Here is a 143420-nt window from a genome sequence, read left to right on the forward strand (position 1 = left end):
AGAAGAACATTCATCTCAAGAAAAACCTTCATGATTTTTTTCCTAGCGGAGAAAAAGATCGCAAAAAAAAAAATGAAAAAACCATCCGAGTATAAGACACATCCTCACAATAACCAATAACTCCGCTGTCTGACAAAAACTGCATTGTTCTTCATTTAATCAAAATATATTTCTTATTCATGGAAAATTCCAGCGAATTAATGCTCAGACTAAGACCCTCTCACACCTCAGTTTTTTGTTGGAGCACAATTTAAAGAAAATTATCTATTTTTGTTATTTTTTAACATTGATGAGCACCTAATTTGTAAACTTCTGGAACGCAGAGCGTCACAAAAGAACGGTGACACACTTCAATTTCTTGCCATCTAAGGAAATTGTTTATCGGAATTTAATAGGAATTATTTTTTATAGGAAATTATCGGTGCATTCACAGCTACGTATGTCTTTTAGGATTGTTACTTGTTGGTGGTTGTTTCAAAGAGCATAGCGCGTCAAAGTTTATGCGCAAAGCATCCGAAATGAAAAAAAAATATTATTTCCGTCATTTTCTGCAGATATTCTGCAGTATGATCCAGTAATCCATAGTGGGAAAATGACAGTCATTACCTCAGTGAGCAAAATATTTACTATTTGCAGTGCAAGAGATATGGCTGGAAAACGGTCATGAATAGTGTAGCTCAGATTTTTCGCGATTACTTTATCAGACTACACATGTTTCAGGAAAATTTTTGATTCTTCTAGAATTCCACATGAAGTGGGAAAAAAGAAAAATGAGAAGAACTGATAAGCACCTAAAATAAAAAAAAAACTAAAGAGAAAAAAGAAGAAATGAAAAACTGATAGGTTTCTATTAGAAAATTTAGAAATTACTTCTGGATGAATAAGTCCCAAGTTCAAAAGATGAAAGACCGATAAAAATCTTGGTTCTGCTCAGAAAAAGTTGTTCGTGATGGTTTTTGGATGGTTTAGAAAAATAGGAAGTCACGGATTTCAGCGAAATGAAACGCACCTTGCTGGTATCCTCACTTTGTTGAGAATTCACACATTGTTGGGATTTCCGAATTAAAACTCAGCTGTCATCTGCCGGTCCTGAAAAATTCAATTCACTAGAAAAAAAGAAGTATATTTGTACACAAAAATTACTGAAATGGTCACTATATATTCTCTCTCTGGTCAAAATTAAGAACAATAATAGTAATAATAATTTTAATAACAATAGTAGTACGTTCAAATGAATTATTTCAATTTTAATTTCTACAATTTCACAAATGTACTTCATTACGAGAACATGAAGGTATGAAAAACACCAGGAAAGAAATTCCGTGACAAAATAATTCAGATACAAATTAATTCAGAGACATATATTCGAAAGATTCAAAAGAAAAAAAACTTGGAACGCAAGCGGCGAAATTTCGCGGGTATGTGAGGACGGAGACCGCTGGTAATTCCAGCAAGCATCGGGTCGCTCTTTCTCATTTTTTTCATATTATTTCTTTTCTTCCGTCCTCATTCCATTCCTGTCCACCTAGTTTCGTATTTAATTGTCCTGTAAATTTTGTCATGGTTGTTCCTGGTTTAAATTTCGGGTTCATTTACTTATCTCGTGGATGTTTACCACGTATCCTTGCCCTACCTGCCAAAATCGACCCGATCAATGATCGTGCCTAGATCTACGCAACTCAGATCCTTCACCTTGATTTTTCTGCAGAGTGAACAGAAGAAAGCTCCCTCTAGTTGCTGAAGAAAATTCTCGAGACAGCTGATTTGACGTGTGCAACATCCGTGAAGCATCTTTGAATTCTTTCGTAGTATGCATTCCATTAGAGATATTTTTTACACAGATTTTTTGAGTGTTCGACACTGACATGCAGATAACAAAGATTCTTGCCGGGCCACGAATCGAAAAATTCATGAAAAATTATTGGTGGTGTCGAAAAATACTTTATAGAGAGAAATATTTTATTGTATTGTCATATCTGAACTGCCCGAGAAGCAACGTATGAACTCGACAAAGGGATCAATCGATAGATCACGTGGAAAAGTGACTGCTGTGTCAAATAAACCTGATATCCACCAAAATACGAAAGTTTAAGTTTCTTTCAAAATTACACCAATATTTACCCCCCTTATGTCTGGATTTAACATGATGCTGTTCAGCTGCAGTTTCACCTACTTCTCGGACACTTTCATGAACGCGGATAGCAGGATGATAGATAAACTCCATAAAAACGACCACAGCGGATTCTCATAAAGTTGCTGTATTTTGCTGCGCATGCAATAAAAGCCCACTTCAATATCATATTCAAGTTAGCTATTAAAGTAACAAATAAATTGAAAAAATACAAAAAAGTTTCCACAAGAATAGTTCTTCTCAGATAATTTTCCAGTCCGGGTAATCAACAAAGCCTACCTTCCTAGCAACCTATGTTTACTCTTTTATCCTTCATCCTGTTCAGCTAATTTTTCTTCAGAATGCTTTTCTTTTTTCGTGGTCGGACAGTTTACGTTTAAAAAAAACTGCTAAAGTTCTCTTATCAATTTTGAAATTGGAGGATATTTAGTGTAGTAGGAGTTTGAACCTACATTTCAAACAACTCATATGGGGTTTGGATTTGATGAGCTGTTAAGGGTCCTTCCGGGATTTTCAGAAGGGATTGAGGTCGTTGAACTATCGATAAACCTTATAGAAGACCTCTATTATCTAAGCTTTATCCTGAAAAACAATGGCAGCTACGAGAATGACGTCCAGTAAAAAAGTATTGAGCTCAGTTCGTTATCCAACCTCCGACAAAGTGAGTGGTCAGCTAAAGTTGTGAAGGCGTCAATGAGAAACAATGGATGACGTGTTACATAAGACAAAAATTGATCCTACTACTCTTTTCTTCGTTGAAAAACAAAAACAGGATAATCAAGGATAAAATGTCTGGCGTTAATCAGTCCGTCGCCGGTCCGCTAACGCGTTCACTTCAATTTAAAATCGTTTGAGGGTTACGCAAGTGTGTAACTCGCCTATAAAGTGAATTGCAGTTTGCTAGCCGATGCGTCAGTTCAGCGTTTTTATCCTCCCACACAAATGTGATAGGAATTTTATCGGATTAGCGGAGAAATGAAGGGATTATCCGGAACTAGAGCGGTTTCGGACCATCGATATCGATCGTGCTGACCGAGTAGAGTCACCGACACCGACAGCGCTGTATCCGAACTCTGAAAACTTTTATTCTTTTTTTTTTTGTAAAAACTGAGCAAACGCCAGTAATCTCATCAGTAGACGAATGATGTCGTAGGAAAAGTAGAGTAATTTACTGATGTGGTTAAAAAAAATCATCGTTAATGTTGTAAAATTTGTAGAGAGGGCAAAACGTCTGATCTTCATCAGCCATAACGGAAATCCAAAAAAAAAATACGAGTGAGCAATCGATCCGTGAGCATGTGAGCAAGGATTCTGTTTTCAGATTAAGTTAGAGGATATTTCAGCTGAACAGCTCACAAGCTTCAACGTTAAGTCATGGAGAACGATTTTATAATGTTTAAAGTTAACTCAGTTTGATCCGGCTGCAATCAATGTTCTTGATCGATCGACATGAACTCAGAGTCAAATCGTCAAAATCGAAGAACGCAACATATCTGCCTTTGGATCAAAAATTCAGGTAAAAAAGTACATTTCAGTATGGTGAGGTTTGATAATCCACAAAAATCCCATGTTTTCTAAAAAGTATGAAGTTGTTTTAGTTGAAGAAGTGTCGCAAACTGTTTCTGACTATTCCGATGCCTTTCAAGGGGTTGAAAAAGATGGATTCAATGTCTTAATTTAATTTAATCTTTAATCCATAAAATCAAATACATACGTGTTGTATCACCATATGTTTGGCATTGTTTTGGTAGTAATACGAAGAAAAAGTAGTATTACTGACGAAAAAAAAATTAAACATATCGTGAGTGGAAGGCTGGATTGACTGAATTCGTCAAATTTAGACCCAGATCAGACAGAAAAAGATTCACCTCTGTAGTAGCTTACTTAGTTTTCTCCATATTTTTTAACATTTATAACAACGTAAAACAATAAACGATATCTTACGGTTTTTAATTAGCCACTCCAAACTAAAACGGATTTTGGTACTTTATTTATTCTATTTATTATTTGAAATGACGCACGGAAATTTCATTTAGCAGCAATGAGTCTTTTCAAATTTTTAGTTTTACTTTTTTTGTCACTCTTCAGTGATGCAAGACGGTATCGAACAAGGGAAGCCTCTGTCCACATGAAACGATCGTGATGTTTTGAACTGCTAAATAAGCTGCACTTTTAAAATAATCCATGACACTTTTAAAATAATTAATAATTTAAAATAATTAAAGAAAGTGTGCATGTCTATATGATGAATATATCTGAAGTGAGGAATTACTAATTATAGAGAAAATATGAATTGCTAATTACTTGCAAAAAATCCCATGAAACCAAAGCTATCTAAACTTGTTAAGTGATAAAAAAATACAGATAGTTCTTAGCTTGCTTCACGAACCTCTAGCCAAATAATATTCCTTTAAATGGATCATTTTAAAGAAAAAAATTGCTAGATCCGTTTTGACTGCAGAGTTTATTTTACTGGATCTAAAACGAATGTACGGACTACTACGAAGAACAATGATAGACATTTCCAGAGCAATTGAATTATTAAAAGTAATTACTGAAATATTTCCACGGTGAATTAAGAACAAGAAAAATAATACAGAAACAAATAGATCCCCTCATGTGTGTAGTTCCGAGCAAACGTGCAATCAATCCAAAATCTCATGCCCACATTGAAGGATTTGACCTCCACCCTGACCTCACAGTCATAACGACATATTACTGTTCCAGAAACAAAACGTCCTAGTGCTATATCTTTCAACATGAACGTGAAGTAGGAGAGCATAGAATTTTTACTCTTGCAAATTTTATTTTTCACTGATGAATGTGTTAAAAAATAAGAAAAAAGATTGATACCTAACGCCAACGACTGTTGGAACTTCTTCCAGGCACAATTATCCCTCATCTTGTTTTTTTTTTTCACAACTTTCGTTAACTAACTAAGTTAACATCACTAACTCATTTCCGAGGTTCGACAAGGTTTTCAATGCCTGAATGGTAGAAATCACCCGGTTTCCACTCGAAAAAATTGTCCGGTCACGCATTTAATTCTACGTGCACGTCGGTTTTGGTTGTGTATGAATAACATCAAATAAGCCATAAAAATTTTAAATAGAAAAATTGAAAAAAAAACCGAGAAAAAAACGTCTTAAGGATGTGCGGTACCGGAAAAACTTTGGTATAGTGGGTGGAATACGCGAAAACAAACAGCGTTCACCATTTCAAAGCATTGTCCTCTTTTCATATGTATATTTATAAAAAGCAGTTTCAGTCACAGCAGCTTATCGTCTCAATTACATTTAACGAAAAAAAAGAATAGTGTCGAAAATATTTGATACGGTTGGATCTTAGATTTTATGAAATAAAGAACAAGCAGCAATGAAATTAAAGAGTCAAAACCGGGATCAAAGAAACAGAGAAAAAATCTCAAAAAAAAAAAAAATCCCTCAAACCAATGCTTTCTTTTCAATACATTTTTGATTTCCCATCTAATCCATGATAAACTAGATGATATAGTGAGTATCCTTGTGGTAGTAGTTAAGTTACGGCAAGTTTACGTACATTACAACAAATTTAGCGTTGAAATCCTTCTCCTATACGCATGCTTACTCAAAATGATAAATACAAGAGAGTTATTTCTTCCAGAAACATGAAATCTTATGGAATACACGCTTAGCTGGATAGTTGGATTTGAAGATCCAACTAGTATATATACCGGTCAATTATATATTCCATGAGCTTCCAAGGAAAAAAGGAATAAAAAGAAAGGAAAAGAAGTTTTTCCAGAAATAGGAAATGCGAATAGGTGGAAAGCTAAATGAGAGCATCTTTAAATTATCGAAATTTCTTGAGAAATTGCAGTTAAATAGTAGAAGTTTCTCGAAAAAAAAGATATTGAATAAGAACGGATGTATATTGAAAGTAAAGATATTGGGATTTCAATAGGAGGAAAATTATGTATTGCTTCTTTTTCCCAAACAGTCCTGGAATCAATAAATTGGTTCCAGGACTGTTTGGGAGAATAAAAATACTGACTTGAATGAATAAATACTAAGTTGCCTTGCCTCCGCATAATCGTTATACATGTATGCTGCACAAAGATTTATAAAACATTTATAACATCCTGAATTGAACTCGTATGCCTAAACACATCCAAAAGGAATTGGTCAACGCCATTTTATACAAAAAATTACTCATTTATTAGTGGGAAAGAACTGAGCATTTACACGTTACACACAACTAGGCGTAGCTTCTGCGACATTTCTATCTGCACCTATCAATTAAAGAAGAATTATAAATTAAAGCAGTCAAGAAATAGACGAAACCACTAGAACTCTTAGAATGAAGAATAAATGAGGCGGATCAAGACAAAAAAGTAGGTGATAATATGTTCAACGACAACGCTGATTCTGTAAATATCGACGGAGACAGCACTGACGGTGACAGTACGACTCCCGACAGTACTGTGGGTGAGACAACATCCGGGCATAGAACGAATGGTGACAAAATTAGCGGCGACAACACGTACGGATTGATCACGTTCGGTGAGAGCACGTACGGAGAAAGTACGTAAGCGTTGAACACAGCGGCCGACAACACATTTGGGCCCAACACGTAAGGGGATAAAATTAAAGGATTCCCCACCTGTAAAGTAAGGTTACTGTAACGTACTCATTATTCCATAGAAAGAACGAAGAGAAATCAGACCTGAGGAGAGATCACTGGAGGACTAAGAAGCAGCGGTGAGACGATACTTGGCGAGAACAAACTTGGAGACAGAGTAACAGGTCCGAGCACATTCAGCTGCACGTTGAAACAAATTAGATTTCACGTACAGTACGTACACGTACGTAAACTCAACTGAAGAACTAACCGTTAAAATAGTGGGCGCAAAAGCGAACGGCGCCAACGTAGTGTGTCGAAAGAACTGAATTGTTATTGTTCGCTTGTAGCGCCGATGTAAACGCTTCGGATCTGACGCCAGTAGTCGAATGGTGTTTCGTAGGGATTCTTCTCGCTCGGCGCGATTCATCGCTGCATACTCGTCGATGTCAAACGGAAGCTTAGCCAGAGTAGTGTTCAGGATTCCTGTTAATAATAGAAAATTTGCGAGGTACTGACAAATTTCGAGTCCTCGTCCTCGTCGAACGTGGACAATTTTCCACAAATTTCGGGGCCGGTTAAAAAACCTGGCGGACCCACATTACTATATAAAATAATTTCATCCAAATATGTCTATGCAGGATTTTCCGGGAAGAACAATCTTCAAACTTCCTGAACCATATTATGTTTAAGAGACAACCTGAGTAGCACAAAGTAAGTATCCGTTCTCCGAAGGATGAAATTATGTGTATGGATAAAATATCACCCCTTCATTCGAGAATGTTCAATGTAACAATATGGTCACAAAATGAATGCACCTTCTTTTCCGTACAACTTCGTCAGTTGTTCTTTATTCAGGAAGGCAAACTGGCGACCAGCCAAGTCCTTTCGCTGCTCGACAACCAAACTGTTCCTGATCTCCTCAAAAACACTATCGATTGCAGACGTAATTTTTGTAAGTTCACCGCCTAATCCACTTCTTCCCACGTTTCTGAGAAGATCCATTGACTTCTCGACAACACTGTTCACACCTGAACATTTTCACAAAAATTGAGAGTTGAAGGAAATAAACTCGAATTTTCTCCTCGGACTAACCTGCGACATCCATTACCAACTCCAAAATGGAGTCGCGATCCTTAGGATTTAACCCGGATTTTTCGAGGACTTCCGGTATCGGAAGAACACTGTTCCCAGTGTCATCCTTATAGAAAGGAAACAGATCTGGTGACAGTAATTTCCTGAACAACCCGAGGTATAAATAGTGATAATCGTAAGCGTCAAGTAGAAGGATAAAAGCTGATACAACAAGGAAGAAAAAGAGTAAGAATAAGATTGATTTTAATGAAATTCTCCACCTAGAGAAGTGACCTCATGGTTGGAGAGGAAAAAAAAAGGGAAAAAAAGATGAAACGAAGAAGGAAATGCGTTGGGCATTCGAATCACGACTGAAAAAATGAATACGATTGATGGGTTAGAGGGAGCGTGCCATGAAAGTGGCACTCTTGGAGCCTTTACGGACAAATATAGGGTTCCGGGTGCAGATTACGGGTATAAGCATGGCCTGGCTCAATTCCTACTACTCATCCTGAAAAACAGCGTGGGAACGGTGCACGATGTACGTTAGAATTTTTGTACACGCTTCTATTCCCTCAGTAGCCTGCTCATTAATTTTACTTGAATAAGGTGCTGCAAAAACTTCAAAGATTTTCGACTGTTCGCTCTTGGATGCAGCGCGTGCACAATGGTGATGCGTTCTTACGTGTCTCGTAGGAACAAATGCCGTTTTCCACGCCGCTTTTCGGGACCTTCAGCGAGAATTGAACGGGGCCAAGCACATACTCCTAACCTACACCTCAAACTCTATATTTGCCCACAGAGATCCCTTCACCATCGGTTTCGTGAAACGCTGTCTTTAAGAGAGTAGGGCAGAGCTTCCTACAAACGTTCAGGATAAAATACATTAGCACGCTATTCTCACTTCACTCCTACAAACACGAATAGATACTTTGGAAGAAACTTTGGAAGAAAGACTAGGTAGTGGAAGTCAGCCGAAGAATGTTTCTAATTTCTGTGCAATTAAGGTAGAAGCAGATAGAGTTGAAATGAGCGATTTAAGAAAACTAGGAATAAAACAAAATATTTTCCATAAATCTCACTTTGATTTGCTATATTTGTCAGGTAGCAATGGTAGAATTCGTGGAGATAGAAACTGCGAATTGACATCGTTGGTATGTCTAGATACAGCATCCACCAAGCCATATACACTTTCGTCAACCGCTTTCTCAGGCATCAGATCACGGAATCTGTAGAACAGCACCATGAAACTTCAGTGATCTTGGTGTGAAAGCCTCAAGTTTAAGTTCACTTTTGATAAATTCAAAGATTAGGGACAATTTTACCTACTTATATTGGAATGCGCTGGAATTTTCAGGAACATTCTTCTATCGTCTGTTAGAAAACCTTGTTGGCTTTAAGAGGATCCTACGAAGAGAAGACAGAGCAGCTAGGAATGCGGTACGGTTGCCACTCAACTTCTTTCCCAAAAAGAGCTTGAGAAGAATTTAAGGGCAGGCGTCCGGCATTTGGTGAACATTCATATGAACCCTGACTCTAACTCCTGGTTTGATGGAGTGTTCAGGATCGCAACAGAAAAAATCTCGTACAAAACACTCCGATTACATCAGAGATAAAAGTAGGGAAAGCAAAAAAAGCAAAGAAATGTATACGGTCCTGAAGAAATTCCGAAAAAAGGTTCAAAACCTGCCTTTCGGTAAAGCTTTTCTTCTTTCTTAACGGATTATTCTTGCCAACAACCATATCCAGCATCCGTTGTTTGAATTGTCCTTCACGTTTCATTTCCGTTACTTTGTTTTGCAACTGAAATTAAATATAAAAATATTTCAGTACATCAGTTGACAACGACTCCTACTTTGAAGGAATTTAACATCTTGTCAGACTCCGCCAGTTAATATGAACAATCTTTTAAAAAAATCGACTAGAAACAATACTTTGAAGGATCCATCACAAAGGGTCTACATAGGGTCTTGATCGCAATATTTTCAAGATTCAATTTTCCTATTAGTTGAACAAAACAATCATAACAACTCACTAAACTTTGGGGGTGAAACAAGTAAAACATCCTATAGTTACAGGAATTAAAAGGTAGGTAAAATAGATTCGGCCTCTTTTTATTTTTTTAGTAGCTACACATCTGTATCCCTTAACGACTTTCTAACCTTTATAGGCGGAAACATTGTTATTCGTCTTCAATAAAATCCTCACCCTAGAAATTTGAATGTAATTCTATCTACATTCTACACTAAATAATATATTACGTTATATAAAAATATAATATACTAACATACACTATACTAATATACAAAATATAAATAATATTCTAATACATCTACACTAAATTATCTCACCTGTTGTAGCTTCATATATGAGCTGTGTAATTTAACTCCGTTCGTTTGATTCTTGACAGCTCTCCAGATTGAACCGAGGAAGTCAGTTATAACCTAGGAGTATGAGTAAATTTGTAACTTGTACGTAGTGTCACGAGAATGGAGTGAAAACGTCGTACTTTCGCCGGTGTCCTTTCCTGTGTTATTAAAGATGGTAATGACTTCATGTTTCGGGGTTGATATGGCATATCCATGCGATCTATTCTCTTTGCCTCCTCAATCGTTTCTTTCTGAAGAGAAGCGTCACACTTAATGTCTTTCAATTGACTTTTTCCTGCCTTTTATACGCTATACATGCATTCGTCCTTACTTATCCTTGCCCAGGAGACTGCAAAAATCCCGTAGTTGAACTGAACTCCTGGGGAAGAGAGAAGCAAAAAACTGCCTTCCTGTCTTAATTGAATTCAAATAATGCCAATCAAGCCTACATTAGTAACTGCTCGATTTGATAACAGTCGTTAAATTAAGAAATTAAAATAAAATGGCTACCAAGTGGAATAATTTATGTAGAAATGTGTGGCTCGGAAAATTACGATTACTGTGGAGATGAGCAGAGGCTTTTATAAATAGTTCAAAATACTTTGGAGATCAAAGTCAAAGCCAAAGTTTTGTTGGAGTGGGAGTATTAATTATTAATTAATTAATTATTATTATATTATTATTTAATTAGAACACCGTTCTCTCTCTCTTTCCCTCTCTTTTAGAAGCACAAATTTATGCAAAAATCCCTCATAGGTAAAACGTACGAAAAATGAAACCTTTCTGGAATGTAGACAACTCAAAATTCTCCGAATTCAACAAATGGAAAAGAATACTACTCAACTGGGTCTGAAGTAGAATATTTCTACTACTTCTATCTCTTTTTGACGTTCGCACAACTACTGTACGAGAATTATTTTTTTAATGGTGCCGAAGTAATAACACCCTAATAAAACTCGCACCAACAAGGACTTCAACCTTGAATCCTCGGTTTAGGAAACTGACATTCTATTCACTAGGGCGCAGCGTCTTGCAGATGTTTATGTCACTATTTTGTTGGGCCATTAGTTTAGTTACAGCGGCAAGATGACTTTAAGAGAACTTTAAGAGAGTCGTTAACTTCCACACTACCGCTATCGATCCAATAAGTACTTACATTCCGAAACAACGAGAGTACGTTCCTTTTTAGGCGTCGCGCCATATTCGGTGACCTCAGCAGTTTCTTCTCTAATTGCTTCCTCTTTCTCAACTTTATTGTCTTATGCTGTCGATCTTTTTTCTGTATTCGCTTCGAATATCCATTAGTTCTTTTTCTTTTCCTGAAATACTAATACAATATCGTTCTTTTTTGATTTTGTAGAGAGAATATAAAATTCAAGATAACTTCAAAACTGGCAAGTGGCGTGGATCAAGGCCCACGCTTATTTATTTAGCGGACATCTACGTGAGTAGAAAACACGAATTAGATCTAGGAGTAGGGAATCCACGCAAAACCGGTTGCCATCCAAATTGCTGTTGCACCAATCAAAAATTTATGCATCTGTTCGAAAGGTCGAATGGTTTATGATGTGATATCTATTCATATGTCGAGAAATCCTATGTTATGGTTTAGCACTATTGCGAACATTTATGGCCTTTTGTCGGGTTGATATTAAAATCGTAATAGGTGCGACTACCGGTGTGATCTACATGTTCCGGAAATCCTGCCGGAATCCAGTGAATGAAAATAAGAATAAATTCCTTAGTGATTGTAACTGCTATAGTTGGCTCTGCGTCTTCTCTTTCTAGCTTTTTCCGGTTTTGAATTCTCTAACTCTGCGTATTTCCGATTCACGACACTACATCTTTCACGCCGTAACAAGGAATCAATCAAAAAAAAAAACCTCCGCGCAATTCTTTTTACTTATAATCCATATTTTTCTTTTTTTGAGAATAATTGATTGATTTTAGAAGATATTCAAAAAAAAAAGCGCTGGGGTCGTTTCGTTATGCCTGTTCAGTCTCTGGGATCTTCGTATCATCAATGTTTTAAGAGATTTTTTGTCTGTGGGAAAATAAGAACAAAGAATCCCTTCGAATCCACATGGCGAATTTGCTTCTTCGAAAATCAACGCATATGTAACAGATTCACAACTGAAAGGGAAGGATTTCAGCTACTAGTAAAGAGAAAGTTATCCAGACAGTGTTTTTAGGGTATCAGATGAAAGAGAGTGGTAAATCAACACAACTTGATTCCCCTTTAAAACGGGAAGACTTTTCAGTGGATTCGAAATAATTAAATACAAATGTCCGCTACCGACTACACCCGTCTACTTCGGGGAAACTCCAGAAAAACGAATTCGATTCGTCGAGAACGAAAATTCAAGAAAGTAAAACAAGATTTCATTTAATTACACTTCCAATTTTTTCCGATTACTTTTGCTGAGGAGCCAATCTTTCAATTATGTGCCACAAATTGGTGCGCTCGTGCACTTTCATTGTAGACAAATTCTCGTAGTAGACGTGCAAAAAAGAGCAATTATAAAAATTATTTTTTTTTAAATCTTAAATGGATGTTAGAAAGATGGACTACTTTGTGTAAGTCTTAACGTATCTCCAATGATAATTAGTAGCAAAAAAGCTGGCACGGGAAAAAAGAATTGGCAATAGTTTGGATTTTTTTTTTCAAATGCGATACACGTTCCGTTAATGCCGGCTTTTAAGATACGCTGTTAATATTTCCCGCGGTTTTGGAATATTGAAAATAAGATAGTTTTGAAAAATTACTTTCTATTGGACTACTCTTTGGGGATGACCGAAAGAGACCTCAAAAAAAACTATTCGGAAGAAGGTATGTTTCGTTAGAATCTCTTAAGAGGACATTACGTGTTGCACCGCACACTGTGACTGATCTGAGTTAGAAAATAAGTTCAAGGTCCCATCAAAGATGACATTGATAAGAACATGGAATATATAAAAACTTTGAGAAATTTCACAGTTCTTGCTCTTTTTTTCATTGAAAAAGTATATTGAAGAAAAAAAACTGTGCAAGACTTGTAATACTGTGTACAAAATTGGCTTTGACATTATCGGAGCATAACAACGAAATAGGATTCCCGAAAAAGTGCAGATATTCGTGACAGGAATTTTCAGCAACGACACGTTTCAGTATGACATTAATCCCAAGCTGAGTACAAAAGCTGACCTTGATGTTTTATGTATCTTTTTTCTCGAGGATTTTTTGAAGAGTTTTGACTTTGTTGTCGAGTTCAGCTTGAGCAGTTTGAAGGCCCGACTTTTCGCGAAGTCTTTCACAACCTTTCGGATGAGTTTTCTCTTCTTAACATTTCTGGGACGTTTCAGATCCTCGCCAACAAAATCGTAGTAGGAACGATGAAGTGCATATGGGTATGACGTTACCTGAAATGCGTATAAAACACCTCAATGACATTCTTTTATAGGATTTTTCTGTGAACAGAGCGACATTCCGTGCAAGGACGTTCTCTAAGTTGTGAAAATGTAAACAGAAAGTTGATCGACCAGAACAAGGATTCGTGTGGAATAGAAACCATGAAGGAATCGAAAACGAAGATGAATACAGTACGATGCAAAGTTAGCCGCAAAATTTAACCAATTTGGTGCGAAAAAAGTCTCAGCTATGAAACTCGATGTTTCCGAACTATGCTTGAAATGTTGATGAATTCGAAAAACCTCGTCGAAAGGCAAACAGGCCAAACGCCAAAAGAGGCTCTGAGGCTGAGCTAACTCGTAACGTGTAAATGCTATGAGTTTGCGCGGAAGTGAAGGGAATTTTACATTCTATTTCTACTAATCCTGCCCCTTTTTACAATTTTCAATTTCGCCTTTAATTTAAGAAAATTACTGTCGCAGCCTTTGGGAATTGTTGTTAATTATATAGATTTTATTTTGTCATTTAGATGTTCTTTTTTTCTGACCAAGACGAAGGAGCTCGTATGCATTCAGAAACAAGTTGTGAGGGGAACTTTTGATGTTGCGTTGTTTAAAGTAACAGGTAGGATTCTGGATGTGATCCTAAAGACTCTTTTGGTGCGAAAAGCAAAGATTTTTCCACAAATTCAACAGCAAAAGTTCATATAAGTGGTGAGATCTGGAGATGAACTGGTAATCGAAATGGTGCAGCTTTCATGGATCCAAAGAGCTATGCTATCCAAAGATCCTAATATGTCATAACGTTTTTCTCGCATTGCTAAGAATCCCTCCTAATAAACAAGCTATTGATTCAATCCCAAAAATCCAAACAACATCGCACCAATTTCTTGTCGAACGCCTTGACGAGACATTTCGCTCCTGAACGTACATCATGTTCCTTTTCGATACTGTCGAGACAAGCCACAAAAGCACGTCGATTATTCCTGAAAACAGTTGCTTCCCCATGTTTGTATTTCCGGAACTGTAACGGACCGCAAGAGAATGGAATGAAGTAATTAAAAACAAATTAACTGGGGCCAGAGATTTCTCAGAATTCCTTCCATTTGTTGTTTTCCTTCCATGGAAAACCGCTTACAATCAAGAAATTTTTCAATAGTTTGACTCTTTGAGTCTAATTTTATTTGTTTAGCCCATATTAGTTACTTCTTTTTCAACGACTTTTTGTTTTACGCTGTCTTTCCTACGCGATCATAGTAAACACACGAAATCGCATTTTGTTCACGCTTTGAAAAAGATAAACACATTTTAAATTCTAAATATATAAATTCAATTTGCAGAGAAGCTGTCTCGAATGGCAAAAATCTTTCTTGGTCATAACATACTTCACTTCCCGCATCTCTGGACAAATTCTTACTTGAGGAAAATAAATTATACCAATTTCTATGCTGATTCTACACTATACATTTTTCCAAAGAATATTGTAGTGCAGAAATTTTACAGTTCTTCCTTGCCTGTCCATTTTCATGTAGAGCTCTTTGCCCACAGCTCCCAGAAGGGAGCTCACAGCCTGAATATACCAGCCATAATGAAGTTGTTGCACCCTCTCCAACTCTTTTTTGGACATTGCTAAGCTTTCCATATCTTTTAACTTCGCCGATGAGGATGCGAAGCGGCTGAGCCCTGAAACACATGGAAGTAACAATCTGACCGTCTCCAGTATCGTAGATTACAGCACAGGCTCACCGAAAAGAAACAGAAGCCCAAATACGCTTCTTCGACGCATAGCTGGCACCGAAGGTACGGTGGTGATGGAATGAGCCGTGAATTGCTTCAAATTTAAAGGGATCGCCTTTCACGGTGGAGGCGGAACGAGGATTGCCAGCACGACGATGACGAAATATCGTCTGGAGGGCGGAGGCGGCCGAAACCGACATCTGTAGTCGTACCACGGATATCGCTGCGGCGCGTGCTCGAAGATCCTCTTCCGGAACTTAGGATCGGCACTTTATCACCTAAGTATCGTGATGGATGTCATGCGAATAAGAGAGATCTGCTACATTGGGTTTGTAAAAACCGACGAAACAAAACAGTTGACAGAGATGTGTTAGAGAAAAAGCATTCACAAGGAAGAGAATAATCCTTTAAATATGCAGAAGACATGCAACTGTTTCCTTTAAAAAAAATTCAGTGAATAATAATAATAACCTAATTACTCCAATAATTCTCTCAAGAGTTTCACACTTAGAAAATGCTTCGCTATCAGTCACACATCTTTTTCCCTTGTTTTTTTTGTTTACTTAAGTATGTTTTCGTGCATCTAACGTATTCTCACAAATAAATCTCATAAACAGACCATTTTCGAGTTATCCTTCGTCCTTTCCGTCTTTGGTCTCCTATTTTTATTATTATTATCATTCCCATCCTTCCGCTGTTAAGACACCGAAGATCCAAAAGGTACAAACCAAAAGGATTGGCTAATCAACTCGCGTGTGATGTCATTGCTTCAGGAGAATGTTCGGGAGAAAGTGATCCTGCACTGATCGGTCATCAGGCATCACAAAACGTGCTTCGTGATAGCTTTTTACGAAGTTCGTTTAATGACTACTTCACGAACGTCGTAAACGCATCTTCATGCATGATCCATGACCACACAAGTATCAATCCTTCGATCTCGAAGACGTCGTCGACCTGCAAGCCCGGAATCGAAGTCCACTAATTCAAAATTGCTAATCAAACTTTAAATTTTCTATGGAGTATAAGTAAACGCTCGGAATCTCATCCATTAGGCGGGACGGCCGATAAAGAGGAAAAATTCTGAGTTAAGAGTAGAAATGAGCTAAGGATACATTGCCTCCAACTTCAAGTTTCGAACCTCGCACATTTTTTTCATTAGAAGAGTGTGCTACAAGTGGTCGATTCAATACTTATCAGATCTTGATAAGATAAATGAAACTTTATATAAAGTGATGACCGCAGGAGTTCATTTCAGTTCGCCGATCCACCTCCCCAATGAGTAAGATGAACACTCCGACGTCTCGATCCATGAAAGGAAAAGCAAAAGTACGCAAAACTTCTGTAAAACTACCGTCAATGTTTTGGACGAAGCAATACACCCAACAAATACTTCGTTTAGACCGGGAATCTGCCGCCGGCTAGGACACCGAGACAAGTGACGGCACAGTAAGCTTTCACCTTTTTTTTACCTTACAAGTAAATGTACTTGAGTGAGAGTTATTTAGATCCTTACCGGCTACTTCTCTCTGCAATAATGTAACGAGTTGGAAAAACTTAAAGTTAAAAAATTGTCAAGATTGTTTTCTGAAAAGAATTGTTTGAAAACAGAAAAATTCACTTTTCTGCATTTACTGAAGGTTGAAAGTCAAAGCTTCAAAGAAGAAGTTCCAAGCTGTCCGTTTGCAAAAAGATGACAGTTGCACATTCAGTTCGCATGACGCTTTTGTGGAGCAAAAATTGGATTCTCCAGGTTTCCTCCTCCAAATGCAGCAATGTAATGAGGTTAAAGGTTGTAATAAGTGTAAAAACTGCAAATTTTCTGGCGTTAATCCATCCGTTTGGATGCGCCACCACATTCACTTCAATTCAGAATCGTTTGAGGTTTACGTGAGTGTGAAAATGCGTAACTTACCTTATTATTTATTTATTTTATGCTTATAAATATATACTTATTTATTTTATTACATTTATTTATTTTTTTTTATCCTCCTAAACAAGCCTGGTAACAATTTGTCGACCTCGGACGGATGAAAGGCTTGGTGAGCACTAAGTCGGATTCGAACCTCTGATCGAATCCGACCTGGCAGCGGAACCTTCAACCGGCTGCGCTACACCGACGCATTCACGCCAAAGTTCGGAGCGTTTTTAACTTTGACAGAAATTTTTGTTTCGGAACCTCTTCCCCCTCCACCCCCACAACTACGAAATAATGAGTAGGGAAGATAGACAACTCAAACAAAGGCGGTGATTAGAGCTTCTGATTTCGTTCCTTCACTGAACAAAATTTTTGCAAAAGAAGAAGAAAACCTAAAGTTGTACATGAAAGATCCACATCTCAATATTACACAGTTTTCAATAATTTATACTGAATAGAAATTGGTATTTTCCATTTGTGCCTCATCTAAGCGTTGAAAGAATCCAGGAAAGCCTGAAAGTAGGAAATTTGAACTTATCATTTAAGGACACACTTATAACCAAAGCCTCTAAATCAGTTATAAGATCCGAGTGATCAGAGATTTTTCAAGTTACTACACTTTTTTCACGCTCGAGCAAAAATCAAAATCTTAGCAAGTTTTCCATGACAGAAAAATGCACAGTGCTTTGAAAAGTCATCCAGATAATTGGATACAGGGTCTAAAAACTCTCTGTATGGAAAATTTCTCGTTTCCAGGTCTGGTCCTTTCAAAGTTTAGATAGGAAAAATCAAAATAGCAAACGCAAAATTTTCGAATTTTCGCATTTAAATTCTAAAAGCTAGGAGACTCCAAAGAATAATAATTCAAGAAGAAGAATTAATTATCAAATCTGACAGTTAACTGCTATTAAATTAAGTTGAATATTGTTCAAAACTATGTACTACTGAGCTATTAACTTTCTAGTTCAGTTCAATATTCCCCGATATTTTGTAAAAATTTGGAGCCGATAATCGAACCATCAGGTTCCGAAAGTCACCTTTTTGGAACAAGACGAGTTCTCAGCTTTTTTTTTAAATCAAGATAGTGTGCCAGTGTCGACTTCGTTTATTTCGTTCCTTCTTTTAATACTTTCATTTACTTCGTTTCTTCTTTTCTTTCCTTTTCCTTACTCCTCTTCTCCTTTTCCCTTCTCCTCTTCTTCTTTCTATCTCCTCACTTCTCATTTTCTCCTTTCTCTTTCCCTGTTTGGAAACATGTAATATTTGGCCATTATGTGCTTATTCCTGGAAATCAGAGATACGAAATTGGCTAATCACATAATCGGAGTGATTTTCTTTTTCACGAAGATTTCTTATTCGAAGCCGAGTAGATCGTCGCCCATATCGAAGTGGAATTATGTAGTTCCTTCCGAAGATAGAACCATTTTCATACCGTGGTTTCTCTAAGAAACTCTTCATGTTTAAAAATATTTCGAGCGTCCTCCTATGTTTCTTTATTTCTCTACTACACTCGAAAAAATATTTCGGAATCGTTCATTTTTCCCCCGTACGGGTCGCGATCTTCTTTAGCTCACAGAGAGCTCTAACTTTTTGCAAACTCACAGAATTCGAGACCTCTTTGCAGATCAATAAACCAAATAACAAATGACTACAATAAACAATATCTCAGCAACATGTTAAGGAGCAAAAACTTTCCAACGTCCTCTTTTATCAACGCAATAAACTCCCATTAGGTGCTAAATTCCCAGAGTGACACGCAGAGGTCTAATCGCAGGAAACTTGAAGCTGGCACAAAACTTCTTCATCACCTGTGATGTCGAGAAACTCTGAAAATAGTGGCTTCGTTTCTGGAAGGCGTTGATTGTGAATGGGACAGTGGTATCGTATTAATTGTTGAGATCAACTCCGCAACGTTGACGCCTGCCGTCATCGTCGACGACAACTGCACATAGTTTCAGGTTAGCGTGGGAGTTAAGAGAGAAATTGACTGGAAGTGAAAAAAATATTGTCTTACTAAGCGCATGGTGCTTTTATTACCTAAAACAAAATATTTGACACGACAACACATACGGTTCAAATTTTTCTTCAATGTAGATTTGATCTTCTTCCCACGCACGCGATGTTTCCTATCCGTACCATGATGCAAGGTTTCATGTCGCGTTAAATCCATTTGGAAGATTTTTTGAAAAAAAAAATGAAAAAAATGACAATTTTTAGAGGACTCTTAAGAGATTGAAATAAATAGGTTGTTTTTCACACCAATTATCTTAAGCCACATTTTGCGAATAATTGGTCATGCGAGGACATTAATATCTGAACTGGATCGTATAGGTAGAGGCGAAACGATCCACTCTTTCAATTTTAGTCTCTATCATTTCTCTTTTTGACTTTTTTAAAATAGCAAGTCTAATCACCATTGAAGATTACAACAACCGAACAATAGTTGATTTTGGATAAATAAATAACCCATAAATTTATAAATCTGAACTAACAGATTTACTTGTGCAACAAAACCGGGAAGATTAAATCCGTGGAATCCAATAGTTGTCATCACAAACTCAAGTATTTGTATCACATATATTTCACCTGCCTCTACGCGGATGGGTGGGTGTGGCACAGTGGGTAAGAGATTTGGCTGTGTCTGGTTGATCACTGGTTCGAAACCGAGGTGGAACTCACGTAGACCCTCATTTCCCGCGAGGTCGAGAATGCGTACCAGTAGTTGTAGTACTTGAGAGGATAAAAACACTTATTTGACACATCGAGTAGCCCTCACAAGTAATTGTGTGGGCTGCGCACGAATTCGAAAACGTGCACTTGTGCTAGTCTTATCTGTCTTATCCTTCATTAGGTCGCGAAAGGCAGACGTACCAGGATCTATGGCTCGTTCTCCAGCAGTTAACCCCGACGAAGTTCTTAGCGAACGAGATATTCGCATGAAAATCGATCCCAGTCTCATAAAATCATTGTAAGCAACTGAACTGCTTCAATCTACAAAGTAACTACATTTCAACTGATTTTACTTCCATTCAGAGTACGAAAGGCTACAGAACAACAGATAACAACACATGTACGTTTGATTTTTTCACGTGAAAAAATGTGTCTAAGCGAAAGTCACGAAAAAAATCCGTGTCTACAAAAAAAAGCTCGCTACTCCTAGGGTAAACGAGCGGTCAACATGGAAAAGCTACTCTGCATTCTTCCATCTCATCTCCCAACTAAAACCTTAAACTTAAATCAATCCATCACGACAGTGACGTTTAAAAGCACATCTAATAATGAAAGCTGTTTATTCAGATGCAATTCAATATTAAATAGTTGCAAAATTAGGTACTGATATTACTTTCTAAAATATTGGCAGTTGCTGCAGTGTTAGAGTTAGATACAAAGTGTTTCGTTGTGAACAAAGTTTCTACAACACCTCCTATCACCTTATTTGAATGAAATGGTTGTTTTTGTGTTGCTTTTCAAGGATTCAGGAGTAGAAAAATTACAGATTAACGAGATAAAATATTATAAATTAGTGAGGAAAGTAATCTGCAGCGTTCACATAATATTAAATAGCAAAAAGGCTACTTGAGCCTGAACATTTCAAATAAAGGGAACGAATTTTATCAGTAACTTAGATGTGAAAAAACTGCATTTAGTACGGTGATGAGCGCATCTTAAATAAATTTGGTCTTAGAGAAGTCGAAGCATTCAAAATTGCTACACTACCCCTCCTCTCAGCACAATTTCCTCTGCTATGTAATGGGACCTACACGGAAAGCACATATTCATTCACAAACATGAAACATAAACTTAGGGATCCATGGTGGCCACAAATGATGAAATAAGAGAATAATTATGGTAAAGAAAATGACAATTTTGATACACCTTAAACGACTTAATGACCCAGCACAAAAAAACAGAAAAAATTGCGAGCGTCCCATTATTTGTAAAGTTTCAAACGTCTAACAGGACCGTAGCACTCGCGGTTTTTCGCTAGAAGTTATAAAAGTAGGCGTAATTTACAGTTATCTTAACAGTTCTTGGGTAACCACCGAAAAAACTTCGCCAAAAAATCCCAAAAGGAATGAGTCCGCATAACCATCGCTCATGTACGAACACCTCAATTACTTTTCCTGAACACTCGTTATGATCCTCTGAGATACCAGCTTTTAGAAACGATCCACTGCTCGCACACCTCATGGTCGTCATCTAAAACCATCAAATGCACAAACAGTGCTGAAGTCAATAGAATTCATGGATTATCCTGAGTTCCTCGACAAACACTACCAAACTATAGAGCCAGGGGTTCGATAGGCCAAATATTGCTTTATTACTTCTAAATTCGCCTACTCCATCACTGTACTGTTTTAGGTCCACAAGATCCACTATACAATGGCAGAATACCAAGCTGTAATCCAAGATGCAAATCTGTTGCTATCATGTAGGTGATGGATTTACTCTAATGCTACTTCGGCCAGAAAAACAGGAAGCGAAAGGACTAAGTCTTCCTTTACGCAAAAATATCGAAATGTACCGGCTTGGAACCGACCTTTGTTGTTGTTGTGGAATTGTTCAAGGTATTCCTGAAGGGAACCAAAATGATTTAAAACGAGGTTGGCTGGAAGTGAAATGAATACCGGTTGACTAAGCGCACAGAAGGATTCTCCAACTAAACAGGAAGTCAACAAAAACTGCCTGCCGTACGCTTGGAAGCTACGGAGCATTTCACTGCAACCTGGATTTCACACTTTCTCCCTAAGCTTTTTTCAGCCAGAGAGTGCTGCGCTGCTAATGACAGTACAATTATAGATAAAATATTACCTCGAAGGGTCCCGTAGTGCTTCCAATGGATAATTTCTTGTCATCCGTGCAGTGATAAGGTCGCTTAGCGAAAACATACGACAAAATTGATTTCTCCGTCTGCCAACGACCAAGAGAGACAGTCGGTAACCCAATGATTGTCCGTACGTCCACAGCCTCGGCGCACCTGCTTGCCTCCGCAAACGTGGCATGTCGTTAGGTGCGTCGTAGGGGGATCCGATGCGACAAAGTTTTCTGCCACTTTTTTGAAAAAATTAAGAGGGATTGAGCGTGATCGCACTACATCCGTGAACCGCAATCTTGAACCCATTTATCCATTTAGACTTTAGCCTTCTTGTGATTCTCGCCTCGGTCGCCTTTCCTGACCAGAACTGAAAGCAGTGGCACTTTCTATAACTTTTTGCTACAGAATTAAATTTTTCCTTTCCCTAACAGTGCTTTTTTGAAGAAGTTTGAGTACTTTATTTATTATTTATTTATTCACCATAGAACGTGTCCCATTCTGTTCTACCGCTTCCAGGGCACCAATTTGACTTGATGTGAATCCCTATCTAGACTTAAAGAACATGTGTATCTCAAACCAACATTCAGTTTTTCGCAAATTGCTGTCTCACTCCTCATAAAGTTCTGATTCTCAACACCCTTTACCGAGATTAAAGGCATCACCCCACGAATCTGAGGTGGTACGGATTTCAGGTGGAGTATTCGTATGCCGAATCGTAGATTATGGAGAGGGGTGTGATTCCGTCCATTTCTTCCTAATTGCCGTAAAAAATGCCCCGGAAGATGCGGCGCGTGCACAAGGCTGGCGCGAGCGCGCCAGTCGAACTCCTTGTAGAAAATAGTGCGCTAGAACGCCCGAAGCCGTATCTTCCGAGTCGTTTTTACCGCAACTAGGAAGAAATGGACGAAATGACCCCCCCCCCCCCCTTCCATAGTCTAAGGTCCCGTGTACGAATAATCCACCTGGAATCCGTACCACCTCGGATTCGTGGAGTGATGCCTTTAAGTGTAGTTAGATCTTTTTTTTTTACCTCCGCTCAGTTATTACTCCACACGTTTGTTTTTCAGCCGAAAAAACACTGATTGATGTAGATCCACCGGTGACCATTGTGGGCGATATTCATGGGCAATTTAACGATCTCATCAACATGTTCCTACTCATAGGACGGCCTCCGGAGAAACGATATTTGTTCTTGGGTAAGACGTACAATGTTAACGTTTATTTCTTGGGAAAAAGCAAATTCCCAAGTTCAGCTGAGTTTTTAAACTCTTCGGTTCAGGTAAAACTTTTTCTGATGTAGGCACAGATTGCGTCGCTTGGAAATTTTCTACTTCGGCACCGAGTTATAATAATTTGGGCCAGTAGAGATAATGTTGAACTGAATTAAACGAGAAGTTAACTTCCAATTCTTTTTTTCAGGAGATTACGTAGATCGCGGAATGATGTCTATAGAATGTATGATGCTGCTGTTAGCGTACAAAGTTCTGTTGCACTTTTAAATTCCCCAAAATACACCCTGAAACGTCCCCATCATCACAAAAATTTAGGTCTGCTATCCCGCTTCCGTCTATCTTTTACGGGGAAACCACGAATGCGCGCGAGTAAACAAGAAGTACGGTTTTTGGAACGAATGTCTCAGTCATTTGGGTGACAAGGGCGAAACAGTATGGGCTATGTTTCAGGTAGTGCTCACAAATTATCGAAATCACAATATTTGTTGATCCAGCTGATTCAGAGATGCTTCAATAACATGCCTGTGTCAGCATTAGTGGCAACAAAGATTCTTTGTATGCATGGCGGTTTGTCACCAAGCTTGGAGTCACTTGATGTAAGGAAACAAAAATTTGAGGAATCGAACAGTTGATAGGATAAGATATTTATCTCAGGACGTGAGGAACACCACCAAACCCGTCCGAAACCCTTTTAGAGGAGTCATTAACGACATGTTATGGGCGGATCCCGATATGAGCATTCTCGACTGGCGCACGAGCTCTCGCGGCTCCGGATTTGCATTTGGAAGTCATGTGAGCAATTTTAGTTCGAACTTATTCTCTATAAGTAGACTGTAACTGTAAGCAAACATTGTGGGATTTCCTGCTATATAAAAAGCTGGTTGGTCGGATAAAGGAAATGTAAAGAAATATACACTCTTTCCAGGTCATCGACGATTTTTGTGAACGCTTTGGGCTGGAACTCATCGTACGCGCACATCAGGTACATGTAGAGAGTGGCTGTCCAATTATTTCTCCAACAGAAAACGTTTCTGAAGAGGACCTCGCTGAAATTCCAACTGTTTCCTTAGCGAAACGCTGCAGTTTGAAAAGAGTACCGCAACGGTGCGATCGCTGAAAAAAAACAAGAATATATTGTTTATAAATCATGTTGTACATCAACAACCATCACTTTTCCCTGCACCTCGCGAGTCTCTTTTGCAACTTTTGCAGCTTCTCACAAAAATGAGTGAATTAAAATTTCCTTTCTGTATTATCTCTGTAGGTAAGTCCACATCATACACTTAGTTGATACTAAAAGTATACGGAATGATGTTTTCCAAGCCTAGCATGTATTACCCGGGTTTTACTTCCAAGATTTGTGGAAAAAGGCATATTGGAAAAAGGTTACTTGATGTAAACCAGCAGTGAAAAGTGAGCAGAAAAATCTCATTCATTTATTTGTGTACAAATTAATAAATTAATCATGTTTACTTCTAGCTTGGATTGATGGAAAGGTTACTGCCAATAATTTCTTACGCAAATCATTTCCTACTAGTTATTCAAGGAATTTAATCGCTACTCCATAATAGGGCCCGCAAAGCGGATTTTTTTGTATTTGATTGGAAACCAGTCAGAAGGACTTCTGGGGAACGCAATAATAATCATTAATTAGTGATGCATTCCACAAAAGTGGGAATTATTTGTCCTCAAATAAGCATCAGAATGGATGGTGCAGGCAGGGAGGAAATTACAGATGAACCAATATGTCTACACTTAATAACTCGAACATCTATACCGTAATCAGTGCCTTTCCAAAAAAATTTATGTGACGAGTATTAATAAAATCTTTTTCTAATTTCAGATGTGCCTCGACGGCTTCTGGGTGACTCCAAACAGACGACTTCTCACATTATTCTCTGCCCCAATGTATTGCAATTTATATAGGCTAGGACATTTTTCTGAATTTAATACAAGGATTAGTGAACAAGTAAAAATTTCGTTTATTTACAGGAATGCCGGCACAGTGCTCGATGTCGATGAAAACTTGCGCTGCCAGCTTATATCCATGGTTCCAGAATCGGTACGGTTTATCAAATCGTGTTGAAAAGACTGGAGAGACTTTCATCAATCGTGATTCCAGAGAGGTTGTCATGATCGTATAATGCGCCAGAATCGACTTTGGGATGAAACCGTTGACTTCATACTTGAACGTCCGATGACGCAGTAAAAACACGACAAACGCATTTATTTCTAAGTTTAACTCAAACATTTACTTCCTAATGAACAGAGTTCTTGATTCGAGAAACTCTGTAGTTCTTTTTTAAACTTTTATTGTTAGCTCTGGACTTATATCAAGAACAGCAAATAAATCTTTTAATGTTTTCCAGACAAAAGCAGTGAAACATATGAGGAATGGAGAGTGGAAATTAAATTTAAAAAAATAGCGGAATAAAACGATTGCATATAAGGCTGTTAAAAAATTAAAATTCAAAAGATAGAGCATGTCATAAATACGCTAGCAATTTGACTGGAACGATAACATTACCATCATGTGGACCTCATCGTTGACACTGAGGTTGAAATGAGGGCCGTTCACCCGAATTTATCCTGACAAATCCCTATCTTTGGTGAAACTAATTATTTATATGGGAAATAATCTCAAGCAGCCCATGAGTATTATCTTTTAGAACGCATACATTGCGACAGTACAGTTGGATGAGTGAAAAGAAAATTTTCTGGGTCATGTCACAATTATTATCCTTATCCGGCATAGTACAATCCATGACCACTTTTTTAATCTAGCGGAGATTCACGGAAGTAGAGGAGCACTGTATTGGTAATTCATGCAAGAAATCCCGACAAGGATAAGGCGATTCGAGATTTCTACACGCGCCGCATTCGCGGGCGAGTGGTCGAGAATCAATGAGTTCTCTTCAGCTTATTCATTTATATGGAGAAAAAGTGATTAAAATGAATAGACTGGTGAAGGAACCGTACACAAGGATGGCGCCTCTAATGTACCTCGTAGAAACCGTGCAGATACGGTAAATTCTTCCACCACTGGATACGTTCACTTTATTGTGCTACGGTTATATTATATTATATAAAATATAAATGTAATTGGGATGATTATAGGGAGCTACATCTCTTCTCCAAAACGTCACAGTACCTAAATAAAAATAAATACATTAAAAGACTACCCAAAGCTTGAAAATATTCTGAGAAATAGTGTTTCTGCACTACTACTACTACTACTGGATCAGCATCACTCAAATTCAGATTCATTTTTTCTATCGATTGCCTACCTTTTAGGAATGGAGCTATTGCTTATAGTTGAGTCATCCTTCAAAATTTACGGTTCTCTCAACTGTAATCATCAAAAAATGCTGAAGACCCTGCGAGGAAATCTACTACGCTGAGCCCCATTGTTTGCGTCCAACGTTGCCAACACAACTAAAGAACGAAGGATGCAATCGCTTCCCGACACTACAGCGTAGTTTTGAGTCGATAATGCTCTACTGATTGTCCAGGACACAGAAGATTACACCACAGACACTTTATCACTGTCACCTACATTTTCACTTACTTTTCTCTATACATACATATCTTTTTTTTCTTTTCCTGTTGATCCACAGATCGGAATCAGCCTCAATTCCGAGAGATAGGGAGACAGAAGGGAGAGCAAGGACGAAGAATGAATGAAAATAAGAGAGAAAGAGCGGCAGAAATCAAGAGAGAAAAGCAAGAGATAATATTTATATAGATTATTTTAGAGATAATTTTTACAATTTTGGCGTCATTTCTGAGTTATTTCCTTTCAAAAATACTTTACGTCCTTCGACTTTTCTGCAGCATTTGCCATAATATCTTATGTCGATATTTTGTTCTAACTGAGAATAACGTCATTTTACAGCGCTTAGGAAAGAGCAGAGACTAAGAGTAGAGACCACCGAACGCTCTTCTAGTGTAAAACTCCACTGAGAGATGTTCAAAGGTAACCGATGATTGAACAAGAATCCTAGCGTTTGACTAGATAGATTTACTTAAAGACATCACCCACGAATCTGGAGTGGTGTGGGTTTCACGTGGGTTATGCCTATACTGAGTCGTAGATTATGGAGAGAAAGGTGATTCCGTCTATTTCTTCCTACTTACAGTAAAAAACGACACCGGAAGATACGGTTTCGAGCGTTCCGGTGCGCTACTTTCTACGACAAGATCGGTTGGAGCGCGCCAGCCTTGTGCACGCGCCGAATCTTCCAGGCCATTTTTTACGGCAAAGAAGGAAGAAACGGACGGAATCACCCTTCTCTTCATAATCTACGACCCCGTATACGAATACTCCACCTGAACGTCAGATTCGTGGGGTGATGCCTTTAATACCTCATGTCATGTCACGTAGCATAAGGTTTTTATAAATGTGATAAATGACAATGATTTTATAAATGATAACAAGGAATACAAGGGAACAAGACAGAACGGTAGAACAGAGAAACAACAAAGAGAACAAATAGAACGGAGGTACGAGACAAGTAAAACTGAGATAGTGCAGAAGACGAGAAATGAATTGAAAATGCAAATTAAATAAGGAAAACAATGGAAGAACAAATATTTATAAATATAAATATAACAAGAAGAACAGAAGTGGTCAGAGGAAGAAGAGAGAATACAAATGCCAGATAAGATCCAAAAACCCCACCATCCCTTAATTTAAAATTAAAATTAAATTTAAAGAAGTTCATTCCTTACTCTTAAATCCGAAGATGATACTCCCCTTACTTTCATGTATTACGACTTATTGTGATTTTCTTCTCGTCTCTTTTATTGTAAGTTCGTGGGAGACCGTATAGCATCCATTTTCTAGGTTCTTTCTAGAAGGCAGCAGTAATTATCTGCTGCACCACTGAACTTAGTAGCGCGTTAGCACTGGGGCAGAGGGCGCAGCATCCCGCAGCCGGGTGTAGAAGCGAGTGTCGATTAGAATGGAAAGGATGCATGTGCACATGAAGTCATTTGGTGTCTGTCCTCTACCGTACACAATTCCGTTTTGATACGTGCTCGCTTTTTGGAGATTTCGGACTGCGAAATACCGGGGGTGATTCACACACAGTGCGTTCTTTGATAGCCAGAACTGTTGGTTATCCTTCCGTTCTTCTGCTGACCCAGAAAATCCGCCCATGATGCGCTGGAAGTTTTCATAGAAATGCATTTCAATTATTAACAGTCGATACCTATATTCTCCTGAGGTTACCTGCAGAGTCTACGGTTTGGTGTTTATTGAGCGTCCGCAACTGTCAACTGTAACCATCAAGCCGTAGCTGTTGTGAACTTTGCGGGCAGCCTGGATGGGGTTTCGATTTCTTAAGTCTTGGTCGAGGCAGACAGTTTCTTTGTGCATCACGTGCGCAGCATGTGACTATATCGGGGCTGTTCATTGTCTTTACATATGAGTTCTGTGCGAATTCAACTTTGCTACATACATAGTTTTGCTTTCTTTGCTTTCAGCGATGTCACTTGCTGGACAAATAGCTGTGGTAACCGGAGCATCAAGGGGAATAGGTACGTCATTTTTTCTCTTCACCCCAACTCGCTTCAAGGACTCTCAAAATGTGTACTTGTCAGAAGGATGTCTTTACTCGATAAATAGTTCTGCTTTAATTCCTTGTGTCACAGCATATCCAATTTTCCATATTTTTCGGATGAGCAACTCTGCGAACCTTCAACTTTTCTATTCTCTGGGTGTTCGCTTTCATATCAATGCAGTTTGTGACATTTACTTTTCTATTTGTAAGTGGATATCCTCGCCAATCATTATCTGTGGCAGAAGATTACTAAAATTTGGAACTTGAATTTATTTACTTATTGAAAACACCTGCAGGTGTGCCATAAAACAGAAAAAAAGATGGAACAGAGCTCACTAGAATTTCGCCTTTTTTACACAAGACTGACCCTTCAAAGCATGGGGGTGGTGGGTTGGCAGGTCATTCTCCTGCTACAGAAGGTGAGAAATCCTCACGAATGAATTACGATGGGACTGTGCGTGCGTACGTCGCAACCTCGTCTTTTTAAATCATACTTTGTTTTCTCCGCAGATCGTTTCAACCTGTATTGACGAAATGACCGAACAAATCTTTCCAGCAGTAAAACCTCCATATTCCTCAGTTTTAATTTTATGTGGAAGAGGTACTTCAAATGAACTTCTGTATTTGTTGAAATTCTCATTTAGGACGAGGCGTTGCGTTGCAGTTGGGTGAAGCTGGAGCTACTGTTTATATCACTGGCAGGAAGCCAGCCCAAAGTGGCGCTGCTACAGACAATTATCTGCCAACCTTGGAGAAGACAGCCAAAGGTAGTAATTGTCACTGTGATGTGATTTGTGAGTCAGTTTTGTGCTGTGATACGAGTAGAACAAAGACTGAGACATTGTTCAACCCATCAACGAAGTCCTGTGACTTCCTCTAATGAGCTGTAAATATACAGTGAACTATCGCTGTGTAAGTATCCAAACTGCGTTGACTAATTTATCTCATAGTTCGATGGTACAGAAGGTTGGATGTATTTTGATTGCTATTCTGAGACCTATCCACTAGAGTGTACGTGTAGTCGCTTCCGCTAAAAACCTGGATATCTCATGATATGCATATTCAGTTTAGGTGAACCTCACCCAGTCCCAGCGCCTCACGTTGTTGATCACTGAAATGAAGATAGGAAGAAGAAAAAACAGAAAAAAACTATTTTAATTGCGCCTACTCATATCTGACTTTTGTTTTGCGACACTAGGAACTCATGCACTTTCTTAGCTTGCTACATTATCTGGCCTCTATTGTACATCTATTGAATCTGCATAGTCGTCCAAGCAAGGACACAGTCTCTGCTGGACGCATTCCTGTGTTGACTACACGGTTGTGGCGAAGGCGAGGACGTTCAGATGGCCTATCAAAGCAGCGGAACTTGATCGGTAGCTTGCTTCGCCGCGGATAGTTGACGCCAAGCCGAACGCGTTCGCCAATGACAAGGGGTATAACTTATCATAAGTTTCCCTTTGTCCTTGCATAAATGTAAAAGTTTCCTGAAAACGCGCCTTCTCGAGGTCCCCAATTATGGATTGTTATCATTTACTGTTTGTTTTCAAAACCTGATATACAACAGTACTTGAAATGTGGGATGCTTCTGCGCTATTTTATTTTCAGAGATAACGGAACGTGGTGGAAAGGGAATTCCAGTGTACGTTGACCATTCGAATATGGATGAGGTTAAAGAGTTCTTCTCGAAGCTAGAACAAGATCACAACGGACAGTTAGACATTCTTGTTAACAACGCTTATGCTGCTGTAAAGGTAATTAATTTGTCATTTGTCATTCCTAAAGACAATCCGAATTAAGAAATATCATCTTTAACAAAAGTTTGTGTAATTACCTATTAGTAACAACCACGCATTACAATTTATGTACGGGGTCTGCTCGAAGTAGTTGCGCGTGGTATCAGGTGACCACTTGACACTTAACGGTAGACTTACGTAAGTTAGGTTTCAAATTACCACGCAAGTAGGAGTGAATCTGTAACCTCTTTTATACGGTCTGCATAAACTTTGACTCGGCTTTGTTACTCTTGCTTGCAATTACCCGAGAATTCTCACATCTTCTGCTCCAGACAATCATGGAAACAGCAGGGAAGCCATTCTACGAGTGCCCTCCTGATATATGGGATGAAGTCAACAATGTGGGATTGAGGTAAATTGACAACCCTTTTTTACCTGCATGATGTTCGCTTTATAATTGTTCCGATTTTCTTTAAAATGAGAATTTGTGGAATGGTTATGTCTTATTTAGGAACCATTACTACTGCTCTGTATACGCATCTAGAATCATGGTGAAGAACGGAAGCGGACTCATCGTGAACATTAGCTCAGCAGGCGGTCTGAGGTACTCGATACAGAATATTCTGTTTATCTTCTTCTCCATCTCTGATTGAGGACTTCACTTTCAGGTATCTATTCAATATACCATATGGAGTAGGAAAGGAAGCGCTGGATAGAATGTCCGCAGATATGGCTGTAGAACTAAAGGTATGCTGCCTACAACCTATAAGGATGTGCCTCTTCCCATTTCCGATATTTAAGCGGTCTGTTTTGAGAAGATTGCATCCTTTTATTCCTTTACAGCCCAAAAATGTATGCGTTGTGTCGTTATGGCCAGGTGCAGTACGAACAGAAATGGTGACCAATATGATGTCCTCGCCAGCAAAAACAAACGAGGTGTTTTCTTTTGACTCTAATTGTTGTTTTATTCACATCGTCGAACAATGTTGCGAGAAAATTAACTAATTTTCTTCTTCGTCTTGAAGCAGCTGCAGAGAAAACCTTGATTGAAACTTTACGATCTTGCTATTTACGAACTTTACGAAGTAGACGGACAGCCTACCTACAGTTTTGATCAGAGATGAGCAAGAAAAGATCTCTTTTCAGCTTATTCCATGGAGTACATACTAAGGACGAATGATTAGAGAACTTTGGAAATACATGTGGTTAAATTTTAATCGTTTGTCTGCTAACTTGCTTTCTTCCGCGCGGTACTTATATCAACTTCAGTTTTTCTCGGTAAAAGGTCACAGTCAGGTGCGTTCCCATGCGCCATCCACTATTTGCACTATTTGATTTTATTGATTTTCAACCGCCTACACCGAAGTGAGCCATAAACAGAATAAGTCAGGTAGTTTTCGGGATGTACGTGTTGCATATGTTGATTGCGGCCATGACAATAATTCTCCACAAAAGGTAGAACGTAACGTTTTATGACGAGCGCTGCACAAGTCATTCGGTTCGCCGTATCGCCAACACCTACCCCACATCTCTCTCAACCCCTCCCACGCATTATATCTAATCTGCAAAAATTCCTAATTTTGTGCGGACGGATAATCCTAAGCGGAAGAATTTGTGCCGGCCAATTAACGATAAGCAACACTATTCGATAGCTAGCTTGGAGTAACATCTATTCTTATAGCTCGCCAATGTCTTTAAAGATGGCGAAACTATAGAATATCCCGGTAAAGCCATTGTTGCTATAGCATCTGACGACCGAAGAATGGAGAAGACTGGACGAACACTAATAACAGCAGACATTGGCAACGAGTACGGTTTTCTAGATACTGACGGTAAGTTATGAACTTATTATGGTCGTTATGAGAGTTAAAACAGAATTAGGGATGACATTTATGGATTCTAGGTCGCAAGCCGCCGAACCTTCGCAGTCTCTCGTATCTGCTGTCTCATACAGGCCATACACAGGCTGCACAGTGGGTACCATCGTGGGTGAAGATACCTGGATGGTTTCTTTGGGCCGCTTCGAGTCGCTTATGATAGAAAGATCTTTGGTGATATATTTATACTATGGAAGCTTAATAAAAATGACGAAAAATGCTGCGTAAACACAATAAATGTTTGCGTATTCGCAGATAGTGCTGCAAAAAAAGAGGAGAGAAAGAATTTCTTAACGAACCTCACCGAAAAAGTTGTATTGCGCGCTGCAGTCCTGATAGGCTTGCGGTTATAAACGATGTGCGATACAAAAATGAGGCTAGATTAAGACGGCTGAATTGATTGTTGACTCCTAGCTGAGTAGTAAAACCTGCCCTACCCCATCCTCTCCAAAAAAGAGATCTCTACTGCTCCAGTATCTACTGAAGCAGCAGTGATTCTGCTTTCTGAAAATTCCCCTCAATTTTCGTCAGCACGACTAGTTCCCTTGCACTGCAATTAACCTCACGGATGAAAGTGATATCTTGTTTTCACCACATTGTTAATTCAACTAGGTTCATCATCCAGGAAAAAGTAGAAGAACTATGCAGTTAGAGTTTTTTTTTATTAATTTTATTTCTTCTCCTCTCTTGACGTATTACTCGGATTAACGATGAAATCGAAGAATTAGCCACTACGCGCAGTGCCTTGAAGTGTACAGGTAAAGACGTGTGGATATAGAAACAAATGACTAGATCAGATTTATCAGAGAAACCACAGTCACACAGCCCTAATCTGCAAACCAATTACATAAAATGGATTTCAGAACCGAGACTTTCAGAATAACTCTGCAGTTGTTAACCCATGAGAAACTAACAGTACCGATGAGGAAGACTTAACTCATTTCTCAAAGTAAAACGGATGAGACTTAGTAGAACTAAAAGAATGAGCTTAAAAACGAATGAAGTACCGGCAATTCTTAGGAAAAGGAAAACTCTGCAAATCAATGCAAGAACAGCTCTGAAATTTTCGTAGGATATCTTTGTGAGTTAAGAAACATGGTAACTCACTGTGCAAAGATTATGTGAAATGCTCCTATCAAAACTGACGGTGCTGCTTTGAAACATCTCCATGACCCTTATTTGAAACAATACAATTCCCCGTAACAATCATGTTTAATTTTGGCGCCAGGTCAAATATGACCGCCTTATTAATACATTCATTTAATGAATAGCAGCATAAGCACAGAGTTAAAACGGTGGTTTCAAATATGCAACAGGTCACTATATTCATCATCTATCAGAAGAGTCGGATCACATCTTTCGACTAGCTTTCACTGCAAAAGGGGGCTAATAAATTCCTCTTACCTAGTTCGCATACGTAAACACAAACCCTCCTACAAGTTCTCAAGAATTTTCAATATACATGAGCACGGCGTAGGCAACAAGGAATAAGATAGAGGAAAATCGAATGCAAAAAAAGTAACAAGAAATTCACTTGTTTGTCGTCCGTGAATCAAGGCCATGAGAGGATACTATCTCACGAGTAAGGTTGTTGATATGTCGAAACCGATCAGGTCCGAGGTGTATACCTCCATACCATCGGGAGACGACTACCTAGGAACGAAAGCTGTAAAACGAAACACGACAAAGATAATGTGACAAGAGATGTACGAGAACGTTATCTGCATTCATCTTATCCAACAGATCCAGCATTTTTGAGCTGGCCCCAGTCTCACCATCATCGAAACAGTCATGCAATCTGGAAACGGTGAGTACCGATAACAAATCCACTACTCTGGAAACGAATATGGCGGAAAAATTTGTATATCACATTTACCGTATTTCACGTCCTTCTCTTATTTCTTTTATTCGATACGCATACATGTTATGTGTTGCTCTACTGATCTTGGAGTTCTCCATGAGACGATTGAGAACCAACGTGACCTTGAGCAGAAATAAATTTGCACTTTTCAATTTGTGATGGGTTACTTGGATATCTATCCTCACCTCGTTCTTGTTAAAAACTCTTGCAAGATGAGCTTGAAAGTGGCTCTTGCGATCTGTTAAGACCTCCCCGTGAAAAATAGTTGGCACTAGATCCAGTGGACAAGAGGATGGCTCGACCGACACTGTGGGACCAAAGTCTCGACTTTCAATCTCTCTGTTTTTCTGGCCCTTCGCCTAAACTCACTGCTGTATTTCACTCATCTCAGGCGCAGAAAAGAATGCAGAAAAGCCGGAATGTGGGGTCAAACCTCAAGGAAGTTTTTGATTGCCATTACCCATGTGTAAATGATTGGTGAACCAAGATTTTCCAACCAAGCTTCATTTAGTGAATCTTCTAATTCTAATCTATCGCTTCTTGATAGAGACGGACCACTTAACTCATAAATAGCGGGCTCTCTGCAAAAGAAGACTATAAAATTAAAATCAACAGAAATGTTCATGACAAAGTTCAGGGTTCACAAATCTATCGTGAACTTCAACTTTTCAATGCTGAATGATATGTGGTATAATGACAGCAACTTTCACCTCCGTCATTGACGAACACAACAATGATGAGTTGTACCGATAAAATGAAGTCAAAATAAAGGATGCGCAATCGTAGGCGGTGGGTGCAGAAGGAGCGGCGACAAATGCGTTGACGAAACGACGGCGACTTGAAAAGAGTGTCGTCGTTTTAGAGCAGGCGTAAAACGAATGGTTATGACGTCCATGGCAACGCTTCGCGTCCTCGGTGAAGGTATGCAGTGAGCTGCCTCCACAGTCTCCACTGTAGGCGTGCAGCTCAGTGCAGTCACCGAAGATGCGAGAGATCACACCGGTACCACTCGTTTCACGCTGACAGCACATTTCAAGTCAGTTCTAAATTTCCCGAAGACTGGTGCAGTTGGGTAAGCGCCTGTGCAGGGCACTGCAGTCCAAGTGGAGTTAGTGAGGGGTCCCACTTTGAACGCAACTGCTAGCTCCAGCAGAACCGTTTATGTAACTGCACCAGGCTTCGCCCCGTTTTGGCCCGACCATATCAACGATTTCGTCAAGACCGCTCGAAATAGAAGACAATTTGAATCTTTTTTATTTCGTGCATGAAACTTTGGCAAAACAGCTCCGAGCAATGAAGGAAAGACAGGTTTCCGACGTCGTTCAGACTTCATAGACTGGATGTCGTGGATTTTCTAGCGGACTCAACCTCCCATCAAAGTATGACTCAAAATCCACGTCCCAATTTCAAATTACGTTGTGTTTCACTGAGAACTATAGTACTTTCAATGTGCGACTTTGTTATTTGTTTATGTAATGAAGAAGCCGGCGACTCACTCTGAGGGATACCTTTCCGGTAGCTTAACATGCAGCCGCACATCCCCATCGAATGCTATGCGGACTTTGTTCTCGCTCTCAAACGTTATCAGGTCGCCGAATATTGATTCCAATACCTCGAGTTCTGTTCGCTGAACTTCAGCATCTTCCATAAGAAGAATTCTAAAAAAACAATCAAAATAGTGGGGGGGGGGGGGGCAAATTACCAGAACGCAGAGCAAAACGACATTCGTCCGAGGGTGGTCACATTGTATTGACATGACTTCATCGATTTATGGCAGGGTTGGGCGGGAATTCCATAAAGGGGTCTATAAATAGGTAGAAGAAGGCATACCGTCGTCTTTCAATCCAACGCATTGCTGCATGGCGGATTCGGAAGTTGCGGACGAGTTCTGCTGTGATCGACAAGGAATTGCGCCCTACGATCCTCCGAGGCTCAATGTTAATGTTTCCGTTAGTTGGTAGGTCGTAGCTGAGATTATGGCATCATGGACAATTTTCGAACTGTTGTCTAGTTCTTTTCTAGTCATTTTGTGGCGATCCTTTCCTGTTCTTTGCTCAATTTTCTTGACCTTCAGCTAACAATTTCTCACGCAATCTATTGCAAATTATGTTTCGAACTAATCTTTAAGTGGCGGGACGTTTGCTCTTGGATTGCAACAATTCGCTTCGGTAGCCTTTTTCCTTGGCTGGAAGAAAGCACTGAATTTTCTTCTATTTGTACGGCTTCGATTTCTGCGTAACATTACCACCGTTTTTCTGCTTTAGATGTCTACTTCAACTGCCCTGAACGGAGAGAAACGAAGTACATCGGCTCTGGAAAGTCCATCGACTATGAAACAAGGCAATCCGCCAACTGAATCGTACGGTCCACCAAAACGTAATAAGGATTCTTCGCGGAGAGAAAAAGGCATTGAATCTGAGCTGGAGAGCTCACCAAAGTCCTACACAGTTAAGGAGAAAGAAAATGGGAGAAGCCATATTCCGGAAGGGGGAAGTGGTCCTAAGAAGAAATTTCGACAAAAGAGCAGTGGTGATTTAGAACAGCACAAAAGTTTTGAGTCAAAAGCTAACACAACTTCTTTCCGTAAGGAAGATGCAACTGCGAGTTGTATCAACGGTCGACAGCTAGAAACAAATAGCTTAAATGTGTACGTTTAACGAATTCTGAATTTCTTTATAGGTGTTGCATTCTGCAATTTTGTCTTTGCAGGATGGCAGGAAAACAAAATGCGTCAACTCAAAAAAGTCGCAAAATTACAGTTTTCAAACCGCATTTGAGCGAAACTGAAGTCCAGCTAGGCTTAAAGAGTGGCGCTCTTTTAAAGGTGTTCTTTTTCTTATATTCTTCTTTCAAGTATTCGATATCATCTGTCTGTTAAGGGTGTAATACGAATAAATCAGCGAAAATATGAGGAAGCATTCATAAATAATCCCGACGGGACAGATCATGCTGACATCGCTATTTTGGGAATGCCTGATAGAAACCGGGCTTTACACGGCGATGTTGTAGCCGTTCGTTTAAAACCTCGAGCATCTTGGGTTGTAAGTTCTCTTCTCATTTCCGTTTACATTGCAGATTTTTTTTAAAATGTTTTCTTAAGGTGAATGAGGAGCAGTACAAAGCCTGGAAGAGAGAATCTTGCTTAGAAAAAACGGGCTATCTCAGCACCGAGGTTAGTCCCTTGTTAGCTCGAACTCTGTGTGTGGAACAGTGAGCTGTGGAATCTTTTTTTTTTTCGTTTTGCAACGGCTGTTGGTGGCCGTTGCAATAAGAAAACATGTATGCATCAATAATCACGGTTCCTTAGACTAAAAACCTTGTTCGAATTGGTTTGCTAAAACAAGATCCCTTTCCTAATTATATTTTATTTTAGGAGACGACGACTGTGTCCATACTGCTGGATGACGTGATTTCCGCGGTCATACGACTGGAGTCACCGGTCGCTCCTGCAACAAGTGTAATACTCCTTAATTATTCTTTAACTATAAAGAGATGAAGTGAAATTCCTTCTATGAAGACGAAATGAAGAGAGAAGTAAAAGGTCTGAGGTTGAAAGATGTGCGTTTTCTGGATGTTGGGACAGTCATTAAATGTTCCGTCTGTCCTTCGAAATTGCCCACATTATTCTCTTAAGGAGACTCCTCATGGTGGCAAACGTTGTGATATAAGTTTCAATCACAGCGATGCTGTCATAGGAGACATAAATGATAGGCAGTGAAGGGCAATATGGTATATTTGAACATTCAAAATCCACAGTCTTTGACCATCGTGATCACGAAGTTTTCAATCTGATCGTCGTTAAAGCGAAGGAGAAAGATGTGTAGATGAGCCTTACTTAGTTTACATTTATTTCTCTAAGATTTCAGCGAAGCTGCCGGTCCAGAGCGGATGTAGAGGATCCAGAGCTTGATTCCTCGGAAGAAGAAAGAAAATGTACTGAAAAGCAGGTAATTGTTGTCTGTAGCAGTGATGGCAAATCTCGACTTTAAAGAAAAACCATGTTATCTATAATTACGAACTAATTTTCGCCTGTTTGGGTAATGTTTTATTTTTAAGGGCTTTGATATTACGGTAGTGTTCTATATATAATATATGATTATTCTTATGCTTTTTTGTATGTAGTGTAATGTACTGCTGATGATAACATATTCTTCAACTTATCGGCCTTTTCTTAAGGTTTCAGTGTTCATAATGATGAGTGTATTGAAATACAAGACGTATTTTATTGCATGAAGGTGGTGAGCCACTCCGTCTTCACAGTATTATTTTAGGCTGATATGAAGATGAAAACAGTGACTGGTTTCGCGGGCGCAGAACAGTATCCTGTGCAGAATGAGGTAACTGTGGAGCTTTTTCCATGAACTCAACGCTGGAGTTCTTCTACTTTGTTTAGAATGCACAAAATAGTGAAGCAGTAGCAGATGCTGGGAAATCTTCACCTTCAAATGGTGGTAAAGGAAAAACAGCGAAAAGAGGATCTCCCTACCGGGTTTTGTCTCAATTACCACTAGAGGACTGGATGCTGCCGGACTCGTGCTTGCAGAAAACTGCTGAAGTGAAACTTTGTGGTAGTAAGTAAGCTATATATCATTTAAACGCCGGTTCTTAGGTGGTTGGAATTGTCGAAAAGAAGAACTCTCGCTTAGCAACGGGTAAGTTAGAACCTGCATCATCCACTCAACGTCAGTGGGCAAAGTTCTCTCCTACTGACTCGCGCATTCCAAGAATGATGATTGATGCGTCTCAATTACCTAAGGATTTCTTCGACCGCCCTCAGGTACAACCTTCGGGGAAAATGTAGTTGGGAGAGGAGGTACTCAGTGGCGCCCTTATTTTTCGACGCTCTGATTTACTTTTATCTCTTAGTAACATTAGTTTACATGACATGGATCTCCTAATACTTATGCCAATTGTTTAGGGACGCGACTAATTTAATCATTTATTTCGAAAAATAAGGGCGCTACTGAGTGCCACTCCCCAACTACATTTTACTCCAACATTCTTCCATTAGATGTTGTATTTAGTAGCTACCGAAACTGATTTGAAAAATTCAGGATTTCGCTAAATTTTTGTTTGTTGCGAAAATAGCACAGTGGCCAGATGACTCCTTCATGTCCTGTGGGATACTGGAAAAGCAGTTGGGATTGGCTGGTGAAATTGACGTAAGGTCTCACACTTTCATTCTATTTCATTGAAAGTCCAACTTTTTTTTTTGATTGTTTAGGTGGAGACTGAAGGGTTACTAATAACAAACGAGATAGATACTAGGGAGTTTTCTGACGAAGTTTTGGCGTGTTTGCCCTCAGCATCCTCTGCGAGCGGATGGCAGATAGACGAGGTTTCTAAATATTTGCTTGTTTTAGACAATTATTTCAAGGGAATATTTTAGGAAGAACTTGCGAAACGCAGAGATTTACGGGGCGAAATCATCTTCACAATTGATCCGAAAACCGCTCGTGATCTTGACGATGCGCTTTCAATAAATCCGTGTGATGACGTAGACGGGGCTGGTATGCCTGGTTGGGAAGTGAGTGTTCACCATTACTTGTAGTGCTTGCAGTGCTTCGTCATTAACGGCCTGTTTTTTAGATTGGTGTACACATAGCTGACGTCAGTTATTTTGTATACGAGAATACAGCTCTTGATGAGTGGGCTTCACAGCGTGCTAACAGTGTTTACCTAGTCCATGAGGTTGGAAATCTTAGTTTGGTTTTATTAATTCGCCCAATAGGTGAATTGGCAAACAGTGATCATTGTCTAGGTAATCCCCATGTTGCCTCGTGCCCTTTGTGAGGAGTTGTGCAGTCTTAATGCGGGTGTTGATCGATTAACATTCTCTGTTATTTTCAAAATGGACGACAAAGGAAATGTGTACGATGAATGGTTTGGAAGATCCGTAATACGGTCTCGTGTTAAGCTCACATATGAGCATGCTCAGGTTGCATCACCTCACGTGCTTAATTCCTAGGATGCTCCTAGTTAATTTTCTTGTTCAGGACTTCATAGAAAATCCCGAAAAGGTGTTTTCTGATTCTGAAATGCCCGATATTTCGGACGGCACAACTGTGTGTGAGATCAAACAGAAGGTTGGTTTTGATTTTCTCATAGCTTTCTCACGGTTCACCAACCTTCGAAGATTGTTTGCTGTTAAGGTTCTACAATTGCATAAGATAGCAAAGGCACTGCGGGAGAAGCGCAGTCAAAATGGATCGTTGCAGTTGGATCAACCAAAATTGAAGTTTGCCCTAGATGACGAAACTAAGATGCCCATAGGTGTGTCGATTTATCAGGTGCGTCGTAGTTCTGATCTTATGTTTGTATTTTACTTGAAAATTCGCTGTTATTGTTTTTGCAGGCAAAGGATTCCAATAGGCTTGTCGAAGAATTCATGCTTCTTGCTAACATGGCGGTAGCACGGAAAATTGAACGCCACTATAGAAAAACTGCGCTGCTTCGGTTGCACCCTCCACCAAAAGCGAAGATTCTTCGAGAAGCTGTAATGTTTTATCGTTTCTTGGTATTTACGAGATATTTATGATAAAATCGATAGCGAGATGATGATTACAGTAAAAGGTCTGACTGGTGGCTTGTTGGATCGTTCTTCTTATTGGGACGTTCGTAAAGGCGTAGAGCGAACCAATTAAGTTGTCCTAAAACACATACCGTTATTTCGCTACCAAATCCAAGAATTCGTTTGGTGGTTATTTTATAACTGGTGTACATACCTTTTTGATGGACAATAAATAAGTGAGACGACCAATTTCGCCATAAGTGTAATGATCACAACTTATTAATCTGATCGCTATCAGAAGTAGATGAGCATGTATGAGAATATGCATTGTTTTCGTTTCTTTTTTATTATTAGATGTTTTCTATTGTCCCAGGAGCTCATCAAAGAAGCTGCAGAAGCACAGCTACGTCCTTCTTTAAACGTTCTCCTTGCTTAAAATCGTAGCAAAAACCCGTCAGATTTTAGGTTATTTCAGATCAATTTATGCAATAGCATTGGTTTCCCCATCAATGGCACATCTTCACAACAGCTTTCGAGATCTTTGGCAACTTTTCGGGGCAATATGCAACTGCTGAGATCAATCAATCAAGTATGGTAACGCCACAATCGGCTAACATTCACTGTTATTCATATAAGACCTACTATCTTTGTCTAGGTCCTTTCAATGATATTGATGAAAGCCATGGAACTAGCGAGATATTTTTGCACTGGTTCTGTTGCTAGTCAGGATTCTTATCATCACTTCGCGCTAAACGTGCCATTGTGAGTATCAACGTTTGTATGGTGAAAAGTGAAAAGTTGAGTGGAAAGTTGTGTGCAACGTAAATAACTTTGGTTCGTACTTACAGTTACACACATTTCACATCACCGATACGTCGTTATCCGGACATAATTGTCCATCGTCTGTTGGCCGCGTCGCTGAACTACTGCGAACCTTCAGGTCGTAGTGTGGAGGAAATTCAGAAAATTGTTGGTTTCGTTATTTTTTTTCGAGCATCGTGTCGATATAATATTTCTTTTATGATATAGCCTCCAAATTGTATTGCGGAAATCTTTCTGCATGCTGCCTACTCACTTATTTCTTAACGCAAACTTATGGTCCCGTGTTTTACGTTTCTTTCTAGTCAACTTTAAGGCTGAACACTGTAATGACAAAAAGTTAACGGCAAAAAAAGTGAGCGAAGCAAGCGCAGAGACATTTTTTGGTCTTCTCGTTCAGGTTAGAACTCTTCTTTATTTTGCTATCATGGTGGTGAAGTATATTTTTGTTTTTGAGAGGGTTGGGCCAATGGAAGCAAAAGGTGTGGTTGTGAACGTACTTGATGCTGCATTCGATGTCTTGCTCTTCAAATACGGTGTGATCAAACGTGTGTACATTAACGTAAGTTGATCTGCTTTGTGCAAAGTCTAGAAGATATGATACTGATCAAATTCATTTTGCATTTTTCAAGGCGTTGGAAATGAGTCAAGAGCCGTTGTTTCAAGAGTACCCTAATCGACTTACTCTGTACTGGAATAGTGAAAGCGGTGAGAAGCACATTTGGACGGTTTTTTCTTCATGCCTATGCGAATCTTCTGTTTTTCAGGTAAAGTTGTACAAGTAATACAGATGTGCACGGTCGTTGACGTCGTACTCTCCGGCCTCCCAGAACCCACAAAGTTCCAAGCTGTGATAAAGCCTAGATCGAGAGAGGACTCTCCAACACTTATCGAAATGTGGCGAGAGCGTCAAGAACCTGACGATGGGCTTAGCGAATCCAAATTCGATAATCTTCTTCTCGATTAAATTAACCATTTTTCACCTCTTGTAGTAGTTTAGCTTCTTTTTTTAAACTGAATTTCGATTCTCGTCCGCTAAGTTGTCCTTCGGGTTTTCTGAAAATATTGAGCGGCCTTCCCTGCAATTCTACCTCCATCGTGCCTGTAAACTGTTTATATTTTCCTCTGCACATAATGCCTCAAGTTGCTCTAGTCTTCAGATTGTTCTTATGCAAGTGTATTTTTTTGTTAGCAACCAAGATCATTTCCAATCGTGCGCATAAAAGAATGGGTGCTAACAAAAAATGTGAAGAAGTGAAAGATTAGCAAGTACAGTTTCACTCCGGCAGAATGAATTGAAGAAAATGTAACCTTTACACCTCATGCATAGGACTAAGGACAGATTGCATCTAAGCACTATTTGCATATGAACTTTGAGATCTTGTGGACTACCACCACAATCATATAACGGTTTTGTATCGTTACCATTGTGATAAAGTGATATATTGCTAATTATCAGTGTTTCCGTAGCGTATTGCTTGTTGGTGGGTTGCTGGACAAATCCAGATCACATGCAAAAACTGTGAATAGTGAGGAAGATGAATGATGAAAGATTAGTCCTTTAGTCTCACGAGTGAACGCTTTTGTGATGGGAGGGTTTTCATTTTTTATCACTCGGGGACCACTTTTTATGACATCGTAGGTTTTTCTCGAGATTGCGAGAATTATTTTCTATTGAATATCAAATCCGAACTGTCAATGGGAGTGCAATGGACAGACGATTCTTTTCAGCTTCTCAATCGGATAACAGTGAAGGAGAAACATTTGAAGCAGAGGTAACATATAAAATGACAGACACCTAATGAAATAGGGAAGTCAAATGGGTCATTCTGAACTACCTGATTTGAGAGAAATGTCAATATGGAGTTCTACTTTTCAGTTAACGCCCAGGTACAATGGAGCCCATGCTGGACTCATCGTACAGCTGTTTCTGATATGCTCTCACCATAACTCTATCTTACCCGATTATTTCTTGCCTGAGTCATGCGGTTTCTTCCTCGGTTAAAATAAAAGAGATGAAACTTTAGGCAGCACACTTAGAGCCACGTCACATAGAGAGCGTCACGAGTTTTTAAAGTCACTTTCTACTTAATCAAAATCTAGTTCCGGCTACTTACATATCTAACGTTATTTCTCTTGACCAGTTAGGAGCGCACGACCTGTCCGTTCCCAAAAGCACAGATCCTCCCTGCTACCAACAAAAAGCACAAAAGCAACTCCCTGCTACAATCACATTCTATTTGCAACAATTCTGTGCAGATAAATGGTATAATTCGAAACTACGTTTATGACCTCAGTTCCACAAACTTTCAACATTTTGTCGCAAGTTTATGGAGGAAACTTACCAAAACGTGCACAGACGGAGTCCTATCAGTCAGTGCTAGCTATGTCGAAGAGGTCACTCTGGATCATTCATTTTTCCTTCTACGAAAACTCAATCATGTACAAAAAAAACCGACTGGTGAGCGGTTCTGTCCGTAAGACGATTACATCCGCTCCTAGTCATTAAAGGTCCCATCTAGCAAAAAAAAAACTGGTAGTGCTGATTTTCACCATCGGGCGTACCAGTTCCTAGTCCTTCTTTTCTCTTATCATTATCTTACCCCAGCCTTCATCTTACCTCGGCAGCTTCCTCCGTCACCGATGACAACTAGGGCAGTAGACAGTTCCCATGCGTCGAGTCGTTGCGCCCGTTAGTCTGCGTCTCCCACCATCCCGTTGTGCTTCGTATGGCCGCGGCCGCGTCGCCGGTAGTATCGATCCGTGGCGTGGCCACGCAGCAGTCTTCATCCATCCTTCCTGTGGGGCGGTTGCTCCCGTTGTTCGTCTGTTCTTCCCCTCTTTGTCGTAATGAAGGAACTTCTCATTCCAGACAGATCTTCTGCTCGAAATGTCACGCCGAGGTGACTACGAGGCAAAGGTGTACATTGGTGGACTCCCGCACGACGCCACGTCACAAGAGGTGTGTCACACAGTTCTGGAACTGTATCTTTGCACGAAAAGCGACAATCAGAGTGTCTAGCCGGGATTCTAGTGCTTTCTTTTCTTAAGTTCCAATTCTTTGCGGTAGTAGTCGCTCTGAGCAGTGTGATTATGGTAGATGTGGATCGGCCTTTCTTCAAATAGTTGATGGGCTTGACATTAGAAAAACTGCATGTGCTTTGCAAACAACAATGTAGGCACAAGGCAGAGTTCACCGTGTGTGTACACATGCAGGGCACTTACTGTGTAAACGGTGATTTTTAACTGCCTATCAATATTGTTGAATCTGGTACACCTGGCAGTGTACCAGATGCGTCGTTTTGTGAACTTGTTATAACAAAAGGGCATGCAATGAAAGTAAAGTTAAGCACAGCGAGCAAAATTGGAGCTTTTCTCTTCTAATAGGTAGTGTTTTGGACGTGCTGGAAAAGTTCAGAAATTTACATCTTACACCTTTGCTTTCTGTATCGAGTATGTGTAAGTGTCGAGATGAAAGCATGTAGAGAAACCTCTTTGGGATATGAAGATTTGAAGAGATACTTACTTTACGCGCTCTTATCTCATCACTACTTGGTGATGCAAAGAAGCTGTGTCGAGTAAAATGCAGCCTTACGCAGTGGTTTCACTACAACTTACGGAAACTACATCCCTTCCCAACAGTGTAAAGAATAGAACATAGAAGATTCCTCTGAATTGAAAATGAATTCAAAATTTTGATAACAATCTATCGATATTTATTCTTCTTTAGGTCTAGTTCGACTGGACTTAGCATTAACCTTCGATCAAATTGTTCAAAATCAATTGTTTCTCTATTGCCTGATAAGCTTCATGTCCTTTAATTCTGTGGATAAGTGATGTCAACAAATAATACGACGTAAAAAATCAGTTCAGATCGAAGATGCATTCCACCGCTTTGGCCGAATTCGGAAAGTGTGGGTTGCTCGCCGTCCTCCTGGTTTTGCGTTTGTGGAATTTGAAGACACTAGAGATGCAGAGGATGCAGTAAAATCTCTTGACGGAGCGTAAGTTTGCACTAATGATTTTCCACATTGTCATTTCGATTAATAAATATTGATGACGACAACAAATTGAAGTCGAAGTCAATAGTTGATTATGTGTTTGTTTCAGGCGGATCTGTGGAGTGCGAGCTCGTGTTGAATTGTCACATGGAAAACGTCGTAATGGTGCTGGTGGAGGTGGGGGTGGAGGTCGTGGGTATGGCGGTGGATATGGTGGTGGTGGTGGAGGCGGCGGCGGCGGTGGTGGTGGTGGATACGGAGGAGGAGGCTATGGGGGCCGCAGATCAAGGTAAGAGAGGCTGAGTTGTTTAATTGTTAGGTCGTAATGCGCAAACAATAAAATATGTGTAGATGCGCTAGTAGCAGTGGAAAACGTTTGGTGTAATGCGTCGTGTACTACAGTGGACTGCTCCGCTTAGGAAACAGTTTTTGCTACAATTGAACAAATTGTGCGTAAAACTTTTGGGGGGCTACGTTCACTGGCTCAGAATGACAGGTTTAAATAGAAGCCCAATGGGATGATTTTCCACTAGTTGTAATACGTTGTAGACAGGTTTACTGAGCTGTACAAAAAAGCGAAATCAAAAATTTAGTTCAACAAATGTGCACCACATTTCCGTACTGTTGTGCACATGGTCGTCAAAATACATCTAAGCAATAAACACTAGATCCACCTTTTTTGCACAACCTTCCGTTTTTATTGAATCTGAGTGCTGTACCAGTTGTTGGTTTCTCTTGAGCCTTGAGTAACCGCGTAAGTTACAAGGTTGTTTCTGTGTAATGCAGTAGCCCTTTGAGTCGAAACTTAGTTGTAGCAGCAAACTCTTCTTTGCGGAGTAACACTGCAGTTTTTGTTTAGCTTGGGATGCGGTAGATGGCTGATTTTGGTTAAAAAAACTAAAATAAATTTAAATGTTTTAGCGTTTGTGACCTACCGGTCTACCGCCATCTACCATCAGTCTTCCCTACTCTCTCTTCTTTCATCGTAACATAATCTGCATCACCTTCATCTACACATCACTACACCCGTGTACATGCGTACCCTGTCCAAACGTCGCTTTCTGCTGTAACTGCGTCACATCACGAAATCCGGCATCATAGAGAAGAGTAGCCAGAAGTATACATCCACCTTGCATCAAACTCTACAATGAGCAAACTACAAATTTTGCTTCACGACAGGTAAAGCTTGGGGATCAAAATGCTTCATGAATGTTTGGATTCTTATTTCGTTGTTTACTTACTAGTAATTCTTTGTTTGTTTTGTTATGTTCCGTTTGTGACATTATCATGAGCTTTCTTCAATATTCCCAAATCTGAAGAGATATCAACTCCTATTTGTTCAGGTCACGTTCTCGTAGCCGTTCTCCACCACGGCGTGGGTCCCGATCTCGTTCCCCGGATGACAGAAGGAGCAACAGCAGGTATATTTAAACACTCCGTCAGAACTCGATTTTCATTAGTTCATTTCGGTATCGGCATAACGATTGAACTAGATCATAGTAGAGTACATTATAACATTATAGAGTTAATTCGATTTCTTTAAAATCGAAATGAATTCAGAAGCCGTAGCCGTTCACCGTGAGGAAACATGGAAGAATGAAAGTGTAAAGCGGAGTGATCTCCTCATTTCTGTCTTTGTGTGAAATGTTCCGTATGTGTATTTATTCTTACTTATCTCACATGTTACCCAATTTAAGAAGGTCGTTATCGTTTAATTGTATTGTCTGCTGACTGAGTTTAACTGTTGAATTGTAGTAAAGCAACAAAATAATAAAGCGTATAATAACATACAATTTGAGCATTATGCAGTAGCAGTATTTCCTTCAGTCATAGCAATCGAATAGGCTATTATTTTTATGGGAACAGAGGATGAAGATGATTATGGAATTATTTTCAGCAGGATTTCGAATAGGTAGTCTTATAAAATACAACTGGGTTTTGAATCCACAATAAGTTTTTGGTTTCAAAACCTGTATGACATGTCCGGTAGGACGTAAATAAAGGGTTTTCTTTTGTGGAGTTGCACAATTAAGAGAAAGTTGTCTGTAAACTCCCACCTTGTCACGGATAGGCGGTGATCAGAACGTAACTGACAGTCCCCTACAGTGTACGTTCAACACAGGTTCATTGTGACATCGACAACTGCAGGATCGACACCTATAGATATAACCCGAAAGCATTCCATGTTGTTGGGAATGAGTCGGGTGCGTAATCGAATCCACTAAGTATCCTTTAGCTAGGGAATTCTGCTAGGTTCATGTGAAGCGGCGGAACATTCATTTCCAAAAGAGTGCCCGTGGCTTAGCTATTCTCAAGAAACATGTGATTTGAGATTTGGGATTGATTTAAATATATAGCATAAAAACAATTGATGTAGTGGTGATGCAATGAACAATCATTCAAGTGGGAATTCTTTGATTATTTGATTTTGATCAAAGTCAGTTACTCCGAATGCTATCTTCAAAGCTAAGTTTCATGTTTGTTACAGTCCTTCATATTCGAAAAGTAGTCGAGATTAGTATATCAAAATTTCAACATGTTCCTCATGAACAGTTGAGAATATGCTGGAAAAATGCTTCTTTTGATGCTGATTGGGAGAATTCTTCATTTGACACTACAAAAATGTGGATAGCACAATGCATGAGCACTTTAGGTGTTTTTTTTTTGAATGGGTATGAAATTCAGTGAAGACGGTTTTGGAATTTTCAGTTCCTAAACATCTGTTCAATTTTTTGAAACTCTATCAATATGGCACCATGGCATGAGATCCAAAGATGTCATCAAACGTTCCAACAACAAGTTCGAGGGGAAAATTTCAGGATTCGGTAAACACGCAGCTTAAATGACATCATTTCATTTTGTCATTGATGGTCATTTCTTTTTTTTTTGTTGAAGCATTAGCGGATACTTGATGAAGCAATTTGCCGATCGATGTCTCCATAGTGATGAACTTTCTTTGCTGGGAAATACTTCCGTCTCACATATTTCTCTTCAGTAATCCCTACACTCCATAAGTATCCTTACAATGCTGCTGCAACGACGATGAGCAGACAGCAACGTGCAGGCGATGATGTTGGAACGGTCCCCGATTTCCGAGAACATACGATAAATAGAGCAGAAGGAGAAAAAAAAAACTCCTTGTTGAGCCAAACATTATGCAAATGATCAAAATCCTACTGAATTGTTCAGATACCCACTCGGCAAAATTTGTGACTTCTTCTTTTCATCCATGTAAAATCACCACTAAATAATTGAGGACGAGTTTAGCGCAGTCGGTATGAAATCCGGCAGTGTCTGCAGGATCAATGGTTTGAAATCAGTCTTGAGCCGAACAAATGTTTCATCCCTCGAGGTCGATGAATTAGTACTGGGTTTGTCCGAGAACGATACCAACACTGACTTGATTCATCGGCTTGCGATCGAACGCCTTTTCGCATCAATTGCGGACTACTACGTGAGAGACTTATAAAAAATTCATCGTAATAATAATTCGAATTTTTCTTATTATGGAAATGACTACTTTTGTATGAACAAATGCAATTATTTTCAGTATTAGCAAGCTTACGCCTGTTTTCTGGGTGCAGTGAAAAGCCTTTGCAACCGTTCTCAAACCACTAAATCAGTGTTAACCAGGAAAACATTGCCAGTATGCAATTTAAAAGAAGGATAAAGTCACTGGCGCATCAATCCACTCGAGATGCGCCAACGCGTTTTACTGGAATTCGTAATCGATGAGGTTTTGGAACGCGTGTTGGCCTATACAATGACTTGCGGGGGCCAGCGGATGATCAATTCAGTGTTTTTATCCTTCCAGACAAGCCTGTTACCAATTCATCGACTCAGGATCGATCAAAGGCTTGGTTTCCACTAGGGCTGTTTCGAATCCTCGACCGTGTGGCTACACCGTACCTCTATCCGACTGCGCCACACCCGCCCTTGTGTGTTCTGCAACATACCAACCTTAAAAATATGGAAAATATTTTACATTCCATTTCATCGAAGGCATAGTTTTTCCCTAAAATGAGAAAATAAATCCCTCTATCAGATCTACAGATAGAAAGCATTCATGCTGACCTTTATCTAGTTGCAGATAATCTGATAGTTTGATAAGGGTGTAAGCACAACCGTGTATGACTCGTCTAAAAATATCTTGCAACCTATTATCTTGCGGGGGTTCTATCCCTAAAACTCACGTGCCCGTTTCAACGGCGATAACTCTGAGCAATACAAAACTTTGCTTTATCCGCAGCATGTACACATTAACAAATATAAAACCATACTTTTGTCTCACGGTCTCTGTAGTGTTTAATAGAAATGTACAGAATAATGAATATGAGCTATGAAGTGGACTAGTTCGTCGATGATAATCGATAATCGATTAGTATTGAGTTACAGCCAAGGCAGTGGTGATACGGTAGGCGCAATTGCACACAAAATGCACACTGATTGAGTGATTAGTTAAAATACCAATTTTTCTTAAAAGAAAGGCACTTTTGCGATAAAACACCAGCACGAAGAGCAAACTGAATCTTAGGTATTATGCAACTGCGGGAAATCTATCAATAATCAATAAGCTATAAGAAAACGGTAAAAACCGCTGGATGAAAGTATGTCGTAATGAGGACACGCTTACAACGTGCAAAGGAATTGAGCGTAGACGAGAGATGAAAAATGGCGTGCTTTAGAAGTTTGACCACATCGGTTTGCGAATCCAGCGGAGACGGAGACCGGAGTTGGTCTTGATCTTAATGCTGGCCGCTTCCGCCGCTCGTACCGTATCCTTGACAGCGAGCATGAGGTTCTGAGCATTGTGCGCCAATTGTTCCATCGCTTCGATGTCTTCTTCACTACCTACAAAACGAACAAATGTAAACTAGCACACGTGATATATATTGGGTCACCTCGTGGATAATGCGGTATTTTATACTTCATTTACTTCTCAAAAGATGAGCAACTTTTTAACTCTAAGACACACTACATTATTTTTTAAAATCCTCCATTGTTCATTGCCAACGCCTTTTCCTCCGAAATTCTTCTTCAAACTTTAGGCTATGGGATCGAAAAAACCGCTTTATTTGAGGGATGACACAATATATGGAATTTTGCACAGCAAAAATTGTTAGTGGGAGAAAGTCTTTGTTGGTAAGATTAGGAGAAATGAAGTTCAATGCGATATCTCAATAAAAACATCAAATTAGTTCATTCCTTCCACTCTCATCATTTTCTACCACTTTTTGACCATTCTTTCACAACTAACATAAAAGCAATGTTGTTGATAAATTTGTGGAGGAATACCGCCACCATCCAGAATTATTACTAGGTGGGAATCACAGTTGTACACACTCCTTACATATTTTGTTGTTCTACAATAAGTGGTTGATTCTTGATTTTCTTTCAAGTTGATTACATTCCAATTCAAAAGTTCTCAGTACATTTTTAGCTGAACGACACGCTCCAGAAAAAAAAAGAATTCAGCCTATTATGGGAGAATGATATGATGCTATGTATTACAGAATCAAAGGACGTGTAATCACACTGAATGACGGACTGCATGAAAAAGGTATGGTTAATGAAATACCATATGATTAAACTGTGGTAATGCTCTCAAAATATTCGAAAACTATCGAAGGTTTAGAATACTGTGCTACATTTTGGCTCGTACGGACACCGGGTTTTGGTCGATGTCTATGCTTACCATTAGCGTAAAATGCTGAAATATATTGGCATGCTCGGTCGGCAAAACCGAAGTCAACGATTAGGGTTACTGTTCATACTTGTTAGTTCAGTAAGTTTCAACGCATGCTCTATTTTTTCACAAAAATCATTACCGTCCACTTGTTCTCCGTACGGTCCGATGGTCACTGTAAAGATTAGTAGATATCTGTTGTCACAATGAATAAATTCGAAAATAGGGTGATAACCTATTTGGAATCGGACAAGGAACTGCAGTGTCTAAAATAATTGTGCAAGAGCAACTGACTAAGCTACCCTCAATCACTTTTGATCTATCGGCAATCGATACTGCTGTCGCACGAGCTAATGTTTGCTTAGCGCGACTGCAGTTACGTGAGCGAACCAGGAATTCCAAGTTTCTCATGTTTGCGATGAAGTAGATCTTAATGGATTCGAAATCGATATATATTAACCAGTTACTCACTTGATGTTCCGAACATTGTTGACTTCACAGTGGAGCACACTTTTAATTGCGTAGCGATTGTTGGTATACGCTCGGCCATTTGGAGGAGTGCCTAAACCAATCAAACGATGGGAAAGTATGTAAACTTATTAAATTCCAACTTTTGCAACTTATTTTCAAACTTCTGCAACAACACGCAAACTACTACCACAACTTTTGGCAACAGGCTGAAACTGAGCCACTACGGCCACTAAACCTAGCACAATATGATACAAGAAGTTTACAAACACTATTTCACATGATCCAGGATCACTTTCAAATTTCGTCCGACTGCCAATATATTCCTATTGAAAGGATTTGTTTGGGTAACTTGTTTTTTTTTTTTAAATAAAACAACTGGTGAGAATTGCTTACCATTCGCATTTTGAGATCTGTGCAAAGACGAGCAAGTTGAACAGCGAGTCGGGTCACTTCTTCGCTAGAGTCTGCGATAGCTTTAGCGCATTCGATCAAGTCCTGAGTGAGAATAGATTGAAAAACGCTTATTTGATCTGAATACGCCACTACGTTTTGATTTGTATTCAGGTGAGAAAGCGATCGCGTGAGGCAAGAAATCGGTATTCGACTGTTTTTTTTAAATAAGCAGCTGGCAACTGTACCTTTTTGGTTCCACCTTCACCACGTACGAGTTGTGAAAGACGAGCCATAAGAATGGCCATACGTTTTGCTGCCGCCACGATCTCGTTCTCCTGACTTGACCATTGTTTGAGTTCCTGAAAATAGTTGTTATTCAACTCACATTAACAGACAGCTGTGGGGTAGGCGGTGTGTGATTATCTACACATACTCAATCACATGCCATGCGAGAAACAAAAGGAAAACACGTATATCTCCCGAAAACCACAAGAATTGGGAAATGAAACTCTACGAGGACGAACTCACATTATGCAGCGAATGCGCAGCAGACAAGATTGGCTGATGACTTGCTTGTGGCAATGGATACCTAAGAGAATGGTTCTCGCAACGGTGGATTAGAAAAAACGAAACTATTCACACCTCTCCCAGAATGCTCTTGTCTCTTCTTCGTCGTCGTACTCTGGCGGCGGTGGCGGTCGTGGTGGAGGACTGATCTCAACTGGTGGTGGTGGTCTGGGTGGAGCCGGAATCTCCTCTCGGATTATCATTTTGTTGTGCACCACAGGTGGAGTCGGCGCTTGTGGTGGGACAGTGCGGAGAACTTGAGAGGTTTGCTGAAGCAAAAAGGTTAGTGCGCAGCGTAATAAAAGTAAAAAAGTCAGTAAAGTTTGCCTGTGGTGGTTGATAAGGTGATGCTCTGCTCAGACTATCCTGGTAGGCCGAATGTCGACCGTTTTGAATTCCAGCTATAGCATCACCAACTGCTTTGACAGAGTCCAGAAGACGATCGTTAGCGTTGCGCCATGCGTTTGCAGCGCCCGTGTCGCGAGGACTCATTGCTACTTGTTTCGCTTGCGTGACCATTGGAGGAATGGCTGGAATTTCAAGGAGTTATGACTACGACTTGTTTTATACACCTGTTAATGAAAAAAACACCGAAATTATAAGGCTGGAAAATGTTTGTAAAATTTATGGATGAAAACATCGATTCTTAAAGTTGATGAACTTCAGTGAACTGTAAATAAACTAAAATAAACTAAAAAAAAACAGGAAGTGCCAACGCAATCATGACTATGTGAATTCAACGTTCAAACACGTGTTTTTTTTTGTAAACCAATCATCTTCGAGTAGATTTGATGTATGGTTCATGAAAAATAAAATTTACTTTGACAACTGCTACTGAACAACCGAAAAACAACATAAAAGAACAACTGCTCCAAAATTCCTGGCGAGTTGTTCAAAGCCGCTGACTACCACTAATTTCGCTAAATTGGTTATTGTGTAATTTGCGTCTATATTTAATTGTCCAATAAAAACATCCTACACGTATTTTTTTAATTACTCACTTCCTATTTAAACACAACAGGATAATGAAAAATGCTGCGCTCGAAAAAGGACTGCCTAAAGAAATATTTTTGGTAAATCGTAAGTTCCAGAAAGTGATCCATCACAACACAAAGTTAAGTGGCATCGAAATAAAAATTTAGTTTGAGTTTTCGTTTTAACAAATACAACTAGTAAGTAGAACATGCTCCTCTTTGAAACAAAAGTAGTGTCTTTATACTTTTTGTGTCTTCTTATATAATCATCAGCGGAATTTTTGGAGGTCACGTGCGAACTTTCCCCTCACAGTAAATATTGAATGAGAGGCTTCACAAACAAGAAAAAAAACATTATTAAAAAAATCTAGTGAGAACGGATCGTAAATATTCATAGCCCCTTTCAAATAAGCTAATTTTTGGAATTTGTTAACATGGGAAAACAGTTGGAAATCTCAACAGTGGTCAAAATTAAATGGAAAAGAAACATCTTAAAAAGATCCGGTTTATGAGTGGTTTCCACAAAATAATGTTTAACAATGATAGAAAAGTAGCTACGACTCAACCGTCATTTCCAATACTCACTCAAATGAGAGAATGGGACTTTTGGGTACACGGAGATGATTAATGCGCATCTCATGCTTTTCCCTTTCGTTGTCCCTGCTTTGTGAACTAAACCAAGGATTCTAAACTCACGGATATAGACTCGCGGATCCGTGGAGAAATTCTCAATAGAAACTGCATTTGGCAGGACTATTGGACGAAATTCATAGTCACTATCATGAGAATCATTTGGCCTTGCATAGCGAGGTATGTAGGAGGACGGCATGCTTGAGCGTGTTGATTCAGAGTCAAGGAGATGTCAGGTGGGGGCTTGGATGGGGCGGAGTTGAAAATTGAGCAGCGAGAAGACGAACTCACCGGCGCGCACTTGGTTCGCCGCATTGTTTACTCGATCGCAGTACGCAGGTTCCTCCGAGTTGTCGGCCTCATTCTGAGCTGCCATCAGCACGCGATTACCAAGACGAGCGATCTAAAACGTGTTGCTAGAGGAGCAGCAGGAAAGTGTTGTAAACATTCGATATTCTGTTGTGAATTCTTAAGAAATAGTCTTAGAAACATACTTGAGAGGTATTATCCACCATACCCTGTGGGTAGCTGTTGGAAATGGCATCTTCACATCGGTTAGTGTAGCGTCGCATTGCCTACAAATTCAACATTTGTCGAAGCTCAGGAATGTTGTCTTTAGTGTCAAGAAACAATGTTGACGAAACGTAACACTATCGTTAATCAGCACTGGATTCTGGCACATTTTAAAGAACCAACATCAGGATATTTTGAGATAGAGAGGGCTGAATACGTTCAATCGAGTGAGTGTGTTGCTCCTTCGATCGGGGACATGGTGGAGAGAAGAGGGAGTATGGGGAAAGTATAGGAAAAGGGTGATTGCACCCCCACTATTGAACACATATAGCTAAATCTAGATATCTGTCGTCGATTTAATTCTAATAAACAATTTTTAGACAGAAGATGAGAAATTCAGCTTTTGCTCTTTAAAATACAGAAGAAAAACCAGAAAACAAGTTAATATCTGCCATCTATCCACTTAATTACGCCAAAGAATGTCGTCGAAGCCGTAAACACACAAAAATAAACAGCTTACATTAAAAAAAAATCACTCACATTTTCACTCGCACGAACGAATTCATGCGTGTCGATGGCGTCGTCGACGTGAGAACGCAGACGGTGCAAGGCGTCTGCGTATTGTCTAAAAATGTCATGTTCACTTTCGAAATCATTCTTCTTTTAAAATAATGAACTGGAAACATTTTCAACGAAAGGCAATATATTTTGGACACTGTTCCAGGCAGCATCTAAATATTTCAAAAGCTCATTCCCAGGAGCTATACTTTATTTGAGAAAGTCAGTAGCTCTGTTCTTTGATGTATTAGTCGAAATGAGTCGCAAAGGTTGCATAACCTGGACAATTAACTGAAATTTTAGCTCTAGCGTCCTACTGAAACGGCTCTAAAGTGATATCGACTAGTTTGGAGAAGTGCGATCTCGAGGACAAAAAGGGACGCAGTTTTCTACTGACAGTACTCCTTTAATATGAGTCTATCCATGCTTGAATTCTTACGGTGTCACCCGTCTCATCTGTTTTTTTTTCTGTCGTAAAATGTTGGTCTCTGAGTAGTGATTTTAGTAAGGATCTTTATGGAAAATACCATCCGCATTTTAATATATATTTTGCATTTTCCGCAAACCAATTATGATTTCTATCAAAATAAGAAAAGGTTTTTCCTTGTTATATCTCGATTAAAGGATTTATTGTTTAGCACTTATACCTGTGTAGATTCTCAAAGTGCTGTTCAGCAGAATCGGTTTGGTTGTGAAGTCGAATCTTACCAGCATTGACTAGTTGTGGTGTCATCTGATCGACCTAAATACTGAACTTATTAGAGAATATCATAGTGACGGGGGCATTTTCCGCCATTTTCTCTTTAAGAACTTCTGTACGAATCTTTCTCCTAGGAAAATTTAGCGTGCAAACCTTCTCTGCAGTATCAACGATAGCCTCGATTGTATTTTTGCTCTTACATGGGCCACATGTTGCAACCTGAAATCGGTCGCAAAATCTCCAAGGCTACAACCCTCATTTGGAAACAGAAAACTTGTATAATTCAACGTTCGAGCTCAAATATTAAAAGAAAGAGAAGCGCTCACGAGGCGAGCCGTAGATGTCATACTGCCAGCGTGTTGTCGCAATCGGTCAGACTGAAAAGGAACATTTACTTATTCAGTCAATCAACAAGTAGGTTTGCTAATCAGTCAGTCACAAGCAAAAACGGAGGACGTATTTCTTAAACAATCTTTAGCGCTGGAATCTATGAGGAGTATAGCAATAAAGGTAGGAGGGGTGCAAAAGATGCGGAAGTTTCTCACTTAATTTCGAAAATAATGATAGAGGCAAAAGTTAAAGCTAAGAGAGCATTTATTTTAAATACATGCAAGAAGGAGATTACCTTATCAGCGAAGTTCCCTTCCCTGTTCGGTGCATGGGGTTCTGCGTGGACGGCTTCCACAAATTGCTTCAGTGGTGTGGTAATATCAGCAAAATCTTCGACCTACAATTTATCTTCTACCGTTCAGATCCCTTTAAAAACTATAACAATGAAATATTACCACCCGATCCGTAAGAATCTTCTTCATGAAATCTGACAGCTCTCGTAGTTTATCCTTAAGCTGTTGACGGATTGCGTTTGCTTCTGGCGTATTGCCAAGACCACGCCGTTCCAAATCAGCTAATTGACTTGCCAATCGGTCAATATCAGAGCACAATCCAAGTAGATGATTTCTGAATATGTTGATGTTCAAATGCACGGAAAGTCGTAGAAAAATAAAAATCTGAAAATAAATCGGAAAATCTTTGATGCACCTGTCTTGTGGATTAAGCCGATCAGCTAGACGCCGCGCGTCTTCTGTCATTAATTTCACAGCTCGGAGACCAAGACCACCATCGTCCACTCCTGGGTTGTCCAGCCATCTGGAAGAATGTGGGAGTTTTCAAAATACATAACAACAATATGCCTGAGTAGTTCAAACAAAGATCATCTGCCTCCATAGCCGCTCTCAAATGAGGTTCTGCTCTCGGTTTTGGTCAAATCCTAGATTAATTTTTTGAAATTGTTAAATTCACGTTACTCTCTTCTTAAACATAAATTCTCATTAGTACGTCTGCAGGGTCTCCTGTTTCTACATACCTAAGATCTAGAAGTTTAGAAAATTATTTCAAATATTCATCAAGGTGAATCGCGTTGAATAAAAAAAAAAACGAACGAAGGAGCACAGCATAAAATGAGCACTGTAACTAACCATTGGAAAACCGTCCGTCTACCGAAAGCCAAAGTACTACATATTTCCCAGAAATACAAAGCCAATACCTAAGGGCCTGCTCGAGGCGTCCAGCAGCAGTGTGAGCCGGATTGGCTCCACCCATGCGGTGAGCGTTCATTAACGCATCCGGAAGCATTCCAGAACTGTGCTTTGTTCCAACGAGCTCCTGAAAACAAAAACAACTGTGTTTCAGTAAAATCAGAGTTTCGGTTCATTTTACCTTGAGCTTCTGTGCACAGCTTGCGGCCAAGCCCTCGTTGTCATATCTGCCTTGGTTTCTAAGCTCACAAATGGCATCAGTTAATGACTGTATTTCAGAAATCGATCGCTTTATAGCGTAGCTGTCTTCTGGAAGTGCACGGGACGCAATACGATCAGCGTAGTCGAGAATGCGGCGAATAGCCTGAAAAAAGAAATGGATTTTTTTTTCTGAAAAGACGTATGAAAAAAAAACAGACCTTCTCCCCTACAGCTCCAGGACGCGCTCGAGGATCGCCTAACCAGTCTAGCGCAGCTGTCAGCAAAGATTTAGCTGCTGAAAGTGCTTTCCTCATCACTGTAACATTGTCTGCATCCCATTCATCCTCATCGTAAGTAGTCAATTGAAGAACTCGAATAATTTCGTGCATCTCATCAGTCATTCGTTGCGCGAGGTAGTTCCTGTTCAAGTTGAGAATGTGAAAAAATCTTTCGAACAACAACATTACGATGAGAAACGAAAAAATACCTATTTTCAGCAGCTTCTGCTTGGCCACGCTGCTGGTCCTGCCCGATTTGAATGAAGATTTTCATGGCGCAGATAAGAATAGGTGACAGAGTACGGATCTGATCTAAGCATCTGAATAAATAAATATCAAAATTAAGGCTATGCACGATTTCGAGGCTAATGTGTCGCGTGAGAGCGACGAAGATTTTATGAGATTTTTTTTCGTTAGAATATCATTACCAAATTAGTAGGTAGAATCGGAAAGCAACATTGGTCTTGGAACGTAAGGACATTTTTATACAATTAGGATAGTGATGCTGAATTTACTGCGGGTTTGGCCCGTTTTCGTACAGTTCCAAATATTAAATTACTGTGCGTGTAGTACATCTTGCAGATCCGGGGTGCACATTTCGAATCACATGACTGTAAGCAACATGAAATCGAAAGTGAGAAAATGGATGTCATTTTTGTAATCAGCACTTGAGTCAATTCTTCGTAAAACGTTTGGAAAACTTCCAAGAAGATCAAGATTGGTGGGACCCAAATTTGGGAGTTCTCAAATGTAAAAGGCAAATACGGAACCAATAGAAATATTGTTATTTTTTACGCCTCATTTGTATTGCAATTGTGCTAGCGCTGGTCCCAGTTCGATCCCAACCGCTTGTTCCATTTAGCGGCTTCGAGCGCAGCCTCTTACGCTACTGAATGGAGCTTCAAGTTTTCACCAAGCTATACTGGTATAGATTTTTCGATTTCTTATGCGCTGAAGTTTTTGATACGACGAATTTTTTGAACGACGGTGAAATGGGAAACGTTCCATAAGCGAGGCGCCCACCTTGAAAAAGAGAACAAAACAATGAAAACATGTGGATTCGAAGCCACATTACTACCAAAGACCAACAATATGAAACTCATAGTAGCAATTATTAAAATGACATGGAATTATAAAGAAATGTCTGATACATAGCGAACATTGGACCGACCTACACAAAATATCCCTATGAACCTGATGTGTGAGCTCAGCCTGTCGATTTGATACATCAGATGAAACACGTGACAGCCAAGGGGTGATATCCTAGAATGTCCACATTTAAATTTAAAAAAAAAAAAAACTAATTGGTTGGAAAAAATGTAAAAGATCTATTCATCTATTTAGTATAATTATTCACATCTATGCTGGATATAGGTAAAACACAATAATAAAATTGAAAAGTCAATCTAGCGAACCTTTACAAATTGTGCCAAATCATCAATGCTTTCAATTACTTCAGCGACAGCAAGATAATCCAACACTTTGCGACAACCACGGATGATTTTGCGGACCTGAATTTATGTGTAACTATAATTCAGATGAAATAAAGATGTGGGAACACCGGAAGAAAATCTCCTTTACAGTCTTCGATCTTATCCACCAAATAAGTGCTTACAGATATAAAGGAACACGGAGAAATAACCGTCAGTATCAGAAATTAGTATCGTCCGAAAGAGGAAAAATTCTAGCATTTAAGGAAGATATTAAGCTAGAGAACAATCACAAATTAATTAACCGCAACAAAGCGGATTAAAGCTTGGAATCTAACCGAGTTCTTCTAGAAAAATTGATGAATAAGGAAATATTTTTTAAGGCTTCAAATCCTCAGAGCTGCTGATTTTCAAATCTATGACGATTGTTCAGTACAATCGCTTCCGAATATTCGAATTAGATTAATGCGGGAAATTCAGGCTCCCTCCCCCATGTAATCTTATCAGAGCTAATTCGTACAGGCATTCAACAACAGAGAGAGGTGTTCTAGAAGGCTTGTACATGAGATGAAATTCAGGAAATCACACAATCCTGAGAAGTATATGCATCTGAAGATTCAGTGTTTTTTTTTAAATTATAGCTGAATCTAGTATTGTAGAATTTGTAACTTGCGAACACCCACGGAATTATCCGAGGTCGGATGTATATAATAAAGCGTTGTTTGCGGTAATGCAACAATTTCAAGTATGAGTTTGTTTTTGCCCACGTTCTGACTCATAAAAATTCACGGCTTAAATGGACATACAAATCGGTAAACTAAGTTCCACTCTACCTCTGACTCATCGAAACACAGGAGCAGAGCGCTGGTTCCTTGGAGAATCCCTCTAGCTCCATCGATAAGCTTCTTTCTGGCGGGCACAGAATACGGATCGCCCTGAAACAAAACAGTGCAGACACCGCTAAATGATCTTACAGGAATTCTTCCGATTCCTTATAGAACCTTGAGCATATGACAAGCATCCTCGAGCAGTCGTGAGCTATTCTCGACTCTTTGAAGAGCCGGTGGCATGTCTTGTTGCAAAATGCGATCATCCGACGAGTCACATGTGTCATAACCAACCTAAAGTGACGAAAATTAAGTTGTTCTCACCTGATAAGATTTATAGGTGTAGGTTGAGTGGTATTCTCGTTTGTAGGACTCCTGCAACTGACGATGCATCGACAGACAGGAACTGTCGATGCACTCGCTGAGCACTCGCCGCCACTCGCTGCGGCCGCACAAGATGCCTGTTGACTGAGCGCATTATGGGACGGTTAGTCGCGCGGTTACTACTCGCAAGCAAACACAGAGTCCAAGGAAATAGCACCCTGAGCAACCGCCGCCGTGGACGCAATAAGCAGCCGGTCAGCAGGTGACATGTGAGACATCTGGTTCCGGAAAAGTGCAGAACTATTGGGAACAAGGATGGTCGCGAAAGATAACGGGATGTTCGTCACAGATTTTGTTCTCGGCTTGTCCTCATTCCTCCTTGAACTCAGGATACAGGACATGCGGGAAATGCTCGCTTCTGATTTGGGTCTTGAAAAGTGGAATAATAATTTTAATTTAATAATTTAATTCTTATGAACTGGATTCCCCAAAGCTTGCATTAACAAGGCGGATAACTTGTGGATAACATTTGCTTTGATTACCGCTACCTCTCCTGCTTTTTTCTGTATGCAGTTGAAAAAAAAAAACCATTATTTATACAACGAACCAACACAAATGTTAGTGCTGACCAATTTATGTGGTCTCTGCATGTGACGTATGGATCATAAGCATAGGAAAGGGGGAACCCGATGTGATTTCAAACTATTGCATACGAATAATTTCCATCAAAATCACATGTGTGAGGATCAACATCATTCCGATAAGAACGGAAATAGGGGGATTACTTCAATGAGCAGAGCAAATGTGCACAAAATTTCAGCCCGTTCTTCCAGGAAAATTCGAAAACCGCTGACGCGCCCCATTTTTTAACGTAGTTATCTTTCGGCCGATTTTTCGATATTTGCCCAACTTCACGTTGAAACGTAAGCGAATTCGAAATTTATTTGTGCGATGAAGGAAATGTTTAACCATCTTCATTGTTTATTGTTCCTTTGAAAAGAGAATAAAGAATAAACTGTTACTTTCGAGATGACAAAATTTTAATATGATTGGAATTTAATCAAAAAGAAGGGATAACTTGGCTATCGTTGAATTTCCTTTCGTATATTTGTACAAATGGACGCAGCTATTATTACTTGTTATTCAAATCTACTCATAGTCTAAAATACGGTGAACATCTAATAGAGAAAATGTTAAATATCCATCGCACATTTAGAGTATAGCAGTTGTAACGAAATCCTGAACAATCTGGACTTGAGTATCATTTATGCCTTTCCTCAAAAAAAACCAGCTTATTAGATTTCCACAGAGATTTAACATTAATTAATGTATATGATTCTGGGCCAGTTCCAACAGTGTCGGGGTTTCTTTCGCTGAACTCCCAACTTTTCGCGTTTGCTTTTTCAAACTATGGAGATCATGGATGAGCTCCGATGACGCAAAACATTCCAACGCATCGTTGGATTTGTTCAAAAAGCTCCCATGCATACATGAAAGCTGAAGTGACTTATCGATCGGGGCGCTAATTGACTACCAAGAAGTAGAACGTCACACAGAGAGGTGAAGCGTCTGAGTAGAAAAATTTCGAAACGAAATAAACAGAGCAGTGCTTGCTACGTCTAAATTTTCGTAAAAATGCTCCTATGATGATAGTTCACCATACTTTAGAGATATAAACTTACATGTCAGTTTCTACGATTTGCTTGAATAAGCTAATTCAAATCTTCATTAAACTGACAATTTAAGTGGAGGCAAAATCCATTTTTTACTGGAGAACTATGATATTTTGGCCTACTGTAGACGTTCTATAATTTTGTGCGAGCGAAAAGCAGATCAATTGTTACATTACCAAGGCTCCCCGACCACCAGGAACAACCCCCGGTTCTGTTCCAGATAGAAAATCTAACGGACGATATCACAGCCGTATCTTTCTAGTAGCACAACCTTCGATCAGATCCGGACCGAAAAACAGCGAGCGCGGCTGCGGTGGTGGAAGCATGTGGCGCGCGTGGGCGAGCAGCTATAACATGACATCCGTCCACATTCTCCAAGCAAGAGGCACCTGTGAAAATACTAACACGCTCAGAATGTGCTACCTGGTCTCTGTCGTGTAAAGTTATCGGTATAGCTGTTGGTGGAAGAGTTTTCTAAACGAAACAATCGATGCGCGGCTAGCAATGGGGTGATTGTAATTGGTATGAAGATTAAGCAAAAAGAATAAGAATGAATGTTAGATTGTACTAGCCCGCTGTTCAATTTCCACATTCTTCCCAAGAGATGCAGCCAAAAGCTGCTCCGTCTAGAATACGCGGCTTTCGGAACCCCTACACTTTCCTTTTGGTTTTTCCCCTGCTGTCAGCTCTCGCAGCAATCTGGAGGCGTTTTTTGCGAAAATAAATCGGCAAATAAACACTATCGAGTAGATATCAGTAAGCAGGATAGTGGCACATAATAATAATAATAATAATTGAACATACAAATGCAAAGTTAGCATCTAAAATGAGAAACAATACGTAATTCAAGAAGGGATACGGAAGAAAGTTCAAATAACCCAAGTATTCAGGTTCATTTAAAGTTTTCTTGGGAGGTTAGGATAGAGCCGTTGGGGGAACGATGTATTTGGAACCAAAATTCTTGCTAAAACTATAGTTGGTAAGGGCTGTACAGTTGTAAACTGACCTTTATGAGGTTGTCGACTGCTTTTGACACCAGATTGACTGGTCGAGTGAGATCTGGCATAGCATTTCCATCTTCAGCTTCTTCATGGAGAATTACGAGCCGAGATACCTAAATATTTAATGTTCACGTCACCTCTAAATTTGTTTCATGAACAGCCGGAGCATCGCACGATGACTTCCTCTGCATAACGTTCATCATCAAAAATGAACACGTTATATGAATTCAGAAGCCGGAAAAAAAATAGTGCGACAAGACCTCTCTTTTTGAATGGAAGTTGTGCGAAGAATTAGAAAATGCCTTTGTTGGGAACTGATTCCCGCAGTGTTCGTTCCGGATTTTGAATGAACAAAAGTTGAACACAATTATCACACGGAAGAAAAAAGAAAAAGAGCAAAAAAACAGACACACAACAAACATGGACAGACATTAAACGCTTCTGAAGCACAAAGTGCCTCAGAAATCAGGAGTGGACGAGCAGTGAAATAGAAGCGTGAGAACGTAGAATTAAGCGAATATGCGGTGCAAATAGAAAACATGACACACTGAACAAACAACGTACACATCCATGTCGCCCCCTCGGCAACATGATCTGACAGACAGGACAGTCTTCATCGGTCACCCGTTGTTGGATGGTGTCCGGATAGACGAATTCAGGTAACGAACGACGACTACTGGCACGTGACAAAGTACGAGACGGCTCAATCGTTTCTCCCCCACCACAACGTTCAGCAGCAGCTAACACGTAGTGCAACTAAAAGTCGCTGGACTATACGATAAGACCGGAGAAAAACGTGAAAACGCGAAAAATGTGTCGAGGCGGTTAGAGAGTTACATCTTGTGGGACATGGGAAGGAAACAGTATCGCTTCATGCAAAAGGGAAAAATTTTAGAATCATAACAAATTTGACAAAGAGAGGAGGATCGTGGGAAAAAACACGAGGAAGACAGAAATGATCGCATTGAGCAAAAGAGAACTGGTGATAGGGAACTCCGTTTTCTATTTACACACATAAAAATGGCCACTAACAAAACTAAAACAAATATTTAGGAAACAACTACAAATTATCTACTTATATTTACAAAAAGGATTGACTGAACAAAGAGAACAACTACGCTTTACCATACCACCAAAAAAAGGACTGCTTAGAACAAGCTGTCAAATTTGAGGCGAAGAGTAAATAAATAAGTAAATGCACGAATGAACAGAGAGTTAAATAATAAACATGCAAACAGTTAAACGAGAAGTAATCACCTATATACCAAAGGTCAAACGTTTGAAAGATTTCTCAAATGAGTAAAAATATGTTTAACTAAGTAGTAACTTCAGTAGTCTTGTTTAGTAATCATGTTAAGATATGGAAGAAATTCGAAAAAAGAGCAGAAAAGAAAATAATATGAATACGAGAGAGATGATAAAAAAAAGAAATTATGAGACAAACCTGATAGGATCTCGTAGAAACCAGTGAATGTCGCCCGGAATGAAGAATGGATTTATTAGAAACAAAGTAATAAAATAATCCATGTGAAATAGGAATATTCGCACAGCTACTTTCATTACACCATCTTTACAGTAATTAACCGCTCAGAATGAAAAACAGAGGTAAGCACACAGCAATGTTAGGTAAGCAAGAATTCCCACTATAACGCTGATTTGCTTAACCCGTAGTCAAAATTGTAACAAATCATTCTTTATTTAGCGCTTTGTCTTTTATCGGCCTTGTCAGAGCCTGAGGAAATCAAAGCAAAGCCGTCAGAGACTTATCCTATCAAGCGTCTCATTGACCCTACAGGAAGCAAGCAAGCGGTTTTCAAACTCAAATAACAACACATCAGAAATATGGTTCACCAATCTGGCTCATAAATTAGCAATACCCAATGGGTGCCCCACAGAAGACTGTGTTTCTCGACAGTCACCACTTCGCTCTTTAATTTAATGGACGCCCCAAAAAAGATTCCGTTTTGCGTGGAGGTAGTGTGGTGACGGTTACACCAGTAAGCTGGCTGTGTATTTGGATAAAGGAACATCTACTTGAGCTCGCAAAGTTCAAGCTTTCCGCTAACCACAGAGAGGACTGTAGAATTCTTCGTGAGACTCGGAAATGCAAGTAGAAGCTCGATACTGTCCTTCGTGACCGAAATCATAGCACGCAAAACATTATACGCATTTTGGCTAACCGTCAAAATCCAGGAATAAACAGAAAAGATGGGTGTAGTGCGATCACAAACGCACTTACCCCACATGCGATGATTTCGATCCAGAGGCGAGCCGCTAGGTCCCTTATAAAAACTCCAGTGAGCACAAGCCGATGTGTTGTCTTTGAGTTTAAAAACAGTTTGAATGCCTCCTGCAGGATGATGAGACGGTTGATAGGACAAGTCACTGGTGGTTTGAATTTTTCAAGCTCCGAAGAAGGCGATAAAGTTACCGGTTGATGAAAAGATCAATACTAATCTTGACTACAGCTTAAGCAGATCAATAAAAAAGCTAAGTATTTAACATTTCAAGATTCAAGAAAAGTCAAACATGGACACTAGTGTCTTTCTAACGTTGATGAATTATCATTGTCAGCAATAAAAATAATTCTTCAACGTTTAATAATGAAAATAAGTGCTAGAGGTAAGAGAAAACGTGGGTTCTCAAAGCTTAATCTACTCGCTTGACGAACTTAGTTCATAACTGATGGCGACATAACAAATTCTACTTCTACCTAATCTCACTAGTCTTACTATCGAGACTTTCCGCCGAAGTTTTCTCTTGCGGACTCGGTTCCGTTTAAGTGCACACCTTGCACTTTGGAACTTTCATGAATTACGTCTTAAACAAACACCACAGATTATCGAAGATTATCGGTTTCGAAAAGCTAAATTTAAGACTAAAACGATAAATAGATTGCACTAGTCACAAAATCCACATACTGGAGGCCATCCTTAATTTTGGCTCCGCATTTATCCGGTCTGGTTCTGCAGGATACTCGATAGGATATGTTAGCACTGTGTCTCAAATACTTTCCCATTTAGTTGTTGATGTAGCACCATTGGGTATCTAATGTACTTAAAATATCCAATTTTTTTCGAGTTTTCGTCCTTTCAGGCATACTAGAAGAGTGGAGTTTTTGTAAGTTGACTTTTTGAGGGCGCTGAAACCGATCGATCGAATAATCATTCAATTCACTTCTAAGTATACCATCTGTGATGCTACCCAACCAAGAGATATTTTATTGCTCGAAAAAATGCAGTGGTTCGAAATCAGCCGACTTTGCAGTACTTGATTGGTTCAACAACAATTATAGGCTAATACCAGATCATCTGCAGGAACAGAGATTACCTCAACCACAACTAGGACCGTAATGGCTGTAATCTGAGCTGATTCACATAAACGACACTTCACTCTTTGACTTCATAACTTCTGAACATGCTCCCTAATTTATTAATATGGATCTCCCTATTAGTTAAAAAAAGAGCACAGTAAGTTGGGAAAGTTCTACACAAAATGTTCTATTCTAAAGCCCACAATCGTTCGCAAATCAAAAAAAAAAGAGTGAAAATGTAATCAATTAGAAATTCAATTATTGCAGAGCAAACATAAGATAGAAAACAGACTTACAGATTATAGGTTCTCTGTCAACGACTCTAGATAAAATAAATAAATATGTCTGCCTAGTTTAAGAGAAGAAGCAAGAGTTAAAAGACCCAGAGTCATTCGGTAACCTCTAGTAGTGCACTGGGGTCCCCCAAAAGGACTAACACCGTAAAATCCGTTCAAGAAAAAGTTTCTGAAGAATCAGCGATGTTACGAATCCTATTCAGGAGATGTAGCATGATCAATCTCTCAGGCTTCAAAGATTTGGACTACAATAGAGAAGTATCTTGTCATTTCTGTCTGTCATTCTTGTCTGCATTTGTTTATTTAATTTATTTATTTGTTTCTTCTTAGAATCTTTGAGTTATTCAGATGTATCAAATAATTCCTTTTCCCAGCTTCAATTTATACCTCGATAGCTCGTTAAAAGAAGGTGAACCTATTCAGACTTGGCTTGACATCGGTATCATGTGTTAATATCCGCATTTGCAAAAAGTGTGCGTAGAACCAGTAGGTCTGCACGGATGCTGAGACTGCTCCTTGCAGCCTTCTTCAAGAGGGTGATGTTACAGAAGAAAAACTCAAAGCAAGTGGGCATTTTCAACAGCTTAAATTTCACAGGAACACTTCAATCTTCGTATAACAATCTTTCCAGAAGGTGAGGCAAAAGAAGACTGAAAACTGAATTTCCGGGAATAATAACCGGCTACTAGACCACAGCTGAAATTGAGATCCCCCTGAAGAGAGAAAACTCGCGAGATTCGGCCACACTTTTTGTCTCGTCGTTTCTTTTTAAATGTTGTGCGTCCAGCTAATCCACTTGCTGGAAGAATCTAATCGGTGCGCTCTGTTCTGTTTGCAACTCTCACCCACCACTTCAAACATACGCACACAAGCATGAGTAGAGTTATTGATTTTTGTAGGTTAGTGCAGTCGGATGTTCCGAGTTCAGGTACGATCGATAAGTTTTGTTGATTGGCAAAATTTTAAGAACAGCACTATTAAGGAACAAAAGTTAATGCTCAAGCAACGAAGCAGTTTAAGGACTTGACGTCTCCTTGAACATGAAGGAAGCACTTCGTAGCTTATAGTCATCCGCCAATATCGTCTTCTAATTTTTCTATTTGATTTTTCCTCTTTTCATTTTTGGGAGAAGTTCGACTGCAAGTTAATAAGTACACAAGACAATATGTAGCTGCGAAAAATCAAATAGCTACAAAATAAAAAATGAAAATGAGACAGAGATTGATCATTGAAGTTCCTGAGAAGAACATATTCCTTAAATGGTGATGGTGTAAGTAAAATATTGTTCCCTTATTTCCGAACAGAGCCTTTATGATCGGTGTTCTTCGTGAATGGGCTGATTTACGATATCTTTGCAAAGTGGTCATAATTCTTCCCCAAAAGGAATCATTCACGGTCACGCCAAGTGAGTAAACAGCAAGCCAGCATTTGCTTTCGACGGGTTCAAGACAAAATCCAGCGCTCAGCATCTTTTAAACTGCACACTTCTACAGTTCAAGCTGACTTACATACATAAAGCAGCACTTATCCCTTCCCTCTTTCATACAATAACCTTGCATCTTTCAAAACTAATACAATGCTTATAGTTACATGTGAAGATCGTAAGCTGAGATCCAGATATAGGAATGATTTGAGAACATTTTCCAAGTAAAATCAAGCACAATTCCAAAAAATGAAAGCAAGAACAGAAAGTTGGAGGCTTATTCTGGAAAAAACTAAAATTCTGCCTGCGATATCTCAATAAAAGGGTTTATTAGGCTACGATCATTTAAAGTATGCTTTGAAAATACGGAGATGCACTGGAAACAATAGATTACATGCATCGTCTGTATGCAATTACGTGCAACCTGAACTGTCAGAGTTCTAAGGAAACCTTTGTACTCTAAGAGCAAAATTCATAGGAGAAATTGGTGACATAATTACATAAATCTCCATTTTTCTGCTGATTCAGCTAAAATAACAATGTGTCGCTAGTGAAAAACAGAAAAAAATGAGGCAACGATAAACCAGTGTGGAGTAAGGGTAGAGAAATTAAACTTTTTTCATGGAATAGCATGGGGATTTTTCCCATAAGAATTTATTCAAAAAAAGAGGCTTCTTCCCGTCCTTTCGTTCATTGTCTGTATTACTGTGCTCATAAAATTTATTGGAGATATGAATTTCGAGGTACTTTCTGCTATCTAAGTTTTTTTTAAAAGTAAGAATTGATGAATTTTCTGTCCTGAGGTCTAACCTATCTTATATCAAACGACGACTGTTCTTTTTTTTTGATTGGATTAAGCTGCTAATCTGCATCTTTCTTCAGTAAGATGTCAAATGAATTTCAACTAACATTATTCCAAACTTTTTTTCCGGGGGCGATTAGCATCTGTAGTTTAGAGCTCAATGAGTCCCTTCTATATGCTGAGGGCGGCGGCTCTTCCTAAATATATCGCGTAGTAAAGTGGCGCCCCACGCTTTGTTGCCTTCGCTCACATCATTGACATAAAGAAACTGCGGGAATTGCTGGGGAAGATCCGCTATCGCGATAAGAAGTGTTGTATAGAATGATGACATCATTCATGTGGACACAACAGAGAAATACACTGGCACAAAACACATGCACGAGAAACGAGAGTGCAAACCATGTTAGTGTGAATGCGACGAAGTTCAATGATTTAAGAAAAGTTAACACTCTCACAGGAAGTTAAAGGATTTCAGTGACACAGTTGCAAAAAACTGAACAAGAAATTGCACCTGCTGAGCCACCGGCTCGAGAATGCTCTCGATCGTCTTCGTATGAAACACAGGCATTTTTCGAAGTGATGAGGATCCAACGAAGACGTGACGATACTAGCAGTTCATTACTGAAAAGCAAAAGCTAAGGACTCGATAGCAAGGTAACCACCAATTTTCTGGAAAATACATTGAAATAAAGTCGAATTAAAATCCAACAAAATCAGAAAATTCACTGACAGTTGCACAAGAATCCATGAAAGGACAAGAGCATAGGTTTCGCAGTTTTTTTACAAGTTTTTTCGAAAAGAAAAATGTTGAAAACTTTTTTTGTACTATGCTTCTAGAAAACTGATAAACTTCTCTCAATTTTGCAAGGCATAGAAAAGGAAGAAGATAAAATCATAAATAACGTTTTCAAAACAGTAGTAGATAGGTAAGTTGTTAGAACACAACTGAGCTTTTCACTGAGCTGCTCTGCTACCGAAACCAAATTTCTGAGTTGAAACTTATAAATGACGGAATTATGCAGCAAATTTCTTCGTGAAGAAGAACCTGTATATTCGAAAGAATGTGAAAAAAAGAAAGAATGGAACCCACAAACGGAGATAACAAGCTGAAAACAAGCTGCACTTTTTTTTTGACGACACACACCTGACGCTTTGAAGTTGTGCAGATTAGATGTAAAATATGTGTTGTCAGGAAAATCCCTAGCAATGTTTAATGTGTTGAACAGTATTTTTTGTGCTTCTAAGCACTTAAACAGGTGTCGCTCGCTCTGCAGCGTTTACGCCGTACTTATGTCACCGTAATATTCTTGCAGGTAAATTCACCGCGGTACTAATGCTCCAAAGAGCATTTACAAAAAAAAATCGTTCTGTTTTACTGGCATCTAAGGCCTATTTATTTGAAAGAGAAAGAGCCTTCTATAGGGATGTATAGCGACATATATCTCCGTAAATATTCAGAAATAGGTCGACAAATTAACAATAAGATGTTCAGGTGATTAATAAAATGATGTTCCACTTCTAATGTTTTCTTAATGGTGCTACGAATAATGAATGGTGGATAATGAACAAAAAATTTGTTCCTTTTCAGACAAATCCACTGATACCAAGAAATAAAAGATTTGAGGAAAAATGTCAGTTTTGCAGTGTCACCCGGAGTCAAGAAAAGATATAACACATAGATATAAATGCATACATGATTATGAGAATGAATCACATAGCTCCAGACTGAAAAAAAAAATCCAAGAAAACACCTCAATGACGATTGAATATTTAATTAAAGCAAGTGAAGGAGAAAATTTAAAGAAGTACTCGCACAAAAAGAAAGGAACAATGTTAAAGAAAAACATATGCTTGCCTTCAAGTTTCTTTTCTCCTTTTTGTGGCTTTTAACCCTAAAAGGAAAAAGCGAATATGATAACAATCCAATTCATATAGAAGTGCGGGTTCTAGCACTGATACACAACAAAAAGAAATTACGCAGATGTTCAAACGGTCACATCTGAATAAAAAGAATCGTTGCTACCGTAATGTTATGAAAATGAATCTAATAAATAATGCTTAATTGATCATAGAATTCATTGTTTCATCGGAGGAGACAAATGCACCTTTTTTGATATAAATTTTCTAATTCTGCTGCTTGTTCGGATAATTAAATGTACGCGTGCTTGGATGGTTAGAGGCAATTAATTAAATCAGGAACACGGTAGTTATAAAAGTGGTTCAAAATTAAGGAAAAAGAAAGAAAGAAAGACCTGAATGACACTGGATCGTTCATGGATGTGAGACACGTTAAGAACTCAAAAGGACGCAACAGGAGATCATGAAATCGATCAACTAGCGTTGGAACCGTGATCCAATGATCAAATCAGTCAAATGAATGGGGATGAAGTGTCCGGAAGGTGGTATGGAGGAGAAGAAGATGAGGATTGGCAGCGAGGAGAGAAGAGGGAGCAGCGCGGCGAGCGCGTAGTGTAAAAAGGGACGGACGGGATGTTTTGCTGTCTGCTTTCTCTGGCGTACTCCGCCGATCCACATGCTATCTCATCGCTATGCAAATGTGAACAACTCCATTACAACGACGACGCGACGGCGGTGAGGGTGCGCTCGCGCATAGACGGTGGTGCGTGCGTCGGACCGCGAGAGGCCGGCGGACGACCGAGGTGACGTGCGAGGGTCACTCGAGGTCAGTCCAGTTAATGACAGGTAGCTGGCACAGCGGCGAACGCCAGAACTCGGGGAGGTAGGGCCAAGAAGTCGTGGGCTTTCCCTCTGCGAGAAGCTGCAGTGCAAAAGCGAGAACGCAAACAACCATGAAAAACTCGCAAGCACCTGAGCCGCTTTGAGAAAAAAGTCAATGACCACGACGTATGTTTCAGCATTAGCATGTTGCGTGCGTTCGCCGCGAGAGGCTCTCACGGAAGATTGGGTGAATAGCACAGAGCAATGGAAAAACCCCGGCTAAAACTGTTGACTGACGCATGCAATTGATCGCGAATTCTCTCATGAATAAAGTAAAGGATAACGTTTCTGGCGTTAATCAATCCGCTTGGGATGCGCCCCCACGTTCACTTCAATTCAGAATCGTTTGAGGTTTACGAACGTGTATCTGGCCTATACAATGACTTGCGGTGGCTAGCCGATGTGTCAAGTCAGTGCTTTTATCCTCCCAGACAAGTCTGGTACCAATTTATCGACCCCGGAGGGATGAAAGGCTTGGTGAGCACTGGGGCGGATTCGAACCTCCGATCGATCGTGCAGGTTGCGGAACCTCTAACCGCTACACCACACCCGCCCTCTCTCGTGAAAGGAGGTAGATTTCCTCTCAAAAAAAAAAACTGGTATACTGTCGATCAACGAGAAATGAAAAACGATTTTTTTTCTGAATAATATTGAAGCCCCGTGAATTACGGCATGTACCAGAAAGGTGAAATTGCTGAGGTTACGTATATTTGTTTTTCATTAGGGTAAAAGCAGCACTCTAATCAGAACTTCTATGCACTTTGCAACAGCATTTACATCAAAAGATTTTGCCATTACTCAAAAAAATACAAAGAAAAATGAGAAAAATGAAGGAAAAGTAAGCAGCGAAATGGCATCACCTCCAAAAAATGGAGACTGTTAGTTTGTACTTCGAATTGATCGGCAGGTATTCAGAACAGCTAGTAATTGTATTTATCTTGTATGTCTTTAAATTAGAACCAATATCATTGGGAAAAACTGGTTTCGAATAAAATCATCCTTAATGTCCAAGAATCGAAACCAAAATATTCATTGAGGTAATTCAGTGATAATGCTGAACTACATTTCAAATCGCTTAATTACTCTTATATTCCAACTCTATCCTACGTGCATTTTTTTGTAGGATTTCTTCTTCGAGTATGTTTCTTTATTTTGTTAGGGTCTATTTCAAAGACAACAACTTAGTAAATACTAGCAAGTAAGCGAACGCTCATTATCCGTCGGAAATACCCAGTAAACCTGTTATACTGCGAGGAATTCTGACCTTGAAGTGCAACAATAATTGACGGTTAACTTTCTTTGAAAAATGGGACTGTAAACAAGAAGAGAATAGATGCAAGAGAACTTAAAAAAAGGATTGCAACCTAAAAGAAACGTTGGTCAAAAAAGTACAGTGACAACTGTCCTCAGAGGATTGCAAAGCTAATTCTTTTTGTGTTGCTTCTCACCTAACCTTTCCTCCTCAAGGAAAAAAAATAGTTGTAAAAAGCATCCCTTCAAACTTCAGTATTACGATAACAATAACAATGAGTGCATTCCTTTCAGGAAATTTTACAGCGACAAGTTGTTCCAACTACTTGTAAGTACACTACACAGTACACGCACACACATTTTACTTTTGTAACAATAGGATTTTAGAGAACGGTCCTCAGATCGAGCAAAAGGGCAGAAAACATCACTTGGATTTTGCAGGTCATCTTGTTCACGTGACGACTGTGAAAACGAGCACATAGATAGCACGGAAGTGATCAAAACCTCCTGACAGTTCACAAAACGCTAAAGCCTCAACACACTTAAACACTTGCTTGGCCAGTCGGCCGGACGTTGATCCTATGCGCATCAACAAACCGTCTCGGATGAACAGCTGCCAAAAACATCCCAACTCTGCTTTGTTTAAGGCACATAATAACGAATCCATAGGGATTTCGAGGAAAGTGATTTTTAAAAATCTCCAAAATTAAATCCATCCCATGAGTCGAGTTCCAGAAACGCATGTCACAAAAAACTGCTGCAATGGGTTGTGCAAAGGATGAGCATGACGAGAGAGTATGAAGTCATCCATAATTAAGGATGAACGTGATTCCATTGATGCTTTGCGCCTATCGATTCGCGATAAAAACATGTAATTGGGAAAATGCCGCATCGCTGCGGGATGAGCAAAAAAGTTAATAACTAAAGCTTTGCAGTCTAAGGACTTCGAACTAGATTCATTTCTCTACCAGGCTCAAAATATTATTTGAAGGCAAACTGACGATGTTTGGGATTCTGTGTGACAAGATAAAGTTCAGATTGTAGATTACGAATATATGCGTGACCACGCTTCTCTCTAATCGTACTGAACGGAGGTGTGGAAAAGAAACAGCATTAGATTTCACGAAGTACGGTAGGATGCCCCGCTCCCGTACACGCGCGCCGTCAAAAATCAATGAGGTTTCCTCAGCAACCAATGCAATGCAAGAAAAAACAATGAATAGGCTGCTGAAGGAACCGCAGATTGCACGAAGGTGGCGCGTTCTAACGTACATCGTAGGGAAAAACGTCTTCACCACGTCATTTTTTTTTAGGACGATCAGGAGTAATTGAGCGGGGTCACACTCATTTTCGTAGTCTTCAACCGGAGCTCTGTATCATCCCACAGAGACTCTATCGTCGCCCATTTCGTGATATGTTGCCTTTAAAATGTATCGTATACTTATGACATCACTTAGGAGGTTACCCTAAACAATGAAAATCCATATGTGATTTTATTTCCTTCAATTTCAGCAGTCAACAAGAATAATTCGTAGTGGCATGGTACCGCCTACCGTTTTTTGGCTGACTGACTGGTTGTTTATAGCGGACGGATACTACGCCTTCAGATGCTCAATTTTAATCGAATTCTTGAGCAATTTTCATTACTCATGGCATACCTCAGGTAAATCTACGTATTTCCCACACCTACGCATCTGCAAGATTCATACTAATTCGTCACATGAGATCCAAGTAAATAGGTAGTTACGGAAACTGATGAAGATGAGCATAAAATCCTTCTCCAAATTCTGAACAAGAGCATAAAAAGCTCATCTTCTTGACTTGATACGGTTTTCATTTGAATCGTAAAGGAGAGCATAACCTAAGAGCTCAGTATTCTTCTCATAGGGACCGGGCAGATCCGAAGAGGAGTCTTAGTTTGGAACGAAACTCTAAGGAACATTATCAGATCTATCTCGCAATGAGAACAACACTGAGTTCTCAAATTGTACTCTTCCATACGGTTCAAATGAAAATCGTTTAATCCGACCAAAAAATTTGGCGTTCAGATTCTTCGAATAATCGTAGGAAAAATTCGACTGTGTGGAAAAAGAGAGGGAGTTAATAAAGGAAATGTTGAGATATAGTAATATCGTGCTCAAAAACTGCGTTAGAAGATTATAGCCAAATATACAAGGTGTTTTGCATTTTTCGTGGATAAAGCGAAACAATATCCTACGCTTTTCCATTGCAACAACAACAAAACGACACATCCGCAGCTAATAGAAATTAGAGGTGTATCGTGAAAATGCATTTAACTGCTGCTGAAATAAAGCAAGGACACATTCGCTGCATCCGGAATGCATGTGGGGGCGTGGCGACAGAGGCGGTTTATTTCGACGCGCTGCGCTCGCGGTTTTCATCTTAGCGATGTCAGTCAGCGTTAGCCGCCAAGCCCATATTTCATTCGTCATCTCGAGGAGGCTTAACGCAGTGAAAAGGTTACGGATAGTTTAGTGCCGGAATGAGAATGAGGTAAAGACGGGAAAACGGGTCTTCGAGAAAGATTCGGAAGCATTGGCAAGAAATGTCTTCGCCATGATATCGTTGGATTTGGGATGCTCTCTATTTAAAAAGGCAAAGGTTGGTTAATTTGACTAATCTAAAGGACTTTCATTATAAAAAGCAATAAGGCTCACTCGAAACAAAGAAACATCCTGTTCTAGTAAGGGCGAACTCTTTCTAATGGATCGCAAACTTGGAATGCTTTATCTCACCCGACCACAAAACTCGTCATTTGGATCGCCTCGTCACTGCCCCAAAACCCGAAATCCCCACTGTTCAACAATCTAATAAAGGTGAAAAAGATGTCTAAAGCGCAATGATGTCATGAAATTACAACTACACAGAAAGATATGAATTGCTTCACTAACGATTGCTCTATTTCTGTTTTTTGTCCGTAATGTGATAGACAGTAGGTAGACATAAAAACTATTCGGGGTTTTCCGCAACCGCGCATAACCAGGACAGCAGATATACTTTGGGATTCTGCGTCTCCTAGCATTCGAGGCTCTCTCCTCGTGTATTTTCCGTAGTCATCATAAATGGCCGATATAGAATGAAAACCAACATAAAGAGCTCACTGATAGTTCAAAAACCTATACTCACTGAATGCATTTGGAATGAAATATGAAGAAGAGTACAACCTACAAAATGGGCTGTGATCCAAATCTGTTGTTGTATTAATCGATACATTGTTGTGCAGAAATTAGACCATATTATAGTTGGGTCAATACAACATGAAACACGAGTGTAGTTGATGTGCATTTGCGTACGCGCTCGAAACGGCGCTGTGGAGGCAGCGGTTGGAACCGAGGTGGGCCCGTCGCCAACTGCAGCGGGGTGGGTGATGGGTGATGCCAGCAAGGATTTCACCACGCTCCTAGCCACTACGTTCCACCGATGCGCCTCGAAAGAAGCCGCGTACGCAATTACGTACGTGTTTCATGTCGTTTTGACCCTACTATATATTCTAGTACTTTTAACGAAAAAATTGCTGAGAGCACCGTTTTTCAGGATCATGAAAAGGAAAGATGTATATAACAGTTCTTAACTAATAAGTTGCACGACTGTCATTTTAGGTGAAGAAAAGGAATAATTGGATGAAAGATCCCTTTAGCACTTAGGAGAAATGCGGCATCACAGGAAATGAAGAATTCAGTAGTTTGAAAAAAAAGTGTCATTATCCCTCATTTCCATACAGATGAAATGTTTTGCGATGTCTTTGAGGTCTTTAGATGAAGTTACGATTTGGAGAGATATAGGCAGTAAACTTTGTACGAAGACTAAGCAATAGGAAATTATTCATGTCTCTCACTTCTTACAGTCATCTATGCCATCGGTTAGTAAGACAGCGAAATTCAAAACAAAGCAAAATGTCTTCGAGTGCTGGAAATCCGTCTACCAACTCCATTCGAAATGTCAGCGCTTCACTCGAGCAGATGATGTTTTGGCATATCTCTCATTCCGCACGGGACAGCAGTAGATGTTTCTCTAGAGAACTCGAATTATTCGTCAGCGGGAAAGTCGTCATCACTTGACCGTTCGTTATCGAGAAGATTGCAGCAGCGATGAAAGTGGCACGATGCCTACTTACTAGTTTTAAAGGTGATTTGACGTGATGAAAGGAGAAGACCAAGATACAGTTCAAGTAATGTTGATAGAAGGAAGTCGAGTGTCAGTAGAAAACCAGTACACCTTAGTTTTCTCGCAATCATATGCTATAGCGAAAATACGCAAGTCTTTACTACTATTACTGCTCTATTAATTATAACAGGACACTTACTCTTTCCGTGAGGATTTCAGAAGCGAGCAAAATCAGATGCACTGAATGAAATGATTTCTTTCGAATGTTACACACACTATGAACAACAATTCCTCCCAACTTACTGTAGTTTCAGAAAATGTCTTGACTACAGAGAAACCATATCTAAAACAGAATAATTCCACCTTATTTAGGTGGAATTAAGTAAGGTACCAGCTAAAAAAAGGTCCTCTCTCAAAGATTTGAAAACTAAACATCTGTTTCGTAACTCAGATCAACGGAGGCCATCACTAGTGACAAAGTCATCTGTGTAATAAATTCAAGTAAAGAAAGACCTCGGTCCTGCATTAGAACTCTTTTGGTAAATGGAAGGAGGGCTCGTCGTAGAGATCAAATCAATCAATCGAGCGTTCCAAACGATATATGCTGCAAAGGAAGCACTTTATTACGTTGAGGGAACAATCTGATAAGGGTAAAACTATGAACGAGGTGCGAATAACGTGAGAAAGCAGCAGATAGCGACCACCTATTATCAGCAACAGCAGCAGTGGGACCTGCAAGCGATGGCGTCAATATTGGCGCTGGGGTCGCCATACATGTGTAACATGAGACTGCTGCTTAGTCAGGCTTGGTTTTTCAGTTGTTTATCCAGAGAAATAGTCCAGTCACGTCGGCAACTCGCTAGAAATATTTTTAAAGCACTGTTTAACTGGTAAAATGCTATTGAAATGGGGGAGGGGGGGGGGGTTAGGGAAAACTGTCACATGACACGAGGAAATGCGTGACAAACGATTATCGATCCTCCGATCTATTGAGTTTTCCTGCGTTTTGAGTGGGTTTTGACTTATCAGTTCATCAAAGTTTCTAGCAAATGTCTTTTCATGCTCTGTCGTCAACAAATCATCAAAATCCATTAAGATATAATTTATGAAGTAGAGAAGCTCTATCCACAACCACCAAAAACACTAACAATTGCGTCGAGCACCTGAACTTTCCCTTCCTCCAATGTTCCCATCCTCACCAACGTTTCTTCTCCTTCAAAAGTTGAAGCGCACGTTTCACAGAACCGTTAGCATAGCATATGTTTTCGTCGAATGCTCTAATCCTAAATGAACAGTAAACTCCACCGACAAAACTATTCTAAGTTTTTTGTTCGGCAGTTCATTGTTGTTTTACTTATATTCGTTATATCACTTGCTACAAGCATGTAGCGATGCAGTAAGTGGTGTGATTGAAGCGAAGACCTTATCAACAGACATTGCAATTGAGAAAAAAACCTCAGAAAACACTTTTTCTTCCTGAACTAACGACGTCAACGAGGACATTAAGAAAATCTGCTGGTATATTCGCGAGAACGTCTTACTTGCACACCTGTGGTCTACAAAAAAAAAGCACAAAAGAGTCCTCTCAAATTTCTTTTCGTCAGAAAGTTCTTCAAATTAATGGAATTGCAGGTGGTGGATTTTCGAATTCGTGACATTTCGAAAATTTGCTCGGAAACAAGTTCAACGGGAATTGAATAACTCCCAGCCGGAAACATAATTACAGCATTTCGCAACAACTGGTTGGTTTTTTCTCCGAAAACGAACCAAAGTGTTTTCAAAAGGGTCGTTGTTAACCAATTCGTCATCGTAAGACCTAACGATTTTTAAGCAAAAGGATGCTGAGCGTGGTTCTTTTAAGTGGAGCTGGCAGAAAACATGTGTGTCACCACTATCATTGATCGAAAATAACACGTACTGGAAACAGCCACCAAGGATTCAGAGCATTTCAAGAAAAACTTTGCGAAAAACTCCACCAATGAAATTAAGTAAGTTGATGTAGATGCAGTAGAAAACAAGAACAGTATCGCAACTACCTGATCAACAGCTTCTACATCCCCAGCAAGTCCAAATATTTCTTCAAATTTTCTCTTGATTCTTCAAACATCTGCAGAACAACATATACTGCAAGAAAATATCAAAATAACGCATAGATATACAGTAGGTACAGAATCAACGGACAACTACCAATTGTTATCAATTCACAGGCAGAAACAGCGCAGTTACGTGACTAGAACCATAATGTGGTGAGTCAAACCCTTACTAATACCATCCATCGCTGATGTTGCGATGGTCCCACCTGGATCCGGACCGCCATCGCTACCTTTCGGGTGCAACCGCATTTGGAATTGCACAGTGTTTCATGTCGTTTTGAGTTTTGTCGTTTCTACACTTAGACTGACGTTTCCTTCATGATCTCGTGTATCTTTACTTTTTCATGGGAACATATCCTTACAACGGGCTGTGCGATGAAGCTGTAACTTCAAATGTCACTTTATTTCCGGACAGATCTCTGCAAATTACTGTTGTACTATCTGCTACTATAAGAGATTGCAAACTGACACTATTAGGTGCCAACTTAATGTTGAAGTGATAAAAAGTGGTTGAGAGCAAACAGCTGCTTTGTGGCATGAGGTACGAAGATATTCGTTTAAAGCGTCGAAAAAAAAAAACAGTAGTTGATCAAGAACGGCGCAAGAATAGGAAATTTGAATGTTGTGCATATTTCCCAATAGTAAAGCACATTGTTATCAATAGTTTCTAAAAGAAGTACCACTAATCTTGGTGAGGGTTTCGCTGGAACACGGAATTTGGTAAAATACACACACACTTTTTCCTCGCTTAGGCTTAGGAAACCTTTTCCACATTTCTACCGGATATCACTTATGATGAATATAAGGACGGGACCGAAGATAAAGGTGAAATTATTTGCGCTTACCTTGAAAAACATAACATTTAGAGATTTGAGTAAGGTAGAGGCAGCAGGGAATAACTTGACTGTCACCAGCACGTATCCCCCCGAAGATCAAGAACTCTGTCGAAGCCTTGATGCAGATCCAGATCGTTGATCATAGTGATGCAGTTTTCCATTTTCTTCATTCTTTGATTAAAAAAAAACACGCAGAATCATTTCAGTGGGCTAGGCAGAATAATATTCCCTATATTTTAGTCAAAATCATGATTTTCAAGAAAGAGGAATGTTGTTTTGGCCTATCCGTTAGCATCTCCGCCGATTTTTTTTACCAAATTACGATCACAGTGCTCTTCTACCTGCGCACGTACCTCAACTGATACTCATTATAGAAATATTCAAGGAAATTCGTAGTACTTAAAGTTCCAATCCAGGTTCCAATCGTAGGTTGGTGATATCGTATGAAATATTTTACATAAGATATTTACCTTGGTACAAAAACAATGAAATGTGTGAAGAAATTATTAGCTGGCAGAGCGCCAAACCGTGATTTCACTCCGAGCATTTCAAAATTCTTGAAATCTTCAAAATACAAAATTCTTGTATTGTAGATGACGAGTAATTCCACACATTCCAAATCACTAGACATCCCAAATCTTACGAGACGGATCACGAGAGATTTTACAAATCCCTGCAATATGTCATAACTTGGCGTTTTTCAATGGACGCCCCCAGTTAGTCAACTCCGAGAGAATTCCCAGTGGAGGCGACGTCACTCATAAGCACGTCCAATGAGCATCACTAAGCCTGCTGCGCTCACTTGAGGGACACTGGACACTTTTGACTTAAGTTTGAGGCTCTCCAGACACATGATATCCATCTCCTTTTTGATATTTTGAGGGAATTAAAAATTTTATTGTCAACAATCTCAAAGAAAAAATTATTACAAATGCAATCATAAAGTGCAACGGCAATGTACAAGTGAACACGGGTTGAGGCAGTCTCGTAATAATAATCAAATACTAGCAGCAATTTGGAAACAAATAATTTGGTACGGTGATTTCTACCATGTTGTGGTGTACTGGTAAGAGCCTGTGCGCAGCGCCCAACAGAAGAAAACTATCCAGCGTTAATGCGGTACTATTTCTGACGTTGAATTTGCTAAATTCGCTGACTACGGTGAAAAAATTCTCGTGAATCTCATTCATGGTGTACCTAACAAAGTGCGTATTAAAGGCGTCACCCCACGAATCTGGAGTGGTACGGATTTCAGGTGGAGAGTTCCTATACGGGGTTGTAGACTATGGAGAGGAAGGTGATTCCGTCCATTTCTTCCTAATTGCCGTGAAAAAAACGTCTCAGAAGATGCGGCGCGTGCACACGGCTGGCGCGCTCTAATCGAACTCGTTATAGAAAATAGCGCCCCGGAACGTTCGAAGTCATATTTTCTGGGACGTTTTTTTTACGACAATTAGGAAGACATGGACGGAATCAGCCTTCTCTCCGTAATCTACGACTCCGCATAGGCATAGTCTACCTGAAACCCGCACCACCCCAAATTCGTGGCGTGATGCCTTTAACAATAACTTGTCGCTTTAAGTTCAACTTGCTTAGGAAGTAACGAATCTGCTTTACAGCATTTCTAAAATTTCGGCTAATGTTCTCTTGCTGTCAGTATCCTCTTCTCTGTTCTCAACTCCTAGTGATTATATTTTCGTTGTCTATGTCCTCTCGTGATTTTTCGTGGAATGGAATGTCTTGTGCTCGATTTCTTCGACGAATATCGTCGAGGATTTGTGCAGGTTGGACGGCGCTATCGAATTGTCTCTCAGGGAATTGGATGGAGTCACCCATTTGTCGATCATCTCGATCTCGTAAGTTCATCTCGATTTTTGTAACCACATGAAGTGGATCCAGTGCAGCTCCGTCTCGTGTCTGAAAAAGAACAGCATTAGGTAGAGGAATAAAGTAAGTAATAAGTTTAGAAAGTAAAATCTCCACAAATTAGCATCTATCTATCTCAAGTTTCATGATTGTGATGTTTTAGGGCGTGTTTTCTTTTATTTACTGTTGACCACTTCAATTCGAGCAGTGTAAACTGAACATATCAAACGAGTGGTTCCGGCACCCCATCCGAATTTTTGAGGTTATTAATGGACTTCTGCAAATGCACGCTCTATTTTTTTCTAAAACCCAGGCGCTGTAACTATGTCGTAAGAAGTGTACAATAAGAACTTAATCAATACGTTAGCATACAATAACATATGGGTGCTAACTCCAATTATTAAGTAATATGGGTAGTGTGTGCTAAGAAAGGGAAGAAAGAAATGAAAGTGGTTTGCTGCATCAGGGTCAAAACGACCAGACTTGTGGTGCAATTGCTCTTGGATCGTGGCTATCTATAATCGGGCCGAAGAACAAAGCGAGAATCCCACCGCTTGTGCAGTTGCACCAATTGCACCAATGAAGTCAGGTTCTGACCCGCCCTTAAAAACAAAAATCAACAACCAACAGGCATCGTAGTAGCGTAAGCGGTAAGAAAGCGTCCTCCTTCCTGGATCTTACACATCAGATCGCCAGCAAAATGTGCTCGAATCGCAAAATCGTCAATGCCCACAACTACTTCGAAGGTTGTGTTGAATCTGCATGATTAAGGAATTCTCACATTGAAACAGTACGTACAATAATACTCAAACTTACACATTCTCACAATCCGTTTGTATTCTGTTAGCGATTTTCTGTACACTACATTCATGGAATCTGTGTGCTCTTCTCAACTTTCGAAAGCTTCTTCGCATTAGCGACTCTAGGTATCGATTGCAACACATGAATCCTAAATCTCATTTTTAGGATTCTTAGAGAGAATTTCGGAAAATTGAGCATACCATCAATGTTCATGTAGCAATGACTGAATGGATAGGGAGGCGGCGACTGAATGTCATGAATAAGATCGTTTTGTGTCACGTCAACTGGTTCCACTCCTATTTCATTTTCAAACGGGATGCTTGAATGTGCAGTGAAATGTGCACCCTCTTCCTCACTCCTATGTTCCCTCTCCATTCCATTTGCTACGATTAACGACTGTCCAAGGTTCATAACTGGCTGGAATTTTGCCAAAATAATATTGTACAAGGAAAGACAGATGACTATGTACTGTTTACTCATTTCTGCACATGTACCGTGTTATGCCCTCATTTCTTCTACTCCACAAACACTGATATAATTGCTATGATATGGAAATGATGGTTAGTGATATGATTGCTACTGTCTTACCTCGTGTTGATCTCATTTTCTACAAATGTTTCAATTTTCTGATCATTTCTGCTCGGGCTATTCAGATTGTTTCAATTGCTAGTAAAGAAGAAGGGAAAAGAACTCACTGGACTCAACGGAGGCACCGGAATGGGTCGTTTCGAGTCGAAATTCTTCAGACTAACAACAGCAGCGTGATTTCTGAGATTCCTAAGCTCGGAGACGAATGGGGACGACTCCTATTGAAAAAAAAAACTGAGGGACCTATCACTTGTTAGGCTTTTGGGACCTAAACCAGAGTCAATGAGAGTGCGTAAACGAGTTAAATGCAGTACTGAAGTTACAGCTATCTTAGCATGCCCTGTGGCGATTGTTACGGTTATCCGCCCACAATCAATGCCTATCAAGAATGAAATCGTCATAATCAGTGTTGGTGGTCATCACCAACTGCAGCATTAGAGATCCGAAGAGGAAATCGGGAAAAGCCGGAAGGGACAAGAAAGAGACTTTTTAGAAGTAGTTAGGTAACATAAACAGGAATTCATTTCTTTCCCGTCATCCCTAATCTGCTCGTGGAAAAATTTCACACGCACTATCCACACAGCCGATTCAAAAAGCTTACTCAGAAAACTGCATGTTATCAAATCTGAACTGGTGGTGGATTCATTTCTGTACTCAGAATCTCTGCAAATCGTTTAAGAATCTTCAATGGCATACCTCATTTCATAAAAGTACTTGTTTTTGTTCCAATGATAAGTGTTTTTGGGACCTCGCTCAACTCTTCCACCTTATTTTCCGAAAAAGGGGCAAGTGAATAAGAAAATACTTACTACCATAGTTTGTTTCTTGACAGTTTTTGCCCTTTTTCGAACATTTTCACCTTGTGCCTGGAACGTTTCCATTGGTGATAGGCTGATCCTAAAAGAAGATATTTTCTGCTTCCTTTTCTTCGTATATTTCTCTCAAGGAAGCGAAAGTGATTTCTAGGATTGTACAGGGTGAAGTCATTTATACGCTGCTTATGAAAAATATTTTCGGGTGAATAGCCATCCTAAGCCACTGATGTTTGCATTGAATTTTGCGAGGCTGCCGCCGCCACCACCACCAATGTCGGAATTTTGCAAAATTTATCGAACTCATCTGGAGGTGGGGCGAATTTCATGAGTCTGTAACTCGGACGCATCATGGTCAGATTGCAGAATGACCAATGGAGGGATTGGCGCCTGTTCATTGATGTTTGTCAACACATTAATCCTAAAGTTGAACTCCGTTAGCGGGGTCATAAATTCCACCCCCTTTTCACATCACTTCCTTTGAAATCTTTTTTAAATCCTACAATCCCTGCTAATCAAGTCAAACAAACGAAAAAAAATATACTAAAAATACGGAAAACAAAGTGAAAAAAGAAACGAATAACCTCCTCACCTAGCCACGGGTATTTTATTTCTCTTGAAAAGAATCCCATCCTTGACCATATATTTCAATGGATTCTCGCCGTCAGCTCGTTGCCGTTCTGCTTCCTCGGCTTCAATTCTAGCCCCAATTTCCTCAATTGATTCTGAACCTTCCTGCGTTTGTGCATCTGTGATTTTTTCCTAAATGTAGAACTTAATGATGATGTGAATTGATTAGACATAAAGGGAAATCTACGGAGCACCCATAGCAATTACATGTGTAACCTTGAGATGTACAGATGAATAAGTAAATAAATAAATAAATAAAAGTTCAATCGTTAAAAAAGCCCAGCGCATTCAGTACTCAAAAAATAACGAATTTCAAAATCATAAAATCATAGTTTAAAGTTTCACAATTATTCAGTCGTGTCTGCGTGTTTTTTTTTTTGTTTTTCGAACAAAACCATTCCTATCGATTGCGCTTTTGTCACCTTTGAATTAACAACTTTAAAAAACTACAAGTTGTTAAATCACCAATCGTCCCCACCAAGGTTTATTTTAAAAATCGTACTGAATAAACGGATAAAAAGATTAAAGGCAACACCCAGTCCCACAAAAAAAATGATTTCATTGTTTGTAGTAGAAGAAGGATTTGCGAGCACTTAAGTTATGGATCAACGTATATTAAGAAAACAGCAGCAGTTTAGTTCACTAGTCCTTCTGTAGTTTGAGAATGGGTTCCCATAGCGGGTGCGTAGAACAAAACTCTTAACTATCGATTTGCAAATCAATAATCGACATTCAATCTGCTGACAATGTTTCCGTCCTCATGTTCCAGACGTAATTTTTGACAACAAAAAATCAATAATCGACAATCAATCGGCTGACAATACTGGAGGGTTTTTCGTGAACACATACTAGTGGGTTTTTCGTGAACTCTAGGATACTAACGTGCACTGAACTAAATTCTTCAGGACGTAGTTAGCGAATAAACTAACATTGTGAATGAGAAGTGTTCCCTACCTAGTGTGCAAGTAAAAGTACTATGTTAAACAGATACAGATGTTAACAAGTACCATTTTCAAAAGATAGTAGGTGAATTGTTACCAAGAAACTTGCAACGAATATCGCTGCCAAAAAAGAAGTCGGGTGACGAAAAGTAGAGAAAAAAATCGAGAAAACAATACAAAGAAAAACAAATTGCAAAACATCGCTATCTGTCAAGTAGAACAATTTTTGACCCAACATCTTATCCAATAATCGAATTGTCGCTTGTGCCGTTCACACGCAACCGCTGCGCTGGCAACGGTTGACGAGTAAACAAACACCTTTTTGAAAACAAATTACTCGTACAACGATGAGTTACGGGGCCCGCTTCTTCTATATCTTTATTCTGTTTCAGCAAAAGTTCTGCTTAACTCAGAAATAGCCATTTTCATGCTTTGTGCTTAGACCTTAGCCTTTAGATGCAGTGTTTGATCGGAATTTCTAGGTTCTAATCTAATTCCTTATTTCTAATTTCTAGGGGCAAAGTTTTCACCACTAGTAGGTCTGCTTCGCCATATTTGTAAATTAATTTTCAAAGATACTTAATTTTCAAAAATAAACACTCAGGAGTCAGATCTTAGCACAAATGCGAGTTGTAAACCTCGTTTTTTGTCCAGGATTATGCCCATGTGTGGCCTTTATCATGCGAACTGTGCTACTGGACTCAAAATTTCTCGAATACCAACCATCTGTGGCTTCCTCTTTTTCGTCACATCAAGTGAATAAGGCAGTATTAGCGGTATCCTGTCTGTTTTCACATTTGTCATCCGCACATCCTTGTCCGACTTTATGAACTTGAATTTCAGTTGCGGTATTTCTTTTTTATAGACGACATCGTCTCTTGAGGCGTATACAGCTGGTTTTTGAGTTTGTGGAATTTTTGCCTAAGAATTAAATACATCTAGTTTTGCACTAAGTGCACTAAGTGTTAAAACAACATTGTTTTAACCTGCTTCCTCCTGTTGATCCGCTTTCCTTTCAGTTTCTTCTTTTTATCCTTAAGAAACTCCTTGATTAGTGTTATTGTGGAGTTGAACACAGCTGATTGTGGAGCGAGTAGGTCGGAAATAACAACGCTTTGTGATGATACGTTATAGTTTCTTGAGTCCCAACTGGGTACCTGGAAATTTGGGAATAATTTGCCTTTGACGCATTGACATTAACATTCACAAAATTTCCACTTAAACACATGTGTACCAAAAAGTTAATCGGACGTATGAATGACATCAAAAGTTCCTTACAAATGTGACTAGCAGTTTTTTTTGGCAGAGCATAATTAAGGGTGATAATCTTATTCAGGATAAGGTAACAGTTAACAGGAAGACACTTTGCAGCTGTGTATGGTATGTTGAAATTTGCACACACGATTGTGGTGGCTTAATAAAAACATAACTTAATAAAATAAGTATGAACATAAACGTAAGAATCAGGCAGAGTAAGGTTTGCAAGGAACTTCTAAAGCACCGATTTCCGTAAAGAAAAAATCCTAAGCTCTCAAATCCTTACCGTTGCAAGCACAGACATTGTTGTACTCTCATTCTCAACAGTTTCTTCTGTAGCAACAATGTCAGAGATTGTCACTGCGGCTGTCGTTGTGGAATCAGGCCATGTCCAAGGTATTACGGTCTTCGAAGTGACCTGCCCTATATGTGGTGGTTTCAGTACCAAGGAGGTTCTTTCTGTGAAGTTTCTTGCGTTCGAGGGATTCCTTCGTATGAGTTGTGACGTTACTCCAAAAGATCGGTGCAGGGTTCGGCGAATCTTTGGTCGATGTGGTCGTTCCCGTGCCAGGCGTGCTCTATTTCGATAGTCCTAGAAGAGAAGATTTTCAGGAAAATGAGTACACAGACGATAAGGAAAACATGAAAGACGTTACCGCATTGCTTACAGGAATAGGAAAAGTTTCGGGAAGTCCTTTTGTTCCATGTTGTCGCTTTCCTGACTCTAAAACACGTCGATTATGCACCTCCATTCACTTTCTGTGTCCACTGTGACCGCTGCTGTGTGTTCACCACTTTTCTCGTTAACCGGCTCCACGTGGAAATTCTCAGTGATGACTGCCAATTTCCGCTCCCGAAGATCTTCAGTGCGCCCTCATTGAGGGCAGTATACCCGCTACAGCCAGCACTTGACATTTGCTTTCAATTTCTCAGCGAAAATGTGACGTGCGCATTCGATCCTCGATCCGCGATCACCAGCATAATGTAGTTGCAAACGGTTAGTGGCGATTCACAATGGAATTGTGTACGTAAATGTGTATCAAATAATGTAACAATTAAACCAGAAACACACGCTTTCCAAACAAAAATAGTGAGCAGTTGTTTTACGGATGGAAGAAAAAAGAAGTAACTTTTCTGGATAACTACACTTTGGTTGGTATTAAGGCTCAACTTTCGAGACGAATGTTTGCTGCGGTAGGCTTCTGTCTTTAAGAACACCGCATCATATCAGAAATAGCAAAAACAGTAAGCTTGCAAAAAAATACCAGTAAACAAGAGAACTCCATGTTTTGGATGTTCACCAACACCAAACGCGAAGAAGAAAACGAAATCCCTTGAATATTCGAGTGCAGAAGGTTGTTGAGGTGGCTAATCGCAAAATTATGACCACTCTGCACGGCACGGTATTGAGTTCATCGATCTGACTCGAGGTCTTAGATCTCCGGGAAAACTTGTACATGATTAGAGGATTACTTCAGGCGTTTACGTCGAATATCATAGCCAATTTTTTTCCACACCGAGAAAGTCAGTTCAGACTTTAAGACAGTAAACATTTCAGTCTACATAAATAACCTCAAAGAAACAAAAGTAAATAGCAATAATTGGTAACAAAAAAATGCCAAAGAAAGATTAAACAGGAAAGTTAGATGTGATTCTACTGCAGTAGTTTCTTCATTATTATAAAAATATTTTGGAAAGTCTATGAACACACTCAACAACGCGCATCCTTTCTTTCCCTTACAACTTAGCATGCGACCGGCAGCTGTCATTCATTCAATTAAGAGTGGAGGAAAAACTTTTAAGGAAAAACTCATCTCACATTTCGACCCCTGACATTTAGGACGAGTTATTTTTCGTGTATAAGACCGGTCGGATAAGAATAAGAAGAAGCATAAGCATGAACATGAGAACATTTCCGTGATAGAAAAAAAAAACATAACTAAATCCACGAGAAGATCTCTCATTTTCGTACCAAAAGCTTCGAAAGTCTCTCGAAGGTCCGGTACTAGGTGGCCTTATGATAAGTGAAGTAAAAAGTTCGGAACATTTTAGCTAAATGTCTTTAGTAGGCCATATCTGACGATATAAATATCACATAATGAAATCTCCATCAAAATTGACAAAAGTTATCGAATATTTGAATCGAAATCGAGCAGAATAGAAAATCGACAAACGGCGAATGTTTGATCTAGATCGGTTTGTCCGAACTATGTTAATTTCATCGTCGAAATGAAGCGAAAAAAACGCTCAGAACTTTTTACTTCACCTAATATTTAACGGGACGACGACAAGACGACGACAGGACGACGGGCGGAATATGGATTTTGAATGGTTGGACCTGGTAAGGAGCTACGGTAAGAGCCGAGTTCGGGTGGTCTATGGTGGTAAAAGAGATATTTGACCAGGAATTCCAATTTCAGAAACGTGAGATCCTGCAACGAAGCTAGAACTCTTTCAAAAAGGTTTTATTTTAGACGTAAATCAATCACATTCGTCCAACGAAAGTAAAATTTGCTGGCCTCTGAAGACAGAGCAGTACTTCTGATCCTCCAAGTGTTCAAAGTTTTCAAGAGTTCAAAGTTCAAAGTCTTTATTGTGCCAATGGAGAATTCTCGGATATTAACTGTGGAAGAATGCGACGTTGATTCTAACTTTTCCGCAGATCTGGTGATCAAAACACCCAGCTATGTCATTTTCTTCATTTTATTTTTTTTAGTTTTTTTTAAACTTGATTTTATTCAACTAGCTTTTAAGCTGGAGCTCTTTTCATTCTAAAATGAAAACGGACGAAATAAATAAGTGGTGCCACTGTACGAACGTAATAAGATAAAAACACCGTATTATTTCTACATTACCTATGCTCCCTCCAGAAAATCACTGCTTACTAGTACTGACGTTTCAGTTTTGTGATATCACATCCCATAATAAGAGACGGAAGTAACTCCAGACATCAATTGCGGCTGCTCTATTAATGCGAAAACATTTTCATTATTGGATTTCAACACAGAAATTCCAGGAACACACGGAGCAATGAATGGGTAAAGACTTTGCCCCCCACCAGACGTGATATTTTCGTGAAAACGGCCTCGAATGCGGAAGGTCATAAGGTAACTTCGGAAAAAATCGATTATATTAATAATTGGAAGTAGATACGATTTTCATGATCGACACTTTCAAAAACTCTCGGCAACAAACGTTGAACACTCGTTTTCCTGAATTGGAGCTGTTACTGGGTTCAACTTTGGGGAATCCAGCAATCTCGGGTAATTCTCGTGATAACCGCAATATTTTTGATCTTTAGATCCATAATAAAATCGCGGCAGGTGGGCACTCTTGGACGATTGCGTTTTGTTTGGAATCAATAGGAGTCAATATCAAACAATAATGTCTTAATGTTTTAATATCCGTGATTTTAATTCATCCTGTCGGAGGCATTGACTTTGGAAAGATAGAACGAAGAGGTGGAGGAAATATTTCTTGTCACTTTTTCTTATCTATTTTTTTGATCGCTTAATCATACTATTTATCATCTTTATATCGTTTGGAACTATTTGCAAGTTTTAAGGCGCTAAGTAATTTCATAAGGGTGTTGTGTGGTTTTTTTTTCGAAGTTAGAAATTTTAGCGTATAGCATGAACAAACGTTCAGTCGTAACAAAAAATACAAGAACACAGTGGAAAATCCACTTGATTTTGCGTAAACTGCGAACTCTTTGAGGAACCGTCAACTTCTGAAGTTCGCATTTAAATCCCAGTTTCTTCAGTTAGCTGTTTTCAGTGTTTCCATTAGAAAAGTGCCGCGATAGTAACAATAATCGCGTTGAGAAACGACGTGCTCTACGCAATCCACAAACTAACCATAATTGGCAGCCTCAGTCGCCATGTAGAGAGACATACAAAAGGACAGGAGAAGTGACCGAAAGAATCGCGGCGACATGACTGACGGACGTCTGAAATCGGAGAGAGTTCAAGTGAAAAGGCGAGGCGAGCTATTAGAATACTCCACGTAAGTGCTACGATTTATTTGAAAGGAAAATCCACAAGAAGTGCACGATTGTAACAACACTAACGAAACAAAACAATGAAGAAATCGAAGAAATTGTTGCTTCTCGACCACAGAATAAAGAACTTCAGTAGTACCTCAAACAGCAGTTCTTAATACTTATCTGGTTCTGTAATACAGAGAAATTGAAGTGCTAAATCGTTTTTTTGTAACCAATAGGTTAACGACAGTGCTGGGTAGCAGCGAAAGCAACTTTGAAACCTTTAAACAATGGAAGATAGATCTTTTTGTGCGGTGAGCACTTTCTGGATGGATAGAAAAAACAATAAGCACAAGTGAGAATATCTACCAGGATCTTTCCGTAATCCTGACGGTCTCCATTACTTTTGCTCTCCAGTGAATTAATAGTCAGACACAAGCATTTAAACAATAGGAAATGGATCTTTTTGTGCAGTGACCACCTTCTGGATGGATAAAAAAACAATAAGCACAGGTGAGGACGACTTGAACTGGCGACAATGCGTCAACAGTGAACGTTATTTGAGGTAATATAAGGACCTATAATGAGGAATTAGGCAGAAACTAGGAGTTAATTCAACCGGTTCTACTTTTTGATGTTGTTCATCACCGTTTTTTTTTCAAGTATAGAAGTGCTATTAATGTGCAGCGCGCTTTAGATTTGTGAGCACTATTGTGTTCCCTTTTGTAGTGAGAAAAGAGAACTGAAAATCAGAGGTAGCGATTCAGCGATCGGCAAAGTGTTATAAATTAACACTCGAAGAAGTCCTCGAAAAATGTAGCGATAGTATCAACGTCGTTCTAAGGATGAATAACGACGATAAGTGAAGTGAAATAATGAGGAAGGAATTGTGTGGATGCAAGGTAATCCTCTGCGCACTGCATGTTTTCTTAACAGGTGATGTGGAAGAAATATTATTTTGCACAAGGTGTCTCACACCAAGAGGTAAGAGGTACGTTATACGATCAGGATTATTTTCTTCCAGAGTAAACAAACAAACTAACAGGAAACATAAACTCATTCCTTCCGAAAACATCATTTTGCTTATATTACAATGTTTGATGCAAATTAAACTCAATGACCGTATATTAGAATAAATAAAATATGCATAGGCTCTATACATAACTAACTGGATTTCACTTCTCTGAACATTTTTTACCTCATTCTATCTGTTGACTCTACGTTACTCAGCGTTACAAACAAATCTCTCCTCACCATATAAACTGTAACTCCTCAGTTTTTCATCCGCCTTGCTTTGAAATATTCTTCTACAATTAAATGGTAGACGGTCATTAAAACAGACGGTATTCATACTGTAAAAAAACAATTGTCAAGTCACAGCCGGTGCTACTAACAAAAGGGAATCGAGAGTAAAGAAACTGCGGAGGCGTTCCGGTAAGGACCGCAGCAATTCCAAAGTAGCGGCAATCACCGCAACCACTTTCTAATTTCTGCGAAGATGCATAGGTCTCGAGTCAAGACATTTATTTTAGTATGGGAAAAACGTTTCGCAATTTGTTCTTAGCAAAGCTGGGGAAAATTAAATCGCTCCACGCTATTTTGGACGCTGATAGCGCAAGAAACGCAAGGACCTAAGGAAATGACTCTGAAAGAAGTTATTTCTCCGCATTAGCAGAGGAGCGAAAATTCACGGTAACCTAAAGGCAATTTGCTTTAGAAATTCATTTTTGCAACAGCTACGTACAGATGAGAGTCTAATTTTCACGGAAAAACAGAAAAAGACGAAAAATATGTGGAAGCCCAAGGAAATAATATTGCCATGCATTTTACATGGATCTCTGAAAGAGTAGGTATCATTAGAGCAGCTACTTAACCATTTAATCAGATGTGATCCGGAAAATTACAAGCACTTCAACCTTGCTACCTAACAATTAAATTTTTGACCTTGTTACCTAATAATTCAATTTTTTCAAATTTCTACGCAGCTAAGTAAAGGGAAATATAAGCAAAGAACAAGGAAGAGAACAAAACGAACGAAGCTGAAGTAATCATGGCGCAAATTTCCAAACTGTTTTAAGAATAATGTGCCATGGAAGTAATATAAATATTACAGAGCATGTCGAAATTTACACACTTTATTTTTTATTTTGATGATACCAACTACGAGAATTTTACTGAAAATGTACTCGAATAAACGGAGAGGGGAAAAGTAGGCATGCGAATGAAAAATTTCGCCAGAGGTGCAGGATGTGAGCGTAGAAGATTAGCAGAAAATCTGCGGTTTATGTTTTAAAACAGGTTACATAATAATAATAGGTTAATAGAGAAGGAGGAGAGTAAGTATTTGAAATTGAAATTAAAAATATTTAAAATATAGATTTAAAACGTTCCTTACATTTTACTTCCGAAAATAAAGGAAATACGGAATACATCATTATTTTTGGTTTGATTCAACAAATAATATTCTAAAATACTCATATACTAAATACTTTATCGAACATATTTGTGGAGGCTATTTAGATGAGAGCATACCACCGAGGAGAAAACATGTAGAAACTATGAAGGATGGAAAGCTTTTACTCAAATTATTGTTGTTACTTATTATATGGTATAATCTTGATCTTAATCTAATCTTTTCTCTTGGAAAAGACAAAGTGAAATAGAAACTACCCCAATTCTGAAAACTACCGTAGTTGCTCCAGCCAAGAATAATCTCGTATGATGAGCCATTGGAAGCAAAAAGAAGTGAATAAACATATTGATTTCATTTAAATTTTAGAGATCTTTTGGAAGGAGGCTAAGAGACTACAAATGTTTACTACAAATAAGGAAGCGCTACCAAAAAAATTCACACCCCTTTTTAAAGTTGTGTTAAGACCAGAAAGTGGGTACGGTGCTGAGAAGTGTTCGTAGAGGCGAATTTTGTTGCCTCAGACGACGCGTAGAACACCCGGAACAGCGGGTGGTTTTTCCAGCTGAAATGAACGCGATCAAAGAAAAAGGTCGTGTGCCAGCACGACATTGGAGTACATAGATACAGTAGACACTAAACAAAACGGCGCAGAAATATGCATGACCCAACGGACACTGAACGGTTTCTTTCCTGCGTTTCAGGTCAGTCCTATTGACTTCAGCAAATTATATGCTCTGAATTTGAATGAACAGATGAATACGTTTGAAAAGATCCGAAAAGGCTAGAATACAAAAAAAAAACAAGAAGGAATCATGGAGTTGGTAGCTAAAACTTAAAACTGTCATTTTGCAGTGGTCCATCCTGATCGGCGATCCATGAAGCAATTACGGTTGTTTGAAATAAAATTTCCATACAGACAGGTGCAGACAAATTTTAGGATGGTAAGCAATTAATAGCTGAGCTTAACATCAATCACCTAATTCCTAATCGCTCTTACCAAATTTTACTGCATTTGTATTTTATTCCTTTTTTTTGTGCCAAAAAGGTTATCCACCAGTTTCATACTATCGTAATTGAAACCTTGTCTGCAGTCAAAGGGCAGGATCATAGCACTTTACTGCCTTTGGCTCGAAATAACCATGCGTGAACATGAAGATGGCTAAACGCTGTGGATAAAGAGTAACCTGGATGAGCGGACGATTTTTTTTCGCCGGGGGCTCTCCATGGATTGTCCCGTGTTGCGATGGAAAGATGGAGACTGGAGAATAGAAAAGAAGGATTGGGAAATCTACTCCGTCAACCTCCCGTGTCTGATTACTTTCAAGGATCTGCTTAGAACCAGTCTCAGCCAGCTCTCAACCCGATTGAATGATTTCAAACTAGGCGGTTCCGTGGATTGGAAACATTCAAAAAGAGAACTTTCTTGTTGTCGGCTGGCCAACGTGTGCTCCGATAGCACTGGTTTCCATAACAGAACCTTAATTTTTTCCCTTTCCAGTGCCAGGAATTCCTAGTTTTGCGAACTGAAAACTGCAAAGGAAACTAACTCGAATACGGCAACGTCTTGGACAAAGCTTTTTCCGAAATTTGTCATCACTACTGTCTTCATATGTACGTAGGAAATGTTCCGTCCGTGTGAAAATCCAAAGCAGAGACTGCCTGTAGACGTTAAGAGTGACCGTGAGAAATCCAGATTTCGAACGCTGGAGTCAGTAGCTGGAAAATCCCTATTTCTCTTGCAGGAAGTAGAAAATGTGATGTTTTTCTTTGCCTTCTTTCCATCTAACTTCTTCTGCTTCACATTCTTTCTTTTTTAATATTTCCTATTCTTGGAAACAATAAGGTTGTGCACTATTCTATCACCATATTATAAATCATCTTAAAATTATGGAAGGTCGCAGGGGATAGTGGACTCTTATGACCGACGAAAGACAGTGACACGTTTACGGTGTCAGATAAAATTAAATGATCATTCTGGATTCTAAATAACTCTTTTTAAATTCTAAACGTCAGTTAATGTTGTCTTTTCAAATGAAAACTCCTTAGATATCTTTTTGTTTGGAGAACAACTAGAAATATGTGCGCCTTTTAATATATTTATTTACTACATATTGTCATCCGCCAACTTTTCCTTATTATTACTGCATTTCAGCAATAAATGACTTAGTCACTAAACTCTGGACCATTAGAATTTAGTGACTAAGCCATTTGTTGCTGAAATGCAGCTTTTGGTGAATTCTGCTTAGTTTTTCGTTTGTTTTTCTTTTTTTTTTTTTTTTTGTTCTTTGGATAGAAATTCCAGCGCTTATCCAAACTAGTGAAAGAACAGTAAATAATGAAGGGAAATTCATATTCCTGTATCTAATAAGGAAGTCTAGAAAACTAATGAAGTGAAGAATAGGATAGCGGACAGGCTCATCATTAAGGGATCGGCGAAAATTTATGGACATCTGATAAAGCCGCAATTAATTCATAATGTACAACGTGTTTTATTCGTGAAACTAGAAAACCTTCAAGTGTAGACGATAGAAATCGTTTGACAGCGCATTATCCACAAAACCTGGTCCGATGACCTTTGATTGTGGGAAGTTCGCGTTTTACGATGTGAACTCGAGTTAGGAATATGGGCCGGTTGCGCATAAATCCTGCATCACACAACGTGACAGCCGCAATATGGTAATTACTACAATATCACTCGTCGGTAAGGATCACCAAATATGGAACAGAAGATGTCGAAGAAAGGAGAATTCGTGGATGTCAAAAATTTTGACTATTTGAAAATTTTGACTCAATACTTACCGTATCCTACTTATCCGTTAAGACAATATCAGCAATAATCGATCGATCCATTATGTAAATGTGATCAAAGACAGAACTAAACCAGTATGAGAAGACTCACGAACTTATATTTAAAGAACTACAAACCTTGAAGGTCTCCTTAGTAGGTTAAAAGATTAATTTAGTTAATTAACGTCAACTTCAGAAATTGTAATCGTTAGGACGTTTTTCAATAGCATCGGGCAGACTAGAAAAAAAAATATCTGAAAGGCATTAATTAGAGCAATCCGTTCTGAAAATTCGGCTATAACAGTTCCTTTTTCATCGTACTGTATCCGTACTGTATTCTACCAGGAATTCAATCATCCTGTTCTACGTACTTTCCGAAGTGGTGGGAAGCTACAGGAAATCCACATCTACATAGCCGTTGACGATGTCGCTACTTTTGAGAAATAAAGTTTGAAACAAAATTTATCTACGAACTTTGCAGATGGATGTAGTGTGGAACAGATGTACAGAGGAAACTATCATCTCGAAAGTTGTAGCAGAATACGGCATGGATACTATGCATGCGTATGCAATCTTTCTAATTAGGTTCTAACTAACTAACTAACTCTTACTAGCATAATATCAAATAATATCATTTGCCAGCATTTTCATCCTTAGATGCATCCAACTACTATTACAATTAATTTAATTGTGCAGAAAGATTAACTAGCTAGATTAATAGCTGACTCAGAAATCAGATTTCGGTCAGAATAAAGAACAAAATATAGATATAGTGTGTATTTTTTCATTTGGTGCACTATTTGTGTATGCGAATAAATAAACAAATAAATAAATAATGAGACAATTTGTTCTGGGTTTCGCTCTCCTAAACTATTCAGACGTTGGTCATTGCTGCCATTCATCAAGTGTCATCCAGTAATTCACTCACTTTGGCTCCGTTATTCAAGAAACAACTCTCCTTTGGAACTTTCCCTTTCCTTTCCAAAGAATCACCTGGTTCCGATGTTGTCTGTCCATACTCTAGAGATAAAAACACCCAGTTCACTGTGATGTCTTGAGTTTTTGAAATGTCAAATTAAAAAAATCACCCAAAGAACAACTATTCTATGCAATTTGTAAAAATAATAGATTACATTACTGTAGTTGTGTAAACTTTGCGCGATGCTATTCTCAAGATCTCACAAAAACCGCGCTGTAAGGACGAGAATACATAAAAATACCCTCAATTCACCGAGCATCGACCTTTTGAGGACACTCAAAGTAACCACACAGTATCATTCGTCGAGAAATCTGAAAAACTACAGTACGAAACGGTTTGAAAAACATCTGTTGGAACATGCAATAATTGCGTACTTGGTATAGTTGTGTGTGTCAAGAAGAAGCGGATGGGAGTGCAATGGCTACGCGCAGAGTTTTCTCAGTTTATAAAAAAAAGATAGGTGCCAGTTCACATTTGAATTGTAAATGCATGCATCAGAACAAGAAATTTTAAACTATACTTGTAGGAAACACTGAACATTTTCGCTCCGGTAGTATCGGTTGATGAGAGTACTTTTTTTTCGGAAAACTCGTTTTAAGAAGTGTTACTTATTTCAATGATTCTATATAAATTTCCAAATGATTATTATTAATCCGTGATTGCACGAGATCGATATATAGCAGCAAATTTCTTGCTCTTCTTCATTTTTACGCCTAGTAACTCAACCTTTTTATGTGAGGCCAGGCGCTAGTGTTCAAATAATTGCTGACCTCTATATAAAAAACCCTTTGAAATGTGTGGAGAACTTGTCATGCAGAATGTCCTTCAAACGCATTATTAGTTAAAATGACTGCAAAAAAAACCCTACAATAAATTTGAGCAGCAATTTAACTTTAAAAGCGAAACTTCTTCTACAATTGTTCCTTCCTGGGCCCCATATTTATTTGCATTTTCATATTTATGGAACCAGAGAGTCGTCTTTTATCTTCACTTTTTTAAAGTAAACGTATTTGTTTTAGGACAACCTAATTTAAATATATATCTATATTTATGTTATATTACTACTATCATTTGTTTATTTCTATATATTTATACTTAAATATATATATATATATACATTAAGATATGCGAAGGAATGTATAAATGTACGGAAAAGGCATAAATTTCAGCTGTATCTGGATGAATGAGTCTTAAATAATGCCACCAATGTAGACCTTAAGCCCCCTGCAATAGCTAAAACGATAAAAATGATTGGCCAAAAGGCGACCAATCTCAAGTATTTTCCGCACGCAAGTGCGATAACAGCGAGAAGAACGATAATGCTGCAAGAGGTAACGATGAGCTGACCGATGACCATCTGACGGGAGCGAACTCACCGCAACGGAAGTTTTGCATGTATGGAAAAGTATTGGGCGGTCCTTGGTTCCGTGGAATAAGAGGACGAGAGCGAGGACGAACTGTTGCAAAACGAGCGCGAAGGCTCTCGACCCCGTTCGCAAAGCGCTCGTTCAACTGCTAATGGATTCATATATGCCTCATTGAGGTATCAGGCTCGTACAAATTAGTACGAAGTATTTGCATGTGTTTATTTTACTGAGTAGGACGCATGTACTGGATCCATGACACAGAAATGACTCGAGAGCTGTGTTAGCGAATCGGGGCAGAGAAATGGAGCGGACAAAACCCTGGAATGTAAAAAGGCGTCTGATCAACCGATCAGCCAATCGATTATCACCTACAAGCTTTAGAAAATTGCAGAATTACGCTAAAGAGCACAAGGTGGGGCCCTCAAACCTCCTCTTTGTTTTATATTTCATAATGACTGCAAAAAATCTGTCTTTCTACTTGGAAATGAAAAAAGCACTTTGTAGAATATAAGTTTCTCCTTTCTTGATTTGGAAAATCGTTCAGGACTCCACATTTGAATACGGGAAAATGTGCCTTTGCAATTGAATAGAAACGAGCTGAAGGAGTTTGTTGTAAGGAGAAATTTTAAAAATATTGACAAAAAAAAACAATTAGATTCGTTTTTCCAAAGCAAACTTACTAGAGAACGCATTCGAGAAATTTCTTAAATAAGCCTTCTCAAAACGTTCTAAAGTGGCTTTCCGCCTCTAGTGCGAATTCGACGCTCTTCGGGCCAAGTGGACTGTTCGCATAGCTTTCTAATAGTTGTCAGAGTCAAAGCCTTATATTGAATTTGTTTTGCTGATCATACTTAAGCACATGCGTGATGTTAAAGCAATTTTAAATTTTAAGACATTGATTAGACAAGTACATCGAAATTTGTCAAAAGAAGTTCGAAAAAATAGAAATTGCAGAAATTCGACCACACAAAATACGATAAACTTTTATATGATAAGACTATCCATTTATTTGATCAGCTCTACACATGGCTACTAATTACCGGTTGATTAATTTTACCGGTTGATGCTTTCAGCAAATCTCCCTACAACTAAACAGGTAATATTCTATGTCTACTTCCCGATCAATAACGTCGTGACATGAAAGCAACATATCTGCGGGGGAAAAATGGAGTTCAGGTTACAAAGCTCAAAGTTTTATAGCAATAAGATGATTGTTCGCCACAAAACTATTTATTTTCTTAATCCAAGTGCATAAAAAAATCAGGAAATTACCTTCGATTTTGATTTTTGATGTCACAAACACTTCTCTCCATTTTCAGCTGGTAATCAAGCAAACGGTGCCCCGGTTTACAGTTTTCTGACAGTTTTTCAACGAAGATAATTTCCTGGAAACTCCCCTTGATTAAATTTTTGCTATGAGTTATTATGAGCGTGATAATACACAATTCTCCCTAATCACCCTTAAAAACAGGGTGGGAAACATCTTATATTCCTACGAAGTACGATAGAACGCGCCAAGTTTGTGCACGCACATCATCCGCGAGCGTATAGTCGAAGATCAATGAGATATCTTCAGCAGCCGATTCAAGTAAAACCAATGAATAGGCTGCCGAGAATATCGGACCCAAACATCGTCATTTTCGTGATACACTACCTTTAACCAACTTGTTACCTCAGATCAAAGAGGCGGAGGAGAGGCCACTGACTCGCTCACAAATCATCTCTCTCCGTCCTGGTACAGCTTGTTGTGGTCGAAAAAAGGGAATATTACTATATTACTAAGATGTATCAAGACAAAGAAAAATTACCTGATTTTCCTCTGTTTTATTTCACACATCTTTCCCATTACAGCACTACTAAGTCATTATTTCTTAAATATGACCAAATCATAATCGTTGTTAAATACATAACTCTCGTGTGGCTAGCTGCCAAAAACATTTTGTATCAACGTATTTAATGCGAGAAGCGGAAAACTTTATCTTCCTGTTTTTTTTTGCCACGAAAAACAGCTTCAAGTGAGAAATATGTCGTTTTCTTATTTTGTTCAAAAATGAAATCCTGGAAGGTTTAGGGCAAAACGTGGTGATTCGGATGTATTAAGTTTTCCTCGCTGCAATTTCGTTTACGCTATCCGTAGCATACGGAAATGGTTACAAGCCCCACTAACCTCGACTCGCAGTCGTGGGTGGAGTTTCCTTCCTTCGGCCTTCAAAAATGAGGACTCCTAAAGCAGCACACAAAGAATAGAACAGTAGAAGAAAACACTGCTATTCAACGATGTATCAAGTGGAGAAATGGAGGTGAACTAGGGATAGCTGCGTCTAAACCAACGTCCTTTGCGAGAAGTTAAATTTTTGACGTCAATATGTTGTCCCCAGCAAAAATCTTACTCCTTGAAGGCAGCATACCACGAATCTGACGTAGTGAAGGAATCCGCGGAAAAATCTAGAGTTAGGATTGTAGATTGCGGGATCCGGGGTGGTTCCGCTCATCTCTCCCTAATCGCCGTAAAAAAGGTCTCGGAAGATACTGTTTTTTTTTTTTTTACGAGGACTTCATTTGCAACGCGCCACCCTTGTGCACGCGCCGCATCCACGAGCGAGCGGTCGAACACTGATGAGATCTCCTCCTCACCAGCTTATTCAAATAAAACTAATGAATAGACTACCGGGACCGTCGTGTACATAGAAGAGCGTTCTAACGTGCCTTGTAAGAAATAAAACGGTTCTTACTCCGTTTTTTTGCGACATTTAGGGATCGGAACTACCCTGACCCGCAATCTACAATCCCATCTTTAGCTTTCCCCTGGGGAACCTATACCACGTCAAGTATGCTGCCTTTAAAGACTAGACAAATGTAACAGCATAGAGAAATTTGCTTCCTGAGAAATCAGACATATATACTTGTTGGTACCTTGCTGGAAAACTGAAGAAGTATTTTAGATCAAAATGAGGATGTGGCTTCTACGGAACGATAAGCGAAGTACATATAAGTACTTTTGAAGCATGGATATGAGTGACTTATTGGATTTCGATTGTTTGTGCAATGCTAAACGTTTTGTTCTGTAGCATTTCCTTCATGCGATTGAATGCCTCTAATGTAAGGAATAAACTCTTGAAATATTTTTTTTCTTAGAGCATCAGAATTGTGAGTGATCGGTCTCTAATAACAAAGCAAAATCATCAAGGAAGAAAGCTATTCACGGTGATAAGAGTGGTTGATTTCTCTTGAAATTGACTACTTATGGTTAGAGGTACGAAATGAAGGTCATAACGATTGCTAGAGGAACACGGTCGACTTCTCCTACATTCCTACACACCGCTTTCATCTGAACCATAATAAAATTCTACATATCATAAATAGTTTGTGCAAGTTTCTACTGAACATTGACAGTTTTTTTAAACACTTTTTTTAGACATTTAGTTCCTGAAAAAAATTCCAGTACAAAGTCTAAGATCACAGAGTCTAGAGGGTCTTGTAAGTCAATTGTATAGCTTCATGTGAGACAGTTTATAGTTTCCTTTACTTTCTAATAATATATATACGAAACTCCACTATTCTCGCAAGAGTCAATCATTTTGATCCAAGTAAATCACTTTTTCATCCGACTTTAAATCGCATTGCAGAGTCACATCCAATAATGTACTATATATATATGAGACCAGTCGCTAGCAAAACCGGTACGTTAAATCCTGGTGGAGAAAGAAGTGATCCGTGGATGTCTTCGGTAGTCTTCTGACTACACCGCAAAGTGACAATTATTCGCTCGTTATTAAGGAGTAACCATTCAGTTACTACGTAGAACTTGCGGGGATGCTTGATCTGCCATGAAGAACAACGAGGAGGGAAATAATCAGAGGTGCCGATACGCAATATTAAGCCACTCTATCTATGCACTTTGACTCACTGTACACTCAGTGTTCACCGGTTGAGTTGAAGTTTATGAGCTTTGCTGATGCTGTTTCTTTTTTCTTTTTAGCTTGAAAGAAAGGGGTTCATGCAATGATCCAGGAACAAGAAAACAGGAGACAGTATTCGAGGAAATTTTCGTTGCGTTCTTTTTTTTGTTGCGTTCTTTTTAGTGGTAGATACGGTTCAGAACGTAATTTTCATGAGTCATAACGGAAGCGCGAAACACCCTTTACAAGTGCAGAAATCAGAGGTTTCAGGCCACTCGAGGCATCAGTTAACCCAACAAGGCAACTATTTACACGCCTACAATTAAACGAAATGACACCCTTTAGAATGCATTCCGGTACTCGTACGAGTGTAAACAGTTGTGCACCGGAATTGAAAGATTAAAAAACTGCTTCGCGTTCTTACTACGTTTTTACTTAAATGTTTTTACCCTACTGAATTTCTGTAGTCAAAGCAAATAATGTGAAATGTTCAAAAGTAATTAAAAGAAGAGAAGCTTCAAAGTAAGAGACAAACAATTATTTTGATATCGTACAGAGGAACTTCTTCTACAGAACCTTGCAACGAGAAATCCCAAATAGTCAAGTAGTCAAGCGAATCCAGAACAACGAATTTGATCAGAAGCCATTCGACCAATTTTTCTGCTGGAAAATCGCATAAGTTAGTTTGGCAAGATAACTTTACGCCGGGTCCAATTGTAGATCAACAGAGATCATCAAGTCATCCATACTGGTCGATGAATCTCCTTGTTCGCAGTTCCATTCTTCTTTCCGAGGTCTTCCATTGCGGTTTCTTCCGACTTTTCCTATGCCAATGATTTCTCATTTCACATTTCACTCTCTCCGAAAAAGAAAATTCTTTATTTGAGGACGTCTCACCTGTCACACAAGCAATTTATAATCCCAAGAAAAAGCTAGAAGATAAATCCATTTATTTCACTACAAAACGAGCAGTAATAGTAATACAAGGATAAGAGTAAGTACTTGTTGTAGTTCAAACGTTCTTGAGTGTTGAAACCTTGGCGTACTTTTGTCTACTTCTTCTAATAATACTCGTCGTTGTGTTGTAGGACCTCCGCGCACTTCGTGTGACTTTACGTGACTGCTCTTTGCGCTCAATGCTACTCGAATGCTCATGATCTAATAGGGGGCGGCGAATGAGTTGAGCAAAGACCACCTTAGTGAATTTCCTTTTGAATTTCACTTCTTCTTGGGTTTCGAATCTACAATCTTCTGAAATTTATTTAACAACCTCGTGTAAAGCTTATCAAACTCGATGCTAATCTTCTGAAATACTCGGCCTGTTTATTAACTCCCTTAGTTTGAAATTATTGCTCTGAAATGCATTAAAAAACATCGGTACATTCAAATTTATTCAAATAGCTCAGCGTGAACAATATAAGCTAATAAGACCCGTTATGCTGAACAAACCAGCTCTATTCACCGGATGACAAACGTTATTCTACTACTGACTATACATTGTTATAATGTTTGTACTATGTGATAAGCATTTCCTAGTACTGTTAGGACTCCTTGTGCTCTGTCAGCAAATACAACGATTTGGAAAGAAACTGTAAGGATCGTAGTACCAGCAGTGTTTGCTATCCTCCTCTGAACGCAGCAAATACTAGAGGTATTGCTACTCCTACAGCTGCATAGAGTGCAACTACAGAGAGCAGAGTTTGCAGTTTCATTTTCGATTCGATGTTCTTTTCAGTCTGGTCAAGAAGTCTCTCCATGTCGCTGCCAACATAAACCTGAACATAATTTCATTTAAAAGAAAGTCATTAAGGGAAAAGGGGAATAATACCCGTGCAAAAATGACTTTTTGTAATCAAAGGTCGGAAAGATACTAAGAACAACCAAAAATTATTTCATTATTTCTGAGGGATGTCACAAACGCAACAGAAGGAATTCACACTGAAACTCTTCTACAAACAAAAATGAGAAACTGACCACTGCATTCGGGTCAGCATTGAGGCTAGCTTCAATTCGAGCTAACCTTGTTAGCTCTTCCATTTGCGCGGAAAGTCGCGCGTTCTCTTCTCGAATGGCTGCAACAACCTAGAACCAATGTAAATAAAAATGTACGCACCGCCTAATATTTTGTTCTAAAGAAGTATTGTGAACATACTTTTACTACACACTGGAACCCTGTTCTTACTCAAATTTACCTTCTCTGAACTGACATTTTCAAACTGTGAAGGATCTGAGGGTTCGATATGAAGTTGGTTTAATTTGAGAACATCTCGCATCTCAGTTATAAAACCTGTGACCTGTAAAATTTACAACAAGCAAATACACAGTTCTGATAGTTGCGACATATCATAGGAATCGATAAAGATGAGGTATGAATAGGTAAAATGAAAAAGAAAACCTTTTAAACTAATTAGTAACCAATTGATTAATGAAACGTACAAAAAGAAAGTAAAAAGAAACAATAATAGTAACCTTCGAATTTTGTTCGCCTAAAAGCCTTGCCATGTCACTCATCTGTGCACCGCCTATAGGGAGCATCTCACGAAGTCGGCGCATTCGTAATTCGTTTCCTGTTACGTACAAGCTCGAAGTAGGACAAGAAATGGATCAATGAGTAGATGTTTTAACGAAGAATGTAATGTTCAGGGACTTCGAATACCTATGGAAGCTCCAAGAATGCCTATGATAGCGCCTATAAGAGAGGCGCTGACTGACCACCACTTCGTCTTCTCAACTCTCTCGCGCTCCCTTTCATGCGATGCGCGGACTCTAAACATGGAACATCAATCAACATCACCGTCATCCACAAATATATTATGCTAGTGACAGATTAAGATTAATAGACTGAAAGCTGAGAAGTACATAAAAGAGAAGAAAAACCCAATCCTTCCGAAGACTAACTTTTATGAGAAAATTTCAACGGCGAACCTGTTGGATAACTGATGAAAAGATTCTCTTTCGGTCGCCTCAAGCATTTCAAACTGTTCCAATAAACCACGTTCCTTCTTTATAAGTGCGTGCTCTTCTGTTAACAGATGAAGGTACCTGGAAAAATGACTGGTAAGAGTAGAGCTTTACGGGAAGCAGGATAACTAAAGAAGACTTGTTACCGTTATACAGTGGAAAAAAGCTTCATGAAAAAAGATTATAATACAACGAGGACGAACATAGATCCAAACATTTTAATTACATAAAAAAACGTGACGTAGAAAACACTGAAAGCAGAGCCGAGATCAGCTGCCCATGACGTCATGAAAGAGAACCAAAAATAAATGAGAACTGTGCAGTTTCGTGCTGTTCAACAAAAGTCAGAATGATAACACACGTAACTTCCACCACCTCTCATTAAAGGTGAAGAAAAAAGTATTGTGATATTGATCAGAACTAATTCTGACGAAATTTTGTCACTATTCTAGATTCGCTAGAAGTATGTACCTATCCTCGCCTCTGCTGGTTCGATCGAGTTCAGTATGGATCTCCTTAAGCCGAGACTGTAAACTCTTGATCTCCATCTGCTTATTTCGTCGTGCAAGCTGCGCTTCGCTGAGCTTCTGCTCCCACTGAAACAACTGATATTAAGATGATTTAGCTTAAGACAGAACCGCAGACGGTCGTACTCTAGAAAGAAAAGACGTAGGATCAGATGCAAAACAAACCAGCATAACTCCTTCTTGAGCTTCTTTTACTGCTTTAATCCCAATAAAATCTTCGTAGGTTTCCACCCATGACTCAATCTTTGCTCTAAAAACGCACGAGAGCAATAAATCTATCAGCATCTAACAAAGGGTTATATACCTGAGTCCTCCGACAGCAGAAGTCGGTGCGGCAACGGGGACTGAAGAGATGGTCCGAGATATTCTGGGAAGTGAGAGTAACGCACTTGGACCACGCAACATCATTCTTAATGCAAAAAGTAAGATCCAAAAGAGAAAAATTAGGAATGCCCGGTGTTGAAAAGACACAGTAACCAATTTTAAAGAGAGCAATTTCCTTTAATAAGAGAGATAGATGTCACAGTTGGATGTGTGCATGCAGATCCACAGCAGTCTGTTATTGACATCAGAGCTAAGTTCTAATATCATTAGTTTCAAGGCAGTAGAGGTGAAGTTATCCGAAAAATACTCGCTAATTTTGGCCAGACCATGGTTGAGAATGACAACAGGGTGACGTCTCATATATCCTGCGATTATCCGGTTAAGGGTTATGTATACTTGCTGCGAATGGAAGCTTCTACTCCTAAGTATTGTGGTAAATGAAGAGGAGGAAAAGAAAAGAAAGGTACCAGTGTTGTGCGTGCCGCCGTGACGTTGCACTGCGGACGTGCAACAAAGTGCACCACATTTTTCTAGTGGTTCCCAAGGCTGAGGATTTACGGACCTTCCTAATTATCGATCAACGTAAAGACACAGGGAAGGTGTGTCTACAGTCCTTCTTCGCGATATATGAAATGCTGAAGCGTGGGGATGGCTTCTCCTCATGACTTTTTAAGGATTACACCGAAGCACAGGACTGCTGTTCAATTTAATTATAGTCGGTTCAAAACGACATGAATCCCGGTTCAGTTGCGCTCGACCAGCGGCGGTGGAAAAAGCGGTAATAATAGAGGTGGGACCATCGCGAACAACGGCGAAGGAGGAAGGATACGCAAGCAAGTGTCCTCCCTTTATCCTAACCGCTAAGCTCCACAGTACCGCCTCGAGCGCAGTCGCTTAAGCAACGTGCACGTCGTTTTGACCCTATTATACATTGACGCATACTTTATAACCTCGTATCTTTTTATGCTTCCTTGGGACTATCCTCACAGGATAGGGTGGAATATCACTTGAGAAGGTCCCACATCGTCTTTGCCAAAGAAGTTCTTCCAACTTTTAGGGTCACGTAATAAAAACAATACAAGATTGCATAATATCTCGGAAGTAGCAGCACAGAAAACCATAGGTGCGATAGGGAGAAGCCGGACCCTCCTCAGGTGGAGAGGGTTTAGCTCATGGGGTGCAGCTGAAGTGATGGGGGTAATTTCGCCAACCGTTCAAAAGTGAAGGACGTCCCTTCTCCAACCGTTCAAAAGTGAAGGACGTCTCTTCCCCAACCGTTCAAAAGTGAAGGAGGTCCCTTCCCCAATCTTTCAAAAGTGAAGGAGGTCGTAGCACCGGCTCCGACTATCGTATCTATGCAAAAACCATTTCAACGTGAAAAATTCCAACAATGGTTTTCAGTGGAAAAGCAGGGAATTAGAAAAGCTACCAAGACAACGAAATGTTTTAACTGTCTTCAAACTCACTCTCAACAGAATCAATACAAGACAATGCGAAAAAAAAATCATAAATAAGCCTTGCTGTGGATAGCTCCTAGAAAATTTGAAGCCACAAGAGATAAGAATAGTGCATTTGTCACTAATAGTAGTTGTTTATGTATGTTGGTTGTCTAGACACGTGCATGTCACCGTTACAACAGAAAAAAAACATCATAATTATCGAATTTTCGTCCTCCATACTTGCATGCATATTTTGCAATTGGTGCTAACATAGTATGAGAGGGCAGCAATGGGGACAAAATCTTAAGTTCAGTGAGGGATCTATTGATGTAATTTCATGTAGAGCAACATATTACCAACATACTGCAAGATTTGAATGCAAACACAGTTTCCGCAAACGAAATCCGTGAAAAATTTTATTCATTCACTCATTCATTCATTTATTCATTCGCTAAAGCTGAGCTTTGCGGAAACTAAAGCCCGTTTTCTGTCACTCTGAAGAGGGCCGTTGGGTTAGCTATGGCCTAAAAAAGGTTGTTTGAAGGCTTTCATCAAAGGATGGGTTACTTCCTATTTGAGAAGGCCTAAGTTAGATGAAAGAAGCGGTTTTGACTTCTATTTTCAAGATCACATTCAATTCGATCTTATTTATGTATGAATCTATTCCATATTCATCCTCAGCGATTGAAGTAACAAAAGAATTAGCCTCGAAGGGCTCGAAAACTAAAAAAAAAAAACCGGAAATATTGGACTGGCCCCCTCGAACTACCTTTACGTCCTGTAACAACCGTCAAGACGCAAACCATTAAAGGCAGCATACCACGAATTGGATGTTACGGATTTCAGGTAGAGTGTTCGTATACGGGAATAGTAGAATATGAAGAGGGGGTGATTCCGCCCATTTTCTTCCTAATTGCCGTAAAAAAAACGGCGCGGAAGATACGGCTTTGGGCATTCTGGCGCACTCTTTTCCACAAGGAGTTCGGTTGGAGCGCGCCAGTCTTGTGCACGCGCCGTATCTTCCGGGCCGTTTTTTTACGGCAATTAGGAAGAAATGGACGGAATCACTCCCCCTCTCCATAATCTACTATCCCCTATACGAATACTCCACCTGAAATCCGTACCACCTCAGATTCGTTGGGTGATGCCTCTAACGGAACCTTTCAGTCCCAGCTACATATAGATGCGCCTCGCAAATGTCAAAGTTTTTTCCAGGGAAAGAGTAGTACTTTTACAGCTTAATAGAATATTAGCACACACATAAACTGGACTTTGTAAAAGTTGATTGTGAGTAATAGAGAAAAGAAGTAATTCTTAGCAAGTACCCAGAAGTTGCTTGTTAAACGCTACCAAAAGAAAAATACACATGTAGAAATGTCATACACACTTTGTGAGTTCGACTTGTGGCAGATACCATGCGAATAAAACAAACAGGTGGTGCTACAAAAACGAAGCAACACACCCAGCACATTAGCCCAATGACGGCGTACCTTCTGGCACTTCTGCGTAGCAGGTCTTACAACGAATAGCCTGATAGTTTTGGCCCAATGGCAACGGGCGGCATGCGAATGGGACATTTTTGTTGAATATTATGTTTAGAGTTTTGTGAAGTTTGCTGGAAGCTCTTGAATCTAGAGAATAGCAGGGCGCATGGACACATATAGTTTATATTGTGGAGGGCTGACAATGCCATTGTTTTTGGTGTTATTGTTGGTTCGAAGGTTTCTTCTCCTCCCACTTTTCTTCTTTTTTCAAAAGTGTTTTTTTTTCCTTTAGTTTTCGCTCTTGGCAACCTACAACAATCTAGTTAACGGCTATAGAAGACGTGTTTTTTATTTTCATTCTTAAATACTTGATTTCTCTCGATCTTTTCTTAAGGTTCGTGTTGTTCATTGCGCGAATGGACCTTGTATGACAGTTTTGTTCTAATTCTAATTTCTAGGGTGGCATCATGTTTCGCACTGGCTTGGGTCCACTTCAGCTTGTGGTCTCGTCTGCTGTGGCGGAACAACAGAGAGGGTTTGCCACCTTGAAGGTGACACATTTCATTGTTTTCTCTTTTTGTAGTAGATAACATGATTCTCTAGTTTTCGACTATAAATGACAACTGAATTAAGGTGTTTAGGATATATCCATTCGGTTGAAGTCTGTCAAAAATATCCAAAAAATCACCAAGTCAATGAAGATGGTAGCCGCTTCCAAATACGCTAGAGCTGAACGTGACCTGAAGGTGATTATTGGCAACAAGGCTTGTAGACAGTAAGGAGGATAGTACGTGTTCAACTTGGAATGTAGTTTCATCCAACATAGTTTGTTCTTCCAGTGAAAAAAGTTTGTCCTGCTTCCAAAAACGTTGAATTTATCGGACAGAAAAGTTTACATTGTTTTCTTATCCCGCATTGTAACTTGATATTGTCTTTAAAGGGTGCTCGTGCTTACGGAGTTGGAGCCAAGACTTTTTTCGACAACATTGATCCGCAAACCGGTGATGAGAAAAAGGAAGAGAAGGGGAAGCAGCTTCTGGTGCTTGTTACCTCTGACAGAGGCCTCTGCGGTGGTGTTCACTCATCGATTGCCAGGGTACAGGATCATTTTTTTTTTCGAATTATTTTTTGTTGAATTTTCATGGTTACTTTTTTACAGTTCGGGACTCATTAACTTCTACTCTAATACTAAAAATTATTTTCAAGGAGGCAAAGAGCATTCTGGCACACGCTGGTGAGAAAGATATACGCGTAGTTTGCATTGGTGACAAAGCAAAGAATGCTCTTCAACGAATTTATGCCAAGAAATTCATCCTAACCGGGAACGACATCGGTCGAGCTCCACCAACTTTCGCCGATGCCTCGATTGCTGCAAAAGCTATTCTTGAATCCGGATTCGACTTCGAGGAGGTACTGTTTTTTATTTCTTCTATTTTGCAGTTCCCTCCTTCGACACAAATCCGCACAGCCTTTCGCTTCACAACCTGCTGGTTTAGTTGCGACTTTAGATTTGTGCTCAATGTTAAGAGTAATTTTTCACGATCAGAAAGTTCGCTTACTTTTGTTTTTGTCGACGTGATTTCACTCTTTTTTTTTAAGGGATCGATCATCTTCAATAGGTTCAAGACCGTAGTATCGTATCAAACCACCAAAATGCCTATTATGCCTTTGGAGGTTAGTCCTACTTTTGTCATCATATTTGTTTTAAATTAGCTATTCCTCGCACCTGATAGTACATCATAACGTACTTTGTTGTCATATCAATTCTGCGAACCAATTTAGGCGATTAAAGCAAAGGAAGCTTTGATGACGTACGATTCGGTTGATGATGATGTTCTGCAGTCTTACAGTGAATATTCACTAGCACAACTAATTTATTATGCGATGAAAGAATCTGCCTGCTCGGAACAAGCATCACGGATGACTGCTATGGATGGAGCATCTAAGAATGCTGGTGAGTGCTTTTAGACACATACATACATCTTTCATTTCATTCAACTTTTGTATACTACCTTTCATCTCTTACTTTGTATCGTTTGAGTTTTCCTTTCAGTTTTTTTTTTGTGCTTTTTGCTAATTTCACAATATCCGCGAGCATGCCGTTCATGCAGCTAACGTTTTTATCAGCCTTCTCAGTAATTGATTTATATTAAAAGAAGTTCCATTTTGAATTTGCGCGTACTTTTTTGTGTAGCCCTAGATTTGAGGGCGGTTTGTTGAAGAGATTTAGATTTTTTGCGTCCCTTTTGGTGGTGCTTAAAAGCAGTTCTACTGGGGCACACTTTATAAAGCTTAGTTTTTGTATCTACAGTCGTGTAAGCTTTTTTTTTGCACTATTCATCACCATTTTGTCTCAAAGTTCAGAAATAGGGAATGTTTAAAGTGGTGCTCATCAGTTTGTCTAAAATTTTTAGGTAATCGAGAGCGATAGTTTTTCAATGAGCAACTTTTATGCTCATCCTCCATTTTCTAGTTTTCTGATTGTTGTGCGGTGCGAATAACTTTCGTAATCAGGCTCAAATTGTTTATTTACACATATACGTTTCTACGGGGAGTAGCTAATATTTTTCTTTCGCTTCTATACATTTAAATTTTGATGGATATGACTACAAACAGCTGTTGTTGAAGTGATTTCGTTTCTTAAATATTAAAGGAATTATAAAATAATTCACCATAGATGTTTAACACATTGAGCAGAATGTCCGACGATCCCGTCGGACCCTTTTTTGCGCCTGGGATAATTTCCGATTATGTTACGGACAGCATCACAAAAATGCTTCACGAGGTGTTATCAGATATTTAATGGCATTCGTTATCTTTTTGCGACACTGTCCGATGATGCTGTCGGGCAATCGGAAAAAAGCACGCAAAAAAGAGCTTCAGGTACGCTAAAAACCGTTTGGTCGTCAATGTGTTAAATGTCGCTGAATTTAGTGAATAATTAGTAAAGGATGGGAATCCATTGACTTTGAACTACTGGAACCGTAGTTTCAAGCTCATTTTCTTGTGCATTTTTACTCATCATTAATGTTTATTCCGTTTTTCGGCCACTGCAATATAAAATCATTTACCTGTTAAAAATTGTATCTGCATTACTAGTCATCTCAAAACTGAAGAAAGTTTTTCTCGGATCAAATTAGCGCGAGCTACTACATGTTAGGTGGCAGCCAGTTGTGAGCACTGCTGAAAAATGGTTCCCGTTTACCTTGTCTAGAAATATTCCTTTCGCTATGTTTATCTTAATCTGAGACTGGGTTTTTTTTCGATACTTCTTCTAAAAGAATGTTTGTTCCAAGAAGTATCGTCTAGTGGTCTTTTTTAACAAATGATTCTGTAGTAACAGTAGGGGAGGTAGTTAAACTGGACAGGATCCACCACAGAATTTTAAGTGTCTACCAAGTCTGCTATAACACGGGTAATTTTTATCTGCGTTAATTGATACGGCTTGACTGCTCTTTTAAGGTGAGAGTGGAAGCAAGTACAGGAAAATTACTGTGCGTGATGGTTATATGCTTTTCTCAATTTTTTTTTACAGGAGAGATGATTGACAAGTTGACTTTGGCCTTCAACCGTACCCGTCAAGCTGTCATTACTCGTGAACTGATTGAAATCATCTCTGGAGCTGCTTGTGTTTAAACTAGGAATTCTGCATCAAACCACGTTACGACATAAGCGAAGACGACGTGATATGATGTTTAAATTTCGATTACAGTTGTTTTATAGATGTTGATGGATAGTTGTTCAGATAAAGGAAGTATTAAACAATGTAGTTGTCCACTGGTAAATTCCTTTCAGTGGAGGAATATGGATATTGATCCAAAAGAATAACAATATTGCTTGCTAGTACAGGGTTGTTTACAGGATATTTTAACGGGATGTACTAGAAACTTTAAGATTGAAGGTATAAGATTCGTTATCAGGAAGAGCTGTTGGAATGGATATTTGTGTTCTCGAGAAAGCGGCGGAAACCTTATTGGTAAGCAATATCTTTTCTTGAGGTTGCTTGTTGTTGGTTGTTTAGCCGCAGCTTTTCCTGTTGCATTTCAATTTTACTGACTTCAATAAGCGTGAGTTCCTAGAAACACGCTCTAGTCTTGACATGGCCTTGCGCATCTACTCATGTACTCAAAAAAAGGAGAGCTTTCCGAAAGTGATGGACATGAGCGTAATGCGTACCCTAGGTCATGCCCGAAGATGAAAAGCAATATCTATTTATTGTCAAGAAAGAGATCAGTTGGAAGAGGAATTGTTGGCAAACTTCATCCTGTTTGCAGCTAAGATATTCCAAACTTTACAGCTAGTGCTTTATTGTATAGAAAGTACTGCTCTGTTGGAGAAACTGAACGGAACTTAAAATATTAATCTTCCAAGATTTCATCTTTGCTGATGATTGAGTCGGGATGCTGACTCTATAATTAAAGGATACCTTCGATCTGTTGATTTGTAATGTTCGACTTTCTTCATAGTTGCTTACTTCATCCAGTTAGTGAATAATAGGAGGAAAATAACAGGGAGAAAATCTTCGACTTTGTGGACTTGTACAGTCTTCTTTGTGCATAAAACCTGATTGTGTTGGAGGAAATTTCAATTATGTTCCAGCGTAATACAACTGGATGCGTAATATAATTGCGTTCTTCCCGAAACTGACGCACACGTCATTGACGAAAAGATTAAAGAGAGCTATATGCACCGCACTTCAACTTTTGTTTGATATCTCTCTTCGCTGGAAGTTCTGAGTTGGGGCCAGACCCCTTTCACTTGAGGAGGGTCCGGCTCCTCCCTGTCGCACCTATGGTCATGATGCCATGAAGTTCAGTATGGAAACGCATTAATAATTTTAACATTGTTACAGGAAAATAATCGTAGTCTTAGATTGCCTCCGCTCACTAAGAAGCTCAGTGCTATTTTTTTTTCAAAGAAAGAGTTTGTCAGGTTTTTTTTCGTTTGTAAGGGACATAATTTGGAAGTTTTATACGTTTACTCTTCTACACATATTCTGTTTGAGTATACTAAAACAATGGTTACCTAGGGTCCTCCCAATCTTGTATCGCCGGAAAGTCGGCGAGAAGCAGAGCAGCTGTTTTATAACATCAAGCAGGAACTGACAGTTGAATCTGCAAAACAAGTAATAGGTGAGGTGCTAGAGGATCGGTTATAAAAAATCGACGAGATTTTTTGGAAGAATTCTAGTTCTCATTCAGTAAACACAAGAAATCAGTGCGTTCTCTTCCAAATTGCTCAAATGACCGGTGAAATTGTCCTCCGTGATTGGGTGCTGCTTTCTAAGGAGCAGATAGTACATACATACAAAATGTTATTAGAATTTGTTGCTCAGAGAGAAGAGTAAGTTCCGTGATATTCTTGCTTTTTTCTAATTCGTCCCGTTATCCTCTCTAAAGAATCATAAGGGGAATTTGATAGTTTTCCTTTCTGAAATTTCCCATGACTTTTCAGTTTATCCCATTATGCGCAAACAGAATTTCTTCGTTCTGTTGCGATGATTTTGAAGCGGGGTATTTTTGATGGCAAAACAGGTGATCAGGAGGAGGTTTTCGAACTAATTCACAATCTGTTGGTTAACCAGCATCAGCGGCTAGTAAGTTTCGTTTTTTCGCGTACTTCTCGTACACATTAGAATTCTCTCTAGCAAGCTATCGGTGGAGAACTCATTTCTGCTATTACGCAACAATTTTCTTCTTCGTGGAGGAACACCAAGTTCAGCATTACGTGGGATTTTCATGTGAGAGCTAAGACGGAGTTTGAGGTGCTTATAATACTTTGGTTTGGAGTATTATTTTTCTGTCAATGTCTTTTATCGATTCTACAGTTTCTAAATTCCTCTCTTTCCTGCTTTTTGAAGTATTTTCGGTATCATCTATTGACTTACGCCAGCCTGTTTCTCCAGGATACGGGTCTTCGACGTCTTTTGGAAATGTCATTGAAAACTCTTCATGCTCTTGCCTCACAAACTAATATACTACCTAATGAATTTGCTCGGAGAATCTGTGACAAATTTCTGGAGGTGAGGTCACATGTTTCGGCTGAGTTACTGAATTTTGGAATTCATTTTTTGTAGGTCGCCGAAACTACATTGTCATGGAATTTCGCCTCAAAAATCTTCCGCAGGGTTTTCTCTTTGTGCCAGGTTTGGTGCACGAATCCCTTTCTTCAATTTTCCGAAAACTGAATTTTAGACCACAAACTCTTTCCGTCCACCTGCTTCGTGGAAGGATTTACTAGAAAATGATGAATTTTTCACACTTTTCTTCCAGGTAAAGTTGGTGTTTTGTTTCTTTTCTGTTTTTCTTCACTCTCCATATTTTTTCCGTGTTGTTATAGATACATGCAAAGATACGCACTGATGAGGCACTATCTCTGAAGTCTCTTTCATGCATTGTGCAACTTGCTGGACTCTCTGGCGAGGTGATGGCCTCATCAGAGTTCACTGAGCACTATGTGAAGCTTTATATTGGTTCCTTGATGGAATTATTCGCTGAAGGTTTGTGCACATTTCTTATAATTGCCTGCGTAATTTTTGGGTTTTGATTATATTCAGGTCCTCTTCCCCATGAGGTCAATCACTTCTGCACGATTATCAATCGCTTGTTCCAATATCGTCCAATTCAGACGATAATGAGAATAGGACCTGATCTTAGAAGAAGGTTTTTGTTATATATGTCGCAGTATATCCAGCACCTCACCAAACAGGCCATGCATAAAGCAATAGTGAGAAGAATTTATGAGATACGAAAGCATATCAAAACATATTCGGGAAGTGTTTCAATACAGGGCGAAGGAGAGCATGATGATCATCATTCGTTGGCGTTACTATATGATTCCTGGACTTTACTCCTGAGAGGAAGATGGAGACTCGAGTTATCACAAGAGGAAGAAACGCTTATAGGTAAGCAGCGAACTAGTGATTTACAATTGAATAGCCTTTCTTAGTGTGAATTTTCTTCTTTATTTTGTGGACTCAACTGTGAAGGAGTCTGATCAAAAGGACATGAAGTACAGTGCAGTTGTGTAGACGGCTGCGCTCGAAGCGGAGCGGAGGAGATAGCGGTTGGGATAGAGGTGGAACCATCGCGAACTTCAGCATTAACGGTGTTAGCAAGTGACCTCCCTCTATCATGACCGCTACTCTTCTTCGTATCGTTTCGAGTGCAGCCGCTTACGCAACTGAACCGCGCTTCGTGTTGTTTTGACTCTACTATATCTAGACACCGAACTAATCAACGGACCAAATCTTCAAATAATAAAATGTTTCGTGGAATGCGTCCAAGGACCGCCGCTCGGATCCCGTCCAGCGTTATTCACAGACGATGATGACGAGGATGACGATGACAGAGTGGTAGTGGTTGAAGAACTTAGAAAATTGTTACTTCTTTTCTTCAAGACTTTTGTTCCTTCAGCTTTTCAACGACTTGCTCACTCCTCTTGGAACCATGGCTTGTTACTGCGTACGAGATTTTATGGATATGATGATACAGTAGGTTTCATATATGACCATTCTAGTTGTTCAGAAACGAGACTTTTTAAAAATACCAATGATCATAGCTTACTGCGTGAGCACATTGCCGAATTTGAAAGGATGGCTTCTGGATCTGCGGATGTGGCTCGACTACCGCAATGGCAAGAGGACATGCACTGGTTGATGTTGATAATTTGTAAGCGTTTTCGCTCTCTTCATAATTTGCGTTCTCGCTCTCGGAAGCAAAACTTTTAGAATGAGTCTATCTTTTCCAAACTGTGAAACAACAAGAAAGTTTTTTTTAAACTCATCACTCACCCGATTTCAAACCCCTGCCTTTTTAAAATTAATATTCGGTACCTTAGGATGCATATTTGTTTCATTCCATTCCTGTCCAACTAGCTCTTTTCGAAGTAAAAAGGAGCTGCCAATTTTTACTTGCGAAAACTGCTTTTGAGAATGTGAACGGTGATATGAATCCTACTTGAACGGTCATGTTCATGAATAGATAAGAAATAATATTATACATTATTGGTTGGTTCCAGCTAATTCGGTAGTATGTGAAGACATTGACGGAACCTGTCGTACAGAAGGGGATGTTTTCGAGAATTCAGTTGCATTAGTAGCTGAAAGAGGACAGGTGTTCAGGTATCTATTATTATTTTTTTGATCGTCAAATAAGATATAGCGTTAATAGATTAGTCTGTCACTTCTCATCATCTTTTACTATAGTGTTATCTATGAGTGCTTCGTAGATTTTTATTTTTTTGTAGAGGAAATCCATTTTTATTCACGAATTGTTTTTAGCATTGACGAAACGGATGCGTTCCTTAGTCAGTGTATCGAAAATCCATCGATTGGAAGAGAGCAAGCGGATGAACGCATTGATCCATACTTGAGGTCTGTTCTTTTTCACATTTGAGATGTATAGTGTTGTTCATTTTGCTGATTAAGGCTCATTGGTGAAGTTTTGTCGTGGTCGGCACTTGAACATCAACTGGTCTCTGGAGCTATTGCGAAGTTTGTCAGTCCAGAATTAACACGGTTGGTGCAGGTTTTCGAACTTAGAAAGCTTAAAGAGGTTAAAGTTTCTTGTAGAAAAACAATCTATAAGTGAATAATAAATCGATTAGTGAAGCTATTTATTAACGTTCTGCTGACTAACCTCTACTTCTGCGCTCACTCTTCTTTCCAGGTCATCTCTCCTGTGTCTTAAGAGGTTGCTAAGCGCAGCGAGTTGTCTTGTGGAATATGCGGTGAGTATATGATAATGGAATTGAAAAACCCTCTATGAAATGTTTTCTTTTTTTTGTGTACACCTCTGTATCTGGAACTTTCCAAATAACGGTTATAAATCAAACGTTTAGGATGCGGACCCCCTTGCTCTTCCTGTTCTTCCGCAAACGGGCACATTTGCACAATTAATTGTGAAGTTTGTTGTGCACAAAGTGTTTGTAATTTTGAAGAAGTTCAGTGGAGAAGAAAGGTGAGCTTGTGATGTTGACATTCAATCCATCAACCATTCCCATTTCATCACCTCAATATTCATCTGTTTTTGTATGTTTTGTCTTCTCAAACTATCTTTTGCTTTGTGTGGTTCATTTCTTTCGTGTTATCCGATGGTTATTTTGAGCAGATATCGTGAAACAGTTTTTCAGAATAATTGAGAAATAGTTACGTCTCTAAGGTTTGATGTTTTTCAATTAGTTTTAAGTATCTTAATCTATGTAGAGATTGTTTGCTAATTGTTGAGGCAATTAAAAACATCACCCCACGAATCTGACGAGATACGGTTTCCAATGGTCAAAGACTATGCGGTATCATAGATTGCAGAAACGGGTGGGATCTCGCTCATTTCTTCCTAATAGCCGTAAAAAACGGCCCGGAAAATGCGGCTTCGAGCGCCCCGGGGCACTATTTTCTACAACGAGTTCTATTGGAGCGCGCCAGCCTTTTTCAAGCGCCGCATCTTTCGGGCCATTTTTTACGACAATTAGGAAGAAACAGCGGAATCACCATTCTCCCATGATATGCGACCTCGCATGGGCATAATCCACCTGAAACCCTCACCACCTCAGATTCGGGGTGATGCCTTTAAACAATTTTTGTTTCTCTATCTCTTGCTGTTCCCATCCCAAATGTTGTGGTCTAATGAAGATAGCTGAAATGGTGAGGAATAATCTAATTAGAGAACGTAGTCATGAGTCTCTGAATTTGCGCTTCTTCTGAAAAGAAGCTTCAGCGATTTTACTTGATTAGAGTATTGGAGTGGATGAACGGTTTAGCTGTTGCTGGAATTCACAAAGCGATTTTTTTTTTTGCCAAAAAAGCTACTTCTGTCACTTCTTCAGATTTGTTCATGAGGATTCTTATTTACAAATTTAGTCCTCCACTTTTTAGCTTTTTTTTCATATTTCAAAAATAATACCTACTGGGATTAAAGGCTGAAGAATTAATCTACAAAGATATTTTACATCTGTTAAAAGAAAAATTATATTGTGTCGAAGACATTCACACTTTTTGAAATCTTGGCCTGTTGTTCTTGTAAGAGATTGTGCGTTGCGAATTGTGTATCGCTCTATATTTGCGATTTCTTTTATCATCCATTCGGTTTCGTGTTTATTGAGTAGCGAAATTGTGATCAAACATCAAATAACTCACTTATCCGTTTATTTCAACATTGTTGCAGATATGCTATTGCTCATATGCATTTCGAAGTCTGGAACAAATTTTTAGGTTATGTTTGGATGCAGTGAACTTACTAACCGGCATGATAGAAGCATATGCAACATCACTGGCTTCCGCACCTGAGCTGTTTGATCATTTGGCAGAGTTGGACATAGCTAGTCTGCCTAGTAGGTCTGTGATATTTCTCACTGATTGAAAGTCCCTTCACTTCGAATAATCTTAGATTTTTATATGTCCGCAGTACTTTTTAGGACTCTACTTATGAAAGCACTAGTTTTGATTGGAGCTGCTACGAATGACCAACAGTTGCAGGAGAATATGTCTGCCAGGGTGAGTAAACCAAGCTATGACAAGTATCAGTTACATGCAGCTGATGAAAGCTTTAAGAAGTGATAAAACTTCGACTTCCAGAAGTAGCTTTGAGAAACACGAATGCATAAGATTTTTAATCATTTTTTTTTAATTGTATTGCACTGCATTCACCTTCTCATATTTTTTACATTACTAGAAAAACTTTATGATTTGGAAGGTGAAAGTGGAAGTTTTTTTTTGATCAAACGTGAGGTTGTCTAGTTAACAAAATTATTTTTTGAAATGTTTTTGACACTGAGGATTTGTATCCTCCAGAGATTGAGCGCATAGACATTGTACGTTGATTGCTCCTTTACTCGTTTTATTGTGTGACCGTTTAAAAAAAATAAGGTACGAGATTCATCTTGCAGATCCTCGACCCATTGGCACAACGATTCGCTGCCACCTGCCAACAGCCACCCAGCTCAGAAGTGGACAGCCAACTTGTAGATCTCATTCAATGCATGGACGGGGTGGCTCGAGCTAGTCAACCACATTCGGCAGCTATACTCTTTAGTCAGCTTTATTGCAATGAAATGTACTTAAAAGTCTGTTAAGCGTAGCCTATCTCCAGAATTCCTGAAACCAGTGCTAGAGAGCTGCGTTCCTCTGATGAAGTCTCGTTCGTATTCGCAGCCGGTGGTGGCAGGAATATTGGTGTTGATACAGAATATTACCACCAAAGTGTCGATCTACGTGGATGATAAGGCAAGATGTTTCTGGTTTGTAGAATGAAACTGGTGGGAACTGACATTTGTGTAAGTCATGCAATATGTCTACTGTATTGCGTGAAGTTCACGCAGGAAATTAGTCTTCTTTATCAGTTGCAGAATCGTGGGAGGGGACATTGAAAATTTAGGAACACACTGAGTAATAAATAAAAGATGTACTCTATTTTAAGGAAGATTCAGCTACTCTTTATCGAACAATAGTGATGATTGTGGATGTGTATCGATCAGAGCAAGCCTCTCGGTTCATTGGGATGACAGAGAATGACGAGGACAAGGGAAACGACTTGGTAATGGCAGATTCTCTTTGTTTCTGGATATTCCTGTTCTATTTTCCCGTTAAATTGTAAGGTGCTCTTCCTGGACATCCTTTCCAACGTTCTCTCGAAGGACATACTTGAAGGTGGTGAAGACAACATTGCAACAGGGGCGCAGGTAACTTGGTTTAAATGTTCTGAGTTGAAAAACGATGAAATTCTATTTTTAAGGTTGCACTTGCATCTCTAGAGATGCTTCTAAGCGTTATGAATGAATCTGTGCTTAAACTGCCAGACCTCGCCATGAAATTCTTCAGACTCGTGCTTTATCTTGTGGAGTTCTCCAGAGAAGCACTATCTGTGATGTCTGCAGATTTACTGGTGGCTTTGTGCCAATGTTTAAGGGTGAGACCTATTGGATTTGAGTGTTAATTTTGCCAAATTTTCCTTTGTGCACTAACATTTCTTGGAACACATATTATTAGTGTCATATCCAGGAAGCTATTTACTAGATTCGAAGAATATCATAAAAAGTTATTTCTGTTTTAATACTATGGAAAAATTCTTAGCATGAAGCACACCCTGCTAGAAATCAACCAGAAAACATTACAACGTTTATGAGTGATCTATCATTGAGGAATTTTTTCTAGTTTTTTTTTCGTTTTTGTCAACAACCTTCTCGCTTAAGGAGGGAATGACATCACAATATGGCTCCGAAATCGCATGTACTTCCATGGAAGCATTAACAGAAGTTGTCAGCTATTTCATGGTCATGAACCTTCAAGTGTCCCCGCTGCTAGCGCAGCAGTTTACTGACACAATCCCTGTGAGTGCTCATAGAGTACTTTGGACGTTTCAATGAATTGTATTTTATGAAGTTTCGTACACAACAGATGGATACAACATTTTATCACTTATAGCTGGCTTTCGAGACTTGCTTGGAGAACAGTTGCGAGAATACTATTTTCAATGAAGCCACCTCGTGTCTTTATAGCCTGATTTGCTTTGATAAGGTGTGTGAATGAATAGCGACATTGTTCAGTACAGTAAGCTCTGACATTATGTCAGAACTGTTTCGTATTGCTTGTATTTCCTCGTTAATTTATCTGGTAATTCTGAATACTACTATACTAATAATGGTTACAGTGTCTTATTTAGGTTTATTAGTAGAACACGATAACTTGATTTTCAGGTAGCATTCGATCGCTTCGTAACAGAAATGTTGTCAAGCAAAAGTAATGAGGCGGCATCAAATAAGTTGAGAGAAGAATTTGCAGCGTTGCTTCCAGAAGATCCAAAGCCGGGAAGAAGAGAGAGGTGGTTTGAGTTTAGTACCAAGCGGAAGTGGGGCGAAAGGACAGTGAGCCAAATCACGTATGAAAAGTTAATAGAATATTAATTGTAATGACCTATTGATTTATGAAACCACTGCAGTAAATTTCCGCAAGAGAATAAAATCGAAACTCCAATCAACATGCGTTATCCTAGCAGTAAAGAGGCTCCCGGCAAATTCTCCGCGAGTAACTCCGAGACTTTGCATGTCCAGTGGATATGCCTGGGGATACGTACCACATACTTATATATATATATATATATATTTATAGAGATATAACATATCTCGACGAAGCCACACTCCAGCCGTTCCTGGAGGCGTAGATGACCGTTTTAGATGCTCTTCTGCGCATAAAGACACGAAGAACTACTTAGTTAAAAGGAAATATTTAAAGAATAGCAGAGAAAATTGAAAAAATTACTGAATAGATCAAAACAAAGTATTTAATACACGATATTTTGTGTAGTTTCCTAAGCAGAGGGTGGGAGCGAGTTTTGACTAGATCTTACCTTCAGGAAGTCTAGAAATCTTATCAAATTAACTCTTTTTATTCCAAGAGGTTAGAGATACAGTAGGTCCCTCTGTCCAGAAATAAATTAGTTTTGTCTTAGTGTTAATTAATAAATAATTTCTGAATTTTATTGCAAATAAACATAGTGTTCGGGGATTTCGTTGAACGAGCCGAATTGCCCCTAACGCGAACGTTTTTGAGAAAAATTTATACGAATGATTGGTAACTCGAGCTACCACGCCACATCTGTGCTGAAAAACGCCTATTTTTGGAAGAGCGCAGTGGTAATAAATTATACACGGGTTAAGAGGAAATACTCGATTAGAAATAGTGAGGAAGTTTTTTTTTTATAGCCATCGGCTGTACTTGTGCATGCAACCCGAGTCTCCCACCTCTGTCCAACTAGTCGTTATTTCATAAGAATATCTGTTGAGTTACAAGTTTGTTATGTGCGTTACGTTACGGCTCCATTTTTAGGATTGCTTTCCGCCAGAGAATGGAGCGATTTCTGAACGAGATTCAAGGGCTGCTCTCCTATGTGTAGGTGGTGGCCTTTTCTGACTACATCCGTTCGCTCACTTCTTGAAGTAGTTTCTACTACTGAGAATCTGAAATATCGATTTGCAATGTAAGGTATTGTGTCGTTTCTGATCTTAATGCGATGTTCAGATAGTATTTTTTTTAAAGTCATTTTATCTGGTCCCATATATTATATCTATTTCTTTCTACTTCTACTTTATCTGTATTGCTCTTCGCTTATTGATGTGCTTGAATCATGTGAGGCTTACTACAGGTTTTTTTTAAACTCAGTTCTCTCAATTCCTTTTTTTTATATCACTGGTACTTCGTGCAAAACGGTGAACTGAATTGGAAGTTTTTTCGCTGGTATTTTTTTTTGAAAATTGTCATTGTCCTTCCATTTCATAAAGAGTAAAGGCAACTGTGAATATGAAATGAAATTAGAGGATCAGAGCAGAAATTCATTCAGCTTCTTCCGAAAATTAATTGAGGGATGTTCTTATGTGTTTGGAGTGTGGTTTTTTTTGGTTTTTTTACTTGAGTGTTGCGATACCGCGGTTCAACCTTAATTTGGTGAGAAGTAAGAATTTGGGAGAAGGAATCTTGGCGTTAGATTTGTCAGTGCTCAGAGGTAATATACAAAGTGGAAGAAGAGGGAATTCTCTCGATGTATGTTGATAGAGCCTTGATGCGTAATGAAACAAAGGCAGAGGAGTTGCTACGAATCGCTTCACGCTCCCGTTTCCTGGGGATAGTTATGCTGAATATGGATTGGTATCGTATTCTTGCGATTCCTCCTAGATAGCAGCTATGCTTTTATTGAGAATATTTAAAAGCTAATACCAGGATCTGATTAATATCTTAAAAAGTAAAACATTTTGTAGCAGGTAAGTAAAGTTAAACCATAGTTTTGAGGAATGAAGGGGTTGTCTAGAATAGAAACATTTGCTAAGTACTTTGGCTAAATGAACTACGCTGGGACTTACAGTATTCATATTTTCATTCTGCAACTCTACTATCCATACATGCAACTAAATTCTGCCCTAATAGTTATTACTGAACACAGCAACGTTTACGGAGGTATCTTAGTTTTACAAGATTACTTTCAGGTTGCGGCGCTATGTCGAGTGCAAGTTTTTCCAGTTAATAATACATAGAAATGTCCTTCCGTTACCATTAGGGACGGGCAAAGATTCAAGATTTTTCTTCCAAAAAAGAATCTGACAGAATGTCATTTCAAATGAAATTCTTTTATGGACAAAATTGATAGGGAGGTAAAATAAGAGACCTGCTAAGGAGCTCCAGATATCCTTTTATCTTTATGGAAAAAGAAGAACTTTTATCAATTATTTTGCTACGTCATTTAGGTAGTTCTAGGGACAAACTGCGGGGAAGATTCTACTAGAAGGCAGCGTGCCACGAAATTGTTGATGTTTGGATCGCTGTACACTTGTACAAAAAAAAAGTAGATGGAAGTCGGAATGTGATCACGCTCAATTCTCTATAGTTATCCAGAAAAAGGCGTGTGAAACAACTCCTGCAGCTTATTCAACTTATACGTGTACGTGTAGCCAGCATCTTTATCTCTATAAAAAAAGGATAAAGGATAAAACCACTGGGGTATCAATCCATTTGGGACATTCCAACGTGTTTTACTGGAATTCGTAATCGTTGAGGTTTTGGAACACGTGTTTGCCTATACAATGACCTGCGGCAGCCAGCTTATGATCAAGTCAGTGTTTTTATCCTCTCAGACAAGTCCGGTACCAATTTATCAACCACGGAGGGATAAAGGGCATGGTTGGTATCAGGGCGGTTTCGAACCATCGACCCTGTGACTACAACACGGACCTCTAACCGACTTTGACACATCATGTGTGTGTGAAAAGTTGTTCAAAATTAAACCAGCATATCACGAATCTGACCCGGTGAAAGTATCCGCGGGAAGATCTATAGTTAGGGTTGTAGATTGTGGGATTAGGGGTGTTTTCGCTCATCTCTTCCTAATCGTTGTAAGGAACGGCGTGGAAGACGACGTTTTCGAGACGATTTCAAAGTTACGACGGGCCGCATCCAAGGTCCGTCGGTTGAAGATCACTAATGTCTTCTCACCAGCATATTCAATTGAAACCGATGAAAAGGGTGCTGAGGGAATTGGAAAATGTACATAGAGGATTGCTCTAACGTACCCTGTAATACCCAAAGTGGTTCTCACGCGGTTTCTGACGACGATCATGGAGAAATGAGAGGAACCACCCCTTATCCTGCAATCCACAACCCCATCTCTAGCTTCTGCGGAGGATTCCTTCACCACGAAAAAATCGTGGTATGTTACCTTTAATTTCAAGTTGATTTCCGCTTGGTCCATGCTTTTTATCAAATACTCCGTCTTTCCTTTCCTATCGTTTTATTGTAGTTGCAATTTATTTTCTACTGTCACTCTTACGAATATTAGTCCTCATACGCACAAGCTTAGAAATCAGAGTATTCCCTGATCACAGAGATGTCATATGTTTCAGGAATAGGACAAAGTGTTATCTGACGCCTTTTCAGTGTTGACATTTTTGGGAGTCATGATTAAATGCCTAGAAAGAAGAAGAATAAGCTCTTGGGATTTGTTCGATGTAGTAATTGACGTAAAACAGCAGTCCGGAAAATTCCACTGCTATTAGCGTAGATATCACAGTTCTTCCGCTTCATTTTAGGATTGTAGTGGATATATAAGCATCCACTCATTCGATGCTTTTGCGCTCTTCATACATCCCAGGGTATCTTTCGACCGATACCTTTTTTTGACTTATTTGACTTCTTATATTCTTCAATGGAAACCACATTGATCTTCCAAATTGTCCATATTTTAGAGGCAGCGTTCGAGCAAATTTCCTGTGTGGCTTTCTGTCCGTTAGTACATAATTTTCGAATTCCCTGTTGAAAAGGGAAATATCCACCCCGAGCACGGTGAAAAGGTGGATCAACCGCAGCGGACTGATCATTTTGCCCGACGGAACAGCTCTTTGCAGCCATAGCACTGACTGGTTGAAACCACATAAAATGCATTAGAGGTGAAATTACGCCTTTACGAAATATCATTTCATCATTGGTATGAGTGTAAATTGTTGCTACGTCGAGTAAAATGATCAATTCTTCAGGTTCTAAGCCATCTGTTAGATTAGGTTTTCGGGAGAGTGTTTTGCGCTTCTGTTACGATATTTGTAAATTTCATCGTGAACACTGCCTATTACTGGGGAGATCCCTACATGAAAAATTTACAAAACGCAGAATACGGTGTTATTGTAAAGTCTGTAAAAGTGTAAAGGTTTGTCTAAGATGTTCAACTGTATTTCTTGTCAAAATTTTTTATGCAAAACTTAGTCTTACATTGATTTTCAGCGTTCCTGAAAGATGAAAAAAGGTTGCTGTCCTTTTTTTCATGTTTCAAATGAACAGTACATAGGTCTCCCAGAAAGTTGCTGATGCGAATAGTTGGAAATCGACTTGAAAACTATGTTTACATATATTATTCTGTTAATAAAGATGCTACGTAGGCTAAGTAACGTTGATTGATAATCAGGCTGTCCGCCCCTACATCTACTGTCTCACATTAGAGACTTAATGCAGGAAACGTTTATGCATTTATCATTAATGATGAAGGAAAACAGGATACAGAATTCGCGTGTAATCAGATGAGATTTCCTGAAATTATTCATCTTCGGTTACTTGAACGTATCTCCGGCCCTGTTTATATGATATTATCTGTTAAGGAATCGCAAGGAAACAGTGACGAACAGGTTTCTGTTATTTTCCTTTGCTTCTCGGAACCACCGTTACTTATGCGTAAACCTATGGATCCTTCTCAGAATTTGATTAATTATTCAGACTACTAATAAAGGAAGCCGTGAACACTTCCGCTACTTAAAGTTCCCTTAGGATGAAACTTGCAGGACCCAACTTAACTTAACTACTCGTGATGCAGCACTACAGGCTCCGTACGGGTTAATTTTTGGGCGAAACGAAATGAACTGGTGGCAATTGATCTCCCTTATGCGCGAAAATTGTTCATTCATAGAATTCTTTTCATGGGAACTGTTAAGAAATCGTTGAATGCACGTTAGAAACATTAGCTAGTGGTCCATGGCGATATATTTATATGTTCTACCCATCTCAGTAGTGAAATCCGTAATCTCTTCCTTCTCCTGCAGCTGATGCGAAACAGTTATTATTTTGGGCATGAAAGACAAAGATCCCCTCAACCCCCTCGAATTTTCTTATAGGATCCTCTCCTTTTTGGACATAGGCGTTCTTGAGGCTATAATTATTGTCTTTTCTGTTTATCTCTCTCTCTAAAGATGTGCTTAGCCACAAACAAATCCTCGCCTCTCTGAGCTCGTTTAGAATGCATTGACAATAACACATTTTTCGCGTCTCCTTTTAAGTTTCTTCCTTTCCCTGGGAATCTTCAAACCCACTAGACATTTTGAAGTGATGTCAGGATTTTTTTGCTTTCGTAAATTTTGATACGATATAAATACATAAAAGTGCAGGAAATTTCCGCTTGGTCCATTTATTTTCGTTCAAGAATTTTGTGCACGGCGATAATGTTAAGCGTGCGACGTTTGTGTGGATCATTAGCTTCGGATTCTTTTTCTAAATCATATTTTCTTACTTACAATTTCCGGCAAATAGATTGTAGCGAAGTATAAATGCCTTATTTGAACCCTCAATGCGCACACGTTTAGTGATGCATGAGTCTCCGAGGAGTAATCGTCCTAGGTTAGGTAATTATTTTTCCAGACATGAATATCCTTTGCGATTTCATAAATTTTTAATCACACACCGATGAACATCCTCAGACTTTGCTTCATCGTAATACCACTTGTTCCGACCCCTTAGGCATTCCTTGAAGCAAAAACTGTTCAGTTGTTTCGCTGACTTAAAATCCTCAGTTCAACAGCCTCCAGCTTTTGATCCCAGAAAATCCACTCCAGAAAGATAGAACACTGTGATGGACATTCGCGGTGGATCTATCGACGGATGATAATTAATGCGTAATTAAAAAGAAAGAAAAGAAAAAAGAAAGAAAAGAAGAAGAGCTCTATGAAAGGAGTGAAAAACTAGTAGTCAATATTTATAAGATACTAAGATAGTACTTAATATTTATGAGATGAGAAGTTTGATGACTTGAGGCCACATATACTAGTCTTGACATCAGTTACTGTTTTATTAATTCCATAATTCGATTAAGTACAAAGGCAGTGAAAGGAGGCAAGTGGATACAAGTAGAGTTACACGGTATGCATGCTGAGATCTACACCATTACTTACACTATTACTTATGTTACCTGCACATTATTGACCCCTAGGTTTGGTTTAAAATTTTCTATAGTTTTCATGCTGCTTATTCCTTCACGCAGTATCAGTAATCATAAGCGACGAATTTAAAGTAAACCTCTGGAATGCTCCCCAAGCTTGGTGAATATTTCTGTCTTGTAGCCATGCTACCGTTTCCATCTTTGCAAAGTTAGGATAAAACTTTGTGATGGAAAAAATCAACCTAAAAAAATTGGATGAAGCCCTCAATTTGATAAGAATCATTTAATCAACCATTATTTCACAATTCTTTAATTGGAGCCGGTAATAAAAACGATAGATGTAAGGTTTTCTAACGAAGGTGACAAGATAATGGAATAAAGCACAGCTCTCATCGTGGATATCTAATACATCTTACATATGATCTTCAAAATCTAATCGTTTCCTTTAAGAACTTTTAAAACCTTTTTAACTGCAATTATCAGCGCTACGCTATAAGCATACAGTTATGCATGAACCTCGCTGGAAATAACTCTTCTTGACCTTCTCAGATCCCTGCATCCTTGTTAAAATGTGATCAAATCAGTGTTCTTTTTTCTGCAATATATGTTGCTGTTGTTGTTGGATCAAGCTCCTTAATGAGAAAATTTGGCTCCGGAATTTCTCAGATCTTTGGATTCTTCGTCATATCCTCATGGTATCCATTCCTCGGTTAATAGCGTAAAATTGAAGATCTCTGGTTTCATATCATTTCTTCGTTGTTGTTTCCGCTTGATGTGTATCTCTTGACCAAACATGAATTTAAGAAAAAGAATTTGCTCACCTTTGAATCGCTGCTGTAAAATTGAGATCGTCTGTCACCCCTTTCTGAATTTCCTTTTTTCTGATCAAGTTGTGAGGGGAACTTTCGATGTTGCGTTGTTTAAAGTAACACGTAGGTAGGATTCTGGATGTGATTCCGAAGATTCTGAAGAATATCAGCAAAAATTCCCAATTCTGGAATTGGGAGTGGAGGAGGAGCACCAGAGGAATCAAAAGTTACTCTCTGAGGTTACTTTATACTTCAGGTAGTGACGGATTAAAAAGCATAAAGAAAATTGATAGAGAAATTTGCTGCTAAGGAATTTCTTTGCATAGATGGGAGTGATGAACTTCGCTTTCTGTCAATGCTATGAGTGTAAAGAGTTGTCTCGTTTTCCAAAATGATGCCTCAGTTGTTACTGATGTCGTCTGGTTGTAGATCTAAAGGAAGGCAGTGCTCGTTTTCGCTACTATTCTGGAAAACTACATACGTCCAGTCCACCAGTGTAGTCCTATCCACCAGTGGAGGAAAGTTAACATACGAAATTTTCCTGAACGCTACCTTTGAAGCGTTGATTTCTGTGGCATCGAATAGCCGACAGCGTTTGAGGCTGAGAAGTTCTCCGCCTATTCTTCATCTTATGGCACGAAAAAACTACGCGAACGAGTCCATAGTTTTCAGGAATATTTTCAATTGCTAGGTTTCGCACTTCTTTGAATAGAATGGAATAATCAGTGATCCGTTAAAAAAAGTCATCCATTCTTTTGATGCTGTCAATCAAGTTGTTTTCGTATCAAGCAGACGCGAAAATATACATATAAACTCAGGTCTTCTTTTTTAATTTGAATCTCTGAAATCTGCTATGCTCTGCTTTCTTTCCTGGATTTTTTTCAATTTCACTTACTTAATTAGTTCAAACTGGGTTTTCAAATAACGTATGTATACATCTTTTATGCGTTCGCTGTTTGTATAAACCCTGACATTTCTGCGGACACTTTAGAGTGAAGTGTTGGATTTTAGGACAATCATTATTACTTTATTTCTTTCTTTATTTATTTTATTTATTCACATACACCAATGGTGCACCAGAAAAGAAAGATAAAAAAAAACAAATGGAACACACTTTGTCTGAGTCAGAATTATTGCAAGTCGTAGGGCTATCAATTACCCATACTCATTTTATTCAGTGCTTCCCCTCCCTTCAAAAAAAAAAAACAAAAAAAAAACTTTTGCTCTCTCTAACGTTTCGGTCGATGACTTCCTCGATGAAACTGCGGAAAGTTCTTCCATGGCTCACCATCAGAAACTTATAATTATCTCATCTTCGTCCAGGTATTTTCATTCTCTTTGATTGTGCCCTTTTATCTTCAAAATAACCACACAGGTAAGCTTTACGTTTTGCTGGTTTTGGGATTGCTTGCTTTTGGGTCACAGTGCCTTGTTTTGAAGCATTATTGAAGAGGAGATAAAAAATTGGAATCATTAGAATAAGAACGAAAAACAGGATTAGTAACATACATTGTCTCGATTGCAGCAAAGGATTACAACAATAGATAGAACAACAGCAATAAATACAACATTTCTTTTTCTTTCAAACCTCAAATATGGAGAGGCGTGAAGGTCTCAAATTTTGACGTGCGGATAGTTGTAGTTTTATTACTTCCATTTTATTACTTCCATGTGGTTCATTGTCAGGATATTTGTTTTTATGGAAACGAGAAAAAGTCAAAAGTAGGAGTCCTGTTAATAAAACTGTAGGTGGGATGAAGACAAATTTTTGAAATATGAATTAGAAACATCCTGGTCGACGATTTCCTCAGAAAGTCTTCCATGGCTCATGATCATATACTTACTCCTTACTTTCCTAGCTATCTGAAAATCCATCCTAGTTTCCTGGTTGAAATGTTCGCTGCTTTCGTATCGACTTAACTTAAGCGAAGTTCCGCTCACAACACGGTTACCCTAGGAATCCAAAGAATGGTCTCATGGTCAGAAAAATAGTATCTACTTTTAAATCTTTCCGGAACAGTGGAAAATCTTTTCAGATTTATTTCGGTGAGGCTTCTCAGATCTCCTACGTATGAAATTCAACAACGATTCGATATCAATAGCAAATTCGATATCTTAGGATAATAATCGATAAATCGTTTGACTTCTCCACTCATTTTGATTTGTTAACCAAAAGGACGCTGTCGTCTCTTTTTAAAATATGAGGAACGTGGACGGGAAGAACCCAAATCCACCAATACTTCTTCACAAAACCCTAATCTACTAATACTTCTTTACAAAACATACGTTTCGCCACATTTTATCAAAAAGCTGGAAAAGGTACAAGAAATTTTTTATAGGCTGCTTTATTATATAGATGCTTTCCATATGCGGGATGCCTTGAAACACTTCCTTCCGATGAAATTCGAGCCTTAAGCGGGGAGAACGGGTAGCTTCAATTTGCATTATTCTGAACTCAGATGAAAACTCTTTTTTAACTATGTTCAACTCCTTTTAATGCAGAGTTGTCAGCTGGATTAATTTACTTCCTGGTGAAGTTTTTTTTAGTCCAATTTCGAAGAAATTCGAAGAGATATTCCAAAACAGGCTATCCAAATCGAGTGTCCTTACTGTTGCTGTAAGGAGCGAGGTTTGAAATTTCAATGCTTCGGAGACGTCGGGCACATTCCTCCTCTAACAACGACCTCAGTAAGCTTTGGGTTGATCCGTGTTTTTAGCCCACAGTTTAAATTTCTTATTTTTCTGTTGTTCTTTTATGACAATAGCTAGCTGGAATTCACCCTTGGTATGTCTTTTTTCAAATTCGTCTCCAGAATTGGTTCTTATTCTCTGTTAATGGTGGTCAGCCGTTCAAGGATAACAAAATTAGTGAGCCCTTCCGATTGAGGTCGCATCCATCCGTTCGCCCAGGATCCCTGACCGACTCATCTCTTCTGGGTTAAGTTCTTCACCCAAACACAGGGAACTGTCCATCTACTAAAGCTTTCTGGATTCGGGAAAAACACTCTGTGTGAGGATTTCTCAACTTCTGTAGCAGGAGAATGACCTGCCAATCCACCACATAATATGCTGTGAAGGATCTGTACCTTGCTGTGTAAAACTTTGGCTCAAAATTCTAGCGAGCTCTGTTCCCTCCTGTTTTTGTTTTATAGCACACTTGCAGGTGTTTTCAAACTAATGAATGACTTAGTGAATTGATAAACTAGAAAATATATTAAATATTGTTACCTAGAACATAGAAAACTTCTTGTTGCTATCTATTCCATCATATTTTATAGTTAGAATTTTGATGACAGTTCCTTTCTTTTAATGTGGGAAAATATTTTTTAAGTTTTGCATGTTTGAACCTTCGTTGTACTAAGATTATTGAGGAATTTTGTTTGTCACAGTTAGTAGAATTCACCAACATGTCGTTGTCAGGAGGAGAAGAACAAAATAAGTTCCACAACAAAGTTTTTCTTTGGAAAACAGCTGTGCACAGCGAGCTTTGGGGGGGAGGGGTTGTTCTGAAGAAAAGCGTTGTCATTTATGTCCCATTCATTAGAAGCACGCTTTTGAGGGTTGTCCCAGTGTTAACACTCAATTCACCACTGTTATTTATTTTTAAGTTTTGCGAAGGCCAACGGCATTAGAATTTGTTCCAGAGGGGAAGAATCTTCCATTCCATTCTTATTGTTACAACTCTTTGCAAGCTCTGTAATTTGAAACAACGTCACACATGTTTACATACCGGTAATGCTGTGGAAGTCTATTGAGAGCTCAGACAGATGTGCGTCTTTCATCCTCAAAATCCACTAATTGGGCATGCTCGGCATCGGTGGCCAGGAACCGCACGGTTCCTGGAACCGGTGCCTGAACAAATTCATATTTCTACCGTTACATTCGTAGGTTCGGCCACCCCGGATACCTGTGAGTGAATTCTTTGCCCTGAGAACTCTTTTTTTACTCAATTTTTCCTCGCTAGAAGCTAATTTTACACCCTTATTAATGATTTATCTACAAAAAAGAGGATGTGTGAGTACGTATATGAACAAATCGTGCAGCACAAAACACAAACCTTATAATTAGAGTTCAGGTTTCTCAGATACAGCTTTAATACTGAGCTTTAATATTGACCCTTTAGTAATTTCACAATTTTTGGTGAAGAGGGAAATGTCTTTAGACATAGTAGCTTGAGAAACGCTGCATTTCTTCTATAGAAATCGAGTTTTTTTTTTAAATTTTATAGTTATGGATGGGTTACGGAATCTGATGTGTGTTAAGTTGGCGTTTTTCTTTTTTAAGGAAAAATTCCTAAATAATTTTTTAACTGAATGTTCTTAACAGTAGCCGTTTTTTGAAATACAAAAATTTCCAAAAGATTCCTACTTGAGAAGAGAAGTGACCAACTGACTCACAGTAGTGTTCCAAAAACACGACGGTGCAAACGGTTCCATCCGTGTTACTGTTCGGTTCTTTACATTCCATTAAATTTCCTTGACATCTTCTTATAGAGAATCTTAGGCTGAAATATAACATTCAAAAAATCTGTGCGTTTTCGTTCCAAATTAAATTACCATTGGGATTTTAGTATAGCTCCTTATTTTCATCATGAAAACAAAAGCAACAGCTTATAAGACCATAAGCTGAAGCCCCATTTTCTGACGTTCTCGGCTTTGCGTTACATTTTATCTTCGCGGCTTAACCTTAAACTGATGTTTATCTCTTTTCGATGCTTACGCGAGGATTTTTTTTGTGCTCTCGAATCCTTGTCTAGATGTTCCCTTCCATTACTAAAGTAACGTAATAACATTTATTGTGAAATAGATTACTGTCATTAAGCTTAATGAAATGTTACGTGCACTTCACGTACTGGAATGGTACGGAAGTTTAGCTATGTCAGAGTCAGTTAGGCATTCTCCTTGGCTCGAATAGACACTAGACTCATTTTGAGTGCTGAGAAGTAACTGAGGGAATTTATTTAAAGGTACTGATCACCAGTCTCTCATCCCCTTGCTGAATCTTGAGTCTATCGTGAAAACTTTACAAAATTATTTTAACTCACCAGAAGATGGTGGCGCCATCGTCTTAGTTGCGGCAGTTTTCTACTTTTCTCCATTTTATCGGGCCTCACAGAGTAGTCAGGAAGTTGTTATAGGAAATAAAATGCAGAAACATCGTTTGGCGCTTTTTTAATCTATTTTTTCTGTCTCTAGGATAGCATCCCAAAGTGTTGCTTCAGCTAGCTTTCCAGAATTGCTCTAACAGCTCCGAAAAACCTCAACAAGGACCTTCTTATATCTTTCCTTTATGTGAATGTCTGAGAGAAAATGGGAATACGAGTCTTCTTTTCTCTTTTTCTTTCTGCTTCCTGTTATTGAAGGACACTCGAATGACCCACATGGATGCTATCCGATTTGCTGAGTAGCGCTGATCACCGTGTGATCTGATAGGAATTAATTCCACCTATTCATCGTTGCAGCTTACTCGTCTACTGCTTTTCCGAAAAATTCTACGTTCGCTCTTTGTACGCCTCTCAAACAGAACTTTCCGCGCAGGACTAAATACATGTGAGCAATCCAAATCCACACATTGAAAGCAAAAGTTTTTTTTTTGAGTGGTAGAGTTGGGAGAGCGAGACAGAGCGAGTTTTGTGGATGAGTTTCCTGAAGTAAGAATAACATTTGTCGAATTTTTTCCACAAAAACATTTTTTTTTATAAACGTTTACAGACATTTTATAAACGGCAGTATGCATTTCTCTCTGTGACTCGTAACCTCCTTCTCGGTCCTGAGGGATCCATGTATATGTTGATATCCGATGTAGATCCGAAGAATATGCGACATCTCAACCGAAACGGACTACTAATACAATTTACCAATATTTGCCTGACTTCTCTGTAGCATCCAGGCACCGTAATCTTGTATGAAGGGACCAGGTGCTACTGTCGACAGTTTTGCATTTGCATTTGAATCTCGTAGGAGTATCCCTGAGAAACAGGGAAATCTGCAGGAAACTTTTGACGTAATATTCTGATAACTCGGCCTATGCGTGTATATCCGCATTATTATTCAGCGTACCAGATGTCCTCCAGTAGACATCCTAGGGCAAACAAGTCTGGAAAGTTGGCATGCTGTTTCCAGACTCGACTTCCTGAATACATAATTTCATCGTATTCGTACACGCGATAACAACTACGCGTCATTACACCTACGGAACATTCCAATTTTTTTTCGAGGTTTAAATTCTTAAGCGCTCGGAAACAACAGCTGTTTTATAAGCAGCGAGTATCTTGGATCCGGTAGGAATCCTACCTTATATCTTATAGGATATGGTAATGAATAACTTGATTTATTCTGGGATTCAAAAGGAAGCTGTATGAAATTTTCTCGACTCTGCAGGAGACGGAAAGGGTTGGGAATTTCCTCCTCGATCTGTACTGTTAGCTGGTTCGTGGATAACAGCTTGAACATTGAGCAGTGCATGTTGTTTATTTTCTCGGAATGAGGTGAAGGGAAGTCGTCCTGCCAAAGTAGAGAAGGTCTCTGTTTTTCCTCCAGGAGGACTCCAGGAGGATGAAGCCACTGTTTGTTCCGTTATGGTTTTTCCCTTGTACTTTTAATTAAAATGCAAAGTGATTTCATTAAAATTGCTTGTTTATACTAAGAAACATGTTTTTTTGGAGAAGTCAAAGAAATTTCTAGGGAATTGTACCAGATTTTTTTCAGTTTTTTCTCCTGAATATTACATTAGAGTTTTGCTGGCAAAAAGCGCATACATATTTTTCTTTGAGAGTATTACGGGATTGACCTTAACCTTCTGTCAAATGTTAGGTGTCTAACTGTTGACATTAAAACCATAGGTGTACTTAAGCAACCGTAAACGAAGAGAACTCCAGAGCAACTACAGTACTCAACAGGGTTATTTTAAACTTAGCTTAGTAAAATTTTCTACCTCATATTTCTGCCAATTCTGATCCTCTCGATTATCGTATTATAGATCCTAGAAGAGAATATAGTGTGAAGTGCTAAAGGCGGCACAAATTCAATTTGTTCCCACGCTCAAAACTTTAAGGTGTTTACAGTTTTCTTTGATCTATGTAGTGCATGAGAATGGCTTACGTAAATACGCCGAGATTTTTCTTGAAATTTAAAGTACGACGAAATTAATTGATTATTTAAATTTGAAATATTTATTTGAAATATTTGAATATTTCAAATAAATTTTGAAGAGCATGTAGCCGCGAAATGTGGTGCGATTTTTCCACGCTTTTCTGGATAATACCTAAATACGGAAAATAAAATCACTTGTGCTGTTTTTGTTCATAGTTGTTAGTTTACATTCTAACCATACTGCGAAGCTTTCCAATTAGCTTCGCGCATGAATGATCGCCATTATCTTTGATTTTTAATTTTCGTAGTTGAAATTGGATTTTTTTTTTTGGAAGCGAAGATTGATGAAATCCAATTAAGGATAATTTCTTTTGGTTTAAAGAATTTTCCACCGCTCCAGCAAGGAGGCAACACACACGTTGCGATATCTTTGCAGGGAATCGATTTTTTCTATGTTTTTCTTCTCGATTTCGTAGAAATCCATGTTTTGAAGTTTGCATTGCATCCAAGAGAAAAGACGGGATTCCGGTGGTACCATTTTCGATGAGTGCGGTGGTTGTGAAGTCTTCCCGTGGAGACGGTAGAACAGTTCTGAAACGGTCGTGATGCACGGGAAATACCCTTCATATAAGCGTTTAATCGAAAATTCATTCCCAGTTGGGTTCTCCACTTTTTGCTCACCATATATTCCCTATAATGAGTGATGCATTCCATTCTGAGTTGAGGACGACATGAGGGAAATTTATGTCTTTGAAAAACAACCTACAGCGCCTAATTTCCGCTTGACGTTTTTGAGAATCTCTGTGAAAAATTTCGTCATATGAGGAACGGCAGTTTTCAGCAACACAATAATCGTGAAGAAATAGGAAAGAAATAGAAAATTTGCCGATTATTTCTTTAAAAAGACCACACATGAGTTTTCTACAAAATTGTTTCAAAACTTTGAAATATTAGTTTCATCAACACTTGAATAATTCGATCCAGAAGTTTTTTTTCCTGCAGCTGAAGGGGAATATCTGAACTGCATGGACTGCAGCATCAATTTAGTGTTTTATAGGTGAAGTGTGATCTATTGTTCTTCCACTTTAGAAATGATTTCATTCCAGAAAAAAAGCTTTCCCCGATCCTCTGTGTCGTACATCCGCGTGATCACATGCCAGTAAAATGTGCCAGTAAAAGTTTTTGTAGTCAAGTACGAAGAGTAATAGGAGTTTTGCTACGATTAAGACTACAAGTAGTTCCGTAATCCAAAGGGCACATGATTCCCGGCACATGAGATGTGATGTTTTTTTCTGCATCCTAGCAATGAGATTTTGTAACAGTAGTGATGCAAGAAGCGGTGTATTTTTTATGAGAAACTGTGTACTTTTCATGAGAAGTCCTGAAGTTTTCCCCATTTTCACTGGTTAATTTAATATTATCCATATGAAAGAAAAACAGATAAAAATGCTTGCAAAAAACAACAGGACATTGTAACCTGGTAAATTTTTTTTAGCACAAAATGACGTCACGCGAATACGGTACGGGTTTCTCAGTTTAAATCCAAGAATCTACGGTCGACTTCGGTTGCTCTCAAGGCACATATTTAAATTAAGGGAACGTTGTTACTTAACATACTCGTGATCCGATTTTTTAACGTTCTTGAGGATCCAATTACTCGGATCAAGTCGAATTTACTCCAAAACCACACTCCTCGAGTGGTTTTAATTTCGGTTGTTCCGGATTCGTTAGTATATCCGAGTTTCTTGTTAACATAGGTTTTATTTGAGAGTATAAGCTGCAGTTGTTGTAATATAATGTAAAATTTTAATAAATAAAGGATAATGACAAAATAGATCAAAGATGCATAGTTGGTAAATACATAAAAGATGGTAAGTTGATGATGTGAGACTTGGCTGCGTATTATTGCTATAACTTTCTAAAATATTTAAAATAATTAAAAATTAAGTTAAAAAATTAAATTGGATAAATTTAAAAAAATTAAATTTAAATTAATAATTTGCAGAGGCGGATTGATCAGATTTTTCTTGGCTTTGATGAGATGTTTATGCTTACTACTGTTGCTACTTACTTACCTACTTAGTTAGTACTGAGTTAGTATTGCTTTACTACGATTTTCATCGCTTTCTAACTCATTACTCGTCGGATTGGAATGAGTCCAAGCATTTTTGCCACTTGCGAAGCTCCTAATTTTTTTGATGCTGTAATTGTTTACTGAATTCGATGACAGTAACTGTGTCAAATCTGAACAGCAGGTGTGATTTTTTTTTGCATTATTTTAGCAGCTGAGAAGCAGCTAGATTTTGGAGAGTTTGGCAAATTTAAGCGTATCGCCGGTTCTTTTTTAGAGCATTTAAAAATTACCTCTAAAATCAATCAGACCCGATACGGTAACCAATTTTTATAAGCTTTTTACCTATGAATTCACATATAATTTCGCCCATTCGTTAGATCATGTAATCTCTTTGAAGAAACTGTTCCAAAATAATATTTTGGACATGATCTTCATCTTATAATGGATGGAAATAACGCACTCAGTCCGGTTGGGCCGGATCTACTTTTTCTGGTAGCGAACTATTCAGCTTGTACGATTAATACGAGTCGTGATAATTGAATTTGCTAGTAGATTAGAGGAAAAAGAAAATTACTAGAAACTTTACGTCAAAATGTCTGGTATACTGTGTTTTTCACGAAAAATTTGAACAAGTGCATTGTTGTGTGCTGGAATTTTGTCGTCGACAAATACTCCTGGAATTGGTTCAGCTGTATCACCTGTACTTTTGTTGCCCTCGATTTGCTCGAGAGGAAGCAAATGGTATTTACACTTTTTTTTTCGATAGGTTTCACTTCCGTGAAAAGTACAAAGCGTGTTATATTTTGAAACGAATTTGGCTCGGCGATGCTCCTGAAATGTGTTAATTATGGCTGAATATTTTTATGGAGGTGGTACCACATTCTTTCACTTTTCACACACAATAAATTAGCTGCCTTTGAAAAAAAAGGCAGTTTTCTTGCATTTTACTCAACATTTTGTTTGAGAACGTGCTAAACTGAAAGCGTCATTGTTATTCCTCCTAATTTCAAATGGATGAGGTGGTCGAAAATTTTAAAGCGTAAATTATAGCCTGGATTTGCAGTGGGACGTTCATACGAGGATTTTCTATTTTTTGTTTATTTTTTGTATTTTCAAAAGTGCAATCTAATTTATTTTTTTTTCGAAGTTTCATTACAGAGAATTTGCAGCGGTTGTTGCTTTGCCTTTCGCATTATTCATTATTTTGGACACTTTCACGCATCATTCCGTATTTTCTGGAAGCTAACCCCCCAAATGTTCTTGTTCCGTTCCTTTCGTGAAAACTTCGAAGAGTGTGATTTTTTTCCTACAAATACTAAGGGTTACGGTATAACGTAGTGCTATGTACTCGTAAAGTAAAATGCTCCACAATTTTTTTTACCAACATACAACCTTTATTATCCGTACACTAATGGGAATTTCATGTGCTTTTTATTATTTTTTGTCCGCTTCTGTGCTATTTTGAGTCAGCGCCAGAGTCTGTCACCTCCTTTTGTAGCTGAACTATTTTGAGCGTTGTTATTTTTTTCGGATTCTTTGAATTCCCATGGAAAGTCAAGAACATCCTTCTGCTTTTCGTTGCTTTTGACTTAAAAAAGGGATACCCTGGAACTTCTTGGCTTTCTCGTATTGCGATATTTAACGATACACCTTATTTTATACAGTTTCCTTGTGAAGACAAACATAAAAATAGAATTTCTGCTGAAATCATCTTTAAAATGCCTGTAAACGGGGCTTCTTTCGTTTTCAGGAATGACGCTGATTTTGCGGAATCTCCCACATCTTCGGGACATCTTCTTAAAGGCATCACCCCACGAATCTGAGGTGTTGCGGATTTCAGGTGGAGTATTCGTATACGAGATGGGAGACTATGGAGAGGGGGTGATTCCGTCCATTTCTTCCTAATTGCCGTAAAAAACGGCCCGGAAGATACGGCTTCAGGCGTTCTGGCGCACTATTTTCTACAGGGAGTTCGACTGGAGCGCGCCAGCCTTGTGCGGCGCCTCATCTTCCGGGCCTTTTTTTACGGCAAGTAGAAGAAATGGACGGAATCACCCACCTACCATAATCAGCGATCCCGTATACGAATACGGGATGGGATCTGCACCACCTCAGATTCGTGGGATGATGCCTTTAATGAAATGAAATTTCACCGAGAGGTGTTGAAAAACTCGAATATCTTCGCATTCATTTTGTTTGCAACCTCTTCTGCTCATCCCATTGGCAAAATTGGACATCCTTTTAAGAGAAATCTCATTGCACTTTTTCACGTGCTTAGATTATCGGGGAAAATTGTGCTTAGACTTTAATCTCTTTTTTCTCCTGAAAATTTATTTGATTTAAGAGAAGTGCTGCTATGGGACATTAGCTAGGATTTCATTGTGTTTTTAGTTTAACCTTCAGTGCTTTTAGTTGTCAGAGATAACAAGAAGAAAAAAAAACACCTGCTTACAGTCCTACATATATCATACTTCTCATTTTATCCTTTTTCTTGTTCTCTGTACTCATCTTTTACACATCTGTCGGCCAGGTGTTCTGTCTTTATGTCAAATTAGATCTTCAAATAAAAATCGTTTTCCATTTCTTGTCGTCTGTTGATTACCTCATTTCTAAATTATCCTTTTGGTTCTTAAAATTTTCCGGGAACAGGTGGCTCTACTGGATAATCGTTTGCACCATCAACAATTTTTCTTTTTTAGCCTATTTTGTGCTTATTCTAATTGTAACTAACGAGGATGAGCTTTAGGATTTTTGAAAAACAGTTCTTTAAAGAGCTGCTTAAACGGAAACTTCAGATTTGAAGTGCGCTGACACTGACAAGTGATTCCGTCCATTTCTTCCTAGGTGCCTTAAGAAATGATCCGGAAGATGCTGCGCCGCACAAGGCGCGCTCCAATCGAACTCCCTGTAGAAAATAGTGCGCCAAAACGCCTGAAGCCGTATCTCGCCGGAATCACCCCCCCCCCCCCCTCCCTTCCATATTCTCCTTTCCCGTATACGAATACTCCACCTGAAATCACCTCAGAAAGTGATGCCTTTGATCCTCTCCACGAACAAGCTTCATATTTTTTGCCCCTATTCTTTTTATTACTTATTTTTTTACAATTTAGTTGGCATAATCCCCACGGAATTGCTTGTGTATTGACAAAATCTCGTCTCGAAACTGTTGTGACATCGTAACACCCTCATTCTTTGTACACTATGTACGTACTTGAAATATTTTGCACGCTAGAGGTATAAATAGGGTTTTTGCTAAGAAATTCTCACTGGAATAATGGCGTTTATGTTTTTCTCTCAGTTGAATCAAAACGAACTCAATAGGAATCAGTGAATTTTTGATACTGCCCTCTGAATGTTCGTCGCGCAGTCACATCAAGAATTCCTCGCTAGCTTTCGCGATTCAAAAGCGTCCTGATTTTAGGGCTCCACAGAACACAAGAAATATTCATGAAGAGTTTTAAAGATTTTTAATCGCCATTCACGGATCCAAAGTGAAACTGGAGCCGATTTCAGTACATAGCATTGCAAGTTAGGGTTGAGTAGGTTTTCATGTTTCGGAAGGCGTAATCATCATTCATTTTCGTGTAGAAACTTAGACAAGGAAGGCTCCTAGAGGAATTTTGCGATATATTTCGCTAGGCGCGAGTACAAGAGTGACAAACCTCATTCTTTGGTGAGAATATTCACGTTAAAGGGAATATATACCTCTTCCGTGCGATATATCGTACTCATATAAGTATTCCAGTAGAAGAAAAGATCTATAAAGCTATCTAGATGATCGATCTCTTGCTCATAGTGCAACTATAGCCTCTGGATCTGGATGCTTAATATACATCCATAGAAACAAACTGAAAAACGTCTGGTTGAATGTTCGAAATTGGTCTTACGTCCACGATATTTATCTCAACGTAGATTCCACCATTTGTTTGAATTTCACAGTTATATAAAAAATTTTTAAGCAATTTTCTAAACAATTCTATTTTTCTAAACAGCATAAGCATGTAAGTCGATCATCCCAGAAAAAAAAAGTTAGCTTATGTTTCCATAGTGATCTTCAAGCAAGTTGTCAAGTTTTCCGCTCAAAAAAAGCATTGTTTTCTGACAGTATGTTTTTTTTTCAGCAAAGCGTAATTTCATCGTTGTAAAAAGTTAAAAATTTCTTTGTCGGCGCAAAAATAGCAAGGTTCTAGAAAGGTTTTTTTTAGCAACCCCTCACATTTAAATTGGTGCAAGAATGTACTTATTAAAGGCTTGTTCGGATCCAACCACGAATAGATGGGGTTTAGGGATTTAATCCACGAATATGAGTACGATCAACTTCAAATTCACCTAATTTGCCAGAGGTGTTTGCCTGCTCTCGAAGACATGAGGCGTTATAAGGTGCGTCGTAGGAATGAAAGATGCGATATGGCCGTTTCTCATGCCGTTCTTCCGCGTAACAAGCGAGATTTGTGCGTGAATGCGCTAATATGCGTGATCTACATCCGTGACCCTATTCATTCGTAGAGATCCCTGAATCCTGAATGTCGTTGTACGCGGCCTCTAAGGCGGCAGCATGCCTTCTTTTTTTTACCAAAAAAGAAACATTTGGCAGTTCCTAGAACTAATAATTTGATTCCCGAAGAAAACTTTATACATCTACATTTTTATATTATTACTTATAAATTATATTATATTATTATAAATTATACCATTATAAATGTAGGATAAAAACGATATCCCGTCTGAGTCTAGTTTTAATGGTCGAACTCTAACGGCGTGGGCTGTGAGTTCAGATCACTTAAAATGTAGAAATGTCTACAATAGCTATTCTCTAATATTTTTCTTGGAGAAAAATAATTAAAAAATTTCATAAATAATGAACTTTATATGTAAGTTTAATGTGATTTTACTACTAAGACAAAGCAATATTTGTGGAATTAAGTTTGCTGATGAACTTATTGGCTCATATT

General features: G+C 39.0%; 11 protein-coding genes across 22 annotated transcripts; 6 read left to right on the forward strand and 5 right to left on the reverse strand.

Moving 5' to 3' along the window:
- Positions 1-1069: 1069 nt before the first annotated feature.
- On the reverse strand, positions 1070-15497 carry RB195_003807 (uncharacterized protein; the record flags this gene model as incomplete). Of its 2 annotated transcripts, XM_064201616.1 has the most annotated exons (15): positions 1070-1089; positions 3010-3031; positions 6593-6772; positions 6836-6931; positions 7002-7216; positions 7549-7761; positions 7826-7931; positions 9491-9607; positions 10156-10248; positions 10314-10424; positions 11330-11492; positions 13358-13572; positions 14444-14546; positions 15141-15243; positions 15307-15346. In XM_064201616.1, the coding sequence occupies 15 exons, from the start codon at positions 15344-15346 to the stop codon at positions 1070-1072; spliced, it is 1797 nt and encodes a 598-aa protein (XP_064057496.1). The 2 variants fall into 2 exon arrangements, with proteins under 2 accessions (XP_064057496.1, XP_064057497.1); XM_064201615.1 differs by lacking the exons at positions 1070-1089; positions 3010-3031; positions 11330-11492; positions 15141-15243 and adding exons at positions 8887-9033; positions 9191-9279 and having other exon boundaries at positions 6491-6772; positions 7826-7968; positions 13471-13572; positions 15307-15497.
- A 1075-nt stretch (positions 15498-16572) lies between these two features.
- On the forward strand, positions 16573-25469 carry RB195_003808 (uncharacterized protein; the record flags this gene model as incomplete). The annotated part of the gene is made up of 15 exons (XM_064201617.1): positions 16573-16623; positions 16697-16743; positions 20064-20180; positions 20246-20282; positions 21377-21508; positions 21575-21644; positions 23096-23224; positions 23448-23509; positions 23576-23710; positions 23764-23856; positions 23915-24052; positions 24186-24242; positions 25104-25186; positions 25253-25322; positions 25383-25469. The coding sequence occupies 15 exons, from the start codon at positions 16573-16575 to the stop codon at positions 25467-25469; spliced, it is 1308 nt and encodes a 435-aa protein (XP_064057498.1).
- Positions 25470-28749: 3280 nt separating this feature from the next.
- RB195_003809 (uncharacterized protein) lies at positions 28750-32597 on the forward strand (the record flags this gene model as incomplete). The annotated part of the gene is made up of 9 exons (XM_013442725.2): positions 28750-28801; positions 29469-29591; positions 30433-30578; positions 30893-30972; positions 31072-31164; positions 31229-31307; positions 31404-31496; positions 32242-32392; positions 32464-32597. The coding sequence occupies 9 exons, from the start codon at positions 28750-28752 to the stop codon at positions 32595-32597; spliced, it is 951 nt and encodes a 316-aa protein (XP_013298179.2).
- Positions 32598-33800: 1203 nt separating this feature from the next.
- On the reverse strand, positions 33801-36159 carry RB195_003810 (uncharacterized protein; the record flags this gene model as incomplete). 3 transcript variants are annotated; one of them, XM_064201619.1, is made up of 8 exons in its annotated part: positions 33801-33810; positions 33972-34090; positions 34148-34235; positions 34314-34420; positions 34484-34657; positions 34732-34879; positions 35795-35930; positions 36129-36159. In XM_064201619.1, 8 exons carry the CDS (start codon positions 36157-36159, stop codon positions 33801-33803), a joined length of 813 nt encoding a protein of 270 aa, XP_064057499.1. The 3 variants fall into 3 exon arrangements, with proteins under 3 accessions (XP_064057499.1, XP_064057500.1, XP_064057501.1); XM_064201620.1 differs by having other exon boundaries at positions 35795-35956; positions 36129-36151; XM_064201618.1 differs by lacking the exon at positions 33801-33810 and having other exon boundaries at positions 33968-34090; positions 35795-35956; positions 36129-36151.
- Positions 36160-36233: 74 nt separating this feature from the next.
- On the forward strand, positions 36234-42595 carry RB195_003811 (uncharacterized protein; the record flags this gene model as incomplete). 2 transcript variants are annotated; one of them, XM_064201622.1, is made up of 26 exons in its annotated part: positions 36234-36255; positions 36563-36617; positions 36697-36945; positions 37008-37122; positions 37178-37339; positions 37399-37470; positions 37672-37755; positions 38165-38245; positions 38570-38635; positions 38692-38853; positions 38908-39075; positions 39353-39460; positions 39523-39636; positions 39688-39825; positions 39888-39989; positions 40060-40236; positions 40295-40384; positions 40451-40588; positions 40654-40794; positions 41285-41398; positions 41465-41571; positions 41658-41778; positions 41945-42028; positions 42086-42190; positions 42261-42336; positions 42396-42595. In XM_064201622.1, 26 exons carry the CDS (start codon positions 36234-36236, stop codon positions 42593-42595), a joined length of 3051 nt encoding a protein of 1016 aa, XP_064057502.1. The 2 variants fall into 2 exon arrangements, with proteins under 2 accessions (XP_064057502.1, XP_064057503.1); XM_064201621.1 differs by lacking the exon at positions 36234-36255 and having other exon boundaries at positions 36563-36945.
- Positions 42596-44299: 1704 nt separating this feature from the next.
- RB195_003812 (uncharacterized protein) lies at positions 44300-47211 on the forward strand (the record flags this gene model as incomplete). 2 transcript variants are annotated; one of them, XM_064201624.1, is made up of 6 exons in its annotated part: positions 44300-44449; positions 44501-44590; positions 45502-45632; positions 45739-45918; positions 46973-47050; positions 47190-47211. In XM_064201624.1, the coding sequence occupies 6 exons, from the start codon at positions 44300-44302 to the stop codon at positions 47209-47211; spliced, it is 651 nt and encodes a 216-aa protein (XP_064057504.1). The 2 variants fall into 2 exon arrangements, with proteins under 2 accessions (XP_064057504.1, XP_064057505.1); XM_064201623.1 differs by having other exon boundaries at positions 44358-44429.
- A 3099-nt stretch (positions 47212-50310) lies between these two features.
- RB195_003813 (uncharacterized protein) lies at positions 50311-69792 on the reverse strand (the record flags this gene model as incomplete). Of its 2 annotated transcripts, XM_064201625.1 has the most annotated exons (27): positions 50311-50480; positions 51458-51490; positions 51787-51877; positions 52180-52281; positions 52425-52538; positions 52708-52768; positions 52822-53015; positions 53074-53276; positions 54642-54753; positions 54845-54925; positions 55404-55488; positions 56069-56163; positions 56275-56340; positions 56448-56498; positions 56747-56848; positions 56907-57078; positions 57160-57267; positions 57665-57783; positions 57838-58020; positions 58076-58277; positions 58345-58455; positions 59307-59398; positions 59551-59646; positions 60399-60500; positions 60567-60686; positions 63396-63503; positions 69736-69792. In XM_064201625.1, 27 exons carry the CDS (start codon positions 69790-69792, stop codon positions 50311-50313), a joined length of 3030 nt encoding a protein of 1009 aa, XP_064057507.1. The 2 variants fall into 2 exon arrangements, with proteins under 2 accessions (XP_064057507.1, XP_064057506.1); XM_064201626.1 differs by lacking the exon at positions 51458-51490.
- Positions 69793-81942: 12150 nt separating this feature from the next.
- RB195_003814 (uncharacterized protein) lies at positions 81943-88449 on the reverse strand (the record flags this gene model as incomplete). 3 transcript variants are annotated; one of them, XM_064201628.1, is made up of 14 exons in its annotated part: positions 81943-82185; positions 82763-82892; positions 82951-83083; positions 83136-83352; positions 83631-83741; positions 84333-84420; positions 84928-85097; positions 86630-86827; positions 86893-87063; positions 87450-87755; positions 87832-87887; positions 87956-88036; positions 88312-88369; positions 88429-88449. In XM_064201628.1, the coding sequence occupies 14 exons, from the start codon at positions 88447-88449 to the stop codon at positions 81943-81945; spliced, it is 1983 nt and encodes a 660-aa protein (XP_064057508.1). The 3 variants fall into 3 exon arrangements, with proteins under 3 accessions (XP_064057508.1, XP_064057509.1, XP_064057510.1); XM_064201629.1 differs by having other exon boundaries at positions 87820-87887; XM_064201627.1 differs by lacking the exons at positions 87956-88036; positions 88312-88369; positions 88429-88449 and having other exon boundaries at positions 87820-87915.
- A 15760-nt stretch (positions 88450-104209) lies between these two features.
- On the reverse strand, positions 104210-109418 carry RB195_003815 (uncharacterized protein; the record flags this gene model as incomplete). Of its 3 annotated transcripts, none has more annotated exons than XM_064201632.1 (11): positions 104210-104365; positions 104565-104672; positions 104798-104884; positions 105060-105157; positions 105247-105356; positions 105516-105632; positions 106023-106147; positions 106244-106328; positions 106383-106487; positions 109229-109281; positions 109332-109418. In XM_064201632.1, the coding sequence occupies 11 exons, from the start codon at positions 109416-109418 to the stop codon at positions 104210-104212; spliced, it is 1131 nt and encodes a 376-aa protein (XP_064057511.1). The 3 variants fall into 3 exon arrangements, with proteins under 3 accessions (XP_064057511.1, XP_064057512.1, XP_064057513.1); XM_064201631.1 differs by having other exon boundaries at positions 104783-104884; XM_064201630.1 differs by lacking the exons at positions 109229-109281; positions 109332-109418 and having other exon boundaries at positions 104783-104884; positions 106383-106486.
- Positions 109419-109792: 374 nt separating this feature from the next.
- Positions 109793-112961, forward strand: RB195_003816 (uncharacterized protein; the record flags this gene model as incomplete). The annotated part of the gene is made up of 7 exons (XM_013442719.2): positions 109793-109876; positions 109967-110071; positions 110266-110421; positions 110532-110735; positions 110925-110999; positions 111108-111279; positions 112861-112961. The coding sequence occupies 7 exons, from the start codon at positions 109793-109795 to the stop codon at positions 112959-112961; spliced, it is 897 nt and encodes a 298-aa protein (XP_013298173.2).
- Positions 112962-113259: 298 nt separating this feature from the next.
- On the forward strand, positions 113260-123211 carry RB195_003817 (uncharacterized protein; the record flags this gene model as incomplete). Of its 2 annotated transcripts, XM_064201634.1 has the most annotated exons (31): positions 113260-113301; positions 114355-114457; positions 114527-114668; positions 114780-114921; positions 114973-115089; positions 115231-115347; positions 115402-115470; positions 115520-115597; positions 115665-115824; positions 115882-115898; positions 115953-116051; positions 116115-116229; positions 116549-116679; positions 116741-116817; positions 116886-116995; positions 117345-117447; positions 117607-117699; positions 117754-117843; positions 117995-118055; positions 118167-118285; positions 119536-119658; positions 119739-119817; positions 120210-120354; positions 120413-120546; positions 120740-120856; positions 120918-121001; positions 121055-121228; positions 121512-121649; positions 121744-121836; positions 122016-122140; positions 123145-123211. In XM_064201634.1, 31 exons carry the CDS (start codon positions 113260-113262, stop codon positions 123209-123211), a joined length of 3264 nt encoding a protein of 1087 aa, XP_064057515.1. The 2 variants fall into 2 exon arrangements, with proteins under 2 accessions (XP_064057515.1, XP_064057514.1); XM_064201633.1 differs by having other exon boundaries at positions 115882-116051.
- Between the last annotated feature and the right edge of the window lie 20209 nt (positions 123212-143420).

This window comes from Necator americanus, chromosome IV (genome assembly GCF_031761385.1).
Source record: "Necator americanus strain Aroian chromosome IV, whole genome shotgun sequence".
NCBI lineage: Eukaryota > Metazoa > Nematoda > Chromadorea > Rhabditida > Ancylostomatidae > Necator > Necator americanus.